Below are 144,179 nucleotides of genomic sequence, written 5' to 3'. Positions count from 1 at the left end.
GAGAAAGCAGGGAGCTCTATTTAGATCCTTTGTACTACAAGGGTTCAGTATGATTTTACATCTTGATTATTTTTCCTAATAGCTCTCCATACATACGTACCGCTTAAATATAAATATTAAGAGGTGATTCACTTAGGAGCTCATACAGACCACATTACTGGCTTATAAATCACTTGGACTCTGCTCATCTAAACTATTGCTCACATATACCACTAATGAAACATTTAAGTGCATACAGAGAATCTGCAATACTGCAATATCTTCTCTCGTCATCCATCCATTCATCCATTCGTTCATCCCTCTCCCACCCCCTCACAAGAAATCCTATGTGCAAAGCATCTTGCTATGCAGTGAGGAGCTTGTGTATTGTAAAGTCCCTAACTCTCTCCTCCAGGAGCTGGTACTACAGTGAGAGAGATAAATGCTACACCGAATAGCGGTCACGCCAGCGCCACGGAGCAATCCGTTATTTAAAATCGAAACTTACTCTACCTCTCACTACGTTTGTTCCAAGATGAGTGGCAAAATTTGCATCAGTGAAAGAAGAAATCTCCCTAGGGCTCTTTTTCCCACCCAGAGGCTGGTGAAGGAAGGGGAACAGAAATGTCTCTGCCAATTCTTCTTTGCTGTTAAAGGAAGAGATGGTCCCTTTGCTAGAGGAGACATGAAAGTCTTCGGATCTACAAAAATAAACTCTGCACACGTTAGGTGGTAAAGAGCTAAATTACTCAGCCCAATAACAGGAAAGGGAAAGAGTTTTGTAGCAGAGCCCATGGTTGCTAAGGTCTAGGAAAGCAGAGCTGCCAGGAGAGGACTGAAAGTGGGAGGGGAGAGCAAAGTGCTGACGTCAGCCCTCCATTTCCCTAAAGCATCGTCGAGTCAGCTCACATAATGCCCTGTGGGCATTGTTGATATTCTCTTTTAGGAGGGTGGGTGAAAGAGGAGGATTGTGAAAAAGTGACCAGTTCTCCACTTTCAGTCTCTCCACTGAAAAGAGGGAGAGAGGATGAGATACACAAGGGGCTAGGAGGTCACCAGCAAGAGACACTGGGCAGAAGAAACTGTGAGAGAACATGCCCTGGGTAACTACGCAGAGCTCTTACACATTCAGTTATTAGACTGAATGTGGGGTGACAAACAAACCAAATTTTACATTTTAAGGGACAAGTTGTCCTCTAAATACATACACAAGTCACAGAGAGAAATGAGAGAGATAAATAAGGTACCACATGAGGGGAGCACAAAAGAAGGTCATGTTCTTTAGACTCAGCTGAGATATTTCTAGAAGCAGTGGTCTATGCCAGGTTACACGAGATTGGAGGAATCCTGGTAGACCTCTTGTCCATGTCCAGGAGTTGTCTTCAACTGGAGGGGACAGGGCACAACCACAGGATGACAAGTCCTTTACTCACTGGGTAATGGGACTTGGTAAATGGCATATCCTGGGTTGAAATTTGAGTCTCACTGATTATAAAACTCATGTCTTCAGAAGACACTTTGCTGCTTCTCAACTGTCATAGTGCACAAGTGCCTCATTTTACACCTTTAAAGCAAGGGTTGACGTGGGGTGCAGAGAGAGGATTAGAGGAATCCAGGAACTGGGGTGGAAGAACAAAACTACATCTTCACTTTCACTAACATCTCACTCAAAGTTAGCAGTTTCATTAATTTTGAATATAGGCAACAAACCACAGTAGAATTAGCAATATCAGTGACTTTAACATCAGAAACAGTGTAGTATTTTTCTGGCATATTAAAGTTATTGCAGTACTTCAAAAATATCATTTACACTCGTCATTTCTTTAAAAATATGGCATTATTAGACATCTCACCAGATATTGCTATTTAATAGGTTAATAAAGAAACATGCATTATTATATCACATTTTTATTTTAATAATAGAATTTCAATATAACTAGCTTCCTTGTAACACTCTGCATTTAAAAATATTATTCTGGGAAGGGGTTCATGGACTCCATCAGAATGCTAAAGGGGTCTATGACACAAAAGGTTGAACTTGAGGCCTAAGGCATTTTTAATTGGAATGAGTAACTCAGGAGAGAGAAGGCTATATAATAATCCTCATTATAATTTTCTTCTAGTAGAGAAAGGGAGAGAGGGTAGAATGAGGGAACGTTGAGTCTTTTTTTTTTTTAACTTTTTATTTTATATTGGATTATAGTTGATTAACAATGCTATGTTAGTTTCAGGTGTACAGCAAAGTGATTCAGCCATACATATACATGAATCTAAAAAAATGTTGAGTCTTAGGTCAGAAGTTCAGATTCATAAATGTCATGATAATGGAGGGGCCAGGGCAGGCGTGGATGGGACCCAGTGCTGCATTCTGCCACTGGTGGGGAAAAATGTCCATCAAAGTCAGGAGGTACCAAGGGATTGCACAGAGGTTTCAGACCTAAACTAGCTTATCTTCACTTATATGCCTAGTAATGGTCCCCAGTAATTTTGTATTTTCCTTTAATATCAAAATGTAATATGAGTATTTATCTTCACCATGAAAAATGACTGCAGAGTTTGATTCTTTTTAATGAAAATAAATATTTGTTTTATGGAATTTGAAGACAGAATGTATCTTGATTCATATTCATTTATCCTTGATAAAATTGCTGCTTTCTTTGAAATACTTCTAATTTGAGCACATTTATGAGGAAATTGGAAGCTTTCACAGTTTGAAGACACTTTGTAGGTCTGTCAGGGATGCAGCAGTAGTAGAAAGACAGTGATTTGACACATCTGACTGCTTATATACACAGCATCAGTAGTGAACCACATACTATTTGAGTAAGACTTTGTAATTTAAATTATAATTACATTTTTCAGATACAGATTTAATGCCCTGCTTGTAAAAAAGTTGGGTCACGACATGAGTTTAAATTAGTAAAATCTGCCAAAAATTCATTATGTTTTAAGGTAAATCATACATTTAACAAATCATTACATGATTTTATTATTATATATTATATAGTATATTTATTACATTATGAATAATGGTCCAGGAAATTATTATACTGTCTATTCTTCAAAAATGCCTTATTGCTATTCCATCTTTTTCAGGAAAACCTTTTTTTAAAATGTCATTTTCTGGTTTCCCTTCTATTTTTGTCTAATGAAATCTGCTTATCCTAAAAGATGCAATGTCAAAGTCGCTCAGCAAGCCTGCCCTGCTTCCCATTGATCAAGGGGCCCCTCCCTCTGCTGTACATCACCTCTAATCATATCCTATCTTATGTTATGGTAACTGACGTAAATTGACAAATCTCTTCTCCTTTTGTAAACTCTTTTGAGGCTAAGATAAATGTCCTATACTTCTTTGATTCTCTTATGGTGCCTTCCATATAATAACCCTCAAAAATATTTACTACTTGAATGAATGGGTTATTATTGTTTTAATAATTAAATAATGAATTGTTAAATCAAGTTATTAAATACACTTTTATAGTTTTTAAACTACTCATTTAAACGCTACAGCAGTGATCAATGTTTCATGTGTCTGGAATAGGTTGGATTTGCATAGAAAGACTCCTTTTGCCTGACTGGTTATTTCTGAGATTCAGCTGCAACCAGATAGGTTCTCCCAGCTTGCTTCCAGGAATATTAAAAAAACAAAAAAAAATGCTGAGTGGGGTATCAAAAAATGGAGTACATCTAGCCAACTTGTGTTATGTTATCTTTTAGAAGATTTTTTGTAATTTATTCAGGACATCTTTTTTTTTCATTTTTCAGTACACAATTTATTGGCATTAAGTACATTCACAATGTTGTAAACTCTCACCATTATCTATTTTTTAAATGTCTTCATCACCCCAAACAGAAACTCTGTTGACCATAAGCAATAACTCCCCATTCCCTACCCACACCCTCAACCCTTGGCAACCTCTAATCTACTTCTGTCTGTATTAATCTACCTAGATATTTCATGTCAGTGGAATTATGCAATATTTGTCCTTTTGTGTCTGGCTTATTTCACTTAGCCTAATTTTTGTTTAGGACTTTTGTAAAAGCTGTTAATTTTAGGTAGAAAATACTAATACTATTTTCTCCATGCATCTAGATATTGCAGAGATATTTCCACTTCATAGTTCTTCTTTTGTAGAAAAAGGGTTACTTCTTTGCCTATATGTATACTCTTAGTGTATGTTGATGTCTTTACAAACAATAAAATTATACATCTGTACCTTTAGTGTTCATGGCAGTTAGAAAGTATGTAACCTGTTACTCATAACTCAAATTCAAAAGTTAGTTCATAATACTTAACCTTAAAAGTCAGAAGTACAGCAATGTAACAAGCATTACCTTACACCAGACATTTTCTAAACATAAGAACAGTGACCAGAAATTTACCCTTTCACTGACTGCTTAGATATGAGTTAATGCTGACTCTGTTATGGATTCTGAGGAAGTGTCAGTTAACATGATAACCTTCCTCAGTTGATGCCTTACTTCATGTTCAGTGTTTGAAATGTAAATTATGAGCCTTCTGCAACCATACCCAGAATAATTTATTTATTGGAAAAGAAACATGAGACATTTTTACATCAAATTGAGACAAAAAGTATACATTGCTCAATAAGAATTTTAACGTTAAAAAGACTGAGTTCTGCCATATTTTTTGCTTCTTCTTGGTTATGTGATCCTGGACAAACAAGTCATTTAATATCTCTGGGTCTCTGTTTATTCTTCTGTAAAATGGAGCAAACTGTAACCAATCTGGTAAATTCACAGAGCTGAGTATCAGATCATGTAACAGGCATGGAAAATGTTATGAATTATATTTCCTTGACAGTTTTAAGGTGATCTTCATTTCTTCACTGTCATGTGTACAGACCAGGTGGTAAGAAACATGTCGGTATATTCAAGACATGGGATAAAGCTAACAGTTCAGATAACCTTCACTCTTTGATTAAAACTGTGACTCATTAAAATTTCAGAATCGACAGTGATGAAACAAAGCTACCTGCTTTAAATGTTAGAGCAGAATTGCCTCAGGGGATTATTGAATAGAGTGGATAAGCTAGTTGCTCTCTAAATTTTTCTCCAAGTCTGGTTTCTATTATTCTTGCCAAGGATTGTTAAAATACTTGCATTTTCTGCATGTGAAGCTTTTAATCTTCCAATGCCTTTAAAAACTGGTAATCAAAATAAGGGATGCTAGAATCTGTAACTGCAATTAAATATGTATTTATGGTAAGACTTCTGGGTTTTTTAGGGAACCGTAAGCATGCCTATATCCAATCAAAACAATTATCCTACAAAGTGTATCAAGGTGCCAATGTTTGTTCAAGTAGTAATTTTACAGGCGGTCAGGTCTGGAATCTGACAGGGACTAGAAATCACAGCTTCTGGTAGAAAATGTGGACAATTCCTTGTAGGCATGTGTTTAGTAATGAAAAGTATGGATGCTTGAGTTCTAGCCACCACTCTGCCACTTACTAGCTCTGTGGTCTCTAAGCCATAGTTTCCTTAGTAAAATGGGCATAATAACAGTAAAGAGGATTAATAAGGCATATTGGTTTGTGATTATTTTGTCTTCTAATGTCTTCATCTGGTTTTGGTATTAGGTAGTTATATAGGGGTATTCATATGTTCTGTTTCTTTTGGGATCAGTTTCAGAAATTTGTGTCTTTCTAAGGATTTGTTCATATCTTTTAAGTTGACAATTTTATTGGTATAAAGTAGCTCATAATATTTCCTTATTATCCTTGTAATATTTCCTCATTATTCATTTTTTCAGCTCCCATAGCCATGTGGCTTCATTCATTCTTGATATTATGCCTATATTTTTTATGATAAATCTATGCAGGTTTATAAATTTTAAATGTTTAAAAAACATTTATATTTTATTGATTTTTCTATATTGTCATTTTCTATGTAAGTTACTTTCATTCTTATCTTTATTTGCTTCCTTCTACATATTTTGGATTTAACTTTACACTTTTCTATCTTCTTAATGTAGAAGCATAATCTGTGATTTTAGAACTCTGTTGTTTTCGTATAAAAGCATTTAGTGCTATATTTTTTTTTTCTAAACACCTGTCAATACATCCTATCGCTTGTGTTCTGTAGAGTTTTAATTTTCATTTGGTTTGAAATCATTTTTAATTTCCTTTGTTTTATCATCTTTGACCCATGGCTCACTTGGGTCCACGCATTCTCTCATCCTGTACACAGATCCTCATAAAATAAGGCGCTTAAATGTATTCTTATTGAGGTATAACTGACGTATAACATTATATTAGCTTCACGTGTACAGCATAATGATTCAATAATTGTACACATTGTGAAATGATCACCACAATAAGTCTAGTTAACGTCTGTCACCATACATAGTTACAAAATTCTTTTTTTGTGATGAGAGCTTTTAAGATCTACTTTCTTAGCAACTTTTAAAGTTCTCGAATAAAATATCTTCCATCTAAAATGGGAGTCAGTGAAGTGTAGCTCCAGATGGACTTTCGGCTGCTGTTGAAAGCACAGCAAGTCTGACAACCTGTTTTGGAAATTTTTGCTTGCGTCTGATGCAAGAACTACTTGACTCTGGCTGGAATCAGCCTTTCACATGTAATAGAGCAGTGCTCTAATCCAGCATGACAAATCCTATTTTCCTATGTGCAGGCGTTTTGAACAGAAAATATGGGTCATCCTGGCCAAAAATATAGATAGGTGATTTTTAATGACTTCTGGTGTTTATCTTCCTTCCATCATTTTAAGTGCACAGAGTATATCTTCCTGTAATAACGTACTCACTAGAGCTCCCAATCACATCCAGGGGACGTTTATCAATACAATGAAGTCTGCTTTAAAAAACACATCCCAAACTTTCACTGTTACTTAACATAAATGTGTCTTTTAAATTCCCTTTATTCCCTTCAAGTTTTGCAGCTGTCTTTTGTCTACTTTGTTTTTTCTAAGCCTTTCTTTTATCAAAATGTTTTTAAGTTCACATCAAGTTCTAGGTAAATGTTTAGAGTTTAAAATGGAATCAGGTCTGAGCTATAGTTCCTCAGAGAAGCCACCCTGACAACTCTATTTCATACTAGGATCTTCCTCCCAGTCTGGCCCCTCTCTATAGTGTTACCCATTTTCATTTCCTTTTGTAGACCTTATCACCATCTAAAGTTTTAAGTTCATTTATTTTAATTAGATTTTCTTCCCACAAGAATATAAATTTCTTGAGATAAAGAACATGGTGTTTCTTATTTGTTCTATTTCCTCAGAACCACAAACAATGCCTAAAACACACTAGGTTTTCCATAAATATACAAGGAAAAAAAAATATTCCATCAATACATTATAGGAGAATTAGTGTCATTGCATATAAATATATTATTTAAATTATACTTCTTAAATAACTTTTTTGTAAAATTCAGATTGAAGCCTCCTAATATCTTAAGGTAATATATTTCAATGATTTCAACTGGTCTCAGTCTTCTCAGAATTTATAGAAATATGGCTTGCATATAAGGACATACATGTTTGATCTCTGCATGGTCTAGTCTACTAATCCTGTTTTTACAGTGTTTTCACTGGAATAGTCTTGATGGGAAGTGTTATAATCCACCATATGGTAACCTGTCGTCTAAATGATGGTCGGAATTCAGAAAAGTCTCAGCCACTGTCATTTTGTGTTCTCAGAAGTAGATGGAAAAAAAAAAGCTGTCACACAGCCCAAGCCCATAAAGTTTATTTTGCAGAGAAAAGATGGAGCTACTTGAGAATTTTGTCTAAAATGTCTTGAATTAGAGTCTTACATTTAATAGAGTTGTTGATGTATCTGGTGGAAGTGAGAGTGGATTGAGACAAGACACTTGGGCAAGAAGAGCACACAGACGGATGCAGAAATGTCTTATGATATTGATAAAAGAGAGATCTCAAGGCAAAATTGAGTTACACGTATTCAAAAATAGTCTAACACAAAAGTTGGAGGGCTTTGTGTTTGTGTTTTGTTTTTTAACTTATACCAGGATCCTCTCTAGAGTCATGACCATTTAGGCCCCTGGTGTAGGAAGTGAATGCAGAGATGCCTCTAAATTCTAGAGTTTTGGGCCTTAATATACTAATGATGTAGAGTTATTCCATAAGAAAAGATTCTACTCTGTTTCAAGATTAATTCAAGGAAATGATCTTTCTCACGTAATTTTATATATGATCCCCTTTCTGTGTTATTTGCCATTACTGTAAACAATCATATTCCAAGGCATGAGCAGACTTACTTCTAACATTCCAAGCTTTCCCTACTTCATAGTTTCATATGTGTGCTCCCAAAGTCCAGGATCTATGCATCAAATATACTAAGGAAAAACTGGACTCCTTCTCCAAAGAGCAGTGAACATTGACAAGAAGAAATGCAGTATAACCAAAGAAGGTCATTATGCAAATGGTGGGTCAACTGGTCCATTCAGCTTCCTGTGGATTCTTGGTTCCGACACAGAAAGAGAAAAAAATATTTTTGAGAGGAAGTGCTAAATCTGCCCATCAAATAAACAATTTCAACTCTCTATGAATATGTGAACTCCATAAGATAATACTATGCTGCTATAATATTAATAGTTTTCACAATGAAGACCCAAGTCATTGAAAAAAGTCCTTGATTTCTTTTGGGTAGCTTCTATTTATTATGGCTGCACTATGTGCAATGTAAACCCCTTGGTTTAATAAGAGGAAGCACAGAACTGTTAAGCTATACCAACAGTGGTTTATAATAAGTTTCTATTAGATAACTGTGCGATGTTGTACAGTTATTAAATAAAGAGAAGTGTGATCTATCATGCAGAATTACTGGGAGGGTCAGATATAATGTATACATAGCTCATAGCACAGCAATGTACAGGGCAGGCATTGATGTTGTAGCAGTAACCTCCATGATCAACCTTACCAATTCACCTGCTTTTATAAATATATAACAACTTAAATTATTTTCAATTAGTCCTTGGCTTATTTAGTAGCAGTATATCCATTAATTCTCTCTCTTAAGACATCTGCCCACATACACCCATTGTACAAAAAATCCGGAAGCTTATTCTGTTCAAAAGGAGGTTACTAGTATTCCAGACACTAAGCAGACAGTAAAATAATTGATCCATTGTTACCATCAATTCCTTCCTCTCAAACAGCATGGAAGTTGGTCAATGGCATTCTGTGTGAGGTTATGTTTCTCCATTGCAGCAGGGATATTCCTGCCGGTCCCGGCCCCTGCAAGCACCAGAGCGCTGTTCCACAGTGAGTACCAAAATTAAAACTCTTATTCATACTCCCGTGCTTCATTATTGCTCCACAAAACAGCCGCTATGCCAAGGAAGTTGGTGTGCTAAAATCATCTTGTCTCTTGTGGACTTTGGTCCTTAAAGCATCAGACTTGCTGCCATTCAAGTGTATTCTTGGAGTCCTTCTCTGCCGGCAGGCTTGGCCAGGGGCCAAGAGCAGGGACCTTGTTTACTGCTGTGCCCCTAGCATCTAGGTCTGTGCTTGGTCCTTGATAGACGGATGAATGAATAAATGAATGAATGAATGAATTCACTCACTTAGCTCTCACTGATATTGAATCTTAGGGAGTCGACTCCAGGTCTTGGACCTTTTACTTACAAAATGCTTAAGCAAATTGGTCCACCTCTTGTCCCAAGATCAGCTCTGTATACTAAAATCTTTTTATAAGAGGCCTGCTCATTTCAGGGTGTTAGTCTGCATTATACTTCCTTTTAATGTTACTAATGGGGAAGTTTCTTTATTTTTCTGGAAATTTCACATATGACTAATATGATGCATTTAATGATGCCAGATGACAGCTACACAAAAATATGGTTTCAGGAAAGAACGCTAGTGTCAGGATGCTCATTAGAGCTTGCAAAATACCAGCAACCCTCAAGCAGCTACATATGCACCCAAAAGTTGTGACCATTTGTGGCTAAATTATGTGAAAGTAAAGTGAATCATAGCAATGGGAGATATACAAACAGGACCCTTGTTTTAATACCATCTTGAAGAAATTCCACTTGTGACCAGGCTCTGAGAGGTGGCTCAAAAAGGGTTATTGCTGACACAATGATAAATCAAGGTAGTTTTATCAGCAAACATTAAAAAAATTCTGATTATTAGTTATACTCAAAAGACCTGATGGTTAGTCTGACTCAACGGTGTCTCTTCTCACTATAAATATTCAACCAGAGCCTTGAGGATTGCTTACTCTGGATTGTGGAAAAGGGGTTTCTGCAGTGGCTAAGAAATTAGAATCCATGATCATTAATATCCCTCCCAATAAGAAGATTCTATGATTAGCATTGTGTAGTTAGTATTCATGTTCTAGTGTAAATCACCAATATATGCTTCAAATATATTTCTGCCTAAAATTAAAAACAAAAATGTTAACAAAGGCATGTTTGAATCTTTACACAATATAGGCATTTATGTAGCAACCACATTGCCAAATGTTTTTGTGGCTGGCTGTCAGAAACATTTGTTTTCCATGAAGAAAAAATATTCTCCAGGGGGAAAAAACTTAACCTTTTCTTTCCTTAGTAAGATCCCCATCCATCTTTTTCTTTTTCTTCTTTTTTTAAAAAAATTGTTAATGTTTCTTTTTTTTAATTTGTAAATGCTTGAGGACATTTGCCATCACAGCGAGACGCTTTCCTCTCTCTTCTCTTACGAGATATGTGCTCAGAAAGTGGTTATGGTTGAGCTGTCAGAGGAAAGGCTCAGTGACTCCAGCTGAGAGGTGGCTGGGCTAAGGCAGCAGGTCATAAACTTGCTTGTAAATCTGAATCCCCTGGGGGGCTTGCTAAACCACAGCGTGCTGAGCCCCCTCCCTGGAGTTTTGGATTCAGTAGTTCCACCTAACATGTTCCTAAGGTGATGCTATCTGGGATGCCCTTTGAGAACAACATCTCATAATTCTGTCTGAGTCTAGCTTTTGACCTGTAGCTGTGGGACAAGTGGACTCTCCAAGTTCTCTCAATGTAACCAATACTTTAAAAAAAATTATTGGCCTATTTTTTTTTGAAGTATAGTTGATTTACAATGTTGTGTTACTTTCAGGTGTACAGCAAAGTGATTCAGTTATACATATATATATATAAATATTCTTTTTTGTATTCTTTTCCATTATGACTTATCACATGATATGCAATATAGTTCCCTGTGCTATACAGTAGGACCTTGTTGTTTATCTATTTTAAATACAGTAGCATGTATTTGTTAATCCCAACTTCCTAATTTATCCCTCCTACCACTTTCCCCTTTGGTAACCACAAATTAGTTTTCTATGTCTCTGTGTCTGTTTCTGTTTTGTAAATAAGTTCATTTGTATCATTTTTTTAAATTCCACATAGAAGTGATATCATATGGTATTTGTCTTTCTCTGTCTGACTTATTTCACTTAGTATGATCATTGTTCGGTCCGTCCATGTTGCTGCAAATGGCATTATTTCATTCTTTTTTATGGCTGGATAATATTCCATTGTATATATGTACCACATTTTCTTTACCCATTCATCTGTCAATGGACATTAAGGTTGCTTCCATGTCTTGGCTATTGTAACTAGTGCTGCTATGAACATTGGGGTACATGTATCTTTTCAAATTAGAGTTTTTGTCTTTTCCAGATATATGCCCATGAGTGGGATCATATGGTAGCTCTATTTTTAGTTTTTAAAGGAACCTCCATACTGTTCTCCATATTGGCTTCACCAATTTACATTCCCACCAGCAGTGTAGGGTTCCCTTTTCTCCACACCCTCTCCAGCAGTTATTATTTGTAGACTTTTTGATCATACCATTCTGACCAGTGTGAGGTGATACCTCATTACAGTTTGGATTTGTATTTCTCTAATGATTAGAGATACTTTTAACATATTCACCTCTTCCCTTAATCTCACGTATGTTTACAGGAAGTTGAGGTCATCTTTATGTTTTATTGTGAAGTGGTCAATCCCTAACACACTCTCTGTTAGGTGGGAGGAGTTGAGTGGGAGAGAAGCAGAGAAATGCAATTTTCCTCTTGTACTTTGACTGCTTTCAGGGATTCAATGGCAGGTCACAGAGAATTACCACTTCATCAATAGGGAGTGTTTTCCTACATGAAGATGTTCCTACTTTCAAAGTAATGTTTCTTTGGGGATTTGAAGGTCTACTGAATTCTGGGTTTTGTTCTTGTTCTGGATACATAACTGAATATTTTATTTTGTCAAGTGTATTCCTGTTCTTCAGTGCCTTCATAATTCCCTCTCCTCCTGTGTTGACTCCAGAAGTGACCTATTAAAAGCATGCAGCTCATCCCCAAGTCATCAGGCCCCCCTTTAAGTCTGGCCTTTTGAACACAAGTTTTAAACCTTCTTCAGTGGTCTGGGAGACCTCATGGTCTTTGGCCTCTTGCTTCTCTTCTGACTTAATAACTTGCCTCTGTGACTTGATGCTTCTGTTGGACTGTCTAATTGGTCCAGGTTTCCCCTTGGTTCTGTGCCCTGAAGCCCATGCCAACCCCATCCTCCTGTGTCCCACTCAGGTGCCCGTTCTCCACCCTAGTCCAGGTTGCTAAGCTCCTACTTCTCTGTGTGCTTGGATAGAACTTGCTAATTTTATTTTACATTTATTAATACATAGTTTTCCATTCACTAAATGAGAAGACGTATTGCCTACTATTTAGGAGAACAGCATTCTAATATCTTGTGTCATATATTTTTGAAATACATAAGATATTTTTAAATACATTTCAAGATTATATCAAATCAATATATACCCATTACTGAATTTTTAGTTTTAAGTGACAGAAAACACAACTCAATCTAGCTTAAATAAGATGAGTTGTGTGGCCTAGATAAAGTGAGAAATTGAGGAAGACTGGCCTTAGGTGGAACTTAAGGCAAAGATTCAAGTAATGCCTCCAAGGTCTGGTTCCTGTCTTTGAGTTCTCAGTTCTTCTCTTTTTGGATTGGTTCTTTTCTCAAAGGGCCTCTGCCTTATTGCAGCAAGTCTAGTCATAAACTCACACTTCCATGTCTCATGGAAAAAGAGCATCCTTTCCCCCAGCTTCCTGTAATCCCTGAGGTCTGCTTGGGTTGTCCTGACTAGTTTGTGTGCCCAACTATGAACCAATCGCCATGGTCACTGTGGGCAGCAGAAAGCCAAGGGCAAGTCCAGCCCGAGAGAGTCCATCCTGGGAGCTGAGCAGGAAAAGTCCCAGACAGATTCCTGAAAAACTGATTGTTGAAGAGAGGATCCCACACCAAAGACAGAGGTGCCCTCTCAGGTACACTAATCAGAGGATGGCTGAAGGGTTTAGAAAATATATCTTCTTTACCTATTGATCCTTTTTTCTTTCCCTGTCAGACCACAAGTCACCAATATTTCTGATGCTAATTTTTAGTTGAATGCGAAGAAAATTCTTCCTTGTCGCCATCAAGATTTTTGAGATATACAATATTTAGAGATATAGTTTTCACACACAGAAATTTTTGGTTATTTTTTTCAGCCATGCTAAATTAAAATCAGATCAGAGCTAGAATTTGAACACAAGAATTTTGGGAGGGTAGAAAATAATTACATCAGTGGCAGTTCAGGAAAAAAAACATTTTATTTTTGGTATCAATGGAGTATCATAAAAGCTTTAGGGTCCCTCATTTCAAAAATGTGTAAAAGGGAAGTCCAACAAAATAAAAGATTAGAAATAATGATATTTACTGATACACAAATAATAACATTGTTCTATAGGCATATTCTTACATCTTTTTAAATTGAAATGTAATTGATATATCATTGACTAACTCATTACTAGCCTCTATTTGCAACTCTAAGGTCGAGTTCTGGTTCCTGAGACACTTCAAATCGATATACAGAAAAACCTTCTCTTTCTTTTTCTCTTTCACTTCTTGTGATAATTAGTGTCATTATCATCCCCCCAGTTACTCAAAATCAAGAGCCCAAGATCCTGGACAACCTCTCATCTCTACTTCCTTGGGCCTATTGAATCTGATTAGTCATCTCTCAACCTTTAACTGCCTTAGACTGAGCAATTATCATCTCTCCCTTAAACAATTATAATAGCTCCTTAGCAAGAATTACCACCAACACACAGTTCCCAAACGTACAATGTATCCTCATAAATTCCAGAATTATTATTTGAAACCAATTATGGGATCTTTTTCTCACGTGATGAAACATTTTCAAACGTTGCTTATTTTCTTTAATAGAAGGTAACGGGAACTCTTTATTATGAAATTAAAGTTCTCATCATTTTCATCGAAAAACTTTGATAGAGTGTGTGAAAGATTGTGGGCACTTTAATTATTGATACTGATAGAAAAATATATGGTCAAATACATTTAAGTATCTTCAGTATTTATAAAACACATGTCTAAAATGAAATAACCAGACTGTTGAAAATCATGACACGGCAAAAGCTCTAAAAGGTAAATGTACAAAAATGCAGAATAGAGGTGACCTTACTAATATCAAAGAAGAATTCAACGTACAAGATTAAAACGGGACAAAAGAGTACATATAGGAAAAAGGGTATAATAAACCACTAAGAAACTACAGATAAGATGTTATATAGCAAAGAAAATAGGATCAAAATAGCCAAGGCAGAATCGGTAGATACACAAAGAGAAACTGACAATATGAAAATCCTAGCAGAAAGCGTTAGCACACCCACAGAATTTACAATTCCTGCATAAAATAAAGAACACTTTGCTCCATTTTCTTCAAGCTTCTGAAGTCATAAGCTCTTCTGGTATAAAGTATAAACTCATTTTTTCCTCTCTCTGAAAGTGTTTGAGTTCTCTGTGTGCCTGATTTTGTTAATTGTAATAATGTTTATTTATATTTTTGTATTCAATGTGCTGGCCACCAGTGGGCCCTGTTCACTTTGGAAACTCATATCCTTAAGTTCTAAAAAATTGTCTTAAATTATTTACTTGATAATTCCTGGCATGTCTAATCCATGTTGAGTTTTTAAATTGTCTCTTACTATTACCATTTTCTATCATTGTCATGACTTCATTTTTGTTATTGCTGTTTATTTTCTCTCCTTCTATTGTATATGTTGTGCTCTCATATTTTTATTTTCTAAAACCTATCTCTTGTGCTTTTACTGTCTCTCCTTCTAAACACTAGCATCTTATTTGTGTTTCATAGATAAAACATCTTTTCTTATTTTCCCAAATATGGCATTTGTAGGGTTTTTAAAAAAATATTTATTTATTTAATTTTGGCTGTGTCGGGTCTTAGTTGCAGCACGTGGGATCTTTCTTTGTGGCACAAGGGCTTCTCTCTAGTTGTGGCGTGGGGGCTCGGTTTTCCCTTGGCATGTGGGATCTTAGTTCCACAACCAGGGACCGAACCTGTGTCCCCTGCATTGGAAGGTGGATTCTTCCACTGGATCACCAGGGAAGTCCCCATTTGTAGGTATTTTTAAAGCTTTCTTCAGTCTCTTTGATTTTTTCCTTTATATTTTCTTGTTACAATATTTCCTGGATATCTGGTCAGATTTAAGAGTAAGGAACTTAAGCATTGTCTGAAAGCTTCAATTGTGTGCATTTTGCTTGTTGAATGTTGGGTGGACCTATGTAGTGTGATTAAGCAACCACCCTGCTGTTACTCTAACTGTGTGGTCTTAACTGATGACCTAAACTTCCTGCCTCATCTGTAGAAAGTGGTGTATAACAGAGCTCAGATCAAAAGACTGTTTTGGAGATTAAATGAGATAATATGTGTAAAGTGCTGAGGACAGCACCCACCACAAACGCTTTATAGATGTTTATGATGTGTATATTTTGCTGTAACATGCTTAGAAGCTTGCTGCAGGGGTGGGCAGAGGCTGGGTCTACTATTTTCCTTTATTTTTCTCACTAGTCCCTGGTGGTGTTCAGTGAAAACAGTTGTTTAAAATATGAGTTGTAGAGTTGAAGAGATGTTTCCAACTCTTGCCCTACCTATTCCTAAGTGTGTAACTTTGAGCAAATTACTCTTCAATTTTATCATTTCAAAAATTGAGATTATAATAGTACCTACTTCTCAAGGTTCTTTGTGTGGTGTAAATAAGATACTACATACAAGGTGTTTGGCATATCATAAATGTTCAATAACATTCACCAATAGTAATAATAGTGGAAATTACAACAGCGGCTACATGTACTTGATAAGACTTGCTGGTTAACACATTACAAATGTGTATTTTCAGTACATCATCCTTTTCACTGATTCTTCAAACCTATTGATAAGGATAGAGATGGCACATATTCATCAGGTCAACCTAAGATTAGAATTTTACATAATATCCTTTAAAGTTGTGCAAACCTTTTCTATAAAGGACCGGATAGAAAAAAATTTAGATGTTGTGGTCCATATGGTGTTTGTTGCAACTATTCAGCTCTGCTGCTATATCCTGATAGTAGGCATAGACAATATGAAAATGAATGGATGTGTCTGTGTTCTAATAAAATGAAACTGTGTTTACAAAAACAGGTAGGGGGAGGAAGGAATTTGGCCCATAAACCTAAGTTTGCCAACCCCTGCTTTATATACCACACAGCTCAAGACTGGAATGGAAACATAAATGACATGGTTCTATCACTAGTTCAAACAAAGGAGCAGTAGCTCTGGACACTATTTTACATAGGAAAATGTTTGGTTATTGCTGGATACTTTTTGTTAGGATCCTCAACTCTTCCCTTTCTGGTAGGTTCTAGAGTATTTTCCTGTAAAGGGACATCTTCAGAACCCATTTGTGTTAAGATCCTATGGTGTTGCAACAGTTAAATACTTGGCAGGACCATTAGCACAAAAGTTGTTTTGTTTTCCTTTGATCTTTCCATCTCTAAGGATGAGGTCAAACCTACATATCTCAATAACCACTTTGAAGTTACTTAAAATTGATGTGAAATGCACAAAAGTGTTTTCACCCCTCAAAATTGTTCTTATAAAAGAGATTCTGATTTTAAGGGACTCTGTAAAAATAGATTATGAATCATTATATAAAGATGACTCACCTAGGACAAAAGCAATTACACCTCTGTAAAGGTGCAACTTGGGAAAACATTTCCTTAAAAAGTAAAATCCATATTTATAAAACCTGTTATGTATATGTAGAGGAAATAATATATATAACATTAGTAAAATATTTTACCAACTCAGTATATATTTTGGCTGAATATCTTTTAACAAATAATTATGTTAATTTGGTGTCCTTGGAAGAAGAAAATAAGAGTATGCTAATCTTATTGACCACAGACCTGGGACATGGTCTTTTCTCTCTGATTACTCTTTACTACTAATAACTTATATAATAATAATTTATAATACTTATTAATAATTAATAATAATTTACATGAAAAGGAAATATGAGAAAATAGAAGAATAACTGTGCTTATTGATCAAGCAAACATTTAAGTGGTATTCATTGAGAGGTCTTTTAGTGTTAAGTATCTTATGGAATTTAGAAGTACATATCATGACCCCTGCAGTGACCATGTAATAATGGTAAGTGTTGGATTTCAGAGGAGAGAGAATAAAGGGGTTGAAATATTTGAGTAGACTTCATGGAAAAGATGGGACTTTAAGGATAGGATTCAAATAAATAGAGAAGGAAGGACATTGCAGACACACAATGAACAAATACATAAGTGTGTGATGGCAGGGATGCTGAGGAGATGATAATGCTGTAGCATTTTGGCCATGGGGGAAAAGTGGGTAGTAAGCCACATAAATTGTCTGCATTTCAAAATCAGCCTTAGGAGTATTTTGTTTAGTGAATGCATATGCATGTGTGTGTTTACATATACATGTGTTGCATTCCAAAATTTTTACAGCTTCCACAATATATACAGTATAAATACAATGTAAACAGAAAAGAAAAAAAAATAATCAAGAGAATCAAGTCAAAAGGAAAAATATGTAAAAATATGTCAAGTGACACATATATGGTCAGTGTTCCTAAATATTCATTAAATATATGAAATAATAAAATTGGGGCACTACAAATAGCACTATCATCTTGGCCATGTTATTTAATTTGTTTATTTGTAACACAGGAAACATAATATTGACTATTAACTATGTTAATACATAGATTTAGAACGATGCCTACTCTTAGAACAATGCCTACTGCAGAGCAGACCCTACCTAAGTATTGACTACAATTATTAATACACAACTTATTTTGCAACATTCTTTAGACACTCTCAGGAAATAACAAAAGCTGATTGAAAGACATTAAGTTCCATGAAATATAATTCATCTTTTGTGATTTACTAGATTTAAGGACTTCATAGATCTAGCTGCCTGTATAGCTTTGAAATTAATTCCCATAGAACTATCTCCAAAGACGTGCAACCTGGCAAAATATACTAAAATAACCTAAGATAATTATTCAGAATATTAATATTTGACATTCAAGTGTATCCAATTGTCAGCACATTCCTCACTGCTTCAAATAATGTTTTCATTTTTATAACCTGGTAAGATAAACCTGCAGGCACAAAAGAAGTGCGTAACAAATATTTAACTCTTACTTGAGAGCATAATATTGTGAGAGAGAAAAAATGATAATATGGTCAATAGTTATATTTTTCCCCACTTTTTTTTTTTTTTTTTTTTTGCGGTACGCAGGCCTCTCACTGTTGTGGTCTCTCCCGTTGCAGAGCACAGGCTCCGGACGCACAGGCTCAGCGGCCATGGCTCACGGACCTAGCCGCTCCGCGGCATGTGGGATCTTCCCCGACCGCTCCATGAGCCTGTGTCCCCTGCATGGGCAGGCAGACTCTCAACCACTGCGCCACCAGGGAAGCTCTTTCTCCACATTTAAAAGATACTTTTTCGATTGAAGCCAATTAGTGATCAGATGCAGGAAGTGCCAAAAGGAATACCCTTGGAATAAAACAGAAGGTTGTTCAAAACTAACTGCTGTTTACAAGCTAGTTCTGATTGTGTGTGTGCATGAAAGCACACATATTTTTACTGGTATTGACACTAATGTTGGCTTTAAATCAGGAAGTGAGTTAGCTGCATACTTTCTAGACTATATGTAGGCAAAGGTCATAGTTATGCTTGTAGCTGTGGCTAATTTTATGAAAAAAAAATTTAGAAACATGGTCTCACAAAGAAAAGTAGCTGTTATTTGCCCCTGCATATCTTAATAAATTTAACAAATCTGGAAAAAAATATAAAGGATGAAGTTGACACAACTGATGTCAGAAATACATCCCCTGTTTACAAGTAAACATCCTTTCTGTATTTATAGCTTGTTGCTGAACTTCAATAAACTAACCAATAGTTATGTATAAAACACAGAAAAGACTGCTTCCTGTCCTCAAGAAGCTTCGATTCTGTCTAGAGATACAGACTGCCTTTTCTTAACCATTACCAACAGAATGGATAATCTGTTAAAAGCCACCTGAGTGACACAGAAAATACATTTACCTCTTAAATGATTTCAGAGGAGGAAGAATTCATCCTCTGTAATGTAGACAAGGCTTCAAGCGGGAGGAAATTTCGAAGGATGATTAGAATATGATTATTTAAAGGCATGAAGTATTGTCAGAGAGGAGTGAAGCAATGTTCTCAAGTTCACAACACTAGCTGAGATCTAAGATGAGGTAGTCATTCTTCAGAGCCCAAGTCCGAACCCTGCAGTCTTCCCACTGTGAATTTAGGATGTGGTTAGCCTACTTTGAGTAGCAGACGCAGAAACATGGATGTTCTCTCATATAAACTTATAAACCATGGGAGGTTTTGAAGAGAGGAGTGGCAAATAGTTTATCCAAGAAGAGCTGACTATCCCAAGTTTCTAAGAAGCTTGTACGTGGCAGGATTTTCCAATTCAATAAGATCAGGTTCAAAGAGTTTAAGTGCTGTATGTCACAGGCAGAATGAAAGCAAGACTGTTGACTGATATAGAAAGAGTTAGGATTACTGGTAAAAGGGAAGTTGAAAGAAATGAGAGAAATGGGTTTGAGTTGATGATAAGCGTAAAAGTTAACGAAGAGAAACCTCATTTAAAATAGTTGGGAGATGGGAAGGGAGAGCTCTAGTGCCCTCTGATGAGAGCAGAGCCCAACAGAAAGAATGACTTCTTGCCTGGGAAGACACATTGTTATTGCTGTCATAAGGGAGTTTGGACACAGCTGATTATTAAACACAAAGGGACTGTAACAATAATATGGAAACTTGCGCTCTTGGTTGATACCAAAAAACAGGGCAAAACTGGTCCTTTCCAGAATTGTAGTCTTGACTCATTGCATATCCCTTTTCACCTTGTTTGCAAGTATAAAAGTACAATTAAATGAAGGGAGCGGAACTCTGGAAAGAACATTAAACGATTTAGAAATACCTATGACTCTGTATTTCTTGGTATTTTGAATGAAGGTAGAAACATTTTTCAATGTGTTGAAATGATTTTGAACTCAAAAATGTTTATTTCATACATTATTACTGTCATTCAAAATATGAATTATGGGGCTGGGCAAACATTTTCTTCAGAACCTTCCTCCCAAAGATTTGAATTTCAAGTGAAGTCTTGCTTCGCTGCAGTCAGCAGAGCAGAGGCAGGAGATACTAAGAGCATCTTACTATGAGGCCCATTTGCCACTTGCGTAAATGCTCTGACTTGATGTAGACTGACCAAGGTTCACATGTACACATTCAGCACTACTGAGAAGAAATCATACTCAGGGCTGCTCAGTACATGTGGGTGTGACTGGGGGTGCCCCATCATAGTAGTTAAGATTGGGAACAGGTGAAATTACCATGTCTGGGGTTGCATAATTTGTAACCCAGAACAAGTTACTCATCTCTTTGTGCTGGAGGGTCCTCATCTATAGAACACAACAGAATAAAACTCATAGTGCAGAGGTCAGGGTACACTGCAAGAGAAAACGTGGTACGGCATTGGAAACAGTACCAGCACATACCAGCACATACAAGTACTCAGTAGGTTTTGTTAACTTTAATACTCAATAAGCTCTTGTACATGCAGAGACACGTTTAAAACTATTTGTAATTTACTTAGTGCTCAATGTTTTAATATTGTATATCAATTAAATAATATTATTCTGAATACTTAAAAAACTAATGTACTATAAGTTGAAAAAAGGAAAAATTTCCAGTTATTTAACCATTATGACATTTATTTAATCAGATTTCCCAAACATGTAATTAAAATTGTTAAGTATACTATGAGATCTAGTTGCTTTAGTCACTTAAAGAAGCAGACAAAGACTTTTTAAATTTAATTTTTTTAAAGCTATGAACTTACACTTAATCTAGTACAAAATTATCAATACAGTGCATATAGATCTGTTTCTAACTGTCTTTTTTATTCTTTTCTCATTTTCAGTGAACACACACCTTCTGAAACTGCTTCGTATGCCTGCTTGGGTTACAGCAATTTCATCGGATACCTTTTGCATTTTCCTTAGGATACAGCCATCTTCCAAGCCAGGAAAAAGTAAAAGATTCTTGTCTCATGGAAGCTGAGGTTGCAGGTTCTGGAAGATTGATTGATTTTTGTTTGGCACATAGAGCTAATTGTATTTTCCAAACTGCACCAGGAGTGCTTCAAACTGGGCACTTTCTTATAGCTCAGCTTCACTGCTACATCAGTGGGACTCTGAGCCTAGACATTTCCACTGAGCTTTAGGCTTGCAGATCCTGTTCCCTTTCCATGATTGTGTTAAGGAATTTTACTTAGCCTGTATTACATACCCACTGTCTTCTCCTTCCTATTGACCTGGACTGTTAGTGTAATTGAAAACTTATGCTTGACTAGTGAACATTTCATTACCAATAATTTAGGGGTTTTACTTCCAGGAGACAAAGGGTTGAGGGCAAAATGACCTCTCCTCTTGAGAACATTTGTGTAGGCCATCATTTTGGAACACATTGCTAGCTCCACTTTTCATCTGTCATTGTATCACCTCTAGTGCAGACTGGCCATGGGTTAGTACATGCGTTTACTATATTGACCAGTCCTCTCTGTTCATTCCCAGGAGTTGACAGCTTAGAGTTCCCTGTTCTTATTCCTTTAAACGATTGATAGAGAAGGGTTTATACTTTGAGTGAAAATATGCTTAACAGTAGAAACAGACTCAAATACTCCCAGACTTATTAAAAATCAATATAATTATACAGTTTTATAGGTGCCATTCCTTTTGCATGATAAATAATTACTTAAACACATTGCATTTATTTTTCCATTTTGAGTATCCTTTGGGGTTTATGCCTTTTCACAGATTCAACTTGTTACATTTAATTATAGTTTTTTTTTTATCTTTCATTGAAATCGAACATCTGAAAGTTTGATATGGCTCCTTTTCCATTTCAGCAATACCTTTGAAACCTGCGAAAAGATCCTTGCTTCTTCTCAAGCTAGTCCTGACCTACCTTGACTTTTCCCTACAGTGAGACATAAACTCAGCTTCTCTCCTGTTTTCTCTTTTAGTGGTGTTAGGGGTGCACATAAAGTTGTCTCTGTCATACTGTTGGTAGCCAATATGACCTTGGATCAGGGTTCTTTAGTGAGAGAGCTGCAAAAGAGATTTCCTTTTCAAAGAATAAATTCACAGTATTTCTGATTTTGTAACCGGGCTGGTGTGCGTTGTGTCACAATAGCTTCAACCAAGGAGACCCGGACCAGCAATCTTGGTCCTTGAGGTAGCAAGCAAAGAATTGCAGACTACCATTTCAGGCGCAAGCACAAAGCAAAGTTTATTTAAGCATAGGTACACTCTTAGAGAGAGACAGAGCTGGCTGTTTTCGCGAAGTGAAAGCAGCATTCCTGTACAGGCTTAGGGTTAATTTTAAGGAGCATTTTGCGGGGCGGCGGGGTGAGTGACAGAGGTCATTACTTGATTGCCAGTCCCAAGCTATGTGACAAGTTCACTATTGCACATGCTCTCACCCTTGATTCGCTAAGAAACGCCCATGGGGCGGGGGGAGCAAAACCACATGTAGATTTTATTATAATGATGGTATAATGAGTTTGGGTTTACTACAGGTTATACGCCTATCTGGTCTAGGCATCACAGCCTGGGGAAGTTCCCTTGTGTTACTGTCCCCCCTCTTTATCAGGATAAGTTTGCCCCCCACACGACCATAGTTTCGCCCATTCTGGGGGAGTGGGTCAGGGGAGGGTTTCCAGATGGTGGGAGTGTGACTCGACTACTCCCTCTTGTCTTTTCGCCGCTGTCATCTCCTTGCTGCTAATGTCTAACTACCTAACAATTTTATAGTGGCCTTCCCATATCCTTCTTTCTTTGTTTTAAGACAGTGGTTTTCTATTTGCTTTCTTTACAAGATACCTATTTAAATCATTATCTCCTCATTCAACATTTGATTATATTTCCTTCTTTTTGTAATCCTTATAGACTTCACTGAGGATTATTATTTTTTATATATTATTGTATTTACTACAGAAATTCCATCTTTTAGAATTTTGGGTTTTCTGTACTATGTTTCATTTTTAGGTAACTTTATCAAAGAATCAAGGTATTTCAATGAGATGTAAAATATGAAATTATAAATAATTGTTAATTTGCCACAAATTGCTATGTATAGTAATGCATACTTTTAAAAATATGTTACCCCAAAGGATTGAAATATCTTATATATTATATGTAGATCAAAGGACTTTCAGTATATTATTTTTTGGTTGAATAATTATGCATCTTGTTAAACTGGATTTTATGTAGTATTAACAGTACATTCAACATCCATGAGTGAATGAATAAAACTTGTACATTCTCAACACTCTAATTTACCAGAAACTTGGAACAATTTGGGATTGAAATTGTGTAATTAGTTTGGCTTCATCACAAACACGTTTTAGACATGAAAGAACAGAACTCACCAAGAGCAATAACATGTCCGTGACAGCCCATCAGTGGGATAGAGTTTGGTAATTCTGGCTAAGTGTCTTCTTCTGGACCATTTGGACACACAGCAGGTAAATATTCAAAACTGGAATGAAACACATTTCTCAGAATTACATGGATGTTGAAAGTAATAGAATAAGAAACTAGCACAATGCTAAGTTTAATTTATAAATACATTTTAAAGACATTCTTTAAAATGGTTGGTTTGCAAATTCAGCAAAACTGCTTATATCTGAATTTCCTAGTATTGTATTGTTTGTAGCCTTTTTCGTTTAAATGTGGTCTGGCTCTAAAAACATAGAACAAGAAAATCCTTAGATTGGTTCTATTTTCTTCATTGAGAAAGAAGTATTTTTAATTTGAATTTTATTTTGTTTGAAGGTAAGTTTTATTGGGCTCTGTAGCTGAGAGTTTGACCTCAGTTTCTCCCTTTTCTTCCCTCCTCTTCCCCTCTTTCTTCTCTTAAAATCATAAGACTGAGGAAAGTGGCATACCACCTGTGTAGTCAGGCCATTCAAGACGGCTGTTCTCTTGTACATCCCGTGCTCAGCCAGTCCCTGCTTCAACTCACATTACTACCCAATCCTCTTAATTATAGGGCTTAATTAGTCCCTGGGAACTGATGAGCCCATGGTGGGGTATCGCTCCAGGACCCTTTGTAAGATCCCTTGTCCAATAAACCATCCATATCTCTGTTGCTGTCTCTGGGCTCTTTCTTCAGTCTGGAGGCTGGGCAACTATCAGGGTTGCGGGCCCAACACCACCCTAACTTTATGATTTGGAAAATTGATGGTAGCATTACTGACACGTAAGTGTTATAAAGAGACAGGAAGTTGCATCATGACACCTATTCCTATCATAACAGCATAAAGCACATGGAAGTCTCTTTAGAGGAAGTGCAATATATATTCAATATGATAAATATTGATTATTAGAGTTTGCTGGGTCAACATTCTAACAAATTTTCCAGTAGAGTTACTTGTGGCCATAAAAATTATATTTCCTCTTACTTTTTTCCTTTCCACAGCTAGTCACTAAGAGTGAACAAACTACAAGAATGAGCTATTTGTCATGAGATCAATTCACCTACATTGTATAAAGAGCCATACTTTTTCTTAGAAACAGAAAGCATCTAGCTCTCCTCTGGGTTCTGGGCTTAAAAAAAAAATTCTTCCTTTTTTCCTTCTAGCAGCCAGTGTGCTGAGGCTAAGTGGGATGACTCGCCTCTCCTGCACAGCCTCTCTTGCATGGTAATCAGTCACTTTGCAGAGTTATTTGTGAACATCTGTGCTCTTCCATAGGGATTCAGAGAAGAGACTGAGACTTTTTAGACTATTTGAGCCACTGTGCAGTATCTATGACTTTCTGAGAAGTCTTAGATAAGGAGGGAGAAAGGCAACATATTTAAACAGTCAGTAATTTCCAGTTAGCCAAGAAAATTGGATCTAATTAGCAGATTCAGCTGACCAGGGAAGAAGGTGGTGGTTCCCAAACTTTAGCATGCATCAGAATCACCTGGAGGGCTGTTACTACACCCACAGGTAGGCCAACCCCCAAATTTCTGATTAGTAGGTGTAGGGTGAAGCCCAAGGAATTACATTTTTCACAGGTAACTGGAGATTCTGATGCTGCTGGTCTGAGGACCACATTTTGCAAACAATTGCATTAAAAATTAGGTGTTCTGTGAATGCACTAGGTTGTGAGTCTCCAAAAAGCAGTAGCTTTTTCTTGTCATTCATTCTTCATCTCACTGAACACAGCATATTGAAATGTTAATGAAAATCATCAATAAACTATAATAAGAATAGAAAGAGTTTTATATGAACCAAACTAAGGACTAGCCCAGAAGCCCACTTCCCAGATTACTCTGAGAAGATGTTCCAGCAGGGTTTTCAGCACAGTTTTATATCTTGTCAGAACAAAGAATGTTAAACAAGTCAGGGAAACATTTCTTCAAAGTTTCAAAAAACAGACCAGCACGTGCACATACAGCATGTCCAGCATGGCCTTGGAACCTGGGAAGGGAGTCTTATCATCCAAGGAGGACCAGCATTGGCATCCCAGGAAGAGGGCATTTAATCTTTATTTTTAACATGGACTTTCTTTACTTTTCTTTAATAATTAAAGCAGATGTACAATGTATGTATAATAGGCCACAAACAGACTATTTTAGTTAGCATAAAATTCGAGTTAACTCATGTATAAGTCAGAATAACTCCCCTACATCTCAATATGTGAAAATTTCTTTTATCAGAACATAACAAATTCTCAGTAAATTGATATATGTTAAACATTTAACTCAGGTGTTATGTAACACCAGGTGTTAAGAAAGCCAGAAGGTCTCAGGCACAGTGAATATGACATCATTTTCTAGGAGCTGAGGTCTGAGAGATAGGATGGGTCCAACTCACAAAGAATCTAATTGGACTTGCAGACAGAGTTTGAAATGGAAAGCCATTGAAAGGTTTTACAAAGTGGAAATATATGATTCAGTCTACTTTCTCTAAACATTTACCCTTGTTAGTGTATCACAAATGATTATAAAGAGATAAGAAAGAAGCAGGAGATGCAATTAGGGTATCTCATAAGGTACTGCAGTTCAGGTGAGAAGTAATGATTGTTTGAACCAGGGAGATGGTAGGCAACAGAGAGCAGTGCATAGACTTGGGATACAGTTTGGAGGTGGGGTTGACAAGACTTGCTGATGGGTTGACTATGGGGTTTGAGAAAAAGAAATTTTAAAAATCGCTGCATGGTTGTTTATTTGTACAAAGGGATGGATAGTGGAGACTAGAGGAGGGGAAAGTTTGGGTGGATGAAGAGTCAGGGGTTCTGGAATCTGGGCAGAGTATGGAGTGGAGTGGTAGATGAGATGAGAAGCATTACTAATATTGAAAATATAGCTGGGTTAGCGGATTGGAGCTCTCAGTGTTCTTGGCATGGAGGTTCCAGGTTGGGTGAACTGGAAAAATTAGAGGCAGTCATCAGAAAAAGGGATACTTATTGTGATTTTGAAGGCGGGGCAGTTGCTATAAACAAATCAAGGCAATGACCATGTGCTTAGCCAAGGTGGGATACAAAAAAAAATATCACTGGAGCTTGGAAGGTCAAAGAACTTGAAGGCCAAAAGGAATTATCCAAATGAGTGTTGAGAGCATCAAGAATAATTGCAGAAATACTGGTGGAGGAAAGACACTGTTTTGCACAAAAAACTGTAGATGAAACATAAAAGAGGATAGCAAATGGCAGAGTTCCAAAACATGTCTTTCAAAGAGGTTGAGATTTGTGAAAAAAAGAACTGAAGATGGTTTGGAAACAGAAATGGAGAACAAAGAGACACTTGGCTTATCTCTATGCACTGGGATACATGGTGAATGAAATGAAATACAGCCTTGACCTGAGAGAGTTGTTAAGTTAGGTGTCACCCTCAGGAAAAATTCAGTAAGGAATGATTATAGAGAAGATGCTGGTAACTGACCATGAATCCCAGAGAGCATAGTGGGAAGATTTGAGAGGGCTTGGGTTTGAGCCAATGTCTTCTTACATAAATACCGTCTTTTCCTGTTTTCATCACTTTGTACTTTTGACTTTCACATCAAATATTTAAATTTCTATAGCATTGATTCTGCTTTTTACTCCTTGATCTGTATATTTGAATTATGCCATTGTCTTTTCTCTTTGACACCCTGCCTCTCCTTATCTCATCCTGCTTCTTCCCCAACTTAGACTTTTTTACTTCTTAGGGATTTCTGCTTTTACCAAGACAAATAAGATCTTCTGGATCTTGAGATTGCCCCGTGTTTTTCTACACATGTGCTTCTTTCAGAAGGTCATTTTCAGGGATTTACTTCTCCTCTGTATTTTTAGAATGATGCTTGTTTTTCCACCTTAATTCTGTGATTTTATTTCATAAATATAGAATTGTGCATCAGGGTTTCAGTCTTGCTCAATTTTATTTTCCAATAGGCCTTAGGTCAGGAAAACAGGACAGGCCAAGGTAGACTGTAACTGGATATTGGGCAGGTCCTTTGGACAAAGGTGACCACATGCAGACATCAGAGAACAGAGCACTGGCAAGGTGCTGAGAGCACAGCCCAATGTGGGGGTATACTAATTAATCCAGCCATGCTCACTGGCTCCTCCTGAATTTAGACCAGGAACTAGAGGGGACAGATAAGGCTGTGGGAAAGGGTTGACCAGTTAGAAGTGAGAGAAGAGAGGGTTACCATACAGGCCATGAAAAGAAGTGGTTTGTTGCCAGTCTGCCTCATTTACCACTGGCCTGCCTATCCCATTTCATTCATTCTTGCAACAAATCCTTATTTTTAAGGGTCTGACTTGTACAGGTTCTCAGATTGGCAGATTAAGTGTAGGCTGACATATGTAGTTTTAATAATTATCTCTTCTTTTGAGAATCCTCATCCCACAAGATGTTCTGGGGTGGGAAGGGGTGCAGTTTATGGTATACTTTTTGTAAATGCTGCAAACCATGCAGCTGGCTGCCCCCATGATCCTCTTTACAATGAATATTGACATAAAAAATCCTGAGAACTCAAGTTAAGAAAACCCCTTTTTACAACATGGATGGACTAGAAATTATCATACTAAGTGAAGTAAGGCAGAAAGAGAAAGACAAACACCATATGATACCATTTATATATGGAATCTAAAATATGACACAAATGAACTTATTTACAAAATAGAAACAGATGTACAGACACAAAACAAACTTATGGCTGCCAAGAGTGAGGGAGGGTGGGGGAGGGATGGATTGGGAATTTGGGATTAGCAGATGCAAACTATTATATATAGAATGGATAAACAGCAAGGTCCTACTATATAGCACAAGGAACTATATTCAATATCCTGTGATAAACCATAATGGAAAAGAATATATTTTAAAAAGAACACATATATGCATAACTGAGTCACTTTGCTATACAGCAGAAGTCAACACAACATTGTAAATCAACCATACTTCAATAAAATAAATGTTAAAAAAGAAAGCCACTTGTTAAAATTAACATTTTTTTCAGTAACTTGAGCACAGGATCCTTTATCCGTACTTTTATGCAATATCCAATATATGTGGTCTTTTTTTAGAACATATGTACTTGGGGAAATGCCAACTCAGCCAATTCTCTGTGTCCAAAAGGCTTTCTTCTCTGGCATCTGTGTTGGACTAAATGAGGTCTTCACTTAGACTCATTTTCTGAACCATGATACATTAGGGTAAATGAAAGAAGTATATAATAACTTTAATTCTCAGAATGCCCTGTATTTAGGCACTTTTCCTCTTTCTGCCAAGTCTACCTTGCATGACAGACAAGAACTGTGATTCCCATTAAACAATCTGCCAATGCCAGGTGACTCCCCATTTAATTCAGTCTCCTTGTTTTGTTGTTGTTTTGTCTTGTTTTTTTCTTTTTTTCCTAAGCATTTCTGTCTCTCAATGGTATAGAAGAGAAGATTGGTGGGATTATAAAAAAGGGAAGAGTCCACTGGTTCCTTAAATGTATAGCCATGAGGTGAAAAATGGCTGCCTTCTTTTCTTTGTTTTTTTATCTAAACAAGAGTTCAAAGAAGAGGGAAGTAGACAGGATCTTTTAAAATATTTTAAAGCAATGAAGTTACTGGCATATCACAGGTTCTTCTACTTATTGGGCTTTCAGTCCAGTTCCATGGACTTTAAATCTAATGGAAATGTCACCATGATTCTGTGATTGAGTTGATGGTCAGCCCCATTTAAAGAAGAGATCTGCTTTCAGGTTGTGTGTGTGTAACTTCCTAAGTATTGAGGGAGACGTTAGCAGAGTAATTGCCTGTCAAACAATTACCACATTGGAATTTACACCTGGACTTGCTTTTCAATGAAATCAGTACTTTAAGCTAAAAAACTGAGACTCTGAATATGCAACTTTATACATAAGAGAATGGATTGGATGTTGTAAATATGGGATCAGGTGTTCTCAAAAGACTTGAAAACATACCACATGGGTGGTTACACACACACATAAATCTCCTCCCCAAATATAAACATAACATTATGTGGCTATGTGTATATGAGGGTGTACATGTATACATAAACTAACTCTTTCTTTTAAAATATTTCCCTACATGCAGAAATAATTAAATCAAGAAAATGATTACAAAAATTATGCAATCAAGAAATAAAACTCATACTGTTAGTAGATATAAAGTAATAAAAAATGAAATGATTAAAAAAAGCTGAGATAAGGTTTAAGAAATACCACAAAATTCAGTGAAAAAGGAGAAAATGACAATCAACAGAACAGTTTCTGTGTCACTTCAACATGTATGTCTGCTTTGCAATTTAAAAAGCAAACTCATTAATAATATTTTTGACCAGAATATGAAATTAATCAATTGCTTTGGCAGCATATGCAAACAAATTATTCTTCAAGAAATCTCAGGAAAGAGAGCCTTGTGAGAAATGTGAAAGGGGGTCAACAATTACGTAGATGCCAGAAGAAGAACATAATGAGTTGTTTTAATGTGCATATTTAAGTGAGAATACTTTTGAAGTTCTCTTAAAACATTTAGTAAATTAAGCTAAAATATCAATGACTTATCAAAACAAAGAAAGATGTATTTTCTATCTAAATTACATTTTGGAATCACTAAACTCTCTCCATTTTGATTTTAAGAATTCCCCTTTTCCACTGGGGTTTTCTGAGAATTAATGAGAAAAATCTATAAAGTTCTCTTGGCAACTGTTACTAAAAAATAATAGGAACTATGTTTTGGTGTAGCCCTAATTTCCTGTGAGTCCTCTAGGGATTGAATGGAGAGCTGAACATGGTGGAGGGAGATAGATGATCGTTTTGTTTTCAAGCATGTTCAGGAAAATAAAATTTTTATTTAACCTGAATTCATGTAGTACCAGAATGTTACCCTTCACACTCCCTCTCTCTCCACCTCACCACAGTCTGGGGCTTCAAGGGAAGAAAAAAAGCTTTCCCATTTTTCAAAGCAAAAAGATAATACTACCATACCTTGCTTATTCTATTCTAGTTAAACAGCATTTCTGTGGATGATTCAAAGATTTTTCTGTGGAATGCTGAGGGTAGAGGAAAGGGCAAGATGATCAGAAATATTTTTTTAAAGATACTTTCTTTGGTTAATGAAGTATCATTTACCATTCATTTGAGCAAAAATTATTTCCTTAGAAAAAAATTTCTGGATCCTTCATTAAAGCAATGAGGAGAATATAAATGTGGAGACTATAGAGTAACCCGTGTAATAACCCACCTACCTCACCTCAACTTTCACTTAGTTTCTCAATATCCAGTAGGAAAAATATTTAATGTTTGAAATATGATAGACCATGGGGCCTTATGGGACTGAACAGGGAAGAGCCAATTTCCACTCCATGTTGGATCTGTTTCTTTGACTGTAACCTTTGCTTTTCATTGCTTTTGTTATTATAATTGGACATAATGGCCTGCCTCAGGGAACCCTGCCCCACTGCCTGAATGGTAAACTAAAGTGCCTTTGTTCAGCTCACAGGGAGACAATCTGACCCTGCCCACCTGTGAATGGCTGCAGAAAAGAAGAAATTAACACATCCCCTTGCTGATGCAAGCCATTGAGGAGATGTTTTGCAAGATAAATGGCCATTTTACTTTACTTCCTCACCTCCTCCCCCTTTCTGTTCTATAAAAGAAACTGGCATCCTGACCCCAGTAAGATGGTTTTTTGGAGACATTAGTCTGCCATTTTCTCCATCTGCCAGCTTTCCGAATAAAGTCCTATTTCTTGCCTCAAAACCTTGTCTCCCGATTTATTGGCCTGTCGTGCAGCAAGCAGAGTGAGTTTGGACTGGGTAACAGGGCAATGTAATAACCCCATGGAAATTTGTTGTTTGGTTCCATTAGTGCTACATGCAAGATAACAGAACACACCACCAAGATATCAATGGAGCACAGTGAACACATGAGGCTCCCTTTCAACCTGCCACCTCCATGTCAGCTTGTAGGCTTCCCCTGTATGACCACAATTTTAATTGCTCAAAGCTTCTGCAAAAATGACTATCAAACTAAAAAAAGTAATAAATTATTATTATTGTGTGTCATGCACTACTCTAAGTACTTTACACAAATAAGTGTTAAAAAATCAACCCAAAGAGGTATGTACCATTATTATTCCAATACAGTAGTTAAAATTATAAGCTGTACCCTGTAATTCTCTTCTCCTGGTACCTAGCTCCTTTCATTGAGTACAGTTGGAACCTGCAGCTTGCCTCTAACCCATAGAATAGGGCAAAGGTGAAGGAATCTTGCAGGTGAAATTAAGGTCCCTAATCAGTTGATGTTGAGTTGATGAAAAGGGAAACTGTCCTAGGTGGGCCTGACCTTATCAGGTGAGCCCTTTAAAAGATGGCCATGCTTTTCCTGAGAGAAGAGACTGGAGGTAGGAGGGACTCTCTCTTCTTGCTCTGAAGCAGCCATCTGTGTACTGCCTGTGGGGAGAGGCAGTCTTAAGGTCTGAGGATTTCAGTCTTACAACCTCAAGAAAATGAATTCTGCCAACCACTTGAATAAACTTTGAAGAGAATAGTGCCTGATCAACACCACTGGATTTGTGGTAACTTGTTACATAGCAATAGATAATTAATACTGTAAGGAATGGCACCAAAAATGGAGGAGAGCTTAAACAAGATTTATTTGGGAACGCTCCCAGGCGAGGTTCACTGGTCCGAGAGAAAGGGGCCAGAGAAGTCGCACCCAGGTGTGGGCGCGAACAAAATTTATAGGGGTGGACGCAGGGGAGGTGCTTGCTGTGTGAAGCAGCCCTTTTAGGTAATCTCTCGGGTGTTGCGGCAATGTCAGGTGTCGGTTGCATCAGCCACTTTGGCGGGAGTTCCGTCTGGCTCCCTGGGCCCTTCCCCGGACCTGCTGGCCTTGCAAATACATCCCATTTTACAGACAAGGGAACCAAAAAATAACTTGCACTTCAATTCAGCTAGTTCAATGGGAAACCACAAATCAATCCCAGGCAGCCTGAATCCAGAGCTGCATAAGTAATCACTTTGCTGGCATTTCTTTGAAAAATTGATCAAAACTCACAGGCAACAGAAGCAGTCATACCAAATATATGGCATTGAATGTATAATGTATATTAAAAACTGTGTATTAAATAATAGTCTTTCAATAAAACCAATTTATTTTGAGCAGAAATGGACTCATTTTCTAAAAATTTGTTTTGAGCAGTTAAGGTTTTTCTGATTGCAGACTATTGAAATTTAAAGTAGAATATTCTGTAAATTATTGATAATGGTAAATGGAATATTGCTGCCATATCAGTAAACAAAGGGTGTCACAGCCATCAACAATTGCAGCTACCACTGATGTGAGCTGGTGAGCCCTGAGGGAACTCAGGAAGGAAAGAAGACCTGCCATCTAGCAGCCATCAGATTGTGGCCACTCCCCACGGTGAGCCCTGAGGAAACTTAGGATAGAAAACACAGGATACTGGCCCCAGAGAGCTGAGGTGCATATCAAAGGAATGATTTCAGTAAGCCCAGACTCTTGCATCTTCCCATAAATAGAAAGACACTAAATTCCTTAACTTGAGTTATCTGGTTTCTTTAACTAACAATAATCTTTTGATGTTTAGACTACCTGCCCTTTGTTTCAAAACTCCTCTATATCCTGGCTCCCGAACACGCCTCCTCCTTGGACCAGTTCTCTCAGGGTTGCTTGAGATGCTGCCTCCGGAGCTTGAAGTCCTAAAAATTCCTGCCAAATAAAACATAACTCTCAGCTTTTAGGTTGAGAATTTTGTTTTGGTTGACACTAATTAAATTGTATAATTAAAACTTCTTTTCCTCAAAATGCTTTTATTTCCTACATATAAAACCTCATTTGACATTTTTAATAAAATTAAAACTTCTGCTTAAAATTATATTTTATATAATAAAATGGAAATCTAACTTTCAAAATAGAAATATTTATGGTAGAGTCTGCAATGTTAAGTCACAAAGTGGCTTCTTTAGGAATGAGTTGACTACCATAATAGTATTTTTAAATAGTAAAGTTTTCAAAAGGAGTTTGAGTTTCACAAGGGGTTGTTCTTGACATGTAAAATTTCTTTGTATTTAAAAACTGAGAGACCTATTTTTAAGTCCTTTGGTATGGTAACTAAAGAGTTAGTTAAAATTAAATGGTCTATTGTAAACTGATAGGCTATGAGTGATTTTACTTCAACTATAAATTGCTTTCTTGTGAGTTAATATCTAAATAATCTTTTTGTGTAAAGCTGTAAATTAAAGCAAACCATTCTGATTTATGTGACAATGATGGTTAGTGAATCTTGAAAAAAATCTAGTGTTTCAAGGACTTTACCACTAGGATGGTTAGGATGATAAGCCCACTAACATGGCAAAATAACTCAAACTCGGCACAAATGTTTAAATATAATGCACATGTGTCTAAAGCCATGCTCTATTTTCAGTCAACTACTGACTTAAAATGCCTTTGATAAGCCATTAACCTCAGTTCCACTTGCAATAAGATACTAATTAATCACTTATGGAGTACCTCCTTACCTGTACAATTGAAGGAGTCACTGTAAACCAGTCACTGAATGAATAGTAACAGGAAGACAGTGGGTGACTCAAGCACAAAGGCAGATATTGTAGGAACCCAATTAGATGCCCCTGAGATGCTGGTGGAGGGAGGCAAGCAATGATCCTGTGCCTTGATATTCTGCTTAGCAAAGTAATAACCCAGTCTTTCTTGAATATTCGCTCTCTCCATAGCATAGTATTTGGCTTCTCTTGGCCCTGCCTCATTGGATGGGTGACGATTGCATAAACTACTTGTTCAATTAGTTTATGACCTGAAGATTCCATCACAACCACCCAAAATAAAGCATTTCGTGAATTCTAGATTATTAAGCATGTTTGATGTTAAAGATTTCCACTCACCTTCACTTTCTTTCCCCTTAACGCTTCCTCCCCCTTTTTACCTACTCACTCATCTGCCCCAGACCCTTAATTTCTGAGAGAATGTTCTTTTGTGACCATGGCCTTAGGCTATGCATGAGTAGTGAATAAAGAAATAAATCCTGAAGTTGAATGAATGGTGAAGACGTTTCTGGATAGGACTCATATGTACACTGACCCACTTCTTGACTTCCATGTTCAGTTGTGACAAATCAGAGGAAGTCTTTGATCCATTTCATCTCCTCATCTGTGAAACAGGCTTATGGCCTTGACTCCTTTTTAAGCATTTCTAATGCCTTGGAGATGTTGCTGTGGATGATAACTTGGACTCCAGCCAGGTCTCTCTCATTTCATACTTCCAGTCAATATGAACTCCAACTGAAAAATGACATAGTGCCATTTTAAAACAGAGCGATGCACATTTGCAAAGCCAAAGGCAGAGATAAAGTAAGATTATGCAAAAGCGTCTGTGGTTCTCAAGCAGGTACTTACACAATTGCATTATCAAATGAACCTGCTCTCAAGGGCGTAGCCTAGAACATAAATGGCTTGCATAAATTCTAGAGCAGTATAGCTCCTCATGTGACTTTCCCTTTTTTAGGAAAAGACAAATCCTGGAGATTTCAGCAGAGATACCAAAATTCACACTGCTGTCTCTGAAGCAGATTTAACATAAAAAGCCTTTGTACTAAATAAACCCACCTTATCATTATTATTATTTTTGCCTGTAGGCTTCTACATTTCTCCTATTCATCACTGGCATAAAATTATGTCAATTATTTTATAGTTTACTGTTTTTGTATTTACAGTATAACATGCATTTTAATTTGATTTATTCAACAGTGAAAGTAACAGAAGTCTCAGTGTTCCAGGCCAAAGATTCACCAAAGATTGCCTCTCTATGAAGTCTGCTTCCTTCACAAGGCTGCCTTACTTGTTTCGCAGTGATTCTCAAGAATTAGTGTGTGTGTGAAAAAAAAATTACCTGGGGGGCTTGTTAAAATACTGATTACTGAACCTCACGCCCAAAGTTCTGCTTTATTCTTTTGGGGATGGGCTCAAGAATTTATGTTTATATCAAATTTCCAGATGCTGCTTGTCTGACATGAAATTGAAAACCACTGCTACATTAGTTTTGCTGCATTTTTACCAAGTAATTTTTTTTTTTTTTTTGCAGTACGCGGGCCTCTCACTGTTGTGGCCTCTCCTTTTGCAGAGCACAGGCTCCGGATGCGCAGGCTCAGCGTCCATGGCTCATGGGCCCAGCCACTCCACAGCATGTGGGATCTTCCCGGACCGGGGCACAAACCCGTGTCCCCTGCATTGGCAGGCGGACTCTCAACCACTGTGCCACCAGGGAAGCCCACCAGGTAATTTTTTAGAAAAACCAAAATCTATTCAATAGTACATTGACTCATCAAATCTATTTTTAAAAAGATTATCCTATGTGGAGGAGAATTACTCTTGTAATATGACCTAGTAATAATAATAGCTAATATTTATTTTAAAATTACCATCTATCCCAGAAAGATATCTGTACCCCCTGTGTTCATTGCAGCATTATATTTCCAGCACCCAAGACATGGAAACAACCTACACACACACACATACATACATACATAATGAAATATCATTCAGCCATGAAAGAAGGAAATTGTGCTGTTTTCAACAACATAGATGCACCTTGAAGGAATTATGTTAAATGAAATATCTGACAAAGCCAAATACTATATTATCTTATTTACACGTGGAATCTAAAGAAACCCAAATTCATAGATACATAGAATGGATTGGTGGTTGCCAGTGGCAGGGTTGGGGGGGCAAAATGGGTGAAGGGGGTCAAAATGTACAGACTTTCTGTTACAAGATAAATAAGTCCTGGGGATGTAATCTACAGCATGGTGACTATAGTTAACAATATTTTATTGTATACTGATATTTGATAGTTGCTAAGAGAGTAGATCTTACTAGATCTTACAAGTTCTCACCATAAGAAAAAAATGTAACTGTGTGAAGATGGATGTTGGCTAAACTTATTGTGGTAATCAGTTTGCAATATATACTTATATCAAATCATATTGCACAGCTAAAAAAATCCAATGCTATACACCAATTATATCTTGAAAAAATTACCACCTGCTCTGCATGTCTGTATTCATTTAATTATCACAATAATTCTATGGGGTTAGGACTATTATCTGACTTATAGATGAGGAAAGTATACCATAGAGGGTTTAAGGCCACACAGTTAGGAAGTGGTGGATTGGAGATTTGAACTTGATTATTGTTATATATTATAGTTATATTATTATAATATGTTATTATAACTCCAGAATTCCCACTTTTAACTACTAGACTATTGCCATGGACTGAATTATGTCCCCCTAAAATTGATATGTTGAATTCCTAACCCCCAAAGTACTATATTTCAAGACAGACTTTTAGGAGTTAATTAAGGCTAAACAAGGTCATATGGGTAGAGTCCTAATCAGAAGGTTGGTGCCTTTATAAGAAGAGGGACAGAGATCTTTCTTACTCTCCCCAAGCACAGGACTGTGAGGCAGAGAGACCAATATGCCAGCATCCTGATCTCAGACTTCCAGCCCCCAGACTTGTGAGAAATAAATTTCTATTTTTTAAACCGCCCAATCTATGGTAACTTGTTATGGCAGCCCAATCCAAGACAACTATTTTGCCCTAAAATATGGGTTATAATCTAATCTATGCTTCAAAATTTTATTTTTTGTAAGCTTCTTGAATGGTATTCATATTTCTCGCTTCTATATATTTGTCTTCAATTAAGTAAGGCAAAACACACAGCATTCTCATTCATAAGAAAAGCCTGTGCTAACATCCATGGCTTCCTCCACCCCTTTGAGGTGTGAGTATCTGGGTGACAAAGGCATTAGCGAACATTTTAATCTGGTACTTCTGGAAAAAGAAAGGAAAAGATATTATTAGATTCATTTCTTCTCTAGCACATCACTTCACTATGAATTTCATTGCCATTTCTGCTGTAATTTAAATCACACTCGTTGGTTGGCACAGAACTGCTCGGTGGTTCAAATGGATTTTGAACTTCAAAATGATGCCTTGGTTTAGGTAAATTTATTCAGATGATTCAAAACTCTAAGTGCTCCTTAGGTTGTTCAGAATTGGAAAGAAGTTCCCAGAGAAAACAGAACTGATTAATGAAGTAGCAGAATGGCAGTTAATAAGTAGGTGTCCTACACTTAACTGGGGTAGAAAGGGAAGAAAATGAAAACATTTATGAAATATAGATAGAAATGGCTTGTGGCACTACAAATTAATCTGAAAACAGCATTAACAAGAAATGTTTGGTTAACATATATATTCTATTATCCATGGATTAAATATATTTTTTCATTAAGGTTTGTCATATCTATAGAAATGTGTGTAAGTGTTGTGTTCAACTCAGTGAATTTTACACGCAACCTAATATTTAGAGCTTGACTACAGAACACTTCCTATTCAATAACCCCAAATACTCCATCTTCTGTCACCATAGATTATTTTTGCTTGTATTTGAACTTCACATAAGTACTCTTATGTCTGGATTCTTTCATTCAACATGATGTCTGTGAGATTTGTCCACATTACATGCAGCAGGTCTTTCCTTTTTAAATTTTCAATGGTTCTGTAGTTTTCAAGTATACAAATGTATCACATTTTACCCATTTCTCTCTAGATGGTATTTCCAGTTTTTAAATGTCATAAAATATTTTGTTTGTTTGCATTTGTTTTTGGTGAGAACATTTAAGTTCATTTATACAATACATGTTATCAACTAGAGTCACCATGTTACACATTAGATCCTCAGATCTTGTTCATCTCTTATTCATCTTATAGCTGAAACTATGTATCCTTTTCACAACCTATCCCTATTTCCCTCACCCACCCAGCCCCTGGTAACTACTTTTCTACTGTTTCTATACACTGGAATATTTTGTTTGTTTTTGTATTTCACATATAAGTAATACCATGCCGTATTTCATTTCCTCTGTCTGACTTATTTCAATTAGTACAATGCCTTCAAAGTCCATCCACATTGTTGCAAATGTCAGAATTTCCTTCCTGCACATGGCTGAATAACATTCCATTGTTATTGTACATACATAATACATATTATACATATGTATACCACATCACTTGGATTGTTTCTGTACCTTGGCTACTGTGAATAACCCCATACAATAAGCATGGGGTGCGGATAATCCTGTTTGCACTTCCTTGTACCCAGAGGTGGGATTGCTGGATCATATAGTAGTTTTATTTTCAATGTTTTGAGGAACCTTCATTCTGTTTTCCATAGTGACTGCACCAATTTACACTCCCACCAATAGTACACCAGTGTTCTCTTCCCTCCACATCCTCAGTAACATTTGCTATTACTTGTCTTCTTGATAACAACCATTTTAACAGGTTTGAGGTGATATCTCATTGTGGTTTTGACTTGCATTTCCCTGATGATTAGTGATGTCGAGCATCTTTTCAGGTACCTGTTGACCATGTGTACATCTTCGTTGGAAAAAAGAAGAGCATTACATTATGTTAATATTATACTAACCTTTCTGTTCTACTTAACTTGCTAAAGCATAGCAGACTTCAGTATGTATTTGTATTCTCATAGAAGTACTATATGATTTCTCAGTTTGGTATCTTCTTTGATGGCTAGGAGGTTTGTTCCATTACTGATTCTGACAGTATCCTAAAAACTGTGAGGTTAAGAAGTTCATATGTTTCTGCCAACTTTCCATACGCAGGAAGGCCACTCCTGGGTTCCTTATAGTGTTGACAGTAAAGCACTAGTATTTCAGATTCCACTCAAATAACAGGGAAAGGTGGTAAACTAGAAGGAGCAAGTTAAGAAGACTCTTGAGTTCCATTTGGAATGTTTCCCAGGAAGATTGTAATGGCAAGGTACTCAATGACTTAATGACTTGCCTTTCCCAAGAGGGTGTTCTGCCCCATGTCAAGTGTTCCAGCATGACTCAGAAAATAAATGTACAACTTTGAGATTAGCTAGAATTTTCTTCCTTTTCTTTTTTTTGGAATGTGCTGTTCTTGTGAACCATTTAAAAAGTAATGGCTCAAAAGGCATTAAAAACTATAATTCTGGAACACAGTGCCACATGTTTTTTCTTGCTCATTTATCCAGTACTAATCCAGCATGTAAATATTAAGCACCTCCTGCGTGCTGGACACGGTGCTTGCCACTTCTCTAATGCTCCATATATCTTGTGGGGAGCAGCAAACTTGCAAGGTTAAAAATGAAAAACCAAAAATTCAGAGTGTGTAAATGCTGAGAAACAGAAATAGGGTCATAGAACAAACTCAGTGGAAGTTTATTTTAGGTTGTTTGTTAGGAAGAATACTTTTATGAGGTGACATTTAATTAGTACTCCAAGGACTTCATTAATGAAATAGGCAAAAGATGGAAATATGGTCCCTAGAATCTCTATGTATAAGGAAGGAGAAATTGTCAGTGGAAATACAAAAAGAAAATGTGGAGTTGATGCCTTATTTGCAATCCAACAGTGGAAAAGTGACATGTTTCATAGTGGTGGTCCTGAAGCAGCCATAATTATGTTGAGAGGAAAAGATACGGGGGCAAGGAAGCAAACCAATAAATCAGATTCATGAATCATGTCTAAGCAAAATGCTTTCAGTGTGCCTACTGGCACCAGAAACTAAAAGCAAATAGAGTGAAAGCCTACTAAATTTTTTAGAGAATTAGTTTGTTATAGAAATCACAACTCTAAGCAAAACAACAAAACCTGTAACTATTCCAACACCAAAACAACTTCAAGGGCCACACTTTTGCATCAGCAAGAGTCGTGCTGTGAAAGTTCTAGAAGCCTCAAAATGTCATGACCCAAAATAACGTACCCCCAATGATCACTGCCGTTGTGGTCAAGGAGGAAAATGGACAAGAAAGAACCTTCCGGAAGGTGGATCCAAGAGTCACAGAACAGATTTCTAATCAGGACCTTATGAAAGTAATTTTCAGTTGATTGCTGATTGGCATGTTTCTATTCTGGTGGGAACTCTCACTGGAAATATTTTGTCCTTGCGATTCCATTGCATATTGAGTGTTGATGTCTGTGGAAAAGCAAAGAAAACTTAATAACTTCCCTCCTTTTTTAGTGCACAGATCACTAGATCTGAACCCGAGGGATCAGACTTCACTTCACTTAAGATCCAGCATAAGCTGGTGTAGGAACTGAGTAGAACTATGGATTTTCTTCCTGGGGGGAGAGTCTATAAGTCTATAAGAAGAACAGAGGCATGGACACTTTGTAGCCAGAAGTGTACCCATTTATTTTATTGATGGCTAAGCTTGATTCTTTTGAAGGTTGTTTGGAATTTTGTTAGGATCTAAAGTAGTCATTGCTCTAGGAGTAGAGTAGCCCCAGCCATAAATTACGGGATTTTGGGGGAGCCTCAGAAGAAGACTAAAGAAACACGACAACTAAATAGACCTGGGGTTTTCTTTTGCTATAAAGGATGTTACAGGACAATTAGCAAAATCTGAATAAGGTTTGAGAGTAGGTCATTGTGTTGTATCAATACTATTATCCTGATTTTGAACATAATACTGAAGTTATATAAGAGAACAGCATTTAAAAAATATTTTATTGACATATAGTAGATTTACCATGTTGTGTTCATTTCTGCTGTATAGCAAAGTAATTCAGTTATATATATATATATATATATATATATATATATATACACACCTATACATATATACATTATTTTTCATATTCTTTTCCATCTTATCACAGGATATTGGATATAGTTCCCGGTGCTATACAATAAGACCTTGTTGTTTATCTGTTCTATATATACTAGTTTGCATTTGCTAATCCCCAACTCCCAATTCATTCCTCCCCCATCTCCCCTTCCCCTTGGCAACCACAAGTCTGTTCTCTATGTCTGTGAGTCAAGAACAGCCTTTGTTTGATTGTTTTAATTTTTATTGGAATATAGTTGATTTACAATGTCATGTTAGTTTCTGCTGTACAGCAAAGTGAATCAGTTATACCTATACATACAGCCACTCTTTTTTAAATTCTTTTCCCATATAGGTCATTACAGAGTATTGAGTAGAATTCCTGTTTTTAGAATATACATACTGACACATTTGAGGATAAAGAGGTATGATGGCTACAACTTATTCTCAAATAGTTCAGGAAGAAATTATATATAGATAGAGAAAGTAGAATAACATATATGATAAAATATTCTTTATAGCCTTTGTGAAATCTGAGTGAAGTACATAAAGGAATTTTTTGTATTATCTTGCAACTATTCTGTAAATCTGACATACATCTAAAAAAAATTAGAAAAAGGAGAGTAAGCACAGTCCACTCCACAGCCTTACCATGAAGGCAGGCAAACTGCGTGCTACATGCTCCAGCTGGGAGGTTGGGAAAACTCCATTCTTTTGAATCCAGATGGAAATATTGTTTAATATATCAGTCTTGACAGTATAATCTGAGTCAAGGTTGTTTACAATTTACAGTGACCATAGGATTTTCTTTTACCTCCAAGCCACCAGAAAAGTCATAGATCCTGCCAGAATTTTTTTCCTCCAGCAGAGAAAACTTTCTCCATTGAATACATTTTAAATAGATGGTAGAAGACAAAAATAAAGGTGTGCTTAGATTGCAAAAATAAATAAATAAAATATTGATACAAGGTACATGTCATTTCCAGATTCTGTCACCAGAGTGACCAGATTGGAAATTCTCTCTCAATTTCTGTACAAGTTGATGAACTGTTCAAAAATCATAGTTACTCCTATATCAGTGATCCACAGAGTTTATATTTATATCAGGGAATATCAAGTCATTTTCCCCCATGGAAAAATCAAATCCATACTGTGGAAATTTGAGACCTTATTAAAAATTAAAGTGTACAGTCCATCAAGCCTGGATCTTTCTGGTAGGTGTTCAGTCAAATATATGTCATCACATATCTTACTAATTTAAGCTGTACTTACACTTCACATTTCCGCAGCTTAATGAAACCAAAACAATCCAAAAAAAGCCTTTTTTCTCAAACCAAAACAAAACAAAAACAAGACAAAACAAAACAAAAACCTCTTCCTGAAATAGAAAAAAGCAGATTCCCATTTATTTTACTTATAAAGAAAGTAACAAAAGCAAAATCTGACTTTTCCAAGAGAGAGTGGGTAAAGTTTGGTGTGAAATCAGATCTCTTCTATCTTTGTTCTTATTCTGATATCTGGTTTTGTTCCATTGCAATGTTCTATTTTGAATAATCTATATCCCAGATGGAGTTATCCACTTTTAATCTGTTTACATTCTGGTATATTTAAGTACAGTTTTGAATCTGGGAAGGATGTTTGAGCCATACAGGTATCTTTAAGTAAAAAGGGATTATTTGGGGATGCTGTTTATCTAAATGTAAAAAGCAGATTCATGTTTTAATTAATTACTACAATAGCCATCTGTCCATGTCTTGGATCAAAGCATTCATTTTCATATTAGATAACAAATCTTAATTAGTTAGTTTGCATTCCAATTTTGTTTCATTCTTTTAAGGACTAACGCAATTGGCACATCAAAAAACCTTAAAATATAGAATGGAAAAATTAGAGCTAGCCCACAGATGATTTTATATAAATTGTGTTATTTACACAACTTTGAGGAATGTCATTTAAAAAATCTCATCTGAAAAATAGGATTACTAACAAAGTCTCGTATGATATTTATAATAAAATGCAGTTTAAAATTAAAAATGTATTCTACAAATCAAATTTGTTTCACTTTTATCAAGCTTTTCTTGACTATATAGTTAAATTCTATCTTAATACTGAGGCAGGACCATGTTATTGACTAGTTACCTATTATTTGCAACAGAAAAGGTGATGAAAGTATTAATGTTGAAAAATTATTTGGAATAATTTAATTGCAAATAGAAAAAAGAAAAGAATAAATGTGCCACTTTTTTTTTTCCCAAAATGATCTGTATATTCACCTTATAGCAATGGAATTCTTTTTCTAATCAAAATATTTGATAGACTGCATCGATGAAAGAGACTGTATAACTATTTATAGTTAAAACATACAAAATTTTATAAATGTAAATTTGGAAGAGTCATTTTAAAGTGAGACAATGGAAAAAAACCCAAAGGTCTCTGGATAGACTCAAAACTTTTTAAATAGGATTTTTGATGACAGCACATTCAGTGGTATGCCATCTTGAACATCTGTAATTTATTTTGTGGCTATTGTTATTCGGTTGGTAAAGCATAATATGCCCTGTACATCAATTAAGATGTGGTGGTAATAGATATTTATAAATAAACATATAGTGGCTGGGGCAAAGTACTGATCCCCTTTATCCTACCAGTGGGTAGTACAGCCAGCCTACGTGGTGCTAAGAAAAAAAAATATCCTCAGCTGTGAAAAGTAAATAATAATAAATAAATAAATGAACACAAAAGAACTTTTTTTTTAACTAGGTGGTGTTCTATCCTTCATCCTCACAATAGGTCTCTAGTGAGCTGAACGGGATGCTAATGAAAATGTCTTGGTTTAGTTTAACTAGGTTTAACCTCCACTCCACACCTAAAGTAAAAATACTTTCAATGAAATCACTTTCATGCCTCCATGACTTTGGAACTCTGCACTCTGATTCTATCCTCCCTACCTCCACATTGCATATTTCTCAGTTATCTTTGCTGAATCTTCCTTCTCTACCCAATTTCTAAATGTTTGAGTTTCCCACCTTTGGAAGGGACTACGTCCTGGAGACTTTTTCATTTAAATCCATGCTTTCTTCTAAGGTTATCCCTTTCCGTTTGTCTGATATTAAACATCCCCTCTATGCCCACGACGTCCACACCTTTATCCAGTCCTAGTGCCTCCGTGGCGCCCAAGCCCCTAATCAAGTTCTCTGCCGAAAAGGCAATTTCACCTCCACATGTCAAAAAGAACTCTCCATATTTTCCTCCTCCATACTGTCTGACACCATCCTGGTTTTCCTCTCTTTATATGACTCCACAGTCCAACCAGAAGCTCAAGCACAAACACTGGAGTTCTTATTTATTCTTCTTTCTTGTCTTCTAGTGATAGTCTAACAGTAAAGGCCTCCAATTCTACATCCAAAATATATCTCACACCCATCTTTATCTCTGCTGACACCATGCTAGTCTAAGCCACCTCTCTTCTGGACTGCCAGTTGCTTCCTAACTCATTTTCCACTTACCTGCTGTCAGGATCCTGGCAGAAAAGGGATGGTATTCAATGAGGTGTGAATGTGGTGAAGGAACCAACGAGGAATGATGAAACATGTCTAGGCCAGCACAGTGTCCGAGTGGGCAAGGCAAGAGAGTGGTTACTGGAACCCAGTGCCAGCAGGGACTATAGGAGGCATCCTCCTGGCAGCAGCTGAGGCCTTTGGTAGAGGAACATGGGGGCTGCCAAACCTCAGCTCAGTATGTTGTTGGAGGAAAAATTTCCCCTAACTGATCTCTCCTTGTGAGTCCTTCCACTGGCTGAATCTAAGGGGAATCCAGAAGGCTAGAGGGTCTGATTGATACTGTCTATAACAGTCAGCCTCCCAGGATAGACAAGGAAGAAAGTGGGCAAGGAAAGCCAGAAAATATCCAGCACACTCCACTCCATCCATGTGGAAAACCACATGGTAAGGTGATCTTTTAATAACACCATTTATACCTTGTAAATCAAATATGTAAAACACCCATCACAGCTAGAATGAAAGTCAAGCTTCTCATCATGTCTCCTCCTGCTTGTCTTTTCATTTAAACCCCTCCTTCCCCCCTCAGTCAATTTCTCTCTTTCTCCCTCCCAGCTCTATTGGCCCAGGACACAGGTAGCTCTGCACTGACTAAAAGTCCTTGCTATTCCTCTTCACTCTGTCCAGAATGCTCTTCATCTTTTTGCAAACCACAAAGAAGGAAGAAAAGAGTCAATACCTCCTGCAACCAATGGTGATTAACTCCTGTGAGGAACAACAAACAGGATGCGGTGGAAAGAGGTCGATTATTATTTTACGTACAGAACTTGGTGAGGGAGTCTTCAGTAAATTGATGTCTAAGTAGAGATCTAGAAGGAAGTTAGAGAGAGAAGCATGCTTACTGAATAGCATTCAAGGCAGAGGGCAAAACAAGTACCAAATGTTGAGGTGCGAGTAGGCTTGTTACACTTGAAAAAATGAAGTGTATGAATGACTGGTCCAGTGGAAGGAGGGGAAACCAAGGAAGATAAGTCAGAGAGAGACCAGGGCCAGACCAGGTAGGGCTTTGCAGGCCATTGTAGAGATATTTGCTTTTGTTGTGAATGAAGTAAGAGGTTGTTGGCAGGTTTTAATCCGGTAGGGTTTTACGACCTGATTTAAATTTTAAATAGATTGCTTTCACAGCTGTGTTGATAATAGGCTACAGGAAGGCAAAGATTGACACTGGGTGACCACATAAGTGCCAAATGCTGGACCCAGGTGACGGATGGTGCTGCGCAGACAAGAAAATTCATGACCGGTATTTGGATTTGGATATGTATTTTGAAAGAGCACACAGGATTTCCTGATGGATTGGATGTGGGATGTGAGAAAAAGATGTCAAGAGTTGCTTCAATGTTTTAGCACCAGATTACAAAGAACACTTGTTTATATACTCTTTCATAGTTTTTCAATTGTTTCACATGAATATATTTTTATCACCAATATGACAGCCAGCATATTAAAATAGAGGGCTTAAAGGGCTTGGCCTCAATTCACTATCAAAGCGTCTGGCAACTCATGGACTAATTATTTGCTAAATGGGTGAATGTGCTTTATTCTTTCTTTTTGATCTCAGCCTTGATGATGCAATAGTCCTGACATATCAGTAAGGCTCTCAGATTACCAATCAACAAAGAAACAAATTTCCAGTTGCTGTACAGAAAAGGTATTGTAATTACCAGCATTTTCAGGCTAAGGGAGTTTTCCAGTAGGGAAATCTGAAACCTCTAAAAGTATGACTTTTGTTTCTCTTACAGCATCCAGTGAAGTACAGGTTCAGAGAAGGTACTCAATTATTATTTGGTTGCGTTTAAATGAAGTAGGGAATATTTAGAAGTTTTGAAATCCTTTTGATATATATTCCAGTGAGTTTCTTTGAAATTAAATTTTTTGGCTTCTTTCTGGATCCCTACCTGTGACTCATCCTTGAATTTTAAGTGCTTAACGGGAAACTGATGCACATGTTGCCAAATTGGCATAATTGATGGATGTAATTGTAATAGATCCAGAGAAATGTATTTATTTTTAAAAAATCACATGGATATTCTTCTGGTAGCAGAAGAGTCTAACAATTTTTATCTGAGAAAGTTCTTGTAGCCTTTAGTGAAACACGTGTATGTATCTAAAATTATTTTGAAATATTTCCAATGGCTACTTTGTTGTCTTTCATGTATTTTCTACTTTTGGTGTTATTGTGTATGGAAAACTTTTTAACAATTAAAAAATTCTGTCCCAGAAACCAGCCAGGTGAAAGGGGGAAGGTAAGGCCATAAATAGTGTGTTCAAAGGCCTGGTGGTGAAGGAGCATATGGACCTTGTGGAGCAAAAGAGGTTGAGTGTAGCTGGACAGAACAGCATGAAGAGGCAAGAGGAGGCAAAATGGGCAGATCGTGGAAGAACTTGTGTCCCTTTTGAGACTTCTTGCTTCATCCAAAGGGACTCATCATCATCCTAGAGACTCCTGTCTGATAGGAAAGTGACAGATTTGTTTGTTTGACTGGAAAATTCCTGATCATTTTACAATTCATTTTGCATTACAATAAAGATTCCCTTTAAGAAAAAAAACCATTCTGTCCCATCTTTTAAAAAACTATAGTTCTAAAACTACATATATAGTTTTTAAAACTACATTATAGTGATATATGTATTGCTATATAGGTACATATAAACTATACACAAATATATAATGTATATTTTAAAATAGTAAATGAATTTTGATAAATATACATATAAATGAATTTTGATGAATATAATATATGTATAAATGAATATACATATAATGCATTTTATATGTATATTTTAGAATAACATATAATAGAGTAAATGGCTTTATTTTTATGTTAATTATTTCAGAAATTATGTACATGACATTTCAATTTTAATTATACCCAAAAAACTTGATATGTAAATTAGTTTGAATTTAGTTGTATTGAAATGAAATTAATGACTCATCCCAATATATTTTTTGTTACTCAAAATTATCTCAAGAGTTTTAGTCTAATATAACAATCACATAAGATCCTTAGTATTAAAATTACATATGGGGCCATTAGTTATATTAAAAATGAATGAATACTTGCAATCATATTTCTTTACTATTTTATGAACTATTTTTCTGAGAATATAATGAAAACTAACTTTTGAAATAGTCAGTGTGCAATATTTTTCCATTTTAAAAATGCATTTATTTTCATTACAGAATTTATTCTATTCCTCTTCTCTCACCACTGTATGACAGGAATATATTTAGTTCAATTTATTGTTTATCACTGGTTAAAGGCCTGAGACTTAGCAAAGTTATATGTTAGCCACAAGATTTTTATCCTATGGAGATGCAAATAATTTCTGCCTGATAGAATAGAAAATTCCAAAGGTTATAGATTATGGTCCTTTGAAATTTAACTAGTTTCATATTTAAATAAACAATCTTATTTTGATATTGCTTACTAATATTAAGCTTCTCAAATGCCCTTTGAACTAGTTGTGTGTGTGTTCATATGTTCCAATAAAACTTTATTTATGAAGGCAGGCAGTGGGCTGGATTTGACCCTTGGGCTATAATTTGCCAACCCTGGCTGCATAGTATTTCATCGTAGCACAAAGTTTTTAACAACCATGTGAAAATATTCAACTACCCCCGCCTAGATTTTCTCCCCTGTTGGCAGGCAGGTGAGGTAATTTGGCCTCTTAGACTGAGGAGCTCCGAAAGGCTTTTTCAAGGGGAAAGACATAGGCTAGCTCTGGACCATCGATGACATAGCTACCAAATCTCCAGAACACCTTGGTTCTGGCTTCTGTGTTTTGTCTGCTCTTCTCTCCCCCATTTTAATCAGATTGAAGGCAGTGTCACCTGCCCTCAAGCTTGGAAGTATCTTTGAACCAGTTTTAACATCTTCCTGATTCTTCATCAAATGACCCCACTGGCGGATGAATGGATAAAGAAGATGTGGTATATTTATACAATGAGATATTACTCAGCCACAGAAAAGAAGGAAATAATGCCATTTGCAGCAACATGGATGGATGAAGAGATTATCATACTAAGTAATGTAAGTCAAAGACAAATTATCATATGATATCACTTATATGTGGAATCTCAAAAATAAATTGATACAAATAAAGTTATGTACAAAACAGAAATAGACCCACAGACATAGAAAACAAACTTATGGTTACCAAAGGGGAAAGGTGGTGGTGACAGGGAGGGATAAATTAGGAGTTTCAGATATAACATATACACACTGCTATATATAAAATAGATAACCATCAAGGACCTACTGTATTATAGTACAGGGAACTATGCTCAATATTCTGTAATAACCTATAAGGGAAAAGAATCTGAAAAAAAATAGATATACATGTATGTATAATAATCATTTTGCTGTACACCTGAAACTAACATAACATTGCAAATCAACTATACTCCAATAAAAAAGAAATTTAAAAAATGACAAATAAAACATATGACATGTTTATTGTACATTTACATGAGACTCATGATCTTACCTATCTAAAATTATCCTTACAGTACAAGGAAAATTGCAACCTTTGAAATGTTATAAAGGCACTGAGGAAAATATATCATGTATAATCTCAGCACAAAGATACCACTGTTTATAAAAAGATTTTTTTTCTCTTTTTCTCTGTTATGTAATGGGTTGAAAAGTGTCCTCCCAAAATTTACATCCACCTGGAATCTCAGAATGTGACCTTATTTGGAAAGAGGGTCTTCACAGGTTAAGGACCTTGAGATAAAATTATCCTGGATTTTGAGCGGGGCCTACATCCAAAGAGTGGTTTCCTTCTAAGTAGAGACGAAGATACAGAGACACAGGGAAGAAAGTCACGTGAAGGTGGGGGCACACTGGAGATGGCCTGATACAAGCCAACAAAACCAGAAGCCACAGATGCTGGAAGAGACAAGGAAGGATCCTCCCCTGGAGCCTTCAGAGAGAGCATAGTTCTGCCAAAATCTTGACTTTGGACTTCTGGAACTGTGAGAAAATTAATTTCTGTTCTTTTAAGTCTCTGATTTATGGTAATTTCTTGTGGTAGCTCTATGAAACTAATATACTTTCCATTTTGATTATTTTTCTTCCCTTTGTATACATTTCACAGGGAAGACTGAGGGACTTCCTTATCTGTTAAAAAAAAATAGTAATAATCCTCCATACCTTAACATAGCCACTTTTCACATTTAAAAATGACCTTCACCTATCTTCTTCAAATAAAATATTACATAGCCAGGCTTAGAATTGTGAATTCACATGTAATCATCAGTTTTTCTCTCTTTTTAAAAATTAAATAATGAGCTTTCCCCAGTAGTATTGAAAACTTTTATTTAATATTATTTTTTAATCTCTATAAATTAATCCCTCCTATAAAGAGACTTTAATTTCTTTAGATCACTCCCTAGTTTTGGAAATTCAAGTTGTTGGGTTATTTTCTCTTTTAAATAACGTTGTGTACATCAACATTTGTCTCCCTATTTCTGTAAAAGGGGTATTTAGAGAAGTGGAAAACACCCAGTCAAGAAGTAGGGATATTATTTTTGTCTCATGATTCATAATGAAAAATTGTTCCCTCATAGATACCCAAGAGCATTCAATATTAGCATTTTAATTGCCAATTTATTTTATGAAAAAGAAAATTGTGTTACTTAAATATGCACTTTAAAATTATTAGCAAATTTTAATAATTGCAAAACACTTTAATGTGTTTTGCAATGATTAAAGTTTAATGGTTAATACCATTTGTATAGGCTATTTTCCAAATTTATCAGCTCATGTCCCTCGCCCATTTATGATTTGGGGTTTGTAGAGGTCTGCTGCCCTAACAAAGTATCAGAGACCAGGTAGATTACAAAGCAGAAATTACTGGCTCACAGTTCTGGAGGCTAGAAGTCTGAGATCCAGGTGTTGGCAGGGTTGGTTCCTGAGGGCAGTGAGGGAGAATCTATTCCAGACCTGTCTCCTCACTTCTGGGGGTTTGCTGGCAATCTTGGCTTATAGCTACACTGCCTGGATCTGTGGCTACACATTAATAAGGCATTCTTGTATGCACATCTGTCTCTGTGGCCAAATTTCCCCTTTTATAGAGACACCAGTAATACTGGATTAGGACCCACCCTAATGATCTTACATTTTAACTTGATTACCTCTGTAAAGACCCCATGTCCAAATAAAAGCCACATTCTGAGTTCATAGGAATTAGAACTGCAACACATCTTTTTCAGAGGGACACAATTCAACTCAGAAGAGTGTCTCTGTTTTTCTTTTCTTTATAAATATTAAAGATATTAAATATCTACAGTGTTTTTACAAATATATTTTCCAGACTTGTTACTTGAGTTTTGTTCTCTTCGTGAGTGGCAATTAGTTGGTTTTTATTCTTTCTTCTGCTATCTTGTTTGTATATATTGCATAGTGTTTCTACACTCAGAGATGTTTTACATTTTTGTGTGTTCAAATTCACTTATTTTTTCTTGTTTTACCAATTGTTCTTAAAATTAGAAATTCTTTATACAGAGATTGAAAATTAGCAATTTCTGTTTCCTACTTTTAAAACAAAATTTTAGTTTTTTCCCATTCAAAATGTCCTCTTCTGTTCATCTGGAATTTGTTTGAGGCCCTTTTTAAAGATGGCTTTCCTGAGCCATTTTCATACATGAAAACTTGTACAAATCAATTCATTTTGTCCACATGCTGTACAGAATCTTAATGCTCTTAAGTTAAAATTTTTGTTTTACCCAGTGACAAATATTTTTTTCCCTTGTCCTAGATTGTATTTGTTTTAGTCTATATTTCAACCATTTTTATATGAAGAGTCTTATATGGGAGTCTTTTATCTGTCACCATTTAGGTGTGTGACTTTGAGTAAGATATTTCACTTTGGATTTTGGTTTCTTTATTTGTAAAATAAAGACATTGATTAGTATTTTCATTGAAGTATCTCTCAAGACCTGAAATTCTGTGTTTCTACCCGGTCAGCCTTATGTAATGGAGATGATGCAATTTTTTGTAGCCAAATAAAGAAGGAGGGTATTGCATATTATAAAGGGTGAAGTCTGAGGCTAACAGTTGTCTGTTTTCAGAAAATATCTTTTTTTTTCCTTTTAGAGCCTCAGTTTCTTCCAATTTAAAATAAGTGGAGTTGTTTAGAACATTATGATTTGAGCAACTTAGGAGTATTAGTGGAAAACATAGGGAAAAGGAGATATTGGCAGCATCGAATGCTTCAATGATCACTATGGAATTGTTGATGGAAGAATGAAACAGGTGGACAAAGGAAGGAAAATCATCTTTCAGTATTTTAAGGGTTGCATTCATATTTCAACTAATAGACTTAATGATCGGTATTGTGTTTTATGTTGGCATATTTATCATCAACATATTTCTCCTACTGTGTGACAGAGTTGGCCAAATATAAGCAAGAATAAAGAAATTCAGGTTATGCCCTGTCTGTCAGAAAAGCTACCAGCAATTATGAAATTAAAAATTCATACTGCATAGATTCCTTCCAGTTACTGAAGGAGGATGCAACAGATTAAAAGATAAATTATCTAAATGGACATTCATTCTTGTCTTTGCCTTGTCACCATTAAAACCAGAATCCCACCTTAAGAAGAACCTTCTGGGCTCTTCTAGGAGCAGGACTTCAGCATCATGGCTGTGTCACTGGATGCCCATCCTAAGTCACAGCCTGCAATGGAGCCAACACTATGTTCTCCCCTCTGTGCTTCCCTCACGAAAGGGGTGAGTCCGTGGAAATCCCGTAAAATAAATACAAGCAAATGAAAGAAAGCTGGGTACTTATAATTTGATAGGCTTTCTTCTTTCCCATTTTCATTTCCAATTAGCTCTAAAATATTATTTGTAAATTATTTTGTTTATTTTTTACCTACTCATATGAAGCGAGGGAGAGGGAGAAGACTGGGGAAATCAAGTAATACCTGTTTTGCTCCTTTGTCTCTCTGTGTACATGACCTTTATCTTAATCAGCATGAGATCCATTATTTCTCATGGCTGATGGGTTGCGGGTAGATTAAGATTTATCCCAGCAAAAATTAAAAGAGAAAGAAATCATCCATATTCCATTTCAGACACTGCAAAACAGATTTTCAAAACTTGCGTGAGAAAATCAGCTCGGATTCCATGGTGTATGAGTATGACTTCTCCTCTATCAAGTCAAGACATAGATGTAGAACATAGAATTTTATGTAAGGGAGGTTATAAAGTAAGTCAAAAAGTAAGTCAAATATCCTGGTCTGAATGGATTGAGGAAATGGAAACTAGATTACATGTTGTGATTTCACCATTTGGGTGAAACGATGAATTGGTGGTCTTTAGAAACCTATAGCTTGTTAAAGGTGATTTGGGAAGCACCCTTCTGTATGTTTCTCTGGGGACCACAACCTCGAGGAGAAGCTCCAGTTGGGAGTCTGTTCCACTGTGTGCAGGAACTTTGTGGCATCGGTGAAAGGCAGCCACTGGAGAGAATCCTAAGCCTTGCTCCCGCTACCCCTCGGCTGGTGTGCGCTATGAAAAGGGAAGCCAAGGCATCGGCCTCCCCTGACACATGTGGAGGGACTTAGCAATGGCTGGTGGAGCAGAGGGTTGGGGTTGAAGCAAAGAGAACAAATTGAGAGCAAGGATCCCTGCCATGGGGTCAGCAGGTTCCAACAGCACGTGGGGCCTTTCACCCCAGTTCACGCTCAGAGCTGCGCCGCTCAGGAAGACACGGCAGACATGAGAGGCCTCCATCCCTACTGCGGCTACAAGTTCACATCAGCCGTGCCCGGGGTGGGGCAGGGAGGGGTGGGATTGCAGCATTTGGTTTTGTGGTGCTTGAAACTTAACTTTTGAAACTTTACCGAAAAAATAAGAAGAAAAACTTACAAGTAAAAAAATTAAGAATGAAAATGAATGTGCATATTCAGAATGGAAAAGAACATACAAAAGAACGTTTAAAATTTCAAAAGTTATCAAATGCTCTAAAAAATGTATAGGAGGAAAAAGATATAACTAATTATTATTCATGAGCTTCCTGACTCACCTTTATCATACTTTTCATCCCTACATTATACCCTGCTTATATTTTAACTGCTTCTTGATATGATGAGTTTTAGTACCCCTCCATAGAAAGATTAGGAAAGTAACTTTCCTCTGGCATGGTTAATAGTAATTGGCTTTTAAAAAATTATCAATTTACAATTAATTTCTTAAAAAATAGTATCAGTTGCAAAAAAGTTCCTTTCGGTTTCACAACTTATAATTAGTAATGCCATGTAGGTTTTTCACCTTGGCTGTCAAATCTGGAAAAGCCTTTGTCAAGCTTCTGTCGTACGTGTGCTTTGACATTTCAGGTCTCCTTAAATACTCTTTAAACTGACTACGTTATTCCTAGAAACATTTCAAGACTGCCAGCAATAATTTAACTTACAGAGAAATGACTGCCAACTACAAAAGTAGATTACTCTAAATTTAGACTATATGGATTCCTTGTTAAATGTCCCCATAAGCTGATTCCAAAACTCCCATGGCTGTGCCAATGCCACCAAACAAGAGGGGATCTGTGACAGAGGAAATCAGAATGGAAAGAGCCAGTGGTCTTCACCAGTTGTGGTTAATATGTATTAATATTGCAAACTCCATTAAAATGTATCACCCTGTGAGTAGATTCCAGAGCCCTGGATGGGACCCGAGCAGGTGAACAACTCGGGGGCTTAAGTGTCATGATTTTTCACAGTCTCCTTGGGTCTGGCTTGGAGAGGATCCCTCAGATATACAGAGAAGCAGGGGAAGAGGTAGATCTGAGAGAGCCGAATGACCCAAAAGAGAACATGTAAGTTTAAAATACTTTCAATTTATTATAATGAAACGATGTTATCATATTAAAACAAATTTACTGTTTTCTGCCTTGCTTCCACCACCCAGCTACCCAGGAGGTGGGGGCTCACGTGAACATCATACCTGTTAATTGAAAATAAAGGAGCTGTGTTTTCTTTCTGCTCCTGAATATAATATGAATAAACGTAGGACATTACTACATGTGGTTTTCAAGTTAATATCTATTTACTTTTAATGTAATCATAATATTTAATTACACTATCCAACAGTTTTTGAATTTTATAATTGTATTTGTTTCTTATTATTAGACCTATAGGAGAAAAGCTTTAAATTGCTCAATCAGAATTTCTTAATATTATTCTAAGGTCAACCTCAAGGGCTAGTGCCAAATAACACACCAGAAGTGTGACGGGAACTGACCTATAAGGTTCTATGTGCAGAAATTCTAACAGTCCACTGTCCTTTGCAGCTACTTAAGCCATGATTTTTTTTTTTTTTTTTTTTTTTTTTTTTTTTTTTTGCGGTACGCGGGCCTCTCACTGCTGTGGCCTCTCCCGTTGCGGAGCACAGGCTCCGGACGCGCAGGCCCAGCGGCCATGGCTCACAGGCCTATCCTCTCCGCGGCATGTGGGATCTTCCCGGACCGGGGCACGAACCCGTGTCCCCCGCATCGGCAGGCGGACTCTCAACCACTGCGCCACCAGGGAAGCCCAAGCCATGATTTTTTTAAACCCAAGTGTGCAATCAGGCATAAATTCATAATGTAGATCGAGTTGTTTTTCCAACTTCTCTCTTTGCCACTCTGAACTTATTTGTGCCCATGGACCTGACATGTAGGTTAGACTCCAAAATACAAAGATGAGCTAGTAAAATCACATTCATGAATCCTCAGAAGGCTTCAAATTGGGTTGCTGACTTAGCACAGTCCCTTTTCTGATACAGGAGGAAAAGAAGCCAATGGACTCAGTCAACAAGCACTGAGTACTCCTTGTGTACTCCTCTTTATTGAGTATCTACTCCCCTCAGTGAGGCTAGAATTGCAAGTACTTTTATTCTCTTTGGACAGAGTATGATGTTCAGGTAAGGCTTTCTAGGCAGGTATTATCTAGGTTGAGATGTGAGGTATTAGGTCATAGGAGAGTGGGTGACACATTGCAAAAGCATGGGGATGAGAGCATGGTGCGTTTTCAGTGTAGAAAGAAAACTCCACTTGGACTGTGAGGTAGACATTAGATTTGGAGGCAAGGATGGGGGAACATGTTCAGGGATGGATATTTTACAAGGGAGGATGTCTGGAGTGGTTGTTGGAAAGTTAGTCCTTCTACCCTTAAGGGACTTAAACACCTAGGTACTTAAGGAGAAAACAGACTAACAGTTCTGTCTTGCCACTTGGTTATTAGAATCTGCCTTTACCTTTACTTTGAGAATCCAACAGTTTTACTGTAGAGAGTGAAAAGGAAATGGTGAGGATTCTTCTTTCCATGAATGCTAATTGCCCTCGATCTTGGTGATTTACATAGCTTGTATAGCATTTAGACAAGCTAATATTTTGCAGAAATGAGACATAAAAACATTTACCAAAGCCTATCTTGGGCTAGACATTTTCACTTATGTTATCTCATAATCCTCACAGATAATACTCAGAATTATTATGGGCTTTTCTAGATTAAAAAAGAAGCTTAAATAGCTTGGGCAGGAGGTAAACAAGCTCATAAGAGGAGAGTCCGAATTTGAACACAAGTCATCTGTATTTACCTGTCTAACAATGAAAAATGCAAATTTTGAGTGAAGTTGAATTTAGGCTAATACCATAAAGCAAGTCCCTACTACTTAATCTTTTGGTGTTTTAAATGCACATGTTTATGTACTGCAAAGTATCCATAATAATGTATTGCTAGTTTAATAATTTTCATTTTGACTGCACAACCTCAAATTCAAAAAAAATCTTAACTAGGGAAAAATGTATTATGTATACAAGGCTGAGTCCAAGATTTCCAATTAGTTTCATGAGGTCTTCACTCTGTCTTCAGAACAATCAATTAGACTCTTGCCTCCTGATGTGAGTATCTGAATATAAATTAGGAACGAGGGGTATATCCACAACATCAGAGTATAGATCAAAATCATTCCCCAAGTTAGTTCGTAATGTTCCATTTAGGGGATAGTTATAACCAGGGGAAACATTACATGTGCTCATGGTAACAATGAGAAAAACCTAGAATCACTTCTGGAAAACCATAATTTATAAATCTGGAGATATTTCAGGGGTAGTCTAAGGTTCTCAGGTAAATGGTATGATATAATATTTAAATGTGTATGTTAAGGAATTCTCACAAGATGTATGTCATTGTGACCTACTTTTTTAATCAACGGGGAGTTACACATTTCAAATAAGAGAAATATAAGACTATTAATAAAATTCAGTGACGTAGTGTACATAAAGCAAGTGGCCTCATGCCTGGCACACAGTTGTCACGATAGAGTTAGTTTCCCTTTAGTATAGCAGATGGGGAAAGCAAGAGTTAAAAAATCAACTAAAATAAAATGAGTTTTAGTTATAGAATGAGTTTAGAACTATAGAATGAATTTAGCTGAGACTTTAAGTTGAGTTCTATTCAGACGAAGATGATTACTTAAAGTTCAGACGTATCTTACACTTACTTTATTTTCCTTAATCATTAAAGACTGCTTGGAGAAATATTAGCCATAAACATTTAAGACCTGGTTAATATTTTGCTCTCTCCTTATGTTTATTTCTTTTTACATACCCCTGATTTAAAAGGTGATAAAGGGCTGTCTTTTGACTTTTCACCATCATCTTTTAAGCTATCCAAAGTCAATTAATGCAGTGAGTATAGATAGGTTTATCTATTGTACGATACTGGAGACTGTGTTTCTTCATCTGTACTATGGAGACATTACTACTTCTATGCTGATTAAATATGCAACACACTTAGTAAGTTGACTGGCATGAAACAGGCATTCTCCAAATGGCTGCTGTTGATGCTTTGGAGTGATTCAGAAATAAAGTCTAAAGCACATTTGAAATCCACTGTATTCTTCTAATAAGTATTGTTTTAATAAGAAACAGCTGAGGATCATGCCACTGGGTTGAATAAAAGTAACCATGCTGGCCTAGCCACAAATGATGGGATCAAGGACTATAGTATCTGATTCAGACATGTCCACTGGCATCTGCACTTGGAAAAGGCCAATTCCTCCTGACATGGCCAAGATGAAGCTCTGCTTAGTGATATGCTCCATACTGAACAGTGAAAAAATTATCACTCTTAGAATATATAATTACTAAATAAACAAAGAGGAGGCAGACCATTTGATTTAGCTCTGAATAGTCTGGTGCAGAAAATCACTAAGATAATATTTGCTCTTATAAAAACTGAAACCCAAACCCAGAACAACAAGCATGGCTACAGAGACATAGAAACACATTTTTTGTGGCAGAAGAGGGAAATGTCATGTCCTGGGACTTGCAGGAGTCCTTAGGATGGACTGCCAAGTGAGGATTCTTGGCTTTGTGCAGGAAAGAATTCAAGAGCAAACCAGAGTAAAGGGAAAGCAAGTTTATTTAGAGAGATACACATTCCATAGGCAGAATGCAGACCATTTCAGAAAGTGAGAGTGGCCCCAGGGCATGGGTTCACAGATTTTTATAGGGTAAGTAATTTCATAGGTTAAGGAGTGGGGGGAGTATTCTTGCTATTTCAGGGTAGGGTGGGAATTTCCCAGGAATTGGGTCACTGCCCAGTTTTTGGCCTTTTATGGTCCTCCTCAGGACACTCAAGGCATAAGGGGGAGTGATTTTTAGTATTATAATGAAGATATAATGAACTAAGTGTCAATGACAAGACTATTCTCAAAGCCACCTTGGTTTCAGTTTGTTCCAGCCAGTCTTCATCACATCCCAATAGCTGTGCCCCTTCTTCATTATCTAGTGTTTGTGTCTTGCCCCTTTCCCTCCTGTCTCATTTTGAGCACTCTTAAAATAAATGTCCTATACCAGAGGCACCTAGGTTTTGTCTCTTCCTCCCAGTCCTTTTGTAAGCTACTGATGCCTGGTAGTGAGGTTTTCAGGAATAGACTTCAGACTTGACACGGATTTGGGTAGAGCAAAATGGGGAGCATTAGGTCCTCCCATGTAGTAATGGGAAACTAAGCATTTGGGTGTGGGGAATAAATTAGAAATTAAGGTATCAACCCCTTCTGCTATTGTTTGAGGATGACACATGTAATGAAATCATGACTTCAGGCCATGAACTTGACACCACACTAGGTTATTTTGGAGGGATTGTGATATGGAAGAATAACAGGATAAATAGGCAATTCTGGTGACCCTCTGTGTTCTACATAGAAAAAGCAATATACTCAGATATTCTGATTCTAGACAACTAACAAAACTGAGTTTCATATTTTGTCAAAATACTGAGTTACTTACCCATGACTACCTCTCTGTTTCTATGTTTGTAAGGATGTTCTTGGCCAAAGATTAAAATGTCAGGTACTCATTTTGGCTGCTCTATCTATGAGAAGGTTATGACCAGGCATCCTAGCCCATTGTAGCCAGAATCTGGTTTGGGAATTGAAGGGCTGTCTGCTTGACCTATGGAAAGTGTTTTCATCCATAATAGAAATGTTGAATAAATATCCTTTTCCTTGGACCAGATGCATTATTGGCTATTGTGATGCTTGGAACTGCAGTAGGCATATTTTGACCAGGAGAGGCAAGAGGAAAGCTGAGCCATCATGCAGAGTATGGTAGAAATGGAAGAGCCTCAGTCCCTGATGATATGGAGGTCTTGGAACAACACCAAAATTCCTTACTACAGACTTTTTTTGTATAAGAATATAGTGTATCCTTATCGAAGTCCATTGAGGTAGGTCTATTTTTCTTTGGCTCAAAGATGTCCTAACTGCTACAATTATGTGACTCTGTAGAAGGAAACACATTCAGCTTAAATTCTGTGCTTTCACAGCTGTATGCCAGGCAGTGCAATGGTGTAGGCACATAGAAAGATGTAAGGAAAAGGTGAAATCCCAGTTGCATTAACTTTTCATAGTTAAAATCAGGGTTCTGAGGGGAAAGAGTCAATATGGTGGAATAGGAGGACATGGAATTCATCTCTCCTCACAAGTACATCAAGAATACATCTATATTGGGCTTCCCTGGTGGTGCAGTGGTTGAGAACCCTCCTGCCAATGCAGGGGACATGGGTTTGAGCCCTGGTCTGGGAAGATCCCACATGACATGGAGCAACTAAGCCAATGCACCATGGCTACTGAGCCTGCACTCTGGAGCCTGTGAGCCATGGCAACTGAAGCCCACACACCTAGAGCTGGTGCTCCACAGGAGAAGTCACTGCAGTGAGAAGCCCGCGCACCGCAATGAAGAGTGGCCCCTGCTCACCACAACTAGAGAGAGCCTGCACACAGCAATGAAGACCCAATGCAACCATTAAAAATTAATTAATTAAAAAAAAAAGAATATATCTATAAATGGAACAATTCTCACAGAGTACCTGCTGAACATTAGTAGAAGACTTCAGACACCTAAAGGACAGGAAAAATCCCCTCACAACCAGGTAGGATGAAAGAAAGAAAAAAGAAAAGAGGAATCAAAAAAGGGACCAGCAGCCCCGGCAGGAAGCTGAAGGTGAGGAGAGGTCCCCCCACTCAGAAAAACTTCCTCACAATGGGGAAATCAGCTGGGACAAAAAGAAACCTTCAGGGGATCAAAGGAGAACACAGCAGACGGTCTGCGGAAGGCAGGACAAAGTGAGAACTGTGCTCATGGTCTGTGTCGCAGACCTACCACCCCAGCCTGAGCTGTGTGTCTCCTGTTGTGAAGGGGGGCTGGGTGCTGGAAAGTGGGGTTTGGAGTGTGGACCCAGGGAGGGGACAACTGTTGGCTGTACAAAGACAGCCTGAAGGGACAGGAATAAGGAGCACCACAACCGGGAAAGTTTGCAGAGGAACCCGGGGACACCATAGAAGCAAGGCGTCGTTGTTGAGTGGTGCACAAGGGATGGGGTCTCCATTGCAACCCCTTTCCCCACCCACTGGCTTCAGCCTCCTCAGGCTGTGAGGGGCACCCACCTGAGCAGTCTAGCCTACCCCTCAAGCCACGTCCTCCTCCACCTGCGTAGGCTCTGGGGCCTTGAGTACCAACCATCCCCAAACCTCCTCGGGAATCAGCCTTGTGTGCCCCTGCCTGAGACAGGAATATGCCAATGCTGGCAGGGGCTGAGTACTAAAGCGTAGGGTTAAGAGAGTGGATCCAGGGAGAGGACAGCTGTTGGCTGCACGGATACAACAGAGGGGATTGAAGTGAGGGGCTCCACTGTCAGGAATGTCCCTAGAGGAAGCATGGTCTGCCTAGGAAATGAGGCACCATTGTTGAGTGGCAAACAAGGGGCGGGACTGCCACTGCTCCCACACACCAGCCTCTGCCTCCCTGGGCACTGGGAGGGTCTCCCACCAGACTGAGCATGCCCCAGTGTGTTGCAACTACCTGCTGGTCTCTGCTGCCACAGGCACTTCATGCACACTCCAGTTGTGGCTGCTGTACCCCTCCCCAGCCTGAGTAAGTGTGCCCCAATCAGCTGCTGCTTTTACTCCCTCTTGCCTGGGCAGGGAACAGACACCTGACAGTGGTTCACATGCAGAGGTGTGGCCAAAACAAAAGCTGAGACTCAGGGACAGTGAGACAAAGGAAAAGGAATAGAAATATCTCTGTGCAGCTGCAAAAGCCATGGATTAAATCCTCACGATTGGCTTGGTAAATTCTGCATCTGTGCCTTAGTAAATCCTGTGTCTGTGGAATATCTGAATAGACAAAAAGTGTTCCTATAACAGAGACCAGTCTAGCTTTAGCAGCAGTGGACTTTGGGGAAAAGTACACATGAGAGTTGGGCCAGGCCAGCATCTGAGCTGCCACCACAGTGCCCGCAGAGGTACGTAGGACCTATCTAGAGATCTTGGAGGGTCTCCTGGGGAATTGGGGGTTGGCTGTGCCTCACTGTCGGAGCAAGGACTCTAACAGAGGAGGCACCAGGAAAATATTCTTCTAACTATTATACTTGTTTTGTGTGTTTCATTTTGTTCAGTTGTTTTTATTATTTTTTTTATTTTTTAATAAATATTTTTTCTATTTTTAGTTTTTTGTTGTTTTGCATTTCTGTTTTTGATGTTTTGTAATTACTCTTTTTTTCTTGTTTTTGTTCCCCTTTTTAATCTTTTTTATGTGTTTATTTTATGTTTTCTTTGCCTTTTTTTTTTTAGTTTGCTTTCTGTTTTTGTTTTGTATCTCAATTTTTGTTTTTTTACTTTAGCCTTTATTGATTTTTTGCATTTTTGAGTTCTTTTGTTTGTTTGTTTTATTCTTTTCTTTCTTTGGAGGGGGGGCTGTTTTTTTCTGTTTGGTTTTGTTCTTATCATTTGTCTTGTGTTTGGATGTCTGCTTGTTTTCTTTCTTTTTGTGTGTGTGTGTGTTATTCTTTCTGTTTGCTTGTTTTTGTTTTTGCTATTTGTCTTGTGTTTTGTTTGTCTGGTTGTATTCCTTTTTTTTTCTTTTTTCTCTGGTCATGCTGTGCAGCTTGTAGGCTCTTGGTTCCCCAGCCAGGGGTCAGGCCTGGGTCTCGGGTGTGGGAGAACTGCGTCTAGGACACTGGACCACCAGAGAATTCCTGGGCCCAGGGAATATTATTCAGCATGCACTCTCCCAGAGGTATCTATCTTGACAAAAAGACCCAGCTCCACCAAGCTGCTTGCAAGATCCAGCGCTGGACACCTCACACTAAACAACCAGCAAGACAGGAACACAGACCCGCCTATCTGCAGACAGCCTGCCTAAAGACATACTACACTCAGAGACACCCCAAAACACACCACCTGATGCTGCCCTGCCTATCAGAGGGAAAGGACTCAGCTCTACCCACCAGAGCTCAGGCACGAGTCCTTCCCACCAGGAAGCCTACATGAGCCCCTGGAACAACCTCAATTACTAGGGGGCAGACAACAGAAGCAAGAGGAACTATGACCCTGCAGCCTGTGGAAAGGAGACTATAAACACAGTAAGTTAAACCAAATGAGATGACAGAGAAATATGCTGCAGACCAAGTAGCAAGGTAAAATCCCATAAGACCAAATAAATAAAGAGGAAATAGGCAATCTACCTGAAAAAGAAAGAATTCAGAGTAATGTTATTAAAGATGATCCAAGATCTCAGAAATAAAAGAGAGGCACAGATCTAAAAGATACAAGAAATATTTAACAATGACTTAAAAGAACTAAAGAACAAACAATCAGTGATGAACAATACAATAAATGAAGTGAAAAATACACTAGAAGAAATCAATAGCAGAATAAATGAGGTAGAAGAACAGAAAAGTGACCTGGAAGATAGAATGGTGGAAATAACTGTCACAGAGCAGAATAAAGAAAAAAGAATGAAAACAAATGAGGACAGTCTCACAGACCTCCAGAACAACAATAAGTGCACCAGCATTCGAATTATAGGGGTCCCAGAAGAAGAATAGAAAGAAAAAGGGCCTGAGAAAATATTTGAAGACATTAGAGTAAACAATTTCCCTAACATGGGAACGGAAATATTCAAGTCCTAGAAGCACAGAAAGTCCCATACAGGGTAAACCCAAGGAGAAACATGCCGAGACATATATTAATCAAATTAACAAAAATTAAATGCAAAGAAAAAATATTAAATGCCTCAAGGGTAAAGCAACAAATAAGATACAAGGAAATCCCCACAAGGTTTTCAGCTGATTTTTCAGCGGAAACTCTGCAGGCCAGAAGGGAGTGGCAGGATATATGTAAAGTGATGAAAGGGAAAATCCTACAACCAAGATTACTCTACCCAGCAAGGATCTCATTCAGATTTGACAGAGAAATCAAAAACTTTACAGACAAGCAGAAGCTAAGAAAATTCAGCACCACCAAACCAGCTTTACAACAAGCACTAAAGGAACTTCTCTAGGAGGGAAACACGAGAGAAGAAAAAGACACATAAAAACAAACCCAAAACAATGAAGAAAATAGCAATAGGAGCATACTATCAATAATTACCTTAAATGTAAATGGATTAAATGTTCCAACCAAAAGACACAGACTAGCTGAATGGATACAAAAACAAGACCTGTATATATACTCTCTACAAGACACCTACTTCAGACTTAGGGGCACAAACCGACTGAAAGTGAAGGTATGGAAAAAGACATTCCATGCAAATGGAAATCAAAAGAAAGCTGGAGTCACAATACTCATATCAGATAAAATACACTTTAAAATAAAGACTATTACAAGAGACAAAGAAGAACACTACATAATGATCAAGGGATTATTCCAAGAAGATACAACAATTGTAAATATTTATGCACCCAACATAGGAATACCTCAATACATAAGGCAAATGCTAACAGGCATAAAAGGTGAAATCAACAGTACCACAATAATAGTGGGGGATTTTAACCCTACATATACATCAATGGATAGATCATGCAGACAGAAAATTAATAAGGACACACAGCCTTAAATGACACATTAGACCAGAAAGATTTAATTGATATTTATAGGACACTTCATGAAAAAAGAGCAGAATACACTTTCCTCTCAAGTGCACATGGAACGTTCCCCAGGATACATCACATATGGGTCACACATCAAGCCTCAGTATTTTAAGAAAATTGAAATCGTATCAAGTGTCTTTTCCAACCACAATGCTATGAGGTTAGAGATCAATTACAGGAAAAAAAAAAGCTCTAAAAAACACAAACACATGGAGGCAAAACAATATGTTACTAAATAACCAATGGATCACTAAAGAAATCAAAGAGGAAATCAAAAAATACCTAGAGACAAATGACAATGAAAACACGATGACCCAAAACCTATGGGATGCAACAAAAGTAGTTTTAAGACAGAATTTTATAGCAATAAACCCCACCTCAAGAAACAAGAAAAATCTCAAATAAACTATCTAAACTTACACCTAAAACAACTAGAGAAAGAAAAACAAAACAAAAACAAAAAAACCCAAAGTTAGTAGAAGGAAAGAAATCATAAAGATCAGAGCAGAAATAAATGAAATAGAAACAAAGAAAACAAGAGCAAAGATCAGTGAAATCAAAACCTGGCTCATTGAGAGCATAAACAAAATTGACAAGCCTTAGCCAGACTCATCAAGAAAAAAAGGCAGAGGATTCAAATCAATAAAATTAGAAATGAAAAAGAAATTACAGTGGACACCATGGAAATACAAATGATCATAAGAGACTACTACAAGCAACTATATGCCAATAAAATGGACAACCTGGAAGAAATGGACAAATTCTTAGAAAGGTACTGCCTTCCAAGACTGAACCAGGAAGAAGTAGAAAATATGAACAGACCAATCACAAGCAATGAAATTGAAACTGTGATTAAAAATTTTCTAACAAACAAAAGTCTAGGACTAGATGGCTTCACAGGCAAATTCCATCAAAAACTTAGAGAAGAGGTAACACCCATCCTTCTTAAACTCTTCCTAAAAATTGCAGAGGAAGGAACACTCCCAAACTCATTCTATGAGGCCAACATCACCCTGATACCAAAACCAAAGATTTCACAAAAAAAGAAAATCACAGGCTGATATCACTGATGAACATAGATGAAAAAAATCATCAACAAAACACCAACAAACCAAATACAACAAAACATTAAAAGTATCAACTTTTACAAATAAATCCCGGATTTATTTCCGAGATGCAAGGATTCTTCAATATATGCAAATCAATCAATGTGATACACCATATTAAAACAAATTGGAGAATAAAAACCATATGATCATCTCAATAGATGTAGAAAAAGCTTTCAACAACATTCAACACCCATTTATGATAAAAACCCTCCAGAAAGTGGGCATAGTGGGAAACTACTTCAACATAATAAAGGCCATATATGGCAAATCCACAGCACACATTATTTTCAACGGTGAAAAACTGAAAGCATTTCCTCTAAGATCAGGAACAAGACAAAGGTGTCCACTCTCACCTCTATTATTCAACGTAGTTTGGGAAGTCCTAGCCATGGCTATCAGAGAAAAAAAAGAAATAAAAGGAATCCAAATTGGAAATGAAGACGTAAAACTGTCACTGTTTGCAGATGACATGATACTATACATATAAAATCCAAAAGATGCCAGCAGAAAACTACTAGAACTAATCAATGAATTTAGTAATGTTGCAGGATACAACATTAATACACAGAAATCTCTTGCATTCCTATACACTAACAATGAAAGATCAGAAAGAGAAATTAAGGAAACAATCTCATTTATTATTGCAACAAAAAGAATAAAATACCTAGGTATAAACCTACCTAAGGAAGCAAAAGAGCTGTATGCAGAAAACTATAAGATACTGATGAAAGAAATCAAAGATGATACAAACAGATGGAGAGATATGCCATGTTCTTGGATAGGAAGAATCAACATTGTGAAAATGACTATATTACCCAAAGCAATCTATGGAATCAATGCAATCCCTATCAAATTACCAATGGCATTTTCTACAGAACTAGAACAAAAATTCTTAAAATTTGTGTGGAGACACAAAAGACCCCGAATAGCCAAAGCAATCTTGCTGGAAAAAAATGGAGCTGGAGGAATCAGACTCCCTGACTTCGGTCTATACTATAAAGCTACAGTAATCAAGACAGTATGGTACTGGCACAAAAACAGAAATATATATCAATGGAACAGGATAGAAAGCCCAGAGATAAGCCCACACACCTATGGTCACCTAATCCAACAATGGATGCAAGAATATACAATGGAGAAAAGACAGTCTCTTTGATAAGTGGTGCTGGGAAAACTGGACAGCTACATGTAAATGAATGAAATTGGAACATTCCTTAACACGATACACAAAAAATAAACTCAAAATGTATTAAAGATCTAAACATAAAGCTAGACACTATAAAACTCTTAGAGGAAAACATAGGCAGAACACTCTTTGACATAAATTGCAGCAAGATCTTTTTGACCCACCTCCTAGGATAATGGAAAGAAAAACAAAAATAAACAAATGAGACCTAATAAAACTTAAAAGCTTTTGCACAGTAAAGGAAACCAAAATGGAGACAAAAAGGCAGCCCTCAGAATGGGAGAAAACATTTGCAAATGAGGCAACTGACAGAAGATTAATCTCCAAAGTATACAAACAGCTCATGCAGCTCAGTATGAAAAAAAATAAACAAACCAATCAAAAACTTTGTAGAAGACCTAAATAGACATTTCTCCAAAGAAGACGTACAGTTGGCCAATAAACATATGAAAAGATGTTCAACATCACTGGTCGTTGGGAAATGCAAATCAAACTACAATGAGGTATCACCTCACACCACTCAGAATATCCATCATCAAAAAATCTACAAACAATAAGTGATGGAGAGGGTATGGAGAAAAGGGAATTTTTTTTTTTTTTTTTTTTTTTTTTGGTACACAGGCCTCTCATTGTTGTGGCCTCTCCCGTTGCAGAGCACAGGCTCTGGACGCGCAGGTTCAGCAGCCATGGCTCACGGGCCTAGGCGCTCCACAGCATGTGGGATCTTCCCGGACCGGGGTACGAACCCGTGTCTCCTGCATCGGCAGGCAGACTCTCAACCACTGCACCACCAGGGAAGCCCGAAAAGGGAAATCTTTTACACTGTTGGTGAGAATGTAAGTTGATACAGCCACTATGGAGAACAGTATGGAGGTTCCTTAAAAAATTAAAAATAGAACTACCATATGACCCAGCAATCCCACTCCTGGGTATATACCCAGAGGAAAACCATAATTCAAAAAGATACATGCACTCCAATGTTCATTGCAGCACTATATATAATAACCAGAACATGGAAGCGACCTAAATGTCCATCAACAGAGGAATGGATAAAGAAGATGTGGTACATATATACAATGGAATATTACTCAGCATTAAAAAGAAAGGAAGTTGTGTCATTTGTAGAGACATGGATGGACCTAGAGAATGTCATATAGAGTGAGGTAAATCAGAATGAGAAAAACAAATATCATATATTAACGCATATATGTGGAATCTAGAAAAATGGTATAGATGATCTTATTTGTAAAACAGAAATAGAGACACAGTCATAGAGAACAAATGTATGGATACTAAGGGAGAAACACGGGGTGGGGTGAATTGGGAGATTGGGATTAACATATACACACTATTATGTATAAAATAGATAACAAATAAGAACATACTGTATAGCACAGGGAACTCTACTTGGTGCTCTGTGGTGACCTAAACGGAAGGAAATCCAATAAAGAGGGAATATATGTATGTATGGCTGATTCACTTTGCTGTATAGCAGAAACTGACACAGCAGTGTAAAGCAAATATACTCCAATTAAAAAAAAAATCAGGGTTCTGGTTGATCAAATTAAGATTTGTTTCACTGAATTGTGGACTTTTAGAAGGATTAAAGGAGGCTTTAATTTTGGAATACTTGATACACAAGGACATTTCTAACCATTTCCCTGCTACCTGAACCCCTCGCTCTATCTTTCTTTTTTGGCAGTGAGGATGATCTTTCCAGTTATGAGACACAAAAGAAACTAGAGTTGGAATTTGCACTTACCTTAGCATCACTATGAAAATCCATACTCAGTAGGAGTGGGAATGGACCCAGGATGATTTGTACAAATCATCAGAGTATTGACAGAAGGTAGACGAGATGAGGTGGTCTTCGTTTTAGAGATCCTTTGTCTGGGAGACATGAACAAGTTCTTGGAGCACACTTCATTTGTGTTTTTAGACCCATCAGGAATGCACATTAAAGCACAATCATGGACAGCTCTCAAGAGCTTTAACAGTGTGCTGTTTTAACTGATGTACAATTATACTAATCCCTGGTTCATAATGACTGTTGTGAAGAGCCAGCATTTGGCATAATTTAGGCAAATAAATTCAGTGTTTTGGGAGAAGGAATTTATATAGTAGATTTATTGACATCACCTGGCTGGTTGTTGGAGCTCACATTATGTTTCCTACAAAGTGCAGCCTCCCAGTTAATAGCCAGAAGGAGAGGCTGATAGAGAAGCCCCAGAAGGGGTCAGAGGATTTCTTGTCCTTTCTCCACAGGTTGGAGAGACTGTAACCACAAGAGCCGTTGATTATAATGGGACTGGTCAGGTAGTGGCAAGAGCAAAAGTGCGTGCGGTTCTCAAGATTTAGGGAATTATAACACCAGAGACATTTGGTCATGGCTTAGAAAGGATAAAATGAAATTTTAAAGTATTCCCTAAGATTTTATTTGATCTGTATAACCAAGGAAACTGTACTGGCCTGATAAAGATGGGAGTTGTGCTTCTTTCATACCAACAAGCCATTATATCAACAGTGTAGTGCAAACAGCCTGGGGGCAAATATTGACTTACCTTTAAACTTGCTGTGTGATTTGGGGTCTTGGTCTCTTCAAAATAAATGTAATGTGGGGTTAAGAATACTACTCCAAAAGGTTGTTGAGAGAATAAAGAGAATGTATATAAAATATTCAGGAAAGTTCTGGAAATAGTAAATATTAAATTTTGTTACTAAGACAGGGATGCATTGCTTCATTTGTTATAAGAAGACTGGAGACAATTAGAAAATGAGAAAATAACCTCTAGTACAGGCTCCTATAGTTGCTTTTATACAGACTATGCCACTGTGCTCGTCTTCTTCAAAAACTGAAAAACTTATAAAGGCACGAGATTGTTATCTAGAGAAGGGACACTTCAAAAGTTTTCACACATTGACCCCAGTGGTCCACTGGAGCCTTATGTTGTTAAGTGATAGATGATTGTGACAGAATTTATCTCATAGTAGGTGGGAAAATGGAAAAATATTTTTTTCCAGTAGTGATGTCCCAAATTCAGGAGTATATAGTTGGAAAGTGTATTTAGTAATTAAAAAAAAAAATCAAGCTCGTGGTTCTCTAACCCATGGAGCAAATGATTTTGGATGGAGTTATGATATTGAGGACCAGGAGGAAGCCATAAGTTGTCCTCCTATCTACTAAATTTATGAACCAGAATAACATTCCATCTCCAGAAAAATACCTGAGATTTCAGTCACCACCAAAGATTTCCTAGGTACAGTGATTCCATTAGCTCTTTTATTTCTTCACTTTGGTCTGGGCCAAACATATTGAGTCCTAGAATATGATCTCAGTTTAACATAAATTTAACATATATGTAGTTCTTTTTGCAGGTGTTTTTACTTCATATTGCCTGGTGAAAAACTGATATAATTAAATTATCTCCCCTGAAAGTAAAAGTAGTAGATGAACAAAGAAAATGAAGATCTCTGGTAGTAACAGTATCTCTAACTCACTCTTTTCATTATCTCTGGAGCTTGTTATATACCCCAGTCTCAGAGTCTATGATATTACCAGAAACAAGCAAAAAATATGTACTTTACTGCATTATATATGAATCTTGGTAATAAACACCCAATACTGAAGAGAAACCAAGTATGTCCTTTCAAAACTTAAAGGAAGATACTTTCAAGTTCTGTTGGTGATGATCTTACTTTGGGGGGTGAAGAAATGTGAACATTACATTTCTTTATATGTTGCAAGTTCTGAGATAAAAACAAAAATTGAAGTCCTCATTGACTGCTGACAATAACCAGGGCCTCTAAACTTTATCTCATTCAGTAAGATAAATCAGTGAGACAAAAAGTAATAGTTCCTAGCTTCTAATGAGTGCTTTAAGAGTGCTTAAAGATAAATAGATCACTCAAAATGAGGATTTAAAAAACCCTGATACTTCAATGATTATCTCATCTTGGGATAAAGAAATCATGAAAAAGTGAATGATGCTTATGGCTGAAGCACACTCTTGCATAAAGGCAGTGGACAAAATGTTATATTCTTCAGCAGATGCCTTTCTGTTTGGTTTTCCTGAATTTTTCTTTATTATTCAAGATACAGTAGCTGAACAACTTAAAAAACAGGCTTCCAATTCTAATAAGTTAGTCTTAGGTTGCATGAGCCAAATAGAATTACTTCCCATTCTGAAATATCAACCCCTGGTGCTGACGTTACAATGGAACAAAATGACTAAACCAAGGATCAGCAAATGTTTTCTGTAAAGGGTAGGAGAGTAAGTATTTTAGACTTTGCAGACCACTGAATGTCTGTCTCAACTACTTATCTCTGTGTAGTGTGAAGGCAGCCAGAGATGATATATAAATAAAGGGGTTTGGTTGTATCAACAAAACTTTATATATGGCACTGAAATTTGAATTTCATATAATTTTGCATGTTATAAAATATTATTCACCTTTTGATTTCTATCCAGCCAAGTAAAATTTTAACAACCATTTTTGTCTCACAGGTCATAAGAAATTAGGCAGCAGTGAGGACTTGCTCATCCATCAGCAGGTTAGTACCAGCCCTGGGAACCTCCTTAGGTGTGCCACAAGCCATGCCAGGACCCAGCCTTGCCCAACAGCAGGCTAGCAGCCACCACATGAGGCAGAGTATGGAAGCCAACCAGGCTGGGATCCAGTCCCACCTACTAGTGCATCCACCTCAGGAAATAATAAAAAAAAAACCCAAATAAACAATCTAATGTTACATCTAAAGAAATGAGGAAAAGAAGAACAAACAAGCTCTAAAATTAGTAGACAACCTAAAAAGACCAGAGCAGAAATAAATGAAGGAGACTAAAAAGCAATAGAAAATATCAATGAAACTTTAACCAGATACATCAGGAAAAAAGAGAGGGCTCAAATAAATAAAACCAGAAATGTAAGGGTAAATACAAAATTCATAAGCGATTACTATGAGCAAGTATATGTCAATAAAATGGACAACCTAGAAGAAATGGATAAATTCCTAGAAACGTACAATCTCCCAAGGCTGAACTAGGAAGAAATAGAAATAGAAAATAAGAACAGATTAATTATCATTCTGAAATTGAATCAGTAATGTAACAACTCCCAAGAAACAAAACTCTAGGACCAGATGGCTTCACAGATAAATTTTACTAAACCTTTAAAGGAGAGATAACACTGATCCTCTCAAACTATTTCAAAAATTGCAGGGGAAGGAATGCTTCTGAACTCATTTTACAAGGCCAGCAATACCATGGTACCAAAACCAGACAAAGTTTTGGCTATTATAAATAAAGCTACTACGAACATTCACGTAAGTGTTTTTGAGTGTACATATGTTTTCATTTTTTGGTATATACCTGGTAGTAGAATTGCCTGGTCGTAAAGCAACTCTGTTTAACCTTTTGGGAACTGCCAGAATGCTTCTAAAGTGGCTATATTACTTTACACTCTCCCAGGGGTGTTTAAACATTCTAATTATTTGTATGAGCAAATCATGCAATTCTTTGCTTTTAAATTTGGTAAATATATTATGCATTAAAAAGTAGAACAAAAATGTAAACAGTGGCTATCTTTGACTATTAGGCTTATGATTCTAAGTTTATTTGTTTATTTTTGTTTCATATCTGTATTTTTAATGCAATCAATATAGATTTTCTAGTAATAAATAAATCTTTAAATTAAAAAGTATAAATTAACCAAATTTGTTATATTCCAAATATACCACTTTTCTTTTGATATTTTCAAAAGTTAGACTTCTTTCACACATTTCTGGTAAAATAATATATTTTTTTGCTTGAAAGAGAAGCAAAGCACCCTTATTCAGAGGAAAGCCAAGGAAACTACATTTTATTTTCACTTGTAGATGCCACCTGCACAATAAATTAATTTCTTCCATATCTTAGTCTAAATTGAAATTGGTATCAGCAAAGGGAAAAAGAAACCTGAATGCAAAAATATAGTCTATTAAATTATGTCAGAGGTATTTTTTCAGGTATTTAATATCCTTTTCTTAAACATGAAATATGTGCAAAGTAGTTATCTAGGCACCAGGAAGGAGATAAGGATAAATAAGACATAGCCTCTGTTGTGAAGGGATTTCTCAATGTCATGAATCATTACTGATTAATTTGGTAGCTCATGAGAGCTTCACAAGTGTTACTGTTTCTGAGCTGTGGAAGGTGAAACCACATATCATTTCTTTCTTTCTAAAGAAGCAATCAATGACTAACACATCATTTTCTCCATTGTATGGAATTTTTGTTTTTGACTTGATTTATTTATTTGCATAGACAAGAAGTATCAATTCTTAGAGTCCAAGTCTTTATGGAGTGCTCTCTAATGTTTGTAAATGCCTTCCAGAAAAATAGCTATAAATAAAGAGATATACTTGATACAGTAAAGGAAGCATCATTCCATTCAATGGTAAACTGGCTGTTTACTTGGTGTAAACTGAGGACTTGGGTGGTTAAAAAATTAACCTTAGAACAGCAAGATAGAATAATAATATGTCAATTAAGAATATATATTGGGGCTTCCCTCGTGGCACAGTGGTTAAGAATCCTCCTGCCAATGCAGGGGACACGGGTTCGAGCTCTGGTCCGGGAGGATCCCACATGCCGCGGAGCAACTAAGCCCGCGAGCCGCAACTAGTGAGCCTGCGCTCTAGAGCCCTCGAGCTACAACTACTGAAGCCTGTGCTCTGCAGCAAGAGAAGCTACCGCAATGAGAAGCCCCTGTGCATAGCAATGAAGACCCAACGCAGCCTAAAATAAATAAATTAAAAAAAAAAAAAAAAAGAATATATATTAATACTTTAAGAGTGATTATCTCAGAGTGATAGGATTCTGGATGTTTTTAATTTTATTATTTCGATTCTTTAAAATCTAGATGTTCTAGCTTAAATATATTAATTCTATTAAAATATATATTTGATATATTAACCAGATGTAGAATTTCAAAGAGTAGAGTCAACATATATTTTCCCTTCTCCTTTTAAAAATTATCCCAAAGCATTAAGGAAGAGATAGAAATATGAATCCTAAATTCAAATGAAACTAGGTGACTTCTATAGCCATCTTATCCCAATGTATGATGGTAGAAGGCAGATGAAGGAAGATGCACAATTTACCAATGTTCCTGCAGTTGCTGGAGTGGTTTGGTGAGAAGCAAGGCAATTTTCTCCATGGAACCCCAGAAAGTGTCAGAAAGTTGATGCAATGTAGCATATGAGAGTGTTTGGGGAGCTGACTTTAAAGGAATTGCTATACTTTCAGGCTTCCGCCCTAAACACATGGATAACCATCCCTCCTGAACCTCCCATCCCCAATATAAATCTATATATAAAGAGGTATGCACACAGGAGGGCAAAGAGCAAAGTTGTACATAGAGAGACTAGGTAAAGATGTATATACGGAATGGTGAAAAACCTCCCTTTACCTTTCCTAAACTAGCTGTAAACTTCCTGTGATGATACTGATAGATTTTTCTCTGGAAAATCAACCGAAGGAGGCAATATTTATCAACATTTACATTGGAAGTTAGGGAAAAGCCAGCTGTTCACCCTATCACCCTCCAGGGAAGCCCTCCAGTCCACCAGCACAGAGCTACTGATTAATTTTGGTGTCTCATTCTTCAATGTAACCAACACTATGTAACCAGACAACTGAAATTCCCCAACATTAAAGATAGGTACAGGGCTTCCCCGGTGGCGCGGTGGTTGAGAGTCCGCCTGCCGATGCAGGGGACACGGGTTTGTGCCCTGGTTCGGGAAGATCCCACATGCAGCGGAGCAGCTGGGCCCGTGAGCCATGGCAGCTGAGCCTGCATGTCCAGAGCCTGTGCTCTTCAACGGGAGAGGCCACAACAGTGAGAGGCCCACATACCAGTAAAAAAAGATAGGTACAAAATAAGTAAGCAGAAAAAGTGCCTGGAGAAAACTTAAATCAAAGTAACTGTAATCAATATCTTTCAAAGGTAAGAGAAAATATTGCATCCATAAAAAAAAAATGGTATGAAAAGAAACAATACAAAAGAAAAACCTCTGAAAATTATAAATATGATATCCAAAATAAAGAATAGAGTGGGCTTCCCTGGTGGCGCAGTGGTTAAGAATCCGCCTGCCAACGCAGGGGACACGGGTTCGAGCCCTGATCCGGGAAGATCCCACATGCCACGGAGCAACTAAGCCCGTGCGCCACAACTACTGAGCCTGCGCTCTAGAGCCTGCGAGCCACAACTACTGAAGCGCACACGCCTAGAGCCCGGTCTCCGCAACAAGAGAAGCCACTGCAATGAGAAGCCTGTGCACCGCAACGAAGAGTAGCCCCCGCTCGCGCAACTGGACAAAGCCGCACGCAGCAAAAAAGACCCAACACAGCCAAAAATAAATAATAAATTTAAAAAAAAAAAAAAAAAAAAGAATAGAGTACAGGAAATGCAAGACAGACTGAAGTAAACAAAAAATGTAGAATGAAACAAAACAAGAAAGTAGAACAAAAACAAAAGGCAAAGGTATGGACAAGAAAAAGAGGCCCAGCATGGCTCCTGTCTGCCAACTCAAAAGATGAAAAGAGTATCTAGATGCCTCCCGGCCTGAGAAAGGAGGAGCTATTGTGTCTCCCTGTGTCCAAAGTTTGCTTCCTTTTCTCACTGGATGCACTGATATCAAGAACCTACACATTCTTTATTCTTTAATCATGTAAGGCAATCATAACATCTGACAGTAAATTTCCCCCAAATCTACAACATTCAGGATTTACTCCTGGGCATCAGCAGTCATGGGTTTAGGACTTCCCCCAAGAATAAGTGTGAGGCATCTCTTTAGTCAGTGCATATTTATAAACACCTATTAAAATACAACCATTCTCCAAGTTCAAAGGTGTCTTCCTCAAATCCCAAATAAGATTTTCCAACTTCAACAATTTTAATATTCAATCCTAATCAGGCAACTTGCTATATTAAGTACAAGTAAGCAGAATTCTCTCTAAACCTGAAGTAATTCTTTTTAACAAACCTAACTCAATAGAAACAGAGTAATAAATTTTAACTTATACTAGAATGAAGGTGTTGAGAAAACTCAATATTTTAAATTTTATGTATAACTAAATGATTCTTTCTTTCAAGCCCTAAACATTGGGTAGTAAAAAAATATTAGAATATTAGTCTTTAATTTAACCCAGCTTAGAACTTAGTTAATACTAATAATTTTCAAGACAGCTTTTTTTTTTTTTATAATGCTTAGCTTTTCTAATCTCTCAGATTTCTTGAGTTTTCTAACCCACAACATGACCCCTGGTACCTTCACAAGATGGCTCCTGGGAAGAAGAATGTAGCTTTTACAACTTTATAGAGGAGGAGAGAAGTAACAGTTCTAGGGGTTTGTATATTCTGTGTTACACTGTATTTTCCAAAGATGGTTTCACCAAGATATATTATATCCCAGGTGGTGCCTTACAATGTGATATTGACACACCTCTATCAAGAGGTGCCATCATCGTTTCCTCGTCTTGAACCAGAGTGCACCTTTGAAACTGTCAACCAGTAGTGTGTGGTGGAGATGATGCCATGTGATCTCCATAGCTACTTGCTGGTTCGTAAAGGCAAGGTGGCTTTTTCCTGCTTCTCACTGTCTCTGTGTCTCTCTGTGTCTGTGTCTCCCTTTCTCTCTTGATGCTTCTCCATAGAATCCAGCCCCCAGGTTAACCCAGCCACCATGTTGTAAGGAAAACCAGGGCACATGTCAAGGTCACATATAGACATTCAAAGTGATAGTCCAACCATGCCTTAAGCTCAGAACTAACACCAACTGCCAGGCACGTACATGAAGGACCCTTCAGAATATTCCAGCCTCCAGCCTTCATGTGTTCCAACTGAGGCTCCAGACAACCTTGTCTGAATTCCTAACCCTCAGAAACAGTGAATGATAGTGAATGGTTGTTTTTGTTTAAACCATACAGTGTAATTTGTGATGCAACAATAGAAAAAGAGTGACATGTTCCCTTACTTTAAGCAGTAACTGCTTCTCTGAATGATGTACGTGTTGAAATCTAGCTGATCAGAGGACCATGCAGCTCCCTGACCTACTCAGCTGTACTTGGGCTCCCGTGGGTACTGTAGCCACACTCTGAGATCTAGCTGTGACTTCCATTCAGCCCTGAGCTTAGTGAAAATCTTGATATATATTTCTAAGTTCTCCATGTACTTTGTTTCATATTGATTCTTAAAACAAGCATGAGAGGTTGCTATGACAGGTAATAATAATCCAAATTTAAAGATGATGAAATAGGTTGATTGAGATCAATGCATTTCTTAAAGACTCTAGTAACAGGTGACATTGTGGGAATTTAATCCAGATTTTCTGACATTACATTTAACACTTCCTTATCTGTTGCCAACTTGATACACCCAATGTATTAAAATATCATACTGTGAAATAGTAAAATCACTGACATTTGCCTTTATTCTTTTACACATATACAATTTCTCATCAATAAATTCCTGCCAACAAGGCTTTTAACAGCTTAAATGATGAGAGAAAAGCCTTAGAAATGTGCATAGACTTGGACCCAGTATTTCTACTTCTAGGAGTTTATCTGGAGAAAATAATTAGTAATGTATGAAAGTATTATAGCTATATGAATGTTTTGGGGCTAAAACATTACAATTTTAACAATAGTTTGATAGTTAAATCAATTATGATCCAATCCAATCTCTATGCAGACATTAAAATTTATCAATGAATATTTTTGACAAAGCTTAATCTGTAAAGTTTAAAAGGTTATAAAACACTATGCACTGTATTATACCAAACTTATGTGTCTCTGTATCTGCATACACCAAGTCTGGAGGTCTATACATTAAAATAAGAGCAAATGTTTTACCTGATGTTGAGATTTGGGTGTCCAAACTTATTTCATGTCTTTGCTGCCTTAACTACAGATCCAGACATTATTATAAAATGAAACAGAAAGAAGTATCATGGATAAATCTAATGCTCATTCTATTAAAATTATGCTGTAGAGTCCTAGCCTATTCAATGCCATGCATCATAGTTGTGTCTGAACTTGCAGCTGGACCCAATCCTTAGAGCTAAATGACTCACCTGAGCTGAACTGTTGTGTGCCTTTATCTCACTAATTCCTCCCTTATTGCCTCAAACCAGACATGTCCCAGGACTTCAAATAGTGAATCAAAAATACACATGTTAACATTTATTTTTAAAGTCTATTTTTCTTTATCTTAAATATGGGAGTTTGAGGTTGAGTCAAAAGCTTTTAAGAATTTTGACCTTTAACCACATGCTCCCAAGAATGGATGTAACGGCTCTTGTCAAATTTTTCAAGCTCAGTTCCTTCTCCTCTTCATATTACATAGGTAATTTTAAAGGCCCTTTTAGCCAAATTTAACTTTAAAATAATTTTATTTTAATTTTGGGGGCACAACTGTAGGCTTATTCTGGATCCTCACATCATCTCACTCTATCAAATTCACTCTTAGTTGTCTTTTATAAGTGCCCTTTAAAAATCCAAGCTCATCAGTCAAATATCCTTATTTGTCTTTTGGGTATTTAACCTAATGTTCCTTCTTCTCAGACCACTTTTTATTTTTTTGATAGTCTCTTAATTTTCTTGAATATTTTCCATTTTAGAACATCAGTTCATGAGCTCTGACATATTTTCTCAGAAATTTTTGAAATTTGTGTCTATAGTCAAATATAGGTTTAGAATTTAGATACAGTAAAGTTACTTCTTGTAAAATAAATAGAAACAGTTTTTTTTTTTTTTTTTTTTAGGTAGGAGATACAGATTAAGATGAAGTAAATGTCATAATTGCCTAATGGTCACAGGTAATATTTTCCTATTTGGTTTAGCACATATATTAATAGATGAAAACAGCAACAGAATAACCCCTAACAAAGGGAAAACAATCAGGGACTTTGGATTTCTGGGAGTAGCATGATGCTTGAACAGAAGAAAATGGAACTTAGAAATTGTTGTCAGCTTCTTCAGGTGAAGGTATTAAACTAGGATGTTCTGCATTATCAAAACTTGCAGTGTTGCCAGAGCACACCCAGGAACAAAATCATCTGTGGAAAGGAGAAAACAAGGCAATCTTTGCAAAAAATGCCCAAGTAATTCACCTCAGTCTGTACCTAGGTGATTTATGCCTTTCAAACTCTATATTTTATTCTTATAAAATGTAGTCATTGTTATCAAATATATAATTTATGCAACTGAGTGATGATGATTGAACTATGACTTTCAACTCACCAAAAATACCTATTGATAAAGCAAAGGTAAGCTTATTGGATACACTGCCATCAGGGCGAACACAACCTTGACAGGTTCTTAGAAGTTCCTCAAAAGAGGGGGAGTCAGGGAGTCTATTTGTAAGGCATTTTGACCTGGTCTGGGAAACTTAAAAGTCAGTCCATAAGGCAAGATATACTCAGGATTTAGCAGATCTTATCACATAATAGCTTTGGACTTGGGGGTACATTGGGGCAAAGGTCATGAAGTCAGTTTTGATGAGTAAACTGTTTGTCTTGATAAGTAAGTCTTTTTCATTGGTTCACAGATGTATCTTCTAAGAGCATATATTCCCTGGAGCAAGTAGCTAGGTTATTTTTGCTTAATTCCAGTGTTCTTTAATAGAAAGATAGGAAAGCATGTCTGGTCCAAATATAATTTAACAAGGGAGAGAAAAATTATGCTGGTTTTAGTTTATCACTTGCATTCTTGAGTAGGAGAGTTGGTCTACACCAATAGTTCTCACACTGGGTTACACATCAAAATCCCTATGCCACTCTAAATAAAGTACAGGGGTAAAGGCCCTCTTCTGAAGATTATGAGTCAGTAAGTTCAGATAAGCTTTCCATGTACTTAAAAATATCCATACTTAATTCTGATGAACAACCAGAGTTGAGAACCTCCAGATACTACAGAAACCATGGGTGTGGCTTGTTTCTTGGTCCCTTTGGGCTGCTGTAATAGAACACCATAGACTGGGTGGCTTATAAACATCACATATTTATTGCTCATGGTTCTGGAGACTGGGAAGTCCAAGATCAAGTCACCAGCAAATTTGGTGTCTGGTGAGAGCCTGCTTTATAATTCATAGATGGCCTTTTTTCTCTGTGCCCCCCCATGGCAGAAGGGGCAGTGGAGTTCTATGGGGTCTCTTTCATAAAGACACTGTCAACTGAAAAAATATTCACAACCCAAAAGTTGAGAGTTATGTTTTTTTCGGCGGGAATTTTTAGGACTTCAAGCCCAGGAGGCAGCATCTCAAGTAACCCTGAAAGAACTTTTCTGAGGAAGGGGCAAGTTGGGGAGCCAGGGTATGTAGGAGTACTACAACAAAGGGCAGGTAGTAAGAACAAAGGATTATTGTTAATTAAAGAAAACTAGAAATCTGGAGTTAAGGAATTTAGCGCTTTTCTACGTATGGGAAGATGCAAGAGTCTGGGGGCTCACTGAATTCTTTCCTTTGATATGCACCTCAGCTTTCTGGGGCCAGTATCCTGTTTTCTATCCTGAGTTCCCTCAGGGCTCACCGACTCTCCACTAGGTGGTGGCTTCAATGATGACGATGACATCCTTTATTTACTGATATGCCAGCAATATTCCATTTATCAACACTGATCCCATTCATGAGGCTCTACCTTCATGACCTAATTACCTCCCGAATGCCCCACCTCCAAATATTATCACATCGGGTATTAAGATTTTTCATATGAATTTGGAGAGGGAGGCACATTCAATCTATAGCACCTGATGTCAGCTAAGTCACTTGGAGATGTCAGCTGGAAAAAAAACCCAACGAGCTGCACAACCTAAAAATTGAGAATTATGTTTTATTTGGTGGATTTACTGAGGACTTAAGCCCAGGATATGGCTTCTCAGATAGCTCTGAGGGGATGTTCTGAGGAGGTAATGGAGGAGCCAGAATATATACAAGTTTTTGCAAAAAAAAATCCAGGTAGTTGGAACATCAAAAGATTCCTGCTAATTAAAGAAAACCAGAAATCTCAAATTAATGAATTTAGCACTTTTCTATGTATGAGAAGAAGCAAGAGTCTGGGTTTCTTGAAAATATTCCTTTGATAGGCACCTTATCTATCTAGGGCCAGTATCCTGTTTTTCTCCAACCTGAATCTCCTCAGGGTGCACCACTGGGGATGGCTTCAGAGCCTGATGGCTTGCTGACAGGCAACTTGTTTTTTTTTTTCATCCCAAATTCCCTGCAGGGTGCACTGTCTGGCGTGGCTGCAGTGGCTGAGGGCCTGGTGGCTTCAACATCCTTTGTTTACTGAAATGGCAGGCAGCATTCTTTGTCTACAGAGACATGGAGACAAAAGAGTCTCTGTGGAGTGTGCTACCACTGGGGTGGCCAAGTACATTAGTTATGATATATGTAAAGTTGAAGAAAGATACATTTGCAAGTAATAATATAAGTAATCAACACTTACCGTGGGAGTATTTCAGTTCCAATAATTATGCTATTCCTGGTATTCCTTTTTCTAAAACTTACTTTCAGTAAGGGTGAAGATAAATGATAGTTGGGTGCTTTCTATAATTTCTTTTCAATAGCATCACAGAACTGCTATTAATCCAAACATGTCTGATCAACTAACATTTTGCTGTTTTGTAATATTCACCCACTCTTTTTTTTTTTTTTTTTTGCTGTATGCGGGCCTCTCTGTTGTGGTCTTTGCCGTTGCGGAGCACAGGCTCCGGACGTGCAGGCTCAGCAGCCATGGCTCACGGGCCCAGCCGCTCTGCGGCATGTGGGATCTTCCCGGACCGGGGCATGGACCCGTGTCCCCTGCATCAGCAGGCGGACTCTCAACCACTGCGCCACCAGGGAAGCCCTTCACCCACTCTTAACATCATTGTCAGTTTCTGAAATAATTCAGATTTTCTTCTTTTAGAATCTGATTTTCTTCTGCAACACTTGAAGATCACTTACATAAAAATAACTCCAGATTTTCAGAAAAGACGCACATACTGTTGTCAAATGCTCTTTTCATTATGTTGATACATATAATAGATACCTAAACATCTACTAAAATTAAGTGGCTCAGTTGAATGCCTAAAGTTCTCATCAACCAGTATTTCCCATTCTTTTCTTTGTAATATGTTCTAAATATTAACATATTAATATGTTAATAGATAGGCTTAACTTGCTGCTTATAAAATATCTGCTCATAAAACTTATCCAGGTTATAAAAGGTTACACTCTTGGAAGGTATAGTCCTTTCAAATCTACAGAGCACAGAGATTTAATTCTGTGAATGAGAGTTGCTAAGGGCGCATTCAGTTTAAATTAATTAGTAAGCATCTAGCATATCTACTGGGAGGGGAGCTTAAGACAATTTAGAAGCTGTCCTCCAGAGAACTTGTTGGTTGGAAAAAGACAATCACAGAGTTTTCATTCAGACCAGAGACTTCATGCTGCTGCATAATTCCTGTGGCTTTCTGTTTTGCCAAGAGGAGAGAGAAAAAGAGGAAGTGTCAGAAGGAACACAGCAGGGATGATTGGTATTCAGCCGGATAACTGAGAATGCTAAAAAGACAAGTTTATGCCTACTCTCTGATTAAGATGGAACTGATCAGTTCTCTCCCCAGTGACAAGTAAAGAAGGAAGGGAAGCTACCTTTAGGAAGTAGAAAAGAGATTCTGCAGATGGGAAAAGGTCAGGCACAGAAAATATTATGGAGAATGAATTTTAAAAAGCAATGCACTTAACCATGAATAGAAACAAGAACATGGTTAAAAGATAAAGTAAATGAGGAAAACTTAGCAGTTCTAAAGTGTTTATATTTTTACAAAATGTACTTAAGTGGTTATGTTATCTATTTAATGAGTAGCTGTTCTAGTTTATAAATATATTACTGTTGTAATAAAAACAAGGATAAAAACTACCTTTGCTAAGGGCAAAAGAATGATTTACTAATGAAGCTGAATCTGGCCTCTGTACCCTGACATCAAATTAAATCTCAGAGACAAAGTTTTGGGTGAAGTAGAAATGAATAATTTTATTGCTTTGTCAGGCAAAAGGGGGCCACAGCGAGCTAATGTCCTCAAAACTGTGTGTCCCCACTTGGACAGGGTAGTGAGAAGTTTCATAGTAATGGTTCAAAGAGGGAGTGATCAGCTCGTGGACATCCTTCTGATTGGTTCGTGATGAGGTAAGTAGGACTCAGCATCATCAACCTCCAGGTACAAACCTGTCTGGTGTCTACGTGCTTGTGGGATGCATACAGTTTTCTTCTTCCACCTGGTGGGGGTTTTTGTATCTTCAAAACAGCTCAAAGATATTGTTATGTGTATCCCTTGATGGGGAACCAGGACCTAGCCCCAAGGCTGCACTATTGTTTCTCTTGAATGTTTGTTTCTCCCTTATCTTGAATCCCTTCCCTTCCCTAATTAACAGCTGTTTGAACCTGCTGTTGGAACTCAAGGAAGGTCACAGAGGCTGAATGAAGCCTATTTTCTGTCAGCAAAGAAATGCAGGACACAGAAAGTCTTTTGTGCCCAGGAGCCCCACAGGATCCTGCTCGTTATCCTAAGGCTTCTAATAATATCTTCACTACTTAGACCTCCAAACCATGTTTTAGTGGATATATCATCTCTTAGTCTCAGGGATGTCTCATTGTTCTTTAGGTCCCCCACAATTCTCATTATCGTGCTTTACACCTAGCAGCGACTCTGTACATATTCTTTACTGTGTATGTGTGTATGTATGTAAACTTTATGTACAGTGACATATGCAGATCTTAAACATACAATTCATGAGTTCTGACAGATACATACACCTATGTAAGTAACACCCTAGACAAAATAGAGAACAATTCCATCACCAAGCAAGTTCTTCCCTGTCCCCTTTGAGTCAAACTTCACCCCATGGCCAACAACCACTGTTCTGATTTCTATGTTCCTAGACTAATTCTTCCTGCTTTTGAATGCCATCTGAATGGCATTATTAGTATTTTTGTCTATTTTTCATGCAATAGGTTTTTAAGCTATACACACATTATTATTTATATTAGTTCATTATATTTTATTGCTGAGTAATGTTTTGTTGTATTAATATACCACAAATTGGTTTTTCATTCTCTACTGATAGACATTAGTTTGGCAAGTTTTTTTTTTCCAGTTTGGGATTATTTTAAATAAAGCTGCTATAAGTATTCTTGTATTATTCCTTTTGTGAACACATACTTTCACTTCTTTGTGATAAATATTTATGATTGAATTGCTAGCTGGTAGGGTAGGGGTATATTTAAGTTTATCAGAAAACTTCTAAAGAGTTTTCCAAAGAGGTGGTACCATTTAACATTCCTACTGGCAAAGTAAGAGAATTCCAGTTTTTCCACATCCTTGCCAATATTTGGTGGTGTTATTATTATTTTAAAATTTTTGGCTGAACTAGCCTTCAAGATGGTGGAGGAGTAAGATGTGGAGACCACTTTTGTCCCCACAAATACATCAAAAATACATCTACATGTGGAACAACTCCTACAGAACACCTACTGAATGCTGGCAGAAGACCTCAGACTTTTCAAAAGGCAAGAAAATCCTCACATACTGGGGTAGGGCAAAAGAAAAAACAGAGACAAAAGAATAGGAACAGCACCTGCATCTCTAGAGGGAGTTGTGAAGGGGGAAACGTTTCTACATGCTAGGGAGCCCCTTCACTGGCAGGGACGGGGTGTGAGTGGAGGGGAAGCTTCAGAGCCATGGAGAGGAGCACAGAAACAGGGGTGCAGAGGGCAAAGCGGAGAGATTCCTGCACAGAGGATCAGTGCTGACCAGCACTCACCAACCTGAGACACTTGTCTGCTCACACCCTGGGGTGGGTGGGGGCTGGGAACTGAGGCTCAGGTTTCAGAGGCCAGACCCCAGGGAGAGAACTGGGGTTGGCTGCGAGAAGACAGCCTGAAGGTGGCTAATGCACCATAGCTAGCTGGGAGAGAGTCCAGGAAAAAGTCTGGACCTGCTGGAGAGGCAAGAGACCATTGTTTCAGAGTGCACTAGGAGAGGAGATTCCTGCTCCACGTGCCCACAGAAGGCAGAGTGCCGCCTAAGTGAGCTCCAGAGATGGGCATCAGCAGTGGCTATCAGCTAGGACCACAGAGACAGGCATGCACCACTAACGCTGCCACTGCTGCCACCAAGAATCCTGTGTGCGAGTGCAGGTCACTACCCACATCCCACTGGGAGTGTGTGCAGTTCACCACTGCAAGGGTTCACTGATCCAGGGACAACTTCCCTGGGAGAACACATGGCATGTCTCAGGCTGTTGCAACATGACGTGGGCCACAGCCGCCTGCAGACACTCCCCACATTCCAATTATGACTACCATACCCCTCCCTCTCCCTGGCCTGAGGGAGCAAGAGAGCCCTAATTAGCTCCTCCTTTAACCCCTTCCTGTCTGGGAGGGGAACAGAGTCCTGATGGTGGACTACAAGCAGAGGCAGGGCCAAAACCAAAGCTGAACCCCAGGAGCTGTGTGAACAAAGAAGAGAAAGAAATTTCTCTGTGCAGTCTCAGGAGTAGCAGATTAAATCCCCACAATCAACTTGACAAACTCTGCATCTGTGGAATACCTAAAGAGACAACAAGTGTTCCCAAAATTGAGGCAGTGGACTTTGGCAGCAACTGTAGACATGGGGTATGCTTTCTGTGTTTGATTTGTTTTTGGTTTTATGTTTAGTTTTTAGTGCTTGTTACCATTAGTGGATTTGTTTATTGGTTTGGTTGCTCTCTTCCTTATTTATTTATTTTATTATTTTATTTTTAATTTTTTTTCCCTTTTTGCTCCTTTTGTGAGGGTGTATGTGTATGTTTCTTTGTGTGATTTTTGTCCCTTTAGGTTGGCTTTTACCATTTCTTGTAGGGTTCTGTCCATTTCTTTCTTCCTTTTTTTCCAAGCCCTGTGTCTGGCATGGTCTTGGTGCTCTGGCTGGGTGTCAGACCTGAGCCTCCAAGATGGGAGAGCTGAGTCCAGAACATTGGACCACCAGAGACCTCAAGGCCCCATGTAATATCAATTGGAGAGAGCTCTCCCAGAGATCTCCATCTCAACACTAAAACCCAGCTCCACTCAGCAGACAGCAAACTCCAGGGCTGGATGCCTCATGTCAAACAGCTAGCAAGACTGGAACAAAACCCCACCCAATAGCAGAGAGGCTGCCTAAAGACACACTAAGTTTACACACTCCCCAAAACACACCACCCACCAGAAGGGCAAGATTGAATCCCACCCACCAGAACATAGGCACCAGTCCCCTCCACCAGGAAGCCTACACAAGCCACTGAACCAACCACACCCACTGGGGGCAGACACCCAAAATAACGTGAATTCTGAATGTGCAGGCTGTGAAAAGGAGACACCAAACACAGTACGTTAAACAAAATGAGAAGAGAGAGAAATATGCAGCAGATGAAGTAGCAAGGTAAAAACCCACCAGACCAAACAAATGAGGAAATAGGCAGTCTACCTGAAAAAGAATTCAGATTAATGATAGTAAATATGATCCAAAACCTCAGAAATAGAATGGAGAAAATACAAGAAACGTTAAACAAGGACCTAGAAGAACTAAAGAGCAAACACAAAATGATGAACAATACAATAAATGAAATTAAAAATACTCTAGAAGGAATCAGTAGCAGAATAACAGGCAGAAGAACAGATAAGTGACTGGAAGATAAAATAGTGGAAATAACTTCAGCAAAGCAGAATAAAGAAAAAAGAATGAAAAGAATTGAAACAGTCTCAGAGACCACTGGCACAACATTAAACACACCAACAGTCGAATTATAGGGATCCCAGAAGAAGAAGGGAAAAAGAAAGGGATGGAGAAAATATTTGAAGAGATTATAGTTGAAAACTTCCCTAATATGGGAAAGGAAATAGTTAATCAAGTCCAGGAAGTGCAGAGAGTCCCATACAGGACAAATCCAAGAAGAAACATGGCAAGACACACATTAATCAAACTATCAACAATTGAATACAAAGAAAAAATATTAAAAGCAGCAAGGGAAAAGCAATAAAGAGCATACAAGGGAATCCCCTTAAGGTTAACAGCTGATTTTTCAGCAGAAACTCTGCAAGCCAGAAGAGAGTGGCAGGACATATTTAAAGTGATGAAAGAGAAAATCCTAAAACCAAGATTACTCTACCCAGCAAGGATCTCATTCAGATTTGATAGAGAAATCAAAAGCTTTACAGGCAAGCAAAAGTTGAGAGAATTCAGCAACACCAATCCAGCTTTACAACAAACACTAAAGGAACATCTCTAGGTAGGAAACACAAGAGAAGGAAAAGACCTACAATAACAAATCCAAAACAATTTAAAAAATGGTAATAGGAACATACATATAGATAATTACCTTAAGTGTAAATGAATTAAATTCTCAAACCCAAAGGCACAGGCTGGCTGAATGGATACAAAAACAAGACCTGTATATATGTTGTCTACAAGACACCCATTCCAGACCTAAGGGCACATACAGACTGAAAGTAAGGGGATAGAAAAAGATATTCCATGCAAATGGAAATCAAAAGAAAGCTGGAGTAGCAATTCTTATATCAGAAAAAATATACTTTAAAATAAAGACAATTACAAAAGACAAAAAAGGACACTACATAGTGATCAAGGGATCAATCCAAGAAGAAGATATACAATAGTAAATATTTATGCACCAAACATAGGAGCACCTCAGTACAAAAGGCAAATGATAACAGTCACAAAAGGGAAAATTGACAGTAATGCAATAATATTAGGGGACTTTAACACCCCACTTTCACCAATGGACAGATCATCCAAAATGAAAATAAATAAGGAAACACAAGCCTTAAATGGCACATTAGACTAGATGGACTTAATTGATATTTATAGGACATTCCATCCAAAAACAACAGAACACTTTTTCTTCTCTAGTGCTCTTGGAATATTCCCCTGGATAGATCATATCTTGGGTCACAAATCAAGCCTTGGTAAATTTAAGAAAATTGAAATACACTACTAAATAACAGAGAGATCACTGAAGAAATCAAAGAGAAAATAAAAAAATTCCTAGAAACAAATGACAATGAAAACATGATGACCCAAAACTTATGGGTCAAAAGAAGTTCTAAGAGGGAAGTTTATAGCAATAAAATCCTACCTCAAGAAACACGAAAAATCTCAAATAAACAACCTAACCGTACACTTAAAACAATTAGAGAAAAAGGAACAAAAAAACCCCAAAGTTAGCAGAAGGAAAGAAATCATAAAGATCATATCAGAAGTAAATGAAAAGGAAATGAAGGAAGGAAACAATAGGAAAGTTCAATAAAACTAAAAGCTGGTTCTTTGAGAAGCTGATAAACCACTAGCCAGACTCATCAAGAAAAAAGGGGAGATCATGCAAATAAACAGAATTAGAAATGAAAAAGGAGAAGTAATAATTGACATTGCAGAAATACAAAGGATCATGAAAGACTACTAAAAGCAAATATATGCCAGTAAAATAGACAATCTGGAAGAAATGGACAAATTCTTAGAAAAGTACAACCTTCCAATCCTGAACCAGGGAGAAATAGAAAATATGAACAGACAAATCACGAGCACTGAAGTTGAAACTGTGTTTAAAAATCTTGCAAAAAACAAAAGCTCAGGACCAGATGACTTAACAGGTGAATTCTATCAAACGTTTAGAGAAGAGCTAACACCTATAGTTCTCAAACTCTTCCAAAATAAAGCAGAGGGAGGAACACTCTGAAACTCATTCTATGAAGCCACCATCACCCTGATACCAAAACCAGAAAATGATGTCACAAAAAAAGAAAACTACAGGCCAATATCACTGATGAATATAATTGCAAAACCCCTCAACAAAATACTAGCAAACAGAATCCAACAGCACATTGAAAGAATCATACACAATGATCAAGTGGGATTTATCTCAGGGATGCAAGTATTCTTCAATATATGCAAATCAATCAATGTGACACACCACATTAACAAATGAAAGAATAAAAGTCATATGATCATCTCAATAGATGCAGAAACAGCTTTTGACAAAATTCAATACCCATTTATGATAAAAAAAAAACCTCTCAAAGTGGGTATAGAGGGAAACTACCTCAACATAATAAAGGCTGTATATGACAAACCCACAGGAAACATTGTTCTCAATGGTGAAAAACTGAAACCATTTCCTTTAAGATCAAGAACAAGACAAGGTTGCCCACTATCACCACTATTATTTTTTTTTTTTTTTTTTTTTTTTTGCGGTATGCGGGCCTCTCACTGTTGTGGCCTCTCCCATTGCGGGGCACAGGCTCCGGATGCGCAGGCCCAGTGGCCATGGCTCACAGGCCCAGCCGCTCCGCGGCATGTGGGATCCTCCTGGACCGGGGCACGAACCCGTGTCCCCTGCATCGGCAGGCGGACTCTCAACCACTGCGCCACCAGGGAAGCCCCCACCACTATTATTCAACATAGTTTTGGAAGTTTTAGCCACAGCAATCAGAGAAGAAAAAGAAATAAAAGTAATCCAAATCAGAAAAGAAGAAGTAAAACAGTAAAATGTTTGCAAATGACATGATACTATACATACAGAACCCTAAAGATGCCACCAGAAAACTACTAGAGCTAATCAATGAATTTGGTAAAGTAGCAGGATACAAAACTGATGCACAGAAATCTCTTGCATCCTTACACACTAACAATGAAAAATCTGAAAAAGAAATTAAGGAAACACTCCCTTTTACCACTGCAACAAAAAGAACAAAATACCTAGGAATAAACCTATGTAAGGAGACAAAAGACCTGTATGCAGAAAACTATAAGACACTGATGAAAGAAATTAAAGACTATACACACAGATGGAGAAATGTACCATGTTCTTGGATTGGAAGAATGAAAATTGTGAAAATGACTATGCTACCCAAAGCAATCTATAGATTCAGTGCAATCCCTAGCAAACTACCACTGGCATTTTTCACAGAACTAGAACAAACAATCATAAAATTTGTATGGAAAATGCAAAAGAGCCCGAATAGCCAAAGCAATCTTGAGAAAGAAAAACAGAGCTGACTTCAGACTATACTACAGAGCTAAAGTAACCAAGAAAGCATGGATCCTGGCACAAAAACAGAAAGACAGATCAATGGAACAGCATAGAAAGCCTAGAGATAAGCCAATGCACATATAGGTACCTTATCTTTGATAAAGGAGGCAAGAATATAAAATGGAGAAAAGACAGCCTTTTCAATAAGTGGTGCTGGGAAAAGTGGACAGCTACATGTAATAGAATGAATTTAGAACACTTCATAACACCATACAAAAAAATAAACTCAAAATGGATTAATACCTAAATGTGAGGCAGACACTACTAAACTCTTATAGGAAAACATAGGAAGAACACTCTATGACATAAATCACAGCAAGATCCTTTTTGACCCACCTCCTAGAGAAATGGAAATAAAAACAAAAATAAACAAATGGAACCTAATGAAACTTAAAAGCTTTTACACAGCAAATGAAACCATAAACAAGACGAAAAGACAACCCTCAGATTGGGAGAAAATATTTGCAAATGAAGAAACTGACAAAGGATTAATCTCCAAAATATACAAGTAGCTCATGCAGCTCACTATCAAAAATCAAACAACCCAATTCAAAAATGAGCAGAAGAACTAAACATACATTTCTCCAAAGAAGGTACACAGACTACCAACAAGCACATGAAAGAATGCCCAACACCACTAATCATTAGAGAAATGCAAATCAAAACTACAATGAGGTATCACCTCACACTGGTCAGAATGGCCATCATGAAAAATCTGCAAAGAATAAATTCTGGACAGGGTGTGGAGAAAAGGGAACCCCCTTGCACTGTTTGTGTGAATGTTAATTGATACAGCTATTATGGAGAACAGTATGGAGGTTCCTTAAAAAACTAAAAATAGAACCACCATATAACCCAGCAGTCCCACTACTGGGCGTATAACCTGAGAAAACCATAATTCAAAAAGAGTCATGTACCACAACATTCATTGCAGTACTATTTACAAGAGCCAGGACATGGAAGCGACCTAGGTGTCCATCGACTGATGAATGGATAAAGAAGATGTGGCACATATATACAACAGAATATTACTCAGCCATAAAAAGAAACAAAATTGAGTTACTTGTAGTGAGGAGGATGGAAATAGAGTCTATCATATGGAGTGAAGTAAGTCAGAAAGAGAAGAAAAAATACTGTATGTTAATACATGTATGTGGGATCTAAAACCAAAAAAAATGGTTCTGATGAACCTAAGGATAGGACAGGAATAAAGCTGCAAATGTAGGGAATGGACTTGAGGACATGGGGAGTAGGAAAGGGTAAGCTGGGATGAAGTAAGAGAGAGTAGCACTGACATATATACACTACCAAATGTAAAATAGATATCTAGTGGGAAGCGGCCGCAAAGCACAGTGAGATCAACTGGCTGCTTTGTGACCATCTAGAGCAGTGGGATAGGGAGGGTGGCAGGGAGTCACAAGAGAGAGGGAATATGGGGATATATGTATACATGTAGCTGATGCACTTTGTTGTACAGCAGACACTAACACAACATTGTAAAGCAATTATACTCCAACAAAGATGTTGAAAAATAAACAAATAAATAAATAATAAAAAATTTGGCCACCATAGAGTGTAGGAGATAATATTTCTTTGTGGTTTTATTTTGTATATTCATGATGACAATGATATTGAGCAACTTTTTGTGAGTTTCATGGCCATTTGGAAAACACTGACAAATGTTACAAAACAATGTATGTGTCTTCTTAAATTCTTTGCTTCTTTTTAATTAAGTTATCAATCTTGTTGTTACTGAGTTATAACACTTCCTTACATATTCAGAATACCAACCTTTTGTCAAATATATGTATTTAGAATATTTTTCCCAGTGTGTGCCTTGCCTTTTTATTTTCTTAATACTACTTTTTAATGAGCAGAGGTTTTTACTTTTGATGAAGTCAAATTTATAATTATTTTTCTTGTATTCTTTCTAAGAATATCACAAAGATATTCTCCTATGTTTTCATCTAGAATAATTATAGCTTCCAGTTCTATCTTTGGTCTATGCTTCATTCTAAATTAAATTTGTGGATAATGTGATGGAAATCTACATGTTCTAGCATGATTTGTTAAAGAGATTCATTTCTCCTCTGAGTTTGGGTCAGTATTTTGTTGAAAATCAATTGATAATCTTTTTTCTATTCCATGAATCTATATATCTATTATGTTGCCAACATCACACTGCCTTGATTACTATTTACAATACTTGATTACTATTTACAGATTTATAAAAATTCCTGAAATCAGGAAATGTGAGACTTCCAAATCTGATCCTCTTTTATTAAACTTGTTTCAGCCTTTTATTTTTATTTTATTTTATTTTTTAATGCGGGCCTCTCACTGTTGTGGCCTCTCCCATTGCAGAGCACAGGCTCCAGACGCGCAGACTCAGCGGCCATGGCTCATGGGCACAGCCACTTTGTGCCATCTGGGATCTTCCCGGACCAGGGCATGAACCCGTATCCCCTGCATCGGCAGGAGGGCTCTCAACCACTGCACCACCATTGAAGCCCCCAGCATTATTATTATTTTTTTTTATTGGAGTATAATTGCTTTACAATGGTGTGTTAGTTTCTGCTTCACAACAAAATGAATCAGTTATATATATACATATGTTACCAGATCTCTTCCCGCTTGCATCTCCCTCCCTCACACCCTTCCCTATCCCACCTCTCCAGGCGGTCACAAAGCACCGAGCTGATCTCCCTATGCTATGCGGCTGCTTGCCACTAGCTATCTACCTTACCTTTGGTAGTGTATATATGTCCATGCCTCTCTCTCGCTTTGTCACAGCCTACCCTTCCCCCTCCCCATATGCTCAAGTCCATTCTCTAGTAGGTCTGTGTCTTTATTCCTGTTTTACCCCTAGGGTCTTCATGACATTTTTCTTTTCTTAAATTCCATATATATATGTTAGCATATGGTATCTGTCTCTCTCTTTCTGACTTACTTCACTCTGTATGACAGACTCTAGGTCTATCCACCTCATTACAAATAGTTCAATTTCGTTTCTTTATATGGCTGAGTAATATTCCATTGTATATATGTGCCACATCTTCTTTATCCATTCATCCAATAATGGGCACTTAGATTGTTTCCATCTCCGGGCTATTGTAAATAGAGCTGCAATGAACATTTTGGTACATGACTCTTTTTGAATTTTGGTTTTCTCAGGGTATATGCCCAGTAGTGGGATTGCTGGGTCATTTGGTAGCTCTATTTGTAGATTTTTAAGGAACCTCCATACTGTTCTCCACAGTGGCTGTATCAATTTACATTCCCACCAACAGTGTAAGAGGGTTCCCTTTTCTCCACACCCTCTCCAGCATTTATTGTTTCCAGATTTTTTGATGATGGCCATTCTGACTGGTGTGAGATGATATCTCATTGTAGTTTTGATTTGCATTTCTCTAATGATTAGTGATGTTGAGCAATCTTTCATGTGTTTGTTGGCAGTCTGTATATCTTCTTTGGAGAAATGTCTATGTAGGTCTTCTGCCCATTGTTGGATTGGGTTGTTTGTTATTAAGCTGCATGATCTGCTTATGAATTTTGGAGATTAATCCTTTGTCAGTTGCTTCATTTGCAAATATTTCCTCCCATTCTGAGGGTTGTCTTTAGGTCTTGTTTATGGTTTCCTTTGCTGTGCAAAAGCTTTTAAGTTTCATTAGGTCCCATTTGTTTATTTTTGTTTTTATTTCCATTTCTCTAGGAGGTGGGTCAAAAAGGATCTTGCTGTGATTTATGTCATAGAGTGTTCTTCCTATGTTTTCCTGTAAGAGTTTGATAGTTTCTGGCCTTACATTTAGGTCTTTAATCCATTTTGAGCTTATATTTGTGAATGGTGTTAGTAGGGAGTGATCTAATCTCATACTTTTACATGTACCTGTCCTGTTTTCCCAGCACCACTTAATGAAGAGGCTGTCCTTTCTCCACTGTACATCCCTGCCTCCTTTATCAAAGATAAGGTGAACATATGTGTGTGGGTTTTTCTCTGGGCTTTCTATCCTGTTCCATTGATCTATATTTCTGTTTTTGTGCCAGTACCATACTGTCTTGATTACTGTAGCTTTGTAGTATAGTCTGAAGTCAGGGAGCCTGATTCCTCCAGCTCCGTTTTTCGTTCTCAAGATTGCATTAGCTGTTCGGGGTCTTTTGTGTTTCCATACAAATTGTGAAAATTTTTGTTCTAGTTCTGTGAAAAATGCCAGTGATAGTTTAATAGGGATTGCATTGAGTCTGTAGATTGCTTTGGGTAGTAGAGTCATTTTCACAATGTTGATTCTTCCAATCCAAGAACATGGTATACCTCTCCATCTATTTGTATCATCTTTAAGTTCTTTCATCAGTGTCTTATCATTTTCTACAAACAGGTCTTTTGTCTCCTTAGGTAGGTTTATTCCCAGATATTTTATTCTTTTTGTTGCAATGGTAAATGGGAGTGCTTTCTTGATTTCACTTTTAGATTTTTCATCATTAGTGTATAGAAATGCCAGAGATTTCTGTGCATTAATTTTGTATTCTGCTACTTTACCAAATTCATTGATTAGATCTAGTAGTTTTCTGGTAGCATCTTTAGGATTCTCTATGTATAGTATCATGTCATCTGCAAACAGTGACAGCTTTACTTCTTCTTTTCCGATTTGGATTCCTTTTATTTCCTTTTCTTCTCTGATTGCTATGGCTAAAACTTCCAAAACTATGTTGAATAAGAGTGGTGAGAGTGGGCAACCTTGTCTTGTTCCTGATCTTAATGGAAATGCTTTCAGTTTTTCACCATTGAGGACATGTTGGCTGTGGGTTTGTCATATATGGCCTTTATTATGTTGAGGAAAGTTCCCTCTATGCCTACTTTCTGGAGGGTTTTTATCATAAATGGTGTTCAATTTTGTCAAATGCTTTCTCTGCATCTATTGAGATGATCATACGGTTTTTCTCCTTCAATTTGTTAATATGGTGTATCACATTGATTCATTTGCGTATATTGAAGAATCCTTGCATTCCTGGAATAAACCCCACTTGATCATGGTGTATGACCCATTTAATGTGCTGTTGGATTCTGTTTGCTAGTATTTTGTTGAGGATCTTTGCATCTATGTTCATCAGTGATATTGGCCTGTAGTTTTCTTTCTTTGTGACATCCTTTTCAGGTTTTGGTATCAGGGTGATGGTGGCCTCATAGAATGAGTTGGGGAGTGTTCCTCTCTCTACTATATTTTAGAAGAGTTTGAGAAGGATAAGTGTTAGCTCTTCTCTAAATGTTTGATAGAATTCACCTGTGAAACCATCTGGTCCTGGGCTTTGGTTTGTTGGAAGTTTTTTAATCACAGTTTCAATTTCAGTGCTTGTGATTAGTCTGTTAATATTTTCTATTTCTTCCTGATTCAGTCTTGGCAGGTTGTGCCTTTCTAAGAATTTGTCCATTTCTTCCAGGCTGTCCATTTTATTGGCATAGAGTTGCTTGTAGTAATCTCTCATCATCTTTTGTATTTCTGCAGGGTCAGTTGTTACTTCTCCTTTTTCATTTCTAATTCTATTGATTTGACTCTTTTCCCTTTTGTTCTTGATGAGTCTGGCTAATGGTTTATCAATTTTGTTTATCTTCTCAAAGAACCAGCTTTTAGTTTTATTGATCTTTGCTATTGTTTCCTTCATTTCTTTTTCATTTATTTTTGATATGATTTTTATGATTTCTTTCCTTCTGCTAACTTTGGGGTTTTTTTGTTCTTCTTTCTCTAATTGCTTTAGGTGCAAGGTTAGGTTGTTTATTCAAGATGTGTCCTGTTTATCAAGATAGGATTGTATTGCTATAAACTTCCGTCTTAGAACTGCTTTTGCTGCATCCCATAGATTTTTGGTTCATCGTGTCTCCATTGTCATTTGTTTCTAGTTATTTTTTGATTTCCTCTTTGATTTCTTCAGTGATCACTTCGTTATTAAGTAGTGTATTGTTTAGCCTCCATGTCTTTGTATTTTTACACATCTTTTCCTGTAATTAATATCTAGTCTCATAGCGTTGTGGTCAGAAAAGATACTTGATACAATTTCAATTTTCTTAAATTTACCAAGGCTTGATTTGTGACCCAAGATATGATCTCTCCTGGAGAATGTTCCATGAGTACTTGAGAAAAATGTGTATTCTGTTGTTTTTGGATGGAATGTCCTATAAATATCAATTAAGTCCATCTTGTTTAATGTACTATTTAAAGCATGTGTTTCCTTATTTAGTTTCATTTTGGATGATCTGTCCATTGGTGAAAGTGGGGTGTTAAAGTCCCCTACTATGGATGTGTTACTGTCGATTTCCCCTTTTATGGTTGTTAGTATTTGCCTTATGTATTGAGGTGCTCCTATGTTGGGTGCATAAATATTTACAATTGTTATATCTTCTTCTTGGATCGATCCATTTATCATTATGTAGTGTCCTTCTTTGTCTCTTCTAATAGTCTTTATTTTAAAGTCCATTTTGTCTGATATGACAATTGCTACTCCAGCTTTCTTTTGCTTTCTATTTGCATGAAATATCTTTCTCCATCCCCTTACTTTCAGTCTGAATGTGTCTCTAGGTCTGAAGTGGGTCTCTTGTAGACAGTAAATATATGGGTCTTGTTTTTGTGTCCATTCAGCCAATCTGTGTCTTTTGGTGGGAGCATTTAGTCCATTTACGTTTAAGGTAATTATCAATATGTATGCTCCTATTCCCATTTTCTTAATTGTTTTGGGTTCGTTATTGTAGGTCTTTTCCTTCTCTTGTGTTTCTTGCCTAGAGAAGTTCCTTTAGCAGTTGTTGTAGAGCTGGTTTGGTGGTGCTGAACTCTCTCAGCTTTTGCTCGTCTGTAAAGGTTTTAATTTCTGCATCAAATCTGAATGAGATCCTTGCTGGGTAGAGTAATCTTGGTTGCAGGTTTTTCTCCTTCATCACTTTCAATATGTCCTGCCACTCCCTTCTGGCTTGCAGGGTTTCCGCTGAAAGATCAGCTGTTAACCTTATGGGGGTTCCCTTGTGTGTTATTTGTTGCTTTCTCCTTGATGCATTTAATATGTTATCTTTGTATTTAATTTTTGACAGTTTGATTAGTATGTGTCTTGGTGTATTTCTCCTTGCATTTGTCCTGTATGGGACTCTCTGTGCTTCCTGGACTTGATTAACTATTTCCTTTCCCATATTAGGGAAGTTTTCAACTATAATCTCTTCAAATATTTTCTCAGTCCCTTTCCTTTTCTCTTCTTCTTCTGGAACCCCTATAATTCGAATGTTGGTGCATTTAATGTTGCCCCAGAGGTCTCTGAGAGTGTCCGCAGTTCTCTTCATTCTTTTTTCTTTATTCTTCTCTGCATTAGTTATTTCCACTGTTTTATCTTCCAGGTCACTTATCCGTTCTTCTACCTCAGTTATTCTGCTATTGAATCCTTCTAGAGTATTTTTCATTTCATTTATTATGTTGTTCATCATTGCTTGTTTCATCTTTAGTTCTTCTAGGTCCTTCTTAAATGTTTCTTGTATTTTGTCTATTCTATTTCCAACATTTTGGATCATCTTTACTATCATTATTCTGAATTATTTTTCAGGTAGACTGCCTATTTCCTCTTCATTTGTTAGGCCTGGTGGGTTTTTATCTTGCTCCTTCATCTGCTGTGTGTTTTTCTGTCTTCTCATTTTGCTTATCGTATTGTGTTTGGGGTCTCCTTTTTGCAGGCTGCAGGTTCGTAGTTCCTGTTGTTTTTGGTGTCTGTCCCCTGTGGCTAAGGTTGGTTCAGTGGGTTGTGTAGGCTTCCTGGTGGAGGGGACTAGTGCCTGTGTTCTGGTGGATGAGGCTGGATCTTGTCTTTCTGGTGGGCATGTCCACGTCTGGTGGTGTGTTTTGGGGTGTCTGTTCGACTTATTATGATTTTGGGCAGCCTCTCTGCTAATGGGTGGGGTTGTGTTCCTGTCTTGCTAGTTGTTTGGCATTGGATGTCCAGCACTGTAGCTTGCTGGTCGTTGAAGTGAAGCTGGGTGCTGGTGTTGAGATGGAGATCTCTGGGAGATTTTCGCCATTTTATATTATGTGCAGCTGGGAGGTCTCTTGTGGACCAGTGTCCTGAAGTTGGCTCTCCCACCTCAGAGGCACAGCACTAACTCCTGGCTGCAGCGCCAAGAGCCTTTCATCCACATGGCTCAGAAGAAAAGGGAGAAAAAGTAGAAAGAAAGAAAGAAAGAAACAAAGAAAGAAAGGAGAGAGGGAGGGAGGAAGGAAGGAAGGAAGGAGGGAAGGAAGGAAAGAAAGAAAGAAAGACAATAAAGTAAAATAAAATAAAGTAAGATAAAATACAATAAAGTTATTAAAATAACAAAAATAATTATTAAGAGGAAAAAAACAAAAAACAAAAAAACGGATGGATGGAACCCTGGAACAAATGGTGGAAGCAAAGCTATACAGACAATATCTCACGCAGAAGCATACACATACACACTCACAAAAAAACGAAAAGGGAAAAAAATAATAAATCTTGCTCTCAAAGTCCACCTCCTTAATTTGGGATGATTCGTTGTCTATTCATGTATTCCACAGATGCAGGGTACATCAAGTTGATTGTAGAGCTTTAATCTGCTGCTTTTGAGGCTGCTGGGAGAGATTTCCCTTTCTCTTCTTTGTTCTCACAGCTCCCAGGGGCTCAGCTTTGGATTTGGCCCCGCCTGTGCATGTAGGTTGCCGGAGGGTATCTGTTCTTCGCTCAGACAGGACGGGGTTAAAGGAGCTGCTGATTCGGAGGCTCTGGCTCATTCAGGCCGGGGGTAGGGAGGGTCACGGAGTGTAGGGCAAGCCTGTTGCGGCAGAGGCCAGCATGACGTTGCACCAGCCTGAGGAGCACCGTTCATTCTCCCGGGGGAGTTGTTCCTGGATCACAGGACCCTGGCAGTGCCGGGCTGCACAGGCTCCCCGGAAGGGGTGTGTGGATAGTGACCTGTGCTCGCACACAGGCTTCTTGGTGACGGCAGCAGCAGCCTTAGCATCTCATGTCTGTCTCTGGGGTCCATGCTTTTAGCCGCGGCTCGTGCCAGTCTCTGGAAGTCCTTTAAGCAGCGCTCTTAATCCCCTCTCCTCACACACCAGGAAACAAAGAGGGAAGAAAAAGTCTCTTGTCTCTTCGGCAGGTCCAGACTTTTCCCCGGACTCCCTCCTGGCCAGCCGTGGAGCACTAACCCCCTTCAGGCTGTGTTCACGCCGCCAACGCCAGTCCTCTCCCTGCACTCCGACCGAAGCCCAAGCCTCAGCTCCCAGCCCCGCCCACTCCGGCGGGGGAGCAGGCAAGCCTCTCGGGCTGGTGAGTGCCGGCCGGCACCGATCCTCTGTGCGGGAATCTCTCCTCTTTGCCCTCCGCACCCCTGTTGCTGTGCTCTCCTCTGAGGCTTCGAAGCTCCACCGCTCCGCCACCCACAGTGTCCACCTGCAAAGGGGCTTCCTAGTGTATGGAAACCTTTCCTCCTTCACAGCTCCCTCCCACTGGTGCAGGTCCCGTCCCTATCCTTTTGTCTCTGTTTATTCTTTTTTCTTTTGCCCTACCCAGGTACATGGGGGGTTTCTTGCCTTTTGGGAGGTCTGAAGTCTTCTACCAGCGTTCAGTAGGTGTTCTGTAGGAGCTGTTCCACGTCTAGATGTATTTCTGGTGTATCTGTGGGGAGGAAGGTGATCCCCGCGTCTTAGTCTTCCACCATCTTCCCGCTGAAGCCCTGACACTGGTCCTAAATAAGGCCCTGATACTGTCAGTAACTAAGGTCTTGACACTATCCCTAAGTCATTTCCTGACATGATCCCTAAACTTTACCCTAATCCTGTCCCTCACAACTGTCCTGCCTCTTATGCTAACTGAAGACCTTATGCTCTAACTCAGGCCCTGAATTTAGTCCCAAGGCCGTGACACTCTCCCTAACTAAGGCCTAGATGCTTGTCCTAAATCCCCTAGCCTTATTTTTATAGGCTTCTTTTCTCTGTGAATTTCCCATCTCTTCGATTATTATGTCCATCTTTTTTTAGAGGTCCTGGAACACGTTTATAATAGCTCTTTGAAAATACTCGACTGCTAATTCTAACATCTGAGTCATCTCAAAATCTCTTTTTATTGACAGTTATTTTCTCTCATTATGGATCTCCTTTTCCTCTTTCGTTGCTTAATGTTTCATGGAAGAGAGTCAAGATTATGTTATCTTTCCTTAAATAGCCTTAAATTTTAGTCTTACAGCAATTAAATTACTAGAAAATGGTTTTGTTTCCTCAGTTTTTGTCTTACTCTTTGTTAGGGTAAGTTTGTTTCAGTTTTTTTTAGTCCTAGGGTGTAGCCCTTACTTCAGTGTATTATTCTTACTCATAAGGTATGGTTTTTCCAGGTTTTTTCCCTGGATTCCCAAGAGGCTCAGTGAGGTCCAGAGGGACTTTGGCTGGGTTAGAGTTCCAGTGTCTCTTAGTCCTATATGTTGTCTTGCGGCAGGAGACAGATGGGATCCAGGCTATGCATTACAATTGGCTTCCTATTTGTACTTCCTGAGGAAGGAGGCAGGTGGGCTCCAGGCTAGATGTTTGCAACCAGCCTTCTGTTTGCACTTCAAGATGCAAATAACAACAGGAACAGGGTAAATAGCTAGACTTTGCTTCCTGTGGACACTTTAAGATAACAGTCATGGCAGGGACAGAGAGGGGCTAAACCCTATTTGAGTAAAAGATCAAGAGGTCACATATTTCCCATCCGTGGGCCAAGGGAGACACTGCACATATGCAGAGAGGCTCCTTGGGGGTCAAAACGGAGGGGGCACCACCTCAGAATAGGTGATGCCAAGGCTTCCCATAGGTCTTCGGGCTGGAATCCATCTTGGAAAAAAGTTGCACACGAATGTTGGGGAGGGTCCTAGGACAGGTCAGGTGTGGAAAAAGAAACCAGATAATTTGCCAAAGGTAAACAAAGACCCAGAAGAACTGCCCTGTATAAATGATTTATCTGCCTCTTTACTGCACTCCTCGTCATTAGGGAGAACGCCCACACCCTTTCTCTCCAGGTGTGTATCTCTGCCTTGTGTCTGTCTTCACTAAACAAACTGTTTCTCTGTGTGCTCTCCCACTTGTTGTGCTGTGTCTCTAATAATAAACTGTGTATCCGGTTTTACAGCTTTTGCCTCCTTGAGAAATGCATTTTTCAATGAGGACAAGGGCCAGTGGAATTTTGCTTCTGACCTTTAGCCTCTGGTGGACTAGCAGCTAGGATTCCTGGTTTTCATCCAGGCTGCTCAGATTCAATTCCTGGGCAGGGAACTAAGATCTTGCTTCAAGCCACAGCTCCCTGCTATCTCTCTGAGACCGATCTGGTATTTTGTTTAGCTCTCAGATCCACTGCAGTCACTCTGTCCTGGGTGTTGTAGAGTCTCTCCCTGAATAGATGCAGCCTAGCCCTCATCGAACAACTCACAGGGGATCCACATGAAAACCCTCTATGAAGACTGTTCCACTTTGGATTATGTCCCCCCAAGTCGACCTACCACCCCCACCCTGGACTGTGCTCAGTGCCTCCTCCTCATTATGAAGACCTCCACTCACTGCCTGAGGCTGCCTCCCTTCATGCATTTTGGGAAACTTCCCCCAGGTAGAAAGACTGGGTGAATGTGGGGCTTATATATTTTATTTCCATTCACTCAGAAAACCCTAAATGGCCCATATCCAATGCATGAAAACAAGTGCCTCATATACTTTGTCAAGTTTTGTGCTTTACAACACTGGGAGAATAGGTCCTTTACCAGTTACACCATCCTGGTGAGAAGTTGATAAATAGAAGTTGATAAATATTTTTAACATTTTAAGTGAATCAATGCTATAATTTCAAATGGAGACTCCAGAGGCGAGTCACCAGGCTTCCAGGAGCATCCACTGCAGGCACATGTACAAAGTCACTCAGTGTCCATTGGACTTGGCTTGCTCATTCTAGCTACAGTCCTCTGGAATCTACTGTTCATTCACCTAGAAACCAAATTTATAATTAAAATTCACCTTTGCGTTAAAGACTTAAAGCTGAAAGTTCATCTTCTTTACTAAACTTCTTAACAATAATCACTTACATATGTTGCATTATTTTCATTTTTTTCACTTCCCTTCAAGTCAAAGGACTGCTTTTTATCTCTCTTTCATGTATAAATTGTTCCAATTTTCAAATGTTTTGCAAATTCCATAAAATAAATTCATTTTTTGTTTTCTGTAGGCTGTACTTATCCATTCAATGGGATCCATTATATAGAATATTTGTGGAAAGGGTAGTTCTAAATCTTCTTCCTTCCTATGTCCAGTTCAATAATTTTGGATGCTTCATTTGGCTCAAAGCTAATAGAAGCAATTCCCTGTTTCAACTAATACTAATTGGAAAATTCACAGGTTTTTAATCTCTAGATTTCATGTTTTTCTAGTGCTGTAGACCCGAGGTTTCTAAATATCTGCTGAACAACTCTAAATGGATGTTTTACTGTCAAATCCAGAATTTCCTCTTTCTACTCTCCAAAATTTCTTCTCTTCCTATGATTTCTCTTACCTCTCCCTCAAAACTCAAATGAGAAATCACAGAACATTTTTTTTTCTAATCATCTCACTTACTCCCCACTTGCAGTATAATTTATTCATTGCATTTTGGAATCACTTTTCTTATCCATTCTCTTTCTATTGCTACTGACATAATCCTATTTAAAGCCTTATCACTACTCCCAGCAGGATCATAGCAATAATTTCCTAAATAAATATGTACCTCTATTTTCCACAGGCTGCCAGAGTTATGCTTCTAAAATTGACTTATAATATCATCTCCTTACACAAAAATCTTTGTCAGCTCTCTGTTACTTATGGAAAAAAGACCAAGTTTCTGAGCATTGATTTAAAGTCCTTTATCAGTTCCCTAGACCCCATTTTCAGGTACATCCACCACCCAGTGTGTTGCACTCTATTTGGGGTGGTACATCCTTGGTGTACCTGTCATCAGTTCTAATTTTCACTACCCAGAGCAGGTACTACCCATCACAGTACACTTTTCTGTATTCTGGATGTCTGCTACCGATGAGTTAATTTGCCACTTCTCATTTTTTACAAGCCACTAACCAGATATATTCATCCATCCCTCCACACTGGTTAAACTGATCGAATTGATGATACAAATATTCTGAAACTTTTACTATTGTACTTCTGCTTCTGCTGTTTTATTTTACTAGAAATGTTTCTTCAATGTAAAAATGGAAGTTTTTTTTAATGTAACTTGCTTATGGTTTTCACTATTTTTGTAAACAATCATCACCACATTTATGGAGCTTCACTTGTGTGTCAGGTAGTATACTAAATGCCTCACATATTTTTATTATTTCATTAAATTCTAAAAAGGATATATGTTACTCTCATTACTTTTTACATCTTATTTTCGTTATTTAAATAAATGACATATTGATTTCTAGATATAGATTCCTCAAGAGCAGGATTCATATCAGGTTTATTTTTGCTTTCCTCATCATGACTATACCCTGCAATGTACAACTCCCTGGACTGAATTTAATTTTCCTACCCCCCCCTTTTTTTTTGTTGCTTCTTTTTGGCTTTCTCTCTTTTGCCTTTGTAATTTTTTCTTTTAACCCTAATGCATTTTCTATTTGTGGGTTTTTGGTAATTTTAACTGAAGTTTCCTGTTGTTTCACCAGCCTATGGATGCAGCCTGAGAAACTTTAAGGTAATAATCATTTTTCACTCTATCTTATCACCATCTTACTGAAGCCACTAATTTCCAGGAGTATCAGAGGTGACTCATGAGTTTTTGAAGAGCCCACTCATGTTCTTCTTTATTATTCTCTGTGAAGATTTTTAGGGGAATCTTTCCACTGTGGATGCTACCAGAACACTTCATTTCCTGACTTTACTCAACACACATATCTTTGTTTTGTCAGAATAAGGTTGTATTTTTGACTCCTCAATGTATTGAAGCTAAAGTGTCTTCTGAAAATATGAGTGGAGAATACACTCTATTCTACCTGTTATGACCGTTGTCACTTTACATCAAAGTGGCACTACTTTTACTTCTGAGAAAATATTCTATTAGAGCAACTACTTCACCTTCTGTCTTTTACTCCTTCACCATAAGGAATTATTTATAAACATTTGTTATTTGCCTTCCTGGCCTCTATTTTACCATTTGCTGTCATTAACCTCAGTTTTTAGTTGAAGATCAATACCTCAAAACCTTTCAATTGAGAAAGACAAGTATTATATGATATCACTTATATGTGGAATCTAGAAAATAGTACAAATGAACTTATTTACAAAACAGAAACAGGCTCACAGACATAGAAAACAAACGTATGGATACCAAAGGGGGAAGGGGAGGGGAAGGATAAATTAGGAGTCTGGGATAAGAGATATACACTACTATATATAAAAGAGATAAAAAACAAGGACCTACTGTAACTTGTTATCTTTAAATAAATACAGGGAACTACATTCAATACCTTGTAATAACCTATAATAGAAAAGTTATATCCGAATCAATTTGCTGTGCACCTGAAAGTAACACAATATTCTAAATCAACTATACTTCAATAAAAAATATATAAAAAGACCTTTCAATGTTTTCTGTGTGGGGATTCACACCTGTGTTCCATGGTTGAACACCTGACTCAAGCTTAGGTCAGTGTAAACAAGCATGTTATATTAGCCACTCTATTTATTTCACATGTTGAAATGTGACTTAAGTCAATCTAATCAGAATGAACATATAGATTTCCAGGGGGACTACTAGAAAAGAAGCTCACTATTTCAAGTGGACTTCTGCAGCCAGTTTGACACTAGGAGCGAAGTATTTATTTAAGAAAAAAAGAAGCCAGAAAAAGAAGTGAAGCCAAGAGGTGGAGAGAAAGAAACTGAGAATGGACGGCATCACATTAAACCCTTTGTACCACTGAAGCCTGGCAATTACTGAATTTCTCAGTTGTGTCAGGCAATACCTACTTTTTCTGCCTAAGTCAGTTTGAGTTTGGAATTCTCTCATTTTCAACAAAGGGAGCCAACTTAAAGGTTTTAGGTAGGAGTCCATGGTACCATTTTCTAATACTGGAGTCACTGTAACCTAGAGGGGCAAATTGAAAATACTATATTCTTTTTCTTCTTATTTAACTACACAGAATTACTTTTCTCTTGTGATGAGAACTTTTAAGATTTACACTCTTTTTAAAAAATATTTTATTTTATATTGGAGTATAGCTAGTTAACAATGTTGTGTTAGTTTCAGGTGTACAGCAAAGTGATTCAGTTATACATATACATGTATCTATTCTTTTTCAAATTTTTCCCATTTGGTTATTACAGAGTATTGAGCAGAGTTCCCTGTGCTATACAGTAGGCCCTTGTTGGTGCTTAGTAACTTTCAAATATACAGTACGGTATGATTAACTATAGTGACCATGCTGTCATAACATTCCCAGGACTTATTTAAGTTATAACTGAATGTTTGCACCTTTAGATCCCCTTCACTACTTTTACCCAACCCCTGCCCCCACCTCTGGCAACCACCAGTCTGTTTGCTCTATCTATGATTTCCAGTGTTTTTGCTTCTATTTTTGTTTTAGATTCAGATAGAAGTATATGTCTTTCTCTGTCTGACTTATTTCACCTAGTATAATGGTTTCAAGGTTTATTTTGTAGAAAATGGCAGGATTTCCTTTTTTATGGCTCAATAATATTTAATTGAATGTATAAATATCACATTTTCTCTATCTATTCATCCATAATGGACACTTAGGTTTCTTCCATGTTCTTGGCTATTGTAAATAATGTGGCAGTGAACATGGGAGTGCAGATATCTTTTCAAGTTAATGTTTTTGTTTTCTTTAAATAAATACTCAAAAGTGCAGTTGCTGAATCATGTAACAGTTCCATTTTTAATTTTTTGGAAAACCTCCATACTGTTTTTCATAGTGACTGTACCAATTTACATTCTTACCAACAGTACATGAGCGTTTCCACTTCTCCACATCTTCACCAACAGTTGTTACATCTTTTCTTTTTGATAATAACCATTCTAACAGGTGTGAGGTAATATCTCATTGTGGTTTTGATTTGCATTTCCCTGATGATTAATAATGTTGAGCATCGTTTTTTGTACCTGTTGGACATGTGTATGTCTTCTTTGGAAAAAAATATCTATTCAGATCCTCTGCCTATTTTTTAATCAGTACGTTCTCCCATTCAGGAGATTGCCTTTTCATTTTGTTGGATTCCTTTGCTGTGTGTAACCTTTTAATTTGATGTAGTTCCACTTATTTATTTTTTGCTTTTAGTGTAAAATCCAAAGACATCATTGCAATGACTAATGTCTATGAGCTTACTGCCTATGTTTTCTTCTTGGAATTTTATGGTCTTAGATCTTTACAGTCAAGTCTCTAATCCATTTTTAGTTAATTTTTGTGTATGGTGAAAATAGTGGTCCAGATTCATTCTTTTGCATGTGGCTTTCCAGTTTTCCCAACACCATTTATTGAAGAGACTTTCTTTTCTCCATTGTATACTTTTGGCACTTTTGTCTTAATTAATTGACTATATATGTGTGGTTTTATTTCTGGGCTCCCTATTATGTTCCATATGTGTCTGTTTTATATGCCAATACCATACTGTTTGGATTACTATAGCTTTGTAATATCATTTGAAGTTAGGAAGCATGAAACCTTCAGTTTTGTTCTTTTTTTTCATGGTTATCTGGCTACTTGGGGTCTTTTGTGTTTTCATACAAATTTTGATCTATTTCTGTAAAACTGCATTGGAATTTTGATAAGGATTGCAAAAATGCTATATTCTTATAAGTACCTTACCCTACTATTTCACCTATCATTCCCAGACACAGACTTCTGTCTGTGAGATCAGGACTTGACTTGAAATCAAGCAATGATAAACCCTTTCCCAGGACTTTAAATTGGGGACCAGGGATAATAAAGCAATGTTGTCCCTTGCAGCAATGATTTCAACCATGTGCACAAGCCAGTCTTATTAAATAAAACCTAGAAGGCAATGAAAAACCAGATCTAGAAGCATTGAACATTTCGATAAATTCCTCCTTTTTTCCTAAACAAACTTGATTACAGATTAAGACAAGTAACAAAGTAGTGATCAACACAAGACTTAAAGTCCAGGTCTGTTGGACAACAAAGCACATTCACACCACAACTGTAGCCTACGTTGACACTTTTCTTATGTTCTCTTGGTGCCTGATATGGCGCTTGGCACAGTGAATGCATTTTTGTTGGTTAGGTCCCTATGCTAATTTCATATTTGATAAATCTTTTTTTCAAAAATATTTTATATAAAATTATGTAGGAATCCCTTGAGACAATGTCACTTGAGTTGTTTCCTATCACCTGTTTTATTCAAGAAGCAGCCTGGCTATGGGACAGCATTCATGTGTGTGCTCTACTGAGAATGCCCCATTTTGGCCAGGTCTTACTCCTGTATGGTAACCTGAGATCTTGCTTTCAGGTAAAATGCCATTGATTGAATAGGACCAAGTACTCCTGTACTGAGATAAAAAGCATGATAATGAGCAAAATTGTCTAGAATAGGAGGGGTGTCTGTGCACTTTTGCTGAAAGACCATAACTTTTAATAGAGCAATATTTCTTCACAAATATTTTTTCTCCAATGTAAATAATGAAAAAGGTGTTTTCAATCTGAACTTCCACCAGTGTCAGCCTCTGCATGAATTTGTACCATTTTTATGCCCATGTCTAAGTCCTGTGATCAGGTACAGTATAATTTCTGAAAGTCATTTCTTGTGCTATTTCAGTCTATGATGATTTGGTGAAGAAAATTTAAAAGTCCATTGGCTTTAAACTTCTAACCTACACATTATGTTTAAGTTTCTTGAAGAAAGAAAGAAAATCCCTGAAAATGACAGTGATGAATGCTTCCAAGAAAGGCATATTGAGGGGTCAGTTCACAGACAGACACTTTTATTAGGAGGGTCTGAAATACATTTTCAGAATCTCCCCCTGTCTCAGCCTCATAGTCATAAAGTGGGTTAAATAATGTGCTGTGTCCAAGAGGTTTAGCCCAAGTCTCTCTTCATTTCATGTAGCAACTCATTAAGGACTTCGAAGGTGAACTGAACTAGATAAAAGTTCTGCATCTCCTGCCATTCTGATCAGTCATCCTCACGCATTCTTACCTAAAAGCTGGGGTTGACTCTAAGGATTCCTATTCCCATTTTCCTCTGTAAGATTAGCAATCAGTGTGCAGAGTCTCTGGGAGAAGCATGTTAGAGCAAAAGCTGATGGTATCCTGGGCTGGAGTCTAACTCTCAGTGAGCTTATCAAGCAATCAGGGTGTTTTTGTTGATAATTTGGATACAGTGTTTGATGGAGGGAAATTTACCAGAGGAAACATTCTCTAATGAACTTCAAAAGATAAGACTCATATTTCTATCATACTTTTTTCTGCCAAATTAACTTTCAGCGGGCATGATGTAAGAGTGATAACATGAACAAAAAGAACTGCTGACTTTAACATGAACAAAAAGAACTGCCGACCTTAACAGAAACCAGGATCTTTGTGTAGTTAAAGGAGAATGTTCTTATTCTCATTTCTGACTAATCTGTTAGCTATTTGTTTAACATTCTCTTTATCTAACTCTTAAAATGTCTTTATTATTATAACCGAGATGAAATTATAAAGAAGGAAATATTAGAACAGACTTTGAGTGTTTGCAGAAGCTATCTTTATTGTTATCATATTTTCAAAGGGAACTGAGCAATAAAGATGAGAGGAACCTCACTTCCTTTCTGAATTCTTAACATCTGCATCTTAGTTATCATGTGATGGCAGCTAATTCTGGTCTAATAAATATTGTGAAAATAATTACTGTTAAACTTTAAACTAAGGTTTTAGCAGCAACATGGATGGACACAAGGACTATCATACTAAGCGAAGTAAGTCAGAAAGAGAAAGACAAATACCATATGATATCATTTATATGTGGAATCTAAAATATGACACAAATGAACATACCTACAAAACAGAAACAGACTCACAGACATAGAGAACAGGCTTGTGGTTGCCAAGGAGGAAAGGGGTCTAGGAGAGATGGGTTGGGAGTTTGGGTTTAACAGATGCAAACTAGTATATATAAGAGGGATAAATAACACGACCCTACTGTATAGCACAGGGAAATATATTAAATATCCTGTGCTAAACCATAATGGAAAAGAATATATATGAATAATAATATATATATATATATATATATATATATATACATATGCATAACTAAGTCACTGTGCTGTACAGCAGAAACTAACACATTACTAACACAACTATATTTCAATAAAATTTAAAATTATGAAAAAATAAAATAAACTAAAATTTTATATAACTCTCTTAAAAGAGCCTGTGTTGCAGTATACAGGCTCAATCCTAATTTCTGCCATTACAACATAAAATAAAAATACAGACTTGGTAGGAAAGTTAAAACGACATCTAGAAACAGGCATTGCACTCCTCTTTGACAACTCCTTTCTCCACCTGCCCCACTCCCACTGAGAAGATTAAAGCTACATTTCTCCCTGGAGGTAGAAAGTTAATGAGAAAATCTAACGGCACATATTCAATTTCTTCTCTTTCACAACCCTCTCTTAGGATAAAGGACTCAGCTGCTCTTTATTTTTACACTGCAAAACACCAAGTATCCAAGGGCTTCCCTGGAGCCAGAGCAGGTGAGGAGTGGAGAGCACATCTGCCTCCTCACTGCTTACCTATCCCCATTCACCTTGTCTGGAGTCTATCATGAACCTCCACTGCCACTACAAAGTGGGGACATGTGGTTTCTACTTGTTTACCTGCTGGCAACCGCTTCCAGAACCCCATGACCCTTTAGGGATTTATAAAACCTAAAGATGTTCTAAAGGAATTTATATGAGTTAATGGTAATAATTCATATATATTTTGATCTAGAAAGAGAAGTTTTAAATAGTGACAACAATAATAATAGGGGAAAGGTGGGAGGGAGGGATAAATTAGGAGTTTTGGATTAACATATACACACTACTATATATAAAATAGATAACAAAGACCTACTGTATAGCACAGGGAACTCTACTCAGTATTCTGTAATAACCTATATGGGAAAATAATCTGAAAAAGAATGGATACATGTATATGTGTAACTGAATTACTTTGCTCTACACCTGAAACTAACACATTATGTATTTATACTCCAATATAAAATTTAAAAAACATCTAACACTTATGTAGCTATTACAGCGTGTCAGGCAGTGTTCTAGCACAAAAATAAAATTATGGATTTGAAACATAGGGTATAGATTGTAACTAATCCTATAGCATGACTACATTGATACGGTCAACAACCATCCCAGTCCATTCGTAAGTGTTTGTGTATTTCAAAATCTAGAAAACTAAGAACTGCATCTCCCAGATACTTAGAGCCAGGGTTTTGGATGAAAAGTAGTTTCTACCAATTAGGCGTATTCGTATGAGATCCAGAAGGTATCAGTGAGGCTAAAGCCCTTTTTTTGCTGCTGCTTCTAGAAGCATGCCCAATTGTGGATATTGATAACAGCTGTTCCTTTGATACCTGGATTGTTGTTATAATCTTACACTCTTAAATTAAATAATTCCAGTGGCAGCCTCCTACTTCCTACTCCTCCAGTCCTGCGAAGGAGAGCACCTTATTCTCTGTATTAAATTATTTTCTTCTTAACAATTTTGAAGGGACTTCTGCTTCTTAAACTGGAATTTTGCTGATACCATATCTGAAACCATAAGCATCTGCATACAACAGACCTACAACGAGGGAAATCTGCAAGTGTTACCTTACCTGGTAGGATCTGAAGACAACGGTGATCTGATTATGGTTGAAAAATGAAATATTGGCAGCCCATCGACTGCCAAGGCAGAAAAGTGGCTTACATGATCATTAGTAAGTGCTGAAACAACATGACCAGGGAAGTCAGATCTTAGTGGACCAATTAGGGGTGAAAATAGGACATGGTTGAATGAGGATCACAGGCACTGTGGAATGGGCAGATTAATTCTGACAGCTCTGGGGGCCTTCAAAAGTACTTGAAAGAAATTCCATCAAGAGAATGAGAAAACAAGCCACAGATTGGGAGAAAATTTTTGCAAAAGATATATCTGAATAATGAACTATTTTATTTTTAATCCTTCCACCACTTTTCTCCTTCGGTAATCATAGGAATGTTTTCTATGTCTGTGAGTCTGTTTCTGTTTTGTTAATAAGTCCATTTGTATCATTTTTCTAGATTCCACAAATAAGTGATATCATATGATATTTGTCTTTCTCTGTCTGACTTACTTCACTTAGTAAGATAATATCCAAAAGATACAATAAAGAAACTATGAAACTATGGTACATCCATATAATTAATACCATGTAGCCATTAAAATTATATGTGGTAGAATAGTTAGTAAAATGAAAAGATATTGAAATGCTATAGTGAAAAAGTCAGCTCACAAAATAATATAATGAGCCCTTAAAAAACGAAATACATATATGTAATACACAGATATAGAAACAAAAATACTTGAAGGAAATGTGGCAAAGTGAGTAAAGAGTTTTCTCAGGGTTGTTTTTTTTTTTTTTTAATTTTCTCCATTTTGATTATCAGCATTTTCTACATTCCTGATGAATAACAAACATTTTTAAAGAGAGCATGTAAAAAGTGAATATTGAAAAATAATATGATAGAGAGAAAACCAATTTAGAAATGATAACCTTGACAATACCCACTAATATTTCAATTAACAAATTCCCTGAGACGTGTCAATGGGAGATAGAGATAAAATGTTTTCTGTGTAATATCCTGGCAGTTACTCATCAGTTCACTGAAGCAAGCTGCCAGCACAACCTTGTAAATATAATCAAGGTAGCAAAGCAAAGCCATGGACAAGTATCTCTGCTCACTCTTTTTTTTTTTTTCTTTTTGGTACTTTATTTATTTATTTTTAACATCTTTATGGAGTATAATTGCTTTACAATGGTGTGTTAGTTTCTGCTTTCTTGATTGCCAGTGGCAGTGGTGGAGATATTGAAGGTTATGGAATATATACAGGGTGGCATTTTTTAGTAAATAATACACAAAATTTCAATAGCAGTGATCTTCAATCAATACAGAAGAATGTGTGAGTACCACATTTATCAGCCATGACATAGAATTCAGTCAAATACAATGATAGTCCTTGGGCTTTCCTGGTGGCGCAGTGGTTGAGAGTCCGCCTGCCAATGCAGGGTATACGGGTTCGTGCCCCGGTCTGGGAAGATCCCACATGCTGCAGAGCGGCTGGGCCCGTGAGCCATGGCCACTGAGCCTGCGTGTCCGGAGCCTGTGCTCCGCAACGGGAGAGGCCACAACAGTGAGAGGCCCCCATACCGCAAAAAAAAAAAAAATATATATATATATATATATATATATTTATCAGGAACATTAAAAACATTAATATTTCTAAATATCAATAAATTATTGTTGTTATGAAAATATGATTATGTCACTCTCTCATCCTGCAATGTCTAAGTTTAGTAAACCATAGGACCCAAGGAATTATACGTGTGACATATTACTGCAAACAGGTCTGTCTGATCAGGATAATCAGGAATAAATAATTCATCAGGTATGCTGCAGGTGTCCAGGCATCCTCTGTCGTGCTCATCTTTACCAAAAATAAACTCCAAAGCTGCTGAACTTGCTTCTGGTTCTCCAAAGAAGAGCTCAGCGAGGAACTGCCATTTTTTTTTTTTTTTTTTTTTTTTTTTTTAGAGCTAATTGTGGAGTTAGATCAATGTCAGGAAGAATAAAAACTGATCTCCTTGAATGTCATACCTTGAATGTCAAAGAAAGTGTTAGTCAGAAATGAATAGACCTTATAAACATCCCTAACACCTATAGACATTTTTCTTACTAATATGGCTCTAAATGTATGACACCAACTCATAGTGATGGGAATACTTCCTTTGTCAGCCAAGGATGAACTACATACTCTTCCTGAAATTCTTACAATATCTTTATCCCAGTTGGTTTATTCTACTCTGTTTCTGCTAATGATTGACTTTTTGGCTCAATATTAAAATATACAATAGGTTTTTTGGCTTTTCTTTTATTCCAGACAGTCTAGTGTAAAACACTGCCACTGGACACATAGGATAGGCATTAGTCCATCCCTATTTAAGTTTGGAGACTTTCAGGTTTAGAAGGGGTAAGTCACCCATGAGCCTGAGTTCACAATGTTGTTAAATGATGGATTGATATGGATCTGACTTAAAGCTTTTTAAAATATAATTATTTCTATTTTATTTGTGGCACCCATGGCTGTCATACATTTAAATTTATTTAGTATTGGCTTTGTGTTTATATAAATGCCTCTTTTGTGGGTGTCATCTGTCTCTACCTATCTGCCAAGTAGGAGAGGTGTTGATTGACTCAGGAACAATATAATGTAACCTCAATAATTAGGTGGCTGGCCAGGTTCACTTCAGTTCAGGGTTGCGTCATATTACCAGTGTTTCCTTAGCACTGCCCACCCCCACCCTACCTACATCTAGATGGAGCTAGACACCTAGCTCATGCCAATGGAAAGTAAACAAAAGATATGCATGTTACCCACAGGCCAAGAGCATTAAAAAGAAAGTTGCTTTCTTCATCCTTCTTTTTTTCAGACAGTTTTCATGGCTTGTTCAAGGTGAGCATAATTAACTTGTAAGCTGCATGGAAAACACAACAGTCACAAAAGTCGAGAAAAACCAGCACTAAGAAAACATTTGGAGTGAACTAGGCACCAATACCTGTTTTAGATTTCCATTAATGAGAAATAAACTTCTATTACACTTAAGCCATTATACACCCTGAGGTTGGTTTGTTATAACAGCTGTCATCACACTGCTTTGGTCCTCGGACTATTTCCATGCTCTGAAAGCCTTCTTAGTGGTGGATACTCATCTCTAAACACATTCTATCCACTCACTTTTCTCAGGGCTCAACATGAAGATCCTTTGCTAGATCTGTTATTTGCTTAAAGTAATAACTCTGTGGAGTAGTTTTAGGGTCCTATTTTTACCTGGGCAAAATATGGACAAAGTCTTCATTTCAACTGAAATGATGGGCTCTGTTACAAGGTTGCCAGGAGCTCCACCTGACATGGGACAAAAGAAACCTAGATCCCTCCATTCATTCATGTTTCATTCCACAAATAGGAACTGAGGACCTGCTGTATGCCAAATATTGTACTATGTTCTAAACTCAAAAATTAAATAGGACACAGCCCTCCCTCCAAGAGCCTACCACCTGGTACTTACTGTGAGCACTGTGAGTCCTCTAGTCAGAGTGACTGAATTTTGGCTTCCTGACATATTGAGTGATCCAAGTAAAATCATGTAGCTTCTTTGTGCCTTTGTTTCCTTATATGTGAAAGAGAAATGATAATAATACAAATGTCACAAGGCTATGGTGAGAATTCATTGAGAATTTTGTAGAGTTCTTGGCATAGTTCTTAGGAACTTGCTAGAGATCAATAAATGTTAGATCATTATTAAATGTTGAGAGCAAGGTATATGCATGACCAAATCAGGTAGGGCAGTGCACCTTGAACACTAAGGTTGATATGAATCACCTGGGACTCATTAAAATTCAGATTTTGAATCAGAGATCTGCAGTGGGACGTGGATTCTGCACTTCTAGCAAGCCAAGATGATGCTAATGTCTCTGATCCAAGGACCACTTTGTGGTATAGCAAAGTCTAGACCCACATTGTCCAATAGAACTTTCTGTAATGATGAAATGTGCTATATTTGTTCTTTCTAATATGGAAGCTACTAGCCACCTGTGGCTATTGAAATGTGGCTAGTGCAATGGAGAAACTGAATTTTTAATTTTGTATTATTTTATTTTTTATGTATTTACTTTTATTGGGGTATAGTTGATTTACAATATTGTGTTAGTTTCAGGTGTACAGCAAAGTGAATCTGATATACATATACATATATCCACTCTTTTTTAGATACTTTTCCCATATAGACTATTACAGAGTATTGAGTAGATTTCCCTGTGCTATACAGTAGGTCCTTATTAGTTATTTATTTTATATATAGCAGTGTGTATCTGTCAATCCCAAGCTTCCAATTTATCCCTCCCCCCACATTATCCCCTCCGTAACCATAAGTTTATTTGCTACATCTGTAACTCTGTTCCTGTTTTGTAGATAAGTTAATTTGTAGCCTTTTTTTAGATTCCACATATAAGCAATATCATATGATGTTTGTCTTTATCTGTCTGACTTACTTCACTCAGTATGACAATCTCTAGGTCCGTTCATGTTGCTGCAAATGGCATTATTTCATTCTTTTTTATGGCTGTGTAGTATTCCATTGTATGTTTGTACCACATCTTCTTTATCCATTCCTCTGTTGTTGCATATTTAGGTTGATTCCATGTCCTGGCTATTGTAAATAGTGCTGCAGTGAACACTGGGGTGCATGTATCTTTTCGAATTATGGTTTTCTTCAGATATACACCAAGGAGTGGGATTGCTGGATCATATGGTAGCTCTATTTTTAGTGTTTTAAGGAACCTTCATACTGTTCTCCACAGTGGCTGTACCAATTTATATTCCCACCAACAGTATAGGAGGGTTCCATTTTCTCCACACCCTCTCCAGCATTTATTGTTTGTAGATTTTTTGATGATGGCCATTGTGACTGGTGTGAGGTGATACCTCATTGTAGTTTTGATTTGCATTTCTCTAATAATCATACTCTGGTTTCTCTTCAGATTGTATACATTTTTCACCTTATATTTACTGTTAATAAATGCAAATTTATTTGGACATATGAAGCTAATGGCTAGTGTATTCAACATCAGAGGTCTAGACTAGTAGTTCTTAAGACTGGCCACATGTTCAAGCAAGGATCAGTAGCTAAGAATAAATGTAGAGGATTGGGTTACATAATCATTGGCATAGTGAAATTATCTTCAGAAGTTTGAAATTACCTTGAAGATTGCTAGAAGAACTGTTGTTCTTTAGAGGTTCCATTTACCCTAATGTTTGTCAAACAGTGGACCCGGTTGGACCACGTGTATTCCTTGTCCAACTGTATTAGTTAGGAGGAATGCTTTCATCAAGGAGGAATTAAAATCCAAATTACTGTGGTTTAAACAAATAAGTTTTCCCTCTTCAAATAACAAGCAGTTCAGGGACAGGGAGTGGTTGGTTGGTCTAGCTGGTTAACAATGATCTCAGAGACACAGATGCTAGTTTTCTCCTGCAACACTTTAAGCCTGTTAGCTTTTGTCTTCAAGCTTGTAGCCTCATGACCCAGCATCCTTAAATCAGCTTCAGGTGTCCATATTCAAGACAAGGTTGAGAAGCCCAGTCAACCTGCACCTGTACCATTTTATTAGAATACTTACATCCTATTGTCAAGGGTGGTTGGAAAAATTAATATTTAGCTGGGTGCATTGCTGTTTCAAAAAAAAAAAAACCTGAAATTTTGGCAGCAAGTAAGAAAGTGGTATTGATACTAGTTAGGCAACCAATAGTGTCACACATACAATATCAAATTATTATTTATTCATGCAAACATGAATAAATACATTTTTTTAAATAAGTGAGACAACAGTAAGAGATATCAATTATCCATATTCATTATGAATTTAAAAGAAACTGATGAGGGGATAAAACTATGGCATGAATGAATTAGTGGTAAGCACTGAATCCATCTGAATAATAAATAAATATGAATAAATGAAATTATGGTTACTATGTTGATTACAAATGTTAAAATATTTTGTAAAAAGCCTCAAAATGTCAAAAGATGATCAGTATTAATAGAAGGGGGAAAACAATTACAAACCCAACCAATAAATATCAGGAGATTAGTAAAGTGGTAGAGGAAAAAGGTAATTCACTGTTCTGTTAAGTTGAGAAACATAGCTTATGTGTTTAAGTAATTATTTTAAGAGAAGAAAAGTAAACACAAATAGAATTTTTAAAACAAGCTATGTACCTTCTAAATCACTGCAGGAGTTGAGGGGCTCAGATCAAGTTTTAAAGAAATGGATGAGATTTTTTTTAAATAAAAAGAGAAAAAAAAACCAAAGAAGCAGTAAGCCAAAGCTTGACATAAAATTACAATACAGAAAGCCCATCTGTTATAACAATATATATATAGTAGGAAAATAGCACATGAGAAAACTACTCAGCTTGACTCAAAAAAGAAAAGTTTATTGTATGTTATATGTAATATATATACCACACAGAAATTTAAATATGCAAACAGTAAAAGAACAAAGAAATACCAGACAAACCACATAAAATGAAAACTAATCTTAATAAAGTTATAGTTTATAATATATAATATGCAGTATTATATATAATATAAATATATATATTTATAATATACATATATATACATATATACATACACATATATATAAAATATATGCTGCATATAAAAAGTATCAACTAGGATGAATCTATTTTACAATGACTCTGAAATGACTTTGCAAAAATCATAATAATCCTAAAATTTTATATATTATTTGACATAACCCTGAAATATAGATTACAAACCTGCTGGAAATATAAGAAGATAATAAAATTGTTTTATCATTCTGTTCTTAGTTTTTAATGAAATAAGATAAAATTTCAGCAATATAAGGTAGTTCTGAATATTTTAATTGATGGCCCTAGTAGATATGTATCCTGGAAACAAAGACACATCTTGGGATACATGAAGCATGAATTTAAATTAGTCATAGGTATGGACATGTAAAACATAATATCAAAAAAAAAACTAGAAATAGACCATTTCACCACAGCCTTATAATAGTAAAGTCAAAATAATAAAAACTAAGGAGGAAGTCTTCCAACTATTGGAAATTTAACTTTTTTCTTGAGAAAACTAGAATCAAGGATGAAAATAAGATGGCAATTGTGGTGTATATAGAAAAAACATAATCTTAAGAACATATATATCAAGCTTATGAGATAGAATGCAGAATTTCTTCAGAGGAAAAATGTGGTGACATATATACTTTTATTACATGACAAGAAAAAAATAATAAGTGCATTTGGCACTCAGCTAAGAAGGGAGAAAATAAATTTTAAAAATATTTTTAAATCATAGGATTAAGGAAAAATAAGTAAAAGACAAAAGTTAATAAATTAGAACACAGAAAATTATAAACTAGATATGAGATGGAGACCCAAGATGAGGAAACCATTTCCTTCTTTCTTTATTGGAAGGAAGTATTCAAGTATATATAAAAATATTCAATTTGGTGAGATGTCATTTCTTGTTTCTATAGGTTGGAGAAGTTTTATAGAATTGTGAACATCCCATAAGGTTTTACAAAGCAATTCTCTGCTAATATCACACGCTTCCAAACAAAGAATGTAGTCATCTCAAACTTCAGGAAATACCAAATCGTTCTCTCAGGGGAGATGTACTACTCCAGCTCGCTTTAGCTGTCATTGGGCCCTGTGATGCACATCCAGGGTGTCTGCAGGTCTGTCCGCATCAGACCATAATTGTTGCCTCTGCTCCGACATGGAACACTGACAGCAAGAAATAGCTCCATTCTGAGCAATCCCTGCTATCACTTAATGATGAACATGCTGAAGGGTAATTTTCCTTTACCAACCCGGCCTTCTGAATCTCCATTTGTAAATTGATAAAGAACTCTCTTCATGGATTTTGAACAACATATTTTTTATTCAATACCTTGGAATCTCTTGCCATCTTGCAAATTAATTGCAGCAAACAACATGAATGGCTAATTGGTAATGCTGGGAAAATGGCACTCCATCAAAGCAATTATGTGAGGGAAATGGAAATGTTTGCATGCTTTTGTTATTTGTGTTAAACATATGCCAGGGAAGATATCTGATATATGTCAACTAAACAATCATTACAGACTCCTCTTAGCAAAGAAAGCCACAGAATACATCAGGTCAATAGAATTCTGACAGTGTGTTCAGTGTGATTTTTACATATAGAACATTCTACAAAGCACTTGCCATTCACATCACTATGAAGCCTCCTTATGTTCTGTATCAAGGGGTCCATACATGATGAAACAAAGAAACCTGGTCTCCAATTCCAAGCCTCCAGTCCCTACCTGGTAGATGGGCCTCTTTATTTAGAACACAAATCTAAACTTGTCCCCAAATGATGACCCTATCACATGCTTGGTTGATTTCTTATGTATCCTTGAAAAAGCCACATTTTCCATCTGTGCAATATTGTCTCTTTTAGTAATAAGGGTTAATAATTATTGTCAGAACATGTACATTAATTTGTTTGTTGTTATGTGCAGGCAAATTCAGCTCTTTGAAACTATTATACTGCAAAGCTGTGCTCTATGGAGAAGCACTTCTATGGATGAATATACATATTTACAGTAGTCTAATATGAAAAATTAAGACTATGTGGTATTCACGTTCTCAAGCTTGATTTTTGTGAGGGCTGTGGGGTTTATCACCATGGAGGAGAAAAACTGTTAAGGCTAAAGTTAGAAGTCTGAATTTAGTCTCAATTTCACCAATTAGCTCTGTGAACTTTTATGAACCATTTACTTGTCTGGGACTCATATTCTTTACATATAGTATCAGGGTAATACTCCTAACTATTCTATATCACTTTTATATGTTGGGTTTTCTAAACCCTAATAAGATGTTTGAAATTTTAGGTATTATTTTTACTCTTGTTGCTTTTTTTGAAAATTTTATTGAAGTATCGTTGATTTACAACATTGTGTTAATTTCTTCTGTACAGAAAGTGACTCAGTTATACATATATATATATATATATATATATATTCCTTTTCATATTCTTTTCCATTGTAGTTTGTCACAGAATATTGAATATAGTTCCTAGTGCTTTTATTGGTAATAGTTATAGGAATGGTTGATGGTACTGGCCTGGCCAAAATGTTCATTTGTTTTTATTTCAGTAAGATGGCTCTAGAAGCACTTAGTTGTGTTTAACTTCATAAAACAATTTTTTTAGATTGTGACTGCTGTCATAACAGCATGCACTTAAAAAAAGACATCAAAATTGGTGAATTTTTGTGTAGCCATTTTAATGTTGAAGATGGAAGAAAAAGAGCAACATTTTTGGTATATTATGTTTACTGTTTCAAGAAAGGTAAAAACACAACTGAAACACACACAAAAAAGATTTGTGCAGTGTATGGAAAAGGTGCTGTGACTGATTGAACATGTCAAACATGGTTTGCGAAGTTTCGTGCTGGAGATTTCTCGCTGGACAATGCTCTACTGTCAGGTAGACCAGTTGAAGTTGATAGCGATCAAATCGAGACATTAATTGAGAACAATAAACGTTATACCACATGGGAGAGAGTTGACATATAATATCCAAATCAAGTGTTGAAAATCACTTGCACCATCTTGGTTATGTTAATCACTTTGATGTTTGGGTTCCACATAAGTTAGGTGAATAAAACCTTCTTGACCGTATTTCCACACTCAATTCTCTACTTAAACATTATGAAAATGTTCTGTTTTTTTTAGAAAAATGTAAGGGATGATGAAAAGTGGATACTGTGCAATGATGTGGAGTGGAAGAGATCATAGGGCAGGCGAGATGAACAACCACCAACCACACCAAGGCCAGTCTTCATCCAAAGAAGGTGATGTTGCGTATATGGTGGGATTGGAAGGGAGTCCTCTATTATGAGCTCCTTCCGGAAAACTAAATGATTAATTCCAACAAGTACTGCTCCCAGTTAGACAAACTGAAATCAGCACTTGACAAAAAGTGTCCAGAATTAGTCAACAGAAAACACAAAATCTTCCATCAGGATAACGTAAGACCGCATGTTTCTTTGAAGACCAGGCAAAAACTGTTATAGCTTGGCTGGGAAGTTCTGACTCAACCTTTGTATTCACCAGACATTGCAACTTAGATTTCCATTTATTTCAGTCTTTAGAAAATTCTCTTCATGGAAAATATTTCAATTCCCTGCAAGACTGTAAAATGCGTCTGGAACAGCTCTTTGTTCCAAAAGATAAAAAGTTTTGGGAAGATGGAATTATGAAGTTGTCTGAAAAATGGCAGAAAGTAGTGGAACAAAAGGGTGAATATGGTGTTCAATAAAGTTCTTTGTGGAAAAGAAAAATGTGTCTTTATTTTTACTCAAAAATGAAGGCACTTTTTGGCCAACCCAATAGAATGATGGCATTAAATATTTTGTTTTGATCAAATACAAATATGTCATTAAAAAACAGCCTGTTCTGAACAACATATAACACTGAGGTTAATTTGATTTTAATACCAATGTCTTAAAATCTTTGTAGCTCTTAGCTATAGAATTGAGAGTCTGACCAGCCTGCAAGAAAACTTTCCAGCCTAGAGAAATGATAAGTAGTAAAGCCCAGGGCTTTTATCAAGAGCCAGTGTTCTCCCTTAGTTGCTGGCTCTTTTCTCACCTGGTCTGGGGTGCTGGCCCTTGTGTGCAGGGGGAAGGGGAAGTGAAATGAAAGTGAATTTCCTTCTCAGTGTTATGAATTGAATATTCCTTGAAGACTCACAAAGTGCAGGTGGAGATGGGTTGCCGCTTAGGTTCTCTGGAGAGCGAACTGTGAGTTGCAGGTTAACTGAAAGACGTTTATCAAGTAGTGGCCTTAGGACCAATCCCTCTGGAGAGAAGGGAAAGGCAGCAGCAATGGGCAGAGGGAGAAACCGGGATTCAGCCTTAGTGGTAGCCTAGGAGACCACATAGAGAGGCTCTATAGCTATTGACCTTCCAGAGTTGTTAAGATTCGGGCAGAGTTGGCCTGACCTCTTTATGCAAGGATTGGTCCAACATTCTTTGTGGGCTGCCCTGGGAAGGGTGGGATGTTTCTGAAAGCAGCCAGCAGCTGAGGCAAGCCTGAAGGGGCAGCCACTTAAGCATATCTGCCAGCAACTGGGACATTAAGACCCTCTTTGAAAGGAAATCTTGGCACATCACAAGGTTCACAACAAGCCCCACTAGCTACAGAGAAGAGGTAAGGGAGTTGAGAGAAAATAAAATTAATGAGTTTAATATTTATTATGTTCCAGGTGCTGGACTAGACATTGCCTTGGTTATCTCATTTAACTATTACTACTCTCTATGTGTTTAAGTGGTTACTTTATTTTACAGGTGAGAAAACCAAGTTTCAGAAAAACTAAGTAGTTTGCCCCAATCCACATAGCAAAGAGGTGGCCAAAGAAAGGTTTCTTGAGTACAGGGCTCACGTCATTAACTAGTTCCCAATCCTGCCCTAGAGAAGAGACTAAAAATTCTAAGAATTCAGGATTCAAACCTAAATAGGATTCCTCCCAAAGTCATCCCTTCCCTTTTATCACAATAAAACTAAACATCCTATCTAATTATTTTTGACTTGGACATCATCTTTGAACAAAGAACATCTAATGGTCAATCAGTTGAACACACATTCTGGAGTAGCTTTATTGTGTCTATTATAGTACAGAGAATTTCTAAAAATGCTGAAATAATAATAATAAGAAAAATGTTACACAGTGTTATATCAGGATTTATACCTTGGTTTTTTGAGTAATTCAAGCAAAGTCTAATGGAAAAGTAATGAGGAAGAGAATAGATTCAAATACTCACAGTCCAAAAGTCAATTAACATTGCTGTCCTGTTCTTCACTGTTTAATACAGCACAACAGTTTTCTAGTTCTGGGTGAAGTTATGTTTCATGAAATGCAAAGCTTCTTATCAGTTAAATCAAATGAGTTCCAAATTGCAAACTTCCAATATATTATGACTTTCATAATTCATCTTCAATAACACAAGGAAACAGGAGAGAAAATAATTCCATATGAAAGTTGAAGTCAGCTTCAGCAGCTCAAAACAATTATTACTCTCAAAAGCTGGTGCAATGCCAGATAATATGTTATTTCAAAACTACAGTTACTTTTTCTATATATTTTTTTAAATGAATCATTGATCATATTAATAATTTCCACTGACTCTGTTCTTTCAAAGAGTCAAAGAAGGATTATTAACCCAAAGCTTCCAATTGATAGATTTAGAAACATATCCTTAAAACAAACAAAAATAAATAAAAATAGAAACACTACTACAAATTTTTAATAAGGAAAAATAATGTCTTTAATATTTCCTTGTCTACTTAATTTTTTTTCTTGTCATAGCAATTCTACTACCCTGGAAATAGAGATGACACAAGTGCATTACCTGCCTTCATGCTAATAAAATGCAGCACTTTTCATATTCATTGTACAAAATAGTGACACAGTTTGCTATACAAAATGGTTGTCTTTCTAGATAGTCAACTCTGATTAATGGAAATATAACTGAACTTGAAATTCAAAGACATGGGCTTTTGGTCTGACTATGCCACTTATGCGTTGTATGACATAACTTGACATGGCACCTCTGAGCTTCAATTTTCTTATTTTTAAAATGGATATACAAAATAACTAAACCTCATGGGTGTTGGGAGGATAAATTTAGCTAATATGTGTGAAATAAACTTTGAAAACATTAAATACTAATGCCTATGCATAATATAAATCATGTTCCAATGGGAGACTGCCAGTTAATATGGCCAGTAAGAGTATATGAGGGAGAACCTTCAAGATGGTGGAGGACAAAGACAGAGATCACCTTCCTCCCCAAAGATACATCAAAAATACATCTACATTTGGAACAACTCTTACAGAACACCTACTGAATGCTGGTAGAAGTCTTCAGACTTCCACAAAGGCAAGAAAATCTCCACGTAACTGGGTAGAGCAAAAGAGAAAGAAAAAAAAAAATGAGACAAAAGAATAGGTACAGGACCTGTGCCTCTGGGAGGGAGCTGTGAAGGAGGAAAAGTTTCTGCCCACTGGGAAACCCCCTCACTGCCAGGTACAGGGGGGAGATTTGGAGCCTCAGAGGGGAGTGCAGCAACAGGGGTGTGGAGGGCAAAGTGGAGAAGATCTCACACAGGGCATCAGTGCCTGCTGACTAGCACTCCTAGCCTGAGATGTTTGTCTGCCTACAGGGGCATGTGGGGCTGGAAGCTGAGGCTCAGGCTTCGGAGGTCAGACCCCAGGGAGAGGACTGGGGTTGGCTGTGTGAAGATAGCCTGAGGGGGCTAGTGTGCCACAGCTGAGGGAGTTCGGGAAGAAGCCTGGGCCTGCCAGAGAGTCAAGGGACCACTGTTGCAGGATGTGCTAGGAGGGGAGGGCCCACCATAGGAGCTTCTTGCTCTATGCACTCACTGACAGCAGGGCACAGCCTACACAAGCTCCAGAGATGGGTGCAAGCCACGGCTGCTTTCTCAGACCCCAGAGGCAGGTATGAGAGCTACTGCTGCTGCTGCTGTCACCTAGGGTCCTGTGTGCAAGCACAGATCACTGCCCACACCTTCCCAGGAAACTGTGCAGCTGGCCACTGCTGAGGGTCCTGTGATCTAGGGCCAACTCTCCAGGAGAATGCAGTATGCACCTTAGGCTGTTACAAATTCCCATGGGCCTCTGCCACCACAGGCACTCCCCGCACATCCCAATTTTGACTGCCACATCCTTCCCTCTCCCTGGCCTGAGTGAGCAACTGAGCACTAATCAGCCACTGCTTTTGCTCCCTCTTGCCTGGGTGGGGAACAGACGCTTGAGGGTGGTCCACATGTAAAGGTGGGGCCAAATCCAAAGCTGAACTCCAGGGGCAGTGCAACCAAAGAAGAAGAGTGGAAACCTCTCCATGCAGCTGAAGGAGCAGTGGATTAAATCCTTGTAATCAACTTGGTAAACCTTGCATGTATGGAATATCTGAATAGACAATGAGTCTTCCCACAACTGAAGCTGTGGACTTTGGGGGCAACTGTGGACTATGGGGGCAAGTACACGCAGGAGTCAGGCAAGATCAGAGTCTGAGTTGGCCCCACAGTGCCCACAGCAGGTCCAGAGACTTACCTAGAAGTATTGGAGGACTTCCTGGGCAGGCAGGGATTGGCCTTGGCTCACTGCGGGACAAGAACACTGACAGCTGAGACCCCAGGAAATATTATTATTATTACTATTATTTCTTTTTTTGTTTAGTTCTGATGTTTTACTTTTTTAATTATTCTCTTAATTTTTTATTTACTTTTTATTTTGTTTTCTTTTTTATGCTTTTACTTTTTTTTCTATTTCTACTTTACTTTCTTGTTATATTGTGTTTTTCCAGTGTTTTTGTTTTTTACCTTGTTTTGCTTTGTTTTCTATCTTCTTTTTAACAATATTTTATATTTTTCAATTTTTATTTTACTGTTTCTTGTTTTGTACTTTTTCCTTTTGTTTATTTCTTTCTTCTGCTTTTAACATTTTTATCATTTTTGTGTGTTTATTTTATGCTTTTTTTGCCTTTTTCTTAATTTGCTTTCTGCTTTTGATTTGATTTTGTTTTTCTTAGTTTATTTTTTAGTGCTTGTTTTCATTATTGGGTTCAATTATTTGTTTGGTTGCTCTCTTTTTTGTTTTCTCTTTTCTTCTTTTTTTGTATGTATGTTTCTTTGTGTTTTTTTTTTGTGTGTGTGTGTGTGGTACACGGGCCTCTCACTGCTGTGGCCCCTCCCACTGCAGAGTACAGGCTCCGGACGTGCAGGCCCAGCGCCCATGGCCCATGGGCCCAGCCACTCAATGGCACGTGGGATCCTCCCGGACCGGGGCACGAACCCGTGCCCCCTGCATTGGCAGGCGGACTCCCTACCACTGCACCACCAAGGAAGCCCTCTTTGTGTGTTTTTATCTCTTTGGTTTTCCTTTTACCATTTGTCTTGGGGTTTTGTTTCTCTGTTTGTTTTCTTTTTTTCCCTTTTCCTCCATGCTGTGTAGCTTGCAGGGTCTTGGTGCTCTGGCCAGGGGTTGGGTCTGAGCATCAGAGGTGGGAGAGCTGAGTCCAGGACATTGGACCAGCAGAGAACTCCCGACCCCAGGGAATATTAAGGGAAAAGAACTCTCACAGAGGTCTCCATCTCAACACTAAGACCCAGCTCCACACAACAGCCAGCAAGCTCAAAGTGGGTCGCCTCACACCAAAAAACTATCAAGACAGGAATGCAAACCTATCCATTAGCATAGAGGCTGCGTAAACTCATACTAAGCTCACAGACACCCCAAACACACTATCGGAAGGAGGACAAGATCCAGCTCCAAGCAACAGAACGTAGGCATCAGTCTCCCACACCAGGAAGCCTAGACAAGTCACTGGATCAAACTCGCCCACTGGGGGCAGACACCAGAAGTAAGAGGAACTAAGACCCTGCAGCCTGTGGAAAGGAGACCCCAAACACAGTAAGTTAGACAAAATGAGAAGACAGAGAAATATCTTGCAGATGAAGGAGCAAGATAAAATCCCATAAGACCAAACAAATGAAAAGGAAATAGGCAGTCTACCTGAAAGAGAATTCAGAGTAATGATAGTGAAGATGATCCAAAATCTCAGATATAGAATGGAAAAAATCTGAGAAACTTTTAACAAGGACCTAGAAGAACTAAAAAGCAAACAAACAGTGATGAACATCAAAATAACTGAAATTAATAATACTCTAGAAAGAATCAATAGAATAACTGAGGCAGAAGAACGGATAAGTTACCAGGAAGATAGAATGGTAGAAATAACTGCCGCAGAGCAGAATAAAGAAAACAGAATGAAAATAATTGAGGACAGTTTCAGAGACCTCTGGAACAACATTAAATTCAACAACATTTGAATTACAGGGGTCTCAGAAGAAGAAGAGAAAGGGTCTGAGAAAATATTTAAAGAAATTATAGTCTAAAATTCTCTAACATGTGAAAGGAAATAGTCAAATTCAGGAAATGCAGAGAGTCCCATGCAGGATAAACCCATGGAGACACATTCTGAGACATATGTTAATCAAACTTTCAAAAATTAAATACAAAGCAAAAGCATTAAAAGAAACAAAGGAAAAACAATGAATAACATACAAGAGAATCCCAATATTTTATCAGCTGATTTTTCAGTGAAAATTGGGCAGGCCAGAATGGAGTGGAAGGACAGATTTAAAGTGATGAAAGGGAAAATACTACAATCAATATTACTCTACCCAGCAAGGATCTCATTCAGATTTGATGGAGAAATCAAAAGCTTTACAGGCAAGCAAAAGCTAAGCTAAATCAGCTCTACAACAAATGCTAAAGGAACTTCTCTAGTGGGAAACATAAAAGAAGAAAAAGACCTACAAAAACAAACCCCAAACAATTAAGAAAATGGCAATAGTAACATACATATCCTTAAAAGTAATTACTTTAAAAGTAAATGGAATAAATGTTCCAACCAAAAGACACAGACTAGCTGAATGGATACCAAAAAAATGCATTTATATATGCTGTCTACAATAGACCCACTTCAGACCTAGGGACACATACATACTGAAAGTGAAGGGATGGAAAAATGTATTCCATGCAAATCAAAATCAAAAGAAAGCTGGAGTTCCAATACACATATCGGATAAACTAGACTTTAAAATAAAGAAAGTTAAAAAAACAAGGAAGGATACTACATAATGATCAAGGGATCAATCCAAGGAGAAGATATAACAATTATAAATATATAAACACCCAACATAGGAGCACCTCAATACAAAAGGCAAATGCTAACAGCCATAAAAGAGGGAATTGACAGTAACACAATAATAGAGGGGGATTTTAACATCTCACTTACACCAATGGACAGATCGTCCAGACAGAAAATTAATAAGGAAACACAAGCTTTATATGATACAATAACGAGACAGATTTAATTGATATTTATAGGATATTCCATCTGAAAACCACAGATTACACATTCTCCTCAAGTGCACATGGAACATTCTCCAAGATAGATCACATTTTGCGTCACAAATCAAGCCTCAGTAAATTTAAGACAACTGAAATCATATCAAGCATCTTTTCCAACCACAACACTATGAAATTAGAAATCAGTTACAAGAAAACAAAACTGGAAAAAACACAAACACATGGAGGCTAAACAACATGCTACTAAATAACCAAGAGACCCCTGAAGAAATCAAAGAGGAACTCAAAAAATAACTAGAGACAAATGACAATGAAAACACAACAATCCAAAGCCTATGAGATGCAGCAAAAGCAGTTCTAAGAGGGAAGCTTATAGCTATACAAGCCTACCTCAAGAAACAAGAAAAATGACAAAATAAACAATCTAACCATACACCTAAAGAAACTAGAGATAGAAGAAAAAACAAAACCCAAAGTTAGCAGAAGGAGCGAAATCATAAAGAGCAGAGCAGAAATAAATGAAATAGAAACAAAGAAATCAATAGCAAAGATCAATAAAACTAAAAGCTGGTTCTTTGAGAAGATAAACAAAATTGATAAACCATTAGCCAGACTCATCAAGAAAAAGAGGGAGAGGACTCAAATCAATAAAATTAGAAATGAAAAAGGAGAAGTTACAACAGACACCACAGAAATACAAAGCATCCTAAAAGAATACTACCAGCAACTCTATGCCAATAAAATGGACAATGTGGAGGAAATGGAAAATTCTTAGAAAGGTATAATCTTCCAAGACTCAACCAGGAAGAAATGGAAAATAAGAACAGACCAATCACAAGTAATGAAATTGAAACTGTGATTACAAATCTTCCAACAAACAAAAGTCAAGGACCAAATGGCTTCATTTGTGAATTCTATCAAACATTTAGAGAAGAGCTAACACCCATCCTTCTCAAACTCTTCCAAAAAAATGCAGAGGAAGGAACACTCTGAAACTCATTCTATGAGGCAACTGTCACCTTGATACCAAAACCAGACAAAGATACTACAAAAAAAGAAAATTACAGACCAATATCACTGATGAATATAGATGGAAAAATCCTCAACAGAATCCAGCAACACATTAAAAGGATCATACACCATGATCAAGTGGGATTTATCCTAGGCAGAGATGCAAGGATCCTTCAATATACGCAAACCAATCAAAGTGATACACCATATTAACAAACTGAAGAATAAAAACCATATGATCATCTCAATAGATGCAGAAAAAGCTATTGACAAAATTCAACACCCATTTATCATAAAAACTCTCCAGAAAATGGGCATAGAGGGAACCTACCTCAACATAATAAAGGCCATATACGACAAACCCTCAGCAAACATCATTCTCAATGGTGAAAAACTGAAAGCATTTCCTCTAAGATCAGGCACAAGACAAGGATGTCCACTCTCACCACTATTATTCAACACAGATTTGGAAGTCCTAGACACGGCAATCATAGAAGAGAAACAAGTAAAAGGAATACAAATTGGAAAAGAAGTAAAATTGTCACTGTTTACAGATAACATGATATTATACATAGATAATCCTAAAGATGTCACCAGAAAACTACTAGAACTAATCAATGAATTTGGAGAATACAAAATTAATACACAGAAATATCTTGCATTCCTATACACTAATGAGGGAAAATCTTAAAGAGAAATTAAGGAAAAGCTCCCATTTACCACTGCAACAAAAAGAATAAAATACCTAGGAATAAACCTACCTAGGGAGACAAAAGACCTTTATGCAAAAAACTATAGGACACTGATGAAAGAAATTAAAGATGATACCAACAGCTGGAGAATATGTTCTTGGACTAGAAGAATCAATATTGTGAAAATGACTATACTACCCAAAGCAATCTACAGATTCAATGCAATCACTATCAAATTACCAAAGGCATTTTTTACAGAACTAGAACAAAGAAACTTAATTGTATGGAGACACAAAAGTCCCCAAAGAGCCAAAGCAGTCTTGAGGGAAAAAAACGGAGCTGGAGGAATCAGACTTCCTGACTTCAGATTATACCACAAAGCTAAAGTAATCAAGACAATATGGTACTGGCACAAAAACAGAAATGTATATCAATGGAACAAGATAGAAAGCCCAGAGATAAACCCATGCACCTATGGTCAACTAATCTATGACAAAGGAGGCAAGGTTATACAATGGAGAAAAGACAGTCTCTTCAGTAAGTGGTGCTGGCAAAACTGGACAGCTACATGTAAAAGAATTAAATTAGAACACTCCATAACACCATACACAAAAATAAACTCAAAACGTGTTAGAGACCTAAATGTAAGACTGGACACTATAAAACTCTTACAGGAAAGCATAGGAAGAACACTCTTTGACATAAATCACAGCAAGATCTTTTTTGATCCACCTCCTAGAGTAATGGAAATAAAAACAGAAATAAACAAATGGGACCTAATGAAACTTAAAAGTTTTGCACAGTAATGGAAACCATAACAAGACAAAAAGACAACCCTCAGAATGGGAGAAAATACTTGCCAAAGAATCAATGGACAAAGGATTAATCTCCAAAATATATAAACAGCTCATGCAGCTCAACATTAAAAAACCAAACAACCCAATCCAAAAATGGACAGAAGACTTAAATAGATTTTTCTCCAAAGATTACATACAGATGGCCAAGAAGCACATGAAAAGCTGCTCAACATCACTAATTATTAGAGAAATGCAAATCAAAAATACAATGAGGTATCATCTCACACCAGTTAGAATGCGCATCATCAGAAAATCTGCAAACAGCAAATGCAGGGGAGGGTGAGGATAAAAGGGAACCCTCTTGCACTGTTGGTGGGAATGCTAATTGATACAGCCACTATGGAGAACAGTATGGAGTTTCCTTAAAAGAGACTCAAAATGGGGGCTTCCCTAGTGGCGCAGTGGTTGAGAGTCCACCTGTCGATGTAGGGGACACGGGTTCGTGCCCCAGTCCAGGAGGATCCCACGTGCCGCAGAGCGGCTGGGCCCATGAGCCATGGCTGCTGAGCCTGCGCGTCCGGAACCTGTGCTCTGCAATGGGAGAGGCCACGACAGTGAGAGGCCCGTGTACCACACACACAAAAAAAACCAAAAACAAAAAAAAACTAAAAATGGAATTACCATATGACCCAGCAATCCCACTACTGGGCATATACCCAGAGAAAAACGTAATTCAAAAAGACACGTGCACCCCAGTGTTCACTGTAGCACTATTTGCAATAGTCAGGTCATGGAAGCAACGTAAACGCCCATCAACAGACGAATGGATAAAGAAGATGTGGGACATATATACAATGGAATATTACTCAGCCATAAAAAGGAACGAAATTGGGTCATTTGTAGAGACATGGATGGATCTAGAAACTGTCATACAGAGTGAAGTAAGTCAGAAAGAGAAAAACAAATATTGTATGTTAACGCATATATGTGGAACCTAGAAAAATGGTACAGATGAACTGGTTTGCAGGACCGAAATTGAGACACAGATGTAGAGAACAAACATGTGGACACCAAGGTGGGAAAGCGGCAGGGTGTGGGGGGGGGTGGTGTGATGAATGGGAGATTGGGATTGACATGTATACCCAGATGTGTATAAAATGGATGACTAATAAGAATCTGCTGTATAAAAAAATAGATAAAAGAAGAAAATTCCCTAAAGATCACTAAATAAATAAATAAACAAAAACCAAACAACCCAATCCAAAAATGGGCAGAAGACCTAAATAGACATTTCTCTAAAGAAGACGTACAGATGGCCAACAAACACATGAAAAGATGCTCAACATCACTAATTATTAGAGAAATGCAAATCAAAATTACAATGAGGTATCATGTCACACAGGTCAGAATGGCCATCATCAAAATATCTATAAACAATAAATGCAGGAGAGGGTGTGGAGAAAAGGTAATCTTCTTGTACTGTTGGTGGGAACGTAAATTGGTGCAGCCAGTATGGAGCACAGTATGGAGGTTCCTTAAAAACCTGAAAGTAGAATTATCCTATGACCCAGGAATCCCACTCCTGGGCATATACCCAGAGAAAACCATAATTCAAAAAGACACATGCACCCCAGTGTTCATTGCAGCACTATTACAACAGCCAAGTCATGGGAGCAATTAAATGTCCATCGACAGATGAATCGGTAAAGGAGATGTGGTACATATATACAATGAACTATTACTCAGCCATATAAAGGAACAAAACTGGATCATTTGTAGAGATGTGGATGGACCTAGAGACTGTCATACAGAGTGAGGTAAGTCAGAAAGAGAAAAATAAATATTGTATATTAATGCATATATGTAGAGTCTAAAATTGGTACAGATGAGCCAATTTGCAAGGCAGAAATAGAGCCACAACCATAGAGAATCAACATATGGACACCAAGGGGGAAGTGGGGTGGCAGGGGGGCAGGATGAATTGGGAGATTGGGATTGATATATATACACTAATATGTATAAAATAGATAACTGATGAGAACCTGTTGTATAGCGCGGGGAGCTCAACTTCACTTCATTTTACAGTAGAAACTAACACAATATTGTAAAACAACTCTACTCTAATAAAAAAGAATATATGAGAAGCCATTTACCCAAACTCCTGCTGACCTAGTATATAACCACAACTTTTCTATTTGCTTCTCTGATAGAAGAAAAAAGATATATTTTATCTTACTTTACATTTCCTTAATTTTCAATGAATGAGGTTGGATAACTTTATACAAGCTTAAAACGTCTTCCTCCTATGAACTTTCTGCTCTTGACCTTTGTTGGGTTGTTGTTTTTACACATTAATTTATAAGATTTCTTTAAAGATTAATGACATTAACATATTTAGTATGCTTGACAAATATTTTTGGCCAATTTGTTTTTCCCTCTTCATTTTGTGTGTATTATTTTTGTCATGTGGATATTTTAAGTTTCATGGAGTCAAATTATCTTTTCTTTATGGCATCAAGCTTTCACCATCACTTAATAATGGTTTCTCTTGTTTTTACAAAATGTATCCCTCTACATTTTCCTCTAGTGCTTTTGTGATTTCTTTTTTTTAAACTTACATCTTTGACCTGAGACTTCTGTTAAGCTAAGAGGAAGTCAATTCACCACAACGTATCTCTCCCACTGATTGTTACTAAAAACTATGGAGAAAACACAAAAGTATGATACTGGCATAAAGACAGCCATACAGGCCAGTGGAAGAAAATAAATATCCCAGAAATAAATCCATGCATATATGGTCAACTGATCTTTGACAAGGGTGCCAAGAATACACAATGAGGAAACAATAGTCTCATCAATAGATGGTGTTGGGAAAATTGAATATCCATGTGTAAAATAATGAACTACATCATCATACACAAAATGGATTAAAGATTTAAATCTAAGACCTGAAATTAGACAGGATCTTGGTTAGAAAGGCCTGATATGATATTGGGAAGTTTGAAAAGAAAGTTTATCCTAAGTGCAGGTCATTACTGTTTCTTCGTTTGAGGCTATCCAAACCAAGAAATTTGGCTAATTTCTATGTTTTGAGTAGTCCCTGGCATATTAACACATTATATAAATACAAATATTGATATCCTGTTTTGTAGTAATCTACTCATCCATCCCAAGCAGATGTTTTAAATTGCTTTGTTTATAAAGATTTGTAGGAAAATAAAGTCTGATCTCCTGTGTTGGAGAAAACTCCTGAGTGACATTGAAAAGACCTTACTTAATACACTGTTCCATTTGGCTCAAACAGGCTCTGAAAAACATACATGTTTTTGGTCAGAAAGAAAGCAAAATGGCACATAATTTCTATTAGTCCTCTTTTTTTAAAAGTTGTTGACATGTCTTCATTCTTTGCTCTAGGTGTGGTTTAATATTTAGAATTCCAAGATAAAACAATAATCATGACACATCATATGTATATATATATGCTTTTCCCTCTTTTTGTATAGTGATATATATGTGTATATCACCATACAATTTTCAAAATGCAAGGCAAAGATTTGTTTCTCAACACAAAACTCATAAAAAATATCTGCTGCACTGAACCCTCAGGAATGAATTCTTGGATAGTATAATTGTCAGTTTCTTTCCATCTAGACACTTTATTCCCACTTAATCTGTTATTTCGAATATGTTATGAATTGGGAAATTAGAAAGGTAAGCTTGATGAAATTTTTTGTAAAACAAGGGTAAATATGTTCTGAATGCTGATCCTAGGAACTATCTTATGAATAGAATATGAACTATAGGATATGTTTATCCTAGGAACTATGAAATACACTTTTATGTAAGATATCTATTGTCTGCACAGAGGGATTTCAGGACTATTTTCAGATTCCCCAGATAGCCTCTGTGTTGTTTTGCCTTGCTAGGGAACAAACACAATTTGCATGTATATATTTGATTGTACCTGGTTTTTTTTTTAGCATTTTGCTGCCCTTTAAGACATTTTTTTCAGGCATATAGGAAAACCAGTATTGTGGTTATAGCTCGATTTCATTTTGTTTCTCATTCTATACTGTTCAGTCACAATTTGAGGAGTGACTACTATGCATAATCCTGTCCTATTACTCACAATCCTGCAAAATAAGATTTTTTTTCTTTCTATAAATAAAAAAACTGAAGTTCAGAGATTTCCCCAAAAGGATACAGCTTGGAAGTGGCAGTGTTGGGATTCATGTTTTGCTCTGTCCAGCCCTAAGTTCACATTCTTCTCTGGGTTCAGCCCCATACTGTGTCACCAGCATCTCTGAATGTAGAGGGTGTGTTATAGCCTTTGCTCAGTCTCCACTAACAGGACAATATCTCTAGGGAAATCTTCAGGGAGATGCTTAAAGATATGTATCTCTAAATTTTCCCTTTAAGGAGAAAGAAGGGAGGATAGAATGTCCCACATGGTGACCAAACACCAGACCTGGAGTTGTATGTTCCTACTGGAAATAACCCAGGAAACTCAGAATAAGATCAACAGAAGTTGGCTGGATAACAGGGATCAAATGCTAGAGATGCAAAATATAAATAATAGGTCCTGGTTCTAAAAACAGGAATCAAGCTGTTGGCTCAGGGTCAAGACAATGAAACTGATAAAGAGGTTGGATTAGGGTAGATGTAGTCACTGACTTAGGGTCTGGAGCTGTTATCAGGAAAGTCATGTTTGTCTGCTTCTGGCAGTGAGATCTTTGAGCAAAGAGATTATGTCTCATATTTCCAATGCTTTGATAGCAACCACAGCTATGTCTTTTTTGCTAATTAAGCTATGTCTTGTTTGTAATTAAGAGAATCAGGGAATTGGGCTGGTCTGCAAGCAAGCAGCAAAAGTCTCCTTGGCTTAAATCACCAGTGGCAGAGTAGAGGTGAGGGAGTGAGTGCCCAGAAAAGAACTGGAGGGTCTGGGCAGGGGTGGGGTGGGGTGAGAGTTCACAGCTACCTTCTCATTTTATTCTGTCAGGCTCAGAGGAATTAGCGAGGACTCTGATCAGAGTGACACTGACATTAGCTAACATGCCAACACTTGGTAACTTTGATCAGATGTTTGAAAAGTTCCTTATTCCATCATAGTTGATTTCTCAGTGAATACTGATCTTATTTTGTTTGCTTCTGTTTTGTTTTGTTTTTTCTTAATGGGCAAATACAGCAATTTGATGACAAGAGGCACTGCAAAGGCTTGCCTGTATTTGCAGTAGAAAGAGCAAGTGGTCAGCTTTTTTCTCATATCAGTGTTGATAATCTGGGCTCTGACTTCTATTTTGCAAAGATTGTTACAGTCATTTTTCTTTTTGCCACTCAGCGCTGGAGGCGAAGACCTTTTATGACATGTACAACTCTATGGGATGGTAAGAAATAAATGCTTCTTCATGGGGAGGTCATTCTGTTATGGTTCTAACACACTACTTTTCTTAAAGTAATTGACAGAGATTTGGAATTATGTATTAACAAATGTTTGAGAGCTAACACGTGATCAGGTGGATTAAGACATATTTCTGTTGCTTCATTTGGTCAGACACTGTGATGCCAAACTTTGTCAGTCTGGTTGGAGTTTGGCTTCTAGTTGGAATCAAAGAACCAATTCCTCACATCTCTCTGACAAAGTGGAACCAGTGAGGAATAGGTCTTGTCGTGGCACAGTTTTGCAAGATGTCCAAGTTGTAAGACCCTATTTTTGATAGCATGTGTTGCTGGTTCATAATGGTCAAAAAAAATTCTCTTCATTAAAGCACAATTATTGTAACTTACACGCACATTTTCCTGTCAACTAGGAGGAAAACAGAATTGCACCATTTTGCAAGTTTTGAGGCTTTCTACACTGAGTTTTAAAATAATGGTATTTTAAAGGGAAGGAATGGGAGTTTGGGATTAGCAGATGCAAACTTTATATATAGAATCGATAAACAACAAGGTCCTACTGTATAGCACAATATTGCTATATTCAATACCCTGTGACAAAACATAATGGAAGAGAATATGAAAAAGAATATATATATATATATATAAATATATATATACATGTATAACTAAGTCACTTTGCTGTACAGAATAAATTAACACAACATTGTAAATCAACTATACTTCAATAAGATTTTAAAAAATGAAAATAAAATAATGGTATTTTATAAGGAGGAAACTGGGTGCTTCTTTATTGTACTGAATGAGTCACGATGGTGTTCCCTTGACTGTACCCCTAAGACACAGTGATGCTATAAACCAGCATCATCATAATTTTACCTTAATTAATTTTTATAGGCTTTAAAATAATTTCTCTTAATTTTTATACTATTTTTCTTTTAAAACTATACTGTTTTCTATATAACATGTGTTCCATATTTTTAAATGCTAAGAATGCCCTGGAAATAAAGCAAAATAAGCTTTCTCTAAGATATTGTGCTAACCTGAAGACTTTGTCTAAATTTACAAAACGGAATGCTGTTTTTCCCCCAAATCAACCCTATTCTTCTGATGAAAAAGTGAACCTGGAAAGATTTTGTTCTATGATTTTAATATTAGTGCCAAGGAATATTTATGTGAGAGGACAATAAAAAAGTGGTGAATGTTGACATGACTTGCATTAGATGTGATGGTCACTGTTTTAGGTCTCTAATGCTGTTTAACAAATCACCACACACTTAGCAGCTTGTAACAATACAATTGTATTACGTCACTGTTTCTATGCATTTCTGCTGGTCCTCTGCTCAGTGTCTCCTGAGACTAAGTCAAGGTATCAGCTGGCTTCATCCTCATTTTGGAGACTTGATTAGGCAAAGTTCCACCTACAGGCTTCCTCAGGCTCTGGCAGAATTCATTTCCTGTTGTTGTATGACTGAGGTCTCACTGTCTTACTGGCTGGCTACTGAAACCATATACAAGCCCACATGTCCCTGTCTTTTGTAGCAAGAGGCTTTGGCTTAAGTCTCTTAGGCCTCCCCTGAGTCTCAAAAGACTGGCTCCAAAGAATAGCTGTTGGGCCAGCAACTTGTAACAATTTAGACTATAAATCTGCTGCATAGCAGAATCACCAAATTCCCAGTTCCTTGAAAGATGTAGATAAAGGTCTGACACAGAGGATTCCTGAGTTGTTTTTACAGGAAACAGAGACCCACCAGATGAAAACTGCTGACCACAAGCATGTAAGCCCCAGACCAGTTGAAACCAGAAGGTGGATGATGCTGAAAATTTCACCTTGATGCCAACCGATTTGAGAATTGAGCACAAGCAGATCACACACTCTGCAGCCCCTCCCTCACTCTGCCTTTAAAACCCCTTTCCTGAAAGCCCTTGGAGAGTTTGGGTCTTTGAACTTGAGCTGCCTGTTCTCTTTGCTTGGTGCCCTGCAATAAATGCTGTACTTTCCTTCACCACAGCCTGGTGTCAAAAGATTGGCTTTACTGTACATGGGTACCAGGGATTACTCTCCATACCCAGAGGGTGCTCTCAGGTCCTTGCCATGTGGCTCTCTTTGCTCTGTGGCAGTTTACTCTTCTGAGACAAGCAGGGCAGTAATTCATGCTCTGAATTACTTGTTTCAAGAAGGACCCTCTCCCTTTTAAGGGATCATCTGATTAGCTCAAGCCCATCCAGGATGATCTCCATTTTGATTAACTCAAATTCTTTTACAGCTGCAAAAGTCTCCTGGTCTTTGTTGTATGATGTGATCTAATCATGGGAATGAAGTGCATTCTATTCATACCCCTGTCCTCACTCAAGGAAAGAGGATAATACATAGTGTGGACATTAAGGGCTGGGGACCATGGAAGCCATCTCAGACTTCTGCTACCACCACAACTTCTTTAACTTAACTCATTGTTCTGACAAGAGCAGAAAATTCTGTTAATTTATATGCTTGAAGTACAGAAGAATTTCTCCTAGAGACCAGGACTGTTATTTTAAAACTGAGGTAAATATGTGTGAGAAAGGGGAAATCAGAATGGCACTGAGAATATTTATCCTTCTGCTTCTGGCCACCTGCCTGACAAATCCTCAGTCCCCCCATGAAAAAAGACACCTAAAAATGCAGGGTATTTAAAAATATCTCTAATGTATCAATGAGCTGGAAATTTAGTAAGAAACACAGTAAAGGCAAAGCTAAATGAAAATAGACATCCATGATATTGGTGTTTTCTTGAGAATGGTGTTGAACTTAGGGGCTTGAGGGAGAAAAAACAGTGCCCAGCTGCCGGAGATGTCAGGTCTAGTAAGAAACTTTTCCCCAAAAGCTGGGATCCCTCCGTTGAACAGGGCTAGTCTCTGCAAGTTAGAGTGAAATAGAATGAAACAACCCACTCTGGGGGGCCACCAGGAAAATTGTCCATCATGAGTGGAAGTGCACAAAAATTTAGAATATTCATTAAGTGGTCCTCAGGCAGGTTTGTAGTCCAAATTCATCTTAGCTTGGTGTATTGAAAATATGTCAAATTAAAAACCTGAGTGAGGGAGAGATAGATTAGGAGTATGGTTTAACAGATACACACCACTGTGTGTAAAATAGATAAAGAACAAGCATTTACTGTATACCACTGGGAACTATATTCAATATCTTGTAATAACATATATTGGAAAATAATCTGAAAAAGTATATATGTATATATAACTGAATCACTTTGCTGTCCACCTGAAACTAAAACAACATTGTAAATCAACTATACTTCAATAAATTAAAAAAATAATAATAATAGAAAAAATTCTGTAGTAACCCCAGGTGCATGGTAGGAACAAATACAGACCTTTACTTCCACAAGTAACTCATCTTCACATAGGACTCCAAGTGTTTTACATAATAAGTTTCCCCAAAATATAACTTTATTATCACAAATCCCTCTCTCTCTCTCTCTCTCTCTCGCTCTCTCTCTCTCTCACACACACACACACACACACACATACACACACACACACACACACACCAGGAAACAAGGCATCATGAAGGAGGGTAAGCAGAAAAAAAATACAAAATGAAATCAGAGATTCTGGCCATCTCTATACAAGCAGTAATTGAAACAAAAAACATTTTTCCTAACATATAGTTAGGAAATAATCATAACACTCATTATTTTGAATGAAATGATTTTCCATACAAAATACCCCAAAGAAAATACAGAATTTTCAGCACCTATGGGAGAGTATAACAAGTTTGCTGAATACGTTCTACAAAAAGTAACTGATTTTTTGTACCTTAACAACACACAGGTAGAAAATATAATCATAAAAGCATACTATTTACATTACCTTGAAAATATAAATTAGGAATGAATAGAAAAATTTTCAAGACTTTCATGAAGAAAACTTCACTAAAAGACATCCAAGAAGTCCAATAATGGAGAGATACAACACCTTCACACATTCGAAACCAATGCTGAAAAATCTCAGTCCTTCCTACAGATTCAATGAGCTTGAAATAAAAAGCCTAACAGAATTTTTAATACTGTTAATGAGGACTGAAGTGTATGTGTGCAGAGATACAGAAAGTTGTAAAACAGACTGGCAAGTCTCAAAACTGCTCTAAATGTATAGAAACTTGGTTTATGACAGAACTATGCTACAGATCAGTGATGAAAATATTTATATCAGAGAAAAAAATAAATTGATCCCCACTTACTTCTCCAAAATAAGTTAAAGATGGACTAAAACCTAAATGGGAAAGGCAAACTATAAAACTTTTAGAAGGCATATAGGAGAATAATAATTCACTACAGGAAAAATATCTTAAGCAAGATATAAAGATATAAACCAAAAGGAAAATGATTGATAAATTAAAAATTTTAAAACTTTTGCTCATTAAAACACCCAAAAGAGAATAAGTCAAGCAATGTACTGGGACAAGAGGGTTACAATGCAAATAATTTATGAGGATTGTTATCTGGGATAAACAAAGAACTCCTATAAATCAATAAGAAAAAGATAAGTAATTAAAGTGGGCAAAATATTTGGTTGGATACTACATACAAGAAACAGCTGTGGTAGATAAACATGGAAGATTATTAAACTCCTTGGTAACTAAAGAAATACAAACTAAAAAGCATACCTACATGATTACCAATATTAAAAACTATGAAAATGTCAAGTGTTGGCAAAGATTAGGAACAAGAACACTTGTGCTTTGCCACTTGGGGTGTAAGTTGGAAAATAATTAGCCATTTTCTATTAAAGATGCTCATGCCATCTAAAGTAGAATTTCTATTCCTAAATATACACTCAGAGCATTTCTTCCCAACATGTTTCAAATTATGACACATTTACAATGAAAATATACATTTGGTCTATAGTAATGTAAAGTTTAGAGATCCTGAGAGCATTTATAACGAGATTTTGATTTGTAAAAGTTTATTAGATTCTCTTTTTTGCATATAATCAATATTTTTTAAAGTAAATAAAAAATATTTTCAAATAAATTTAATATTAAATTTATCTAAAACTTCCAAATCACGTGTTTTCAGAATATTTATGGCAACTTTGAATTCGTTTCCATGAATGTAACTTTACCCACCCTATACTTGCAGTTGCTCTGTGCAATTCTTGATCCTGCCTCTTGCATAATGAATTCTTCACATTGTCAAAAATCAGCATCAACAAAGAACTTTGTTCATGCCGATATGTAATACAAGTTAAAATTAGCTTCTCAAACCAATAAACATGTACACCAGTTGAAACGATGTTTACAGTAAAAAACGCATCTTCCTTTTGTTCCAGTGGTAAAGTTGCACATTCTGGCAATAATGTGAACATAATTTTAATTTGGTTGATCTTTTTCATATCAAATGTAATGATTAATTTTGTGTGTTCACTTGGCCGGGCCATAAGGTACCCAGATAGTAGGTCAAACATTATTATGGGATTGTCTGTGATGATGTTTTTTAGATGAGATTAACATTTGAATCTGAGACTGAGGAAAGCAGATTGCCCTTCGTAACTGCTGGGCCCCATTCAATTAGCTGAAGGCCTGAATAGAACAAAAAGGCTGACCCTTCCCTGAGTAAGAGAGAATTCCACTTACCTGACTGCTTTGAGCTCGGACGCCAGTCTTTTCCTGCCTTTCAGACTTGACCTGAAACATCATCTCTTCATGGGTCTTGAGTGTACCAGCTTTTAGCCTGGAATTTGCACAATAATTCTCCTGGTTGCTGACTGAAGATCTTGAAACTTCTCAGCCTCCAAGGAATTGTGTGAGATAATTCCTTACAATAAATCATATATATATAGTATTAGTTCTGTTTTTCTAGAGAACTCTTACTAATACATCAACTATTTCAAAATAACGCAGAAGCCCCAATTTCAGAAAGCCAATTGTAACAAGTCTTTTTGTTACTAAAAGGGCACATCAGCCATAAATTAACAGGATTATCTGATATATTTGAAGACAGGGACACAAGGACACCACCTGGAATCCCTGACTCCCAAATCTTAACCAGTCTCATCTAATCTATAAGCTGTGCTCCTTGGCCACTTAGAACTGAACTCCAAACAACTTCCAGGGCCCATTATCTATAGGACAATGACTCACTCTGCAGTCATCTTTTACAGTCAGTATCCAGGTGACAGAGGACATTGTAATGAAACACAGAGCATCTGAGGGCTCTGGCCACCATCTAAGGAGAATGAGAGAGAGGCAGCTAGTGTTTGAAGAAACCTGCCCAGGGGTGCCAGCCAACCTAGATTTCCCTAGAGAACCTCAGAATGAAGTCAACCAATATTTTGTAGCACAATTTATAATCTAAATGGCATGACTCTTGAAAAGCTCTATCATAGAGAAATTCCTTCGCACGTGCATCGGGCACATATACAAAAAAATGTTCGTGGAAGCACTATTTGTAAAAGCAAAAAACACAGGAAATAAACCAAATGTCCAACAAAGGTAAAAATATCAGACAATGGAATACTTTATCCCATTTGAAATGAATGAATTATAGCCACTTGCAACAGCATAGATGAAGTGCATAGTGCAGAACAAAGGGACAAGTTGCAGAAGACTATATACAAACTAAACATATTACAGATATTTATTTGTATTTGAATAATACAATACACATATTACACATTATACAGTACAAGTAAATAACTAGGAACAAGTACAAATACATACAAGTATAAAGAAAATGAAGGAAATAGTAGACACAGAATTTCATGATGATTATTCTATCTGAGAGAGAATGGGATTCAAATGGAATCAGGATGTGACACAAAAGTTAATGGTAATGACTTTGAAGTTAATGCTGTTCTTTATTTCCTTAAAATCGATAGTGGATACTCAGGTGATCATTGTATCACCATTATTTATGTCTTTGTGTATTTTATATTATTTTGTACTTATGTTTTGATAAAAATAAAACAATGAAAAATATAGCCTTGATTTTTAAATCAAACTTATACTCAGTAAGAAAACAATTATGCAAATAAATGCATTCATTATATTTAAAATCTCTACTATAATAATTATATTTTAAGAAAAGAATCCTAAAATGTTTCAAAAGAGAAAATACATTGTACATCCTTGGATAGGCAATATGAGACTGGATTTTACTATAAAACTGACAGAATGACCTGACCAGGAAAGAACCATCTTTGAATTTGAACACCCAGATATAAGGAACATAGACAATATGAAAATTTTAAATGCTTAGCAAAATAAAGGGGTAAAAAAAATTAAATTGTGACATTACAAGAAAAAAGTCAGATTCTTTGAGAGTTGTATGATGTGAATTTGTCATGAGGGTTTGGTTGAGACTTTGTTAAGAAAACAATTAAAATGCTGATAGTAAAGTGAATAATTACATAATTAGTTAACTTTCTTTACTATAAAGTTCTTTTGTCAAGAATTTTGCTACATGTTAAAGGAGATTCGGAGAATCTTTCAAGCTGCTGAGGGAATCAAAAGATTCCACATCTCAACAGGGAAATGCATTTATTAACATTTCCACCAATATCAGCTTTAAAAAGTGCACAGTATTGCCTCTGTTGGTATTTTGGGAATCCCTCTCAAGTAGGTTAGATTTGATAAAGTAATTGGGCTGTCACTGGTACACATAGTGGTAAGAAACTAGGTTCTTGTGATATTGTGACACCAATACATATCTCCAAGATGGTAACTCTGAGGTGCAATGTTAGCTCTTTTCAACTAATTATGGTTGTCTAATACTCAATAATTATTGCTACCAAGTTAGGTGCTTTACATATATCGCTTACTTTACTTCTACAATACAATGGGCAGGTATCATTCTCATTTTACAGATAAGGAGACAGACAATGGGAAGTTAAGAAACTTGCCCAGATCAATGGAAAGAGATGGAGCCAAACTCATATTCACTGTAAGTTTCTTGAAGATACATGTGTGTCTGACAGAAACAAAATTTTGACTGAGTTGTACTTGATCATATTTTTTACCTCTGTTAGAGAAATATGACCCCTGTGGATTTCTTGAAAAATGATAATAACCACAAAGCTTTGATAGGTTTTAATATTTTCCTTCAGTTCCCTTTGTCTGATGATTAACACAATCACTAACCCATAGTAGCCTGTTTGGACACTGAGAGTTTTGTCATTATTCACTCTCACTGCCCTTCCTTTTTCTTTTTTATTGGAGTATAATTGCTTTACACTGTTGTGTTATTTACTGCTGTACAACGAAGTGAATCAACTGTATGCATACACATATCCCCTCCCTCTTGAGCCTCCCTCCCACCCTCCATCGCACCCCTTCAGGTTGTCACAGAGCACCAACCTGAGCTTCCTGTGCTTTATAGCATGTCACACTAGCTATCAATTATACACATGGAAGTGTATATATGTTAATCCTAATCTCCCAATTCCTCCCACCCTCCCCTTC

The sequence above is a fragment of the Phocoena phocoena genome, chromosome 10, assembly GCF_963924675.1.
Source record: "Phocoena phocoena chromosome 10, mPhoPho1.1, whole genome shotgun sequence".
In the NCBI taxonomy this organism is placed as follows: domain Eukaryota; kingdom Metazoa; phylum Chordata; class Mammalia; order Artiodactyla; family Phocoenidae; genus Phocoena; species Phocoena phocoena.
Note: the sequence above shows the minus strand (reverse complement) of the source record.